General features: G+C 38.9%; 3 protein-coding genes and 1 long non-coding RNA gene across 6 annotated transcripts in view; 3 read left to right on the plus strand and 1 right to left on the minus strand.

Moving 5' to 3' along the window:
- Positions 1 to 11,988: 11,988 nt before the first annotated feature.
- On the plus strand, positions 11,989 to 80,418 carry LOC135217079 (organic cation transporter protein-like). Of its 3 annotated transcripts, none has more exons than XM_064252766.1 (12): positions 11,989 to 12,112; positions 33,654 to 33,870; positions 34,090 to 34,225; positions 34,495 to 34,678; positions 35,568 to 35,671; positions 36,599 to 36,753; positions 37,753 to 37,921; positions 38,233 to 38,410; positions 38,635 to 38,807; positions 38,978 to 39,150; positions 39,841 to 40,025; positions 79,995 to 80,418. In XM_064252766.1, the coding sequence occupies exons 2-12, from the start codon at positions 33,666 to 33,668 to the stop codon at positions 80,187 to 80,189; spliced, it is 1,857 nt and encodes a 618-aa protein (XP_064108836.1). In that variant the 5' UTR covers positions 11,989 to 12,112; positions 33,654 to 33,665; the 3' UTR covers positions 80,190 to 80,418. The 3 variants fall into 3 exon arrangements, with proteins under 3 accessions (XP_064108836.1, XP_064108834.1, XP_064108835.1); XM_064252764.1 differs by lacking the exon at positions 79,995 to 80,418 and adding an exon at positions 40,717 to 41,052; XM_064252765.1 differs by lacking the exons at positions 11,989 to 12,112; positions 79,995 to 80,418 and adding exons at positions 31,827 to 32,118; positions 40,717 to 41,052.
- On the plus strand, positions 45,189 to 76,914 carry LOC135217226 (organic cation transporter protein-like). Its single transcript, XM_064252955.1, has 12 exons — positions 45,189 to 45,340; positions 59,886 to 60,198; positions 61,041 to 61,176; positions 62,236 to 62,416; positions 64,012 to 64,115; positions 69,957 to 70,111; positions 71,586 to 71,754; positions 72,071 to 72,218; positions 72,512 to 72,625; positions 74,320 to 74,492; positions 75,111 to 75,283; positions 76,718 to 76,914. The coding sequence occupies exons 2-12, from the start codon at positions 59,988 to 59,990 to the stop codon at positions 76,912 to 76,914; spliced, it is 1,761 nt and encodes a 586-aa protein (XP_064109025.1). The 5' UTR covers positions 45,189 to 45,340; positions 59,886 to 59,987.
- Positions 80,419 to 92,929: 12,511 nt separating the features above from the next.
- LOC135217675 (uncharacterized) lies at positions 92,930 to 93,928 on the minus strand. Its single transcript, XM_064253644.1, has one exon. It carries the CDS (start codon positions 93,926 to 93,928, stop codon positions 92,930 to 92,932), a length of 999 nt encoding a protein of 332 aa, XP_064109714.1.
- Positions 93,929 to 106,065: 12,137 nt separating this feature from the next.
- Positions 106,066 to 144,179, plus strand: part of LOC135217134 (uncharacterized) — a 196,266-nt gene continuing 158,152 nt past the window's right edge. The window contains exon 1 of the long non-coding RNA XR_010315057.1: positions 106,066 to 106,456. This is a non-coding gene — a long non-coding RNA (uncharacterized LOC135217134). The remainder of the gene's footprint in view (positions 106,457 to 144,179) is intronic.

The following is a 144,179-nucleotide window of genomic DNA, read 5'->3' on the forward strand; positions in this document are numbered from 1 at the left end:
CTTTTTGTCGGCCTTTTGACCTAACAAAAAAAGTGCCATTTGTCACATCTACGAAGTCAATTCCATCAATGCCTAATTTTATAGATAACCGAGAACGAGAATATTCAAAGAATATTCAGGTCCTGACGAAGATGCAAAGTTTCTTACGTTGACTGAGGTTGTTGATAGACAGGAATGTTAAGCAGTCTTCAAGGCAAAAGGAATGAAGGCCAATACTGATGCTAATGACGATAAGTATATGTGGAATTTTTGGAACCTCACGTTTGATGTTGTCTCTTAATATGAAGATTGAATAAAGTGGAAGTTACTCCGCTCGCCACAACGAGTCACTGGAAGAGAATGGAATGGCAACATATTGTGTATGACTTTTAATTATATATGTGTGTGTGTGTGTGTGTGTGTGCGTGCGCTGTACAAGCCTTAGTCTAAAACATACTCTATGGAAAGTGCACACCGTATTTTACTATCACCGTTCTAGACGGCAACGCCTGACAACTCTTGTAGCTCAGAAGCAATTCTAAGGCATCGCGTAATCTCTCGCGTATTATTCCCCTAAGAAAGCTTAGTAGAACCCTTCATGCTATTTTTCTCAGTGGGAGACTGTTCACTTCAGACTCTAAGAAATCGCGATTCGCCAGTGGTCTGACAAAGCGAATCAATGGATTCGATAAAGGTGAGAGCTGAATCAAAAGCAGGGATGATGATAAATAAAAATGTTAATTTTTTCAAGGCTTGAAAAAGTTCTTTTCCTAGGTAAAAGTGGACCAGAAAATGCAAAGTCGAACAAATCTAGCGTCAATGAGCAGCTTTTCAAAACATTTTAACAAAATACTCATATCTTCGGTAGGCCGAAAGAAAAACCCAGTGATCAATCAACATGCCAAATCAAAATCGTTATTAGCACACCTGTCATTATTATACTAAAAAATCAATATACTACACACATGTCATTATTATACTACAAAATTGATATACTACACACCTGTCATTAATATACTACAAAATTAATATACTACACACCTGTCATTAATATACTACACACCTTCATTAATATACTACAAAATTATTCAATAATATAAAACGTATTTGAGAATGGGTCTATTAATATACTACACACGTCATTAAAATACTACAAAATTAATATACTACACACCTGTCATTAATATACTACAAAATTATTTAATATAAAATACATTTGAAAATGGGTCTATTAATATACTACACACCTGTCTATTAATATACTACAAAATTAATATACTACAAAACTATTCAATAATATATACCACATTGAGAAGATGGGTCTATTATTTTAATTTGACAGCTGAGCAGTGTAAGTACGTAGTACATCACTTCATAGCAACGAGAAGAGTATGGAGAATTGTGGGTAATTTCCCTCACAGCAAGCGTTGCTGTTTCCGGTTTGAATTCAGGTAATTGCTAAATAGGTTACCTGTTCGAGTCTAGGCGGCTTCTCGCTTTACTATAAGTGTGACGCAAGATAAAAGCCCATATTAACGCTTTCCTTGTAAAAGATCATTCTTCTTACCTCCGAGAACGAGTACAGATGCAAATGCACTCAAAACGAAGCGAGAGAGAGAGAGAGATCCGCAAAGGTGGAAAACGACGCTTCTGTTTTCTTCGAAGGGTTATGTCCTACTCCACAGGTGGTTGCTTGACGATTGGCGGCGCATGCTCTGAACGACGAGCTCCCTGATCCTTTTCTCATCCATCCATCCTCGTCCGAGGCGGAGCCGCGGAGGGAGGATGCCTTTGTTTTTCCCTTCTCTCGTTGAGCCTTCACGCACTATCCTCCCTCCCTCTGTCCTCCTCTCCCCCTAACAACACAGTCCTTATCCCTCCCCTGTCCCCGTCTCGTAAGGAGCTTAGGGCATCCATACGTGGGCGGAATATCACATCAGTTTTAGCCTTCGTTTTTCTATCTCTTTCTAAGCTCGTCATCCTTCTTACGGGCGCCAAATCCTGGAAGATCACCAGGAGTGAGGCAACCGTGATATTGCCCCTTACTGCGTACATATTGCTTTTGCTTTTCTTTCCTCTTGAACGAAGGTAACTCGATATTTCCAGCACACATCAACCTCGAATCAGGTGTTTATTTTGAGATGCAGTACGAATTTAACGTTGGCAAATGACCACCGCCAGCGTATAGGAATCTGTGACAAGATGACGAGTGATATCAATCAATATATACGTACGTGTACGTGTGTATATATATATATATATATATATATATATATATATATATATATATATATATATATATATATATATATATATATATATATATAGACACGTATACATATAACCTTACGATTTTTAGTAAGTCCTCTGGGATGAAACTGCAAATCGACTAAACATTACTTTCGTAATCCAATGGTTTCTCTCCCTCACAATTATTCATTGCTTCCTTTCATATATCTTTTCCTCCTCCTCCTCCTCCTCCTCCCGTTTCACATTCTCTCTCTCTCTCTCTCTCTCTGCCTACGGTTATATACCGATTTAAGTTAATGTTTCTGACAGATTTTCACCTCCAGGGTAAAACAAGCCTAAGAGTACTTCTTAAGTGCCTTTAAGATGACGGAGAAGTTGGATTGTGTACTGACGTCTATGTGAGCTATTTTTATCGCATTTGCGTTGAATATCCTTGTCATTCACAAATAAAGGAACTTATTCACTCTCTTCGGGGAGTTAGAAAAATATATATACTATAATTAGAAAAATAGGAAAGTTGTTTGATATATCAAGCCGACGCTGATACGGTTAGATTTAAGGCAATATTGTCGCTTGTTTTTTCTAATATAACCATTCTCGTTGAGTCGAGTTGAATATAGAATTTAGGCCAGATGCCAAGCACTCATTCAGCGTTGAAATGGAAACTGACAGTAACAGGTTTGAAAGGTGTAACAGGAGGAAAACCTCGCAGTTGCACTATGAATCAGTGTTAGGAGAGGGTGGAAAGTAAGATGAGGAGGTACAGTAAAAGGAATGAAAGCAGTTGCAGCTAGGGGCCGAAGGCACGCTGCAAAGAACCTGAAGTAATGCCTGTATTTCCCATTACCTTCTGTTATTTCTTTCGAATGAATATCATATTCTTTGGAAGCTTGGATTTCAAGTTAATAATGGCCCCTGTGGTTCACCTTCTGAATAATAATAATAATAATAATAATAATAATAATAATAATAATAATAATAATAATAATAATAATAATAACAACATGCAACATGGCTCCAGGAAGTCAAGGAAGAAGAAACAGGGAGAATAAAACAAAGATTCACAGAGATCACGACAGACACAGTCAGACACCAACTAAAGAAAATGCCAAACTGGAAAGCCCCAGGTCCCGATGAAGTCCATGGATACTGGCTCAAAAACTTCAAGGCCCTACACCCACGAATAGCAGAACAACTCCAGCATTGTATCTCAAATCACCATGCACCCAAATGGATGACCACAGGAAGAACATCCTTAGAACAAAAAGACAAGAGTAAGGGAAATATAGCCAGTAACTACAGGCCTATCACCTGCCTAACAATAATGTGGAAGTTACTAACAGGTATCATCAGTGAAAGGCTATACAACTACCTAGAGGAGACAAACACCATCCCCCACCAACAGAAAGGCTGCAGAAGGAAGTGTAGGGGCACAAAAGACCAGCTCCTGATAGACAAAATGGTAATGAAGAACAGTAGGAGAAGGAAAACCAACCTAAGCATGGCATGGGTAGACTATAAGAAAGCCTTCGACATGATACCACACACATGGCTAATAGAATGCCTGAAAATATATGGGGCAGAGGAAAACACCATCAGCTTCCTCAAAAATACAATGCGCAACTGGAATACAATACTTACAAGCTCTGGAATAAGACTAGCAGAGGTTAATATCAGGAGAGGGATCTTCCAGGGCGACTCACTGTCCCCACTACTCTTCGTAGTAGCCATGATTCCCATGACAAAAGTACTACAGAAGATGGATGCCGGGTAGCAACTCAAGAAAAGAGGCAACACAATCAACCATCTGATGTTCATGGACGACATCAAACTGTATGGTAAGAGCATCAAGGAAATAGATACCCTAATCCAGACTGTAAGGATTGTATCTGGGGACATCAGGATGGAGTTTGGAATAGAAAAATGCGCCTTAGTCAACATACAAAAAGGCAAAGTAACGAGAACTGAAGTGATAAAGCTACCAGATGGGAGCAACATCAAACACACAGATGAGACAGGATACAAATACCTGGGAATAATGGAAGGAGGGGATATAAAACACCAAGAGATGAAGGACACGATCAGGAAAGAATATATGCAGACACTCAAGGCGATACTCAAGTCAAAACTCAATGGAGGAAATATGATAAAAGCTATAAACACATGGGCAGTGCCAGTAATCAGATACAGCGCAGGAATAGTGGAATGGACGAAGGCAGAACTTCGCAGCATAGATCAGAAAACCAGGAAACATATGACAATACACAAAGCACTACACCCAAGAGCAAATACGGACAGACTATACATAACACGAAAGGAAGGAGGGAGAGGACTACTAAGTATAGAGGACTGCGTCAACATCGAGAAAAGAGCACTGGGGCAATATCTGAAAACCAGTGAAGACGAGTGGCTAAAGAGTGCATGGGAAGAAGGACTAATAAAAGTAGACGAAGACCCAGAAATATACAGAGACAGGAGAATGACAGACAGAACAGAGGACTAGCACAACAAACCAATGCACGGACAATACATGAGACAGACTAAAGAACTAGCCAGCGATGACACATGGCAATGGCTACAGAGGGGAGGGCTAAAGAAGGAAACTGAAGGAATGATAACAGCGGCACAAGATCAGGCCCTAAGAACCAGATATGTTCAAAGAACGATAGACGGAAATAACATCTCTCCCATATGTAGGAAGTGCAATACGAAAAATGAAACCATAAACCACATAGCAAGCGAATGCCCGGCACTTGCACAGAACCAGTACAAAAAGAGGCATGATTCAGTGGCAAAAGCCCTCCACTGGAGCCTGTGCAAGAAACATCAGCTACCTTGCAGTAATAAGTGGTACGAGCACCAACCTGAGGGAGTGATAGAAAACGATCAGGCAAAGATCCTCTGGGACTATGGTATCAGAACGGATAGGGTGATACGTGCAAACAGACCAGACGTGACGTTGATTGACAAAATCAAGAGGAAAGTATCACTCATTGATGTCGCAATACCATGGGACACCAGAGTTGAAGAGAAAGAGAGAGAAAAAATGGATAAGTATCAAGATCTGATAATAGAAATAAGAAGGATATGGGATATGCCAGTGGAAATCGTACCCATAATCATAGGAGCACTAGGCACGATCCCAAGATCCCTGAAAAGGAATCTAGAAAAAAAACTAGACGCTGAAGTAGCTCCAGGACTCATGCAGAAGAGTGTGATCCTAGAAACGGCACACAGTAAGAAAAGTGATGGATTCCTAAGGAGGCAGGATGCAACCCGGAACCCCACACTATAAATACCACCCAGTCGAATTGGAGGACTGTGATAGAGCAAAAAAGAAAGAAAGAAAAAAAAATAATAATAATATACAGAAACAATTCTCAGGACACGTTTTATACCACCAAGCTATAAATAAACATAGCGTCTCATGGAAGCAGGTAAAATCCAACTCGAAGCGCTAAGCCGTGGTCGGCAGGTAATCACTAACGGCACACACCTGAAACTCGCTGATTAGTTCCCATAAAAAGTGTTTCTTTTAAGCTCCGAACATCGCTCATTTTATGTGGTGTCATATTTGTCTGACTGTATCCATCCAACGTTGGACAATAGCGAATGCTGCTTTAGAAATATGTTATATATATTTTTTCCCCGTTGTGTTAATCTATCTTGTGCGATGTAGGACGTACAGTACATAATAATTTGTATATCTTGCAATAGCTAAGTCGCTTGCTCTAAAAGTGAGTGGCTCCAGGACTAAAAATAAACCAGCCACTGCAACATTCATGCTTTAACTTCATTTATTTTGAACATTTACCTCCAACAAACACTCTCAGATTCATACCAGTCTTTTCAGCTTCTCTCTAAGTCCTCTCTCATTTGGACATTTAATTGAAATATATATATATATATATATATATATATATATATATATATATATATATATATATATATATATATATATACATACAATGTAGGTATGAAGGAATGATGAGTAGTGGAAGAACGAAAGCGATTGATTTACGCGTGACCATGCAGTTGTATAATTCAAAATTGTACCGATGGAAAATGCCGAAATCATTAGTATAGCAGGTTCTCTATTGAATGTTGTCAGAATTGTTATTTTTTTTGTTGCTCAAGACGCTACTGCAGGTGTTGCCTTTTTTGTACTGCAAAGATTGTCCTGCAGCTACATAGTAGATGTTAACGGAAGGGGTTATAAGATAAAATCATTTTGTTTCGTATTCATACAAAATTCATGTTCCCCAGTAAAGATGCAATCACCATTTGAAGGGTGGATATAAAAAATGGACGACGCTATTCTTTAACAAGAAGCCGCGTTAGTTGAGGAAGGATTCAAGGCCATCAGGGGGTGAAAGTTATAAAAAATTAGTGCTGATGTAGTGTACTATACATATATATATATATATATAGTATATATATATATATTATATATATATATATAATATATATGACAGGGTGAAGTTCTGTATGTAGTATATTGCTATATGTGTATAGATAACTAATAATAATATTAAAAAAGTCAATATTATAAAATTATACTAGACATATAGATAGATTATCTATATATTATATATATCTATATATATCTATATGACAGGGTGCAAGTTCTGTATTTAGTATATGTATATATGTGTATATATAATATATATATATATTATTATATACATATACATATATATATATACATATATATATATATATATATCTATATATATATATATATACATACACACATATGTGTGTGTAAATAAATTCTGTTCAAACAGAATATATCTCAAATGTTAAAGGCCCATTAAAACACTCTGGTTTTAAGCCAAGGACTATATTTCGGTGGACTCACTTCCACCCTTATCAAGCAGTGATTCACTGCTTAATAAGGGTGGAAGTTAGTCCACCGAAATGTGGTCCTTAGCTTTAAACCAGATTAGCTTTAAACCAGAGTGTTTTAATGGGCCTTTTACACAAGCTGTCGATTTTCTCACGCACTTTCTGGATCCTCTTTCTTCTGTGAGCCTCGACGAGGAACCTAAAGGGAATTCAAAGAAACTCTTCCTTCCCTGTTAGGATTCGAACCTCAGTGAGACCTTACCTTACAGTTCGTTCGGGTTGCCCCAGGTCCCTCAGTGTGAGGCACCTCTAATGTCTACCAGAGAGTTGCTAGTACATCTTCCGGTATATTTTGCATCTTCCAATCTTGGATGGTCTGGGATGCAGTTTAGATATTTGTCGAGCTTATTCTTAAACACATCTACGCTCACTCCTGACATATTCCTCAGATGAGCTGGCAACGCATTGAATAGACGCTGCATTATCGATGCTGGTGCGTAGTGGATTAATGTCCTGTGTGCTTTCCTTATTTTTCCTGGTACAGTTTTGGGCACTATTAATCTACCTCTGCTTGCTCTTTCTGATATTTTTAGTTCCATGATGTTTTCTGTTATTCCTTCTATCTGTTTCCATGCCTGAATTATCATGTAGCGTTCTCTTCTCCTTTCTAGACTATATAATTTTAAGGATTGTAGTCTTTCCCAGTAGTCAAGGTCCTTAACTTCTTCTATTCTAGCTGTAAAGGACCTTTGTACACTCTCTATTTGTGCAATATCCTTTTGATAGTGTGGGTACCATATCATATTGCAATATTCAAGTGGACTACGAACATATGATTTATAAAGCATAATCATGTGTTCAGCTTTTCTTGTTTTGAAGTGCCGTAACAACATTCCCATTTTTGCTTTACATTTTGCCAAAAGAATTGCTATTTGATCATTGCATAACATGTTCCTATTCATCATCACACCAAGGTCTTTAACTGCTTCCTTATTTGTGATTGTCTCATTATTAGGTCCCCTATATGCATATAGCTTTCCTTCTCTGTCTCCATAATTTATTGATTCAAATTTATCAGAGGTAAATACCATCCTATTTACCTCTGCCCAATCATATACTTTGTTAAGGTCTCTTTGTAGAGCGTTCCTATCTTCATCACAAGTAATTTCTCTACTTATTCTTGTGTCATCAGCGAAACTACTCACTACCGAATCCTTAACATTACTGTCTATGTCTTCAATCATAATAACAAACAGTATTGCAGCTAACACCGTACCTTGTGGCACATCCGATTTCTCAGCGTTTGCAATAACTATCTGTTTTCTGTTGTGTAAAAATTCTTTTAACCATCTTCCTACTTTATCCACGATATTGTGTTTTCTAATTTTCTTCGCTAATATATTATGGTCTACTTTGTCAAAAGCTTTTGCAAAGTCTAGATAAACCACATCTGTTTCATTTCCGCTTTTCATATTTTTGAATATGTTCTCACGGTGGACTAACAGTTGGGTTTGTGTACTTTTTCCGGGTACGAAACCGTGTTGTCCTATATTAAACAAATTATTTTTTATTAAATGTTTCATAATATTTTTCTTCATTACCCTTTCATACACTTTCATAATATGTGATGTTAGACTCACAGGCCTATAATTACTTGCCTCTAGTCTTGATCCACTTTTGAAAGTAGGGGTGATATATGCTAATTTGTGCTCATCATAAATCTTGCCTGTATCTACACTTTGTCTTAATAATATTGCAAGTGGCTTTGTGATAGAATGAACTACTTTCTATAACAAAATAGCAGGAACTCCATCAGGCCCTGCAGCAGCTCCAATTTTAATTTCATTAATTGCCTGCACAATATCAGCTTCATTAATTTCTATGTCAGCTAAATATTCACTATTTTCGTCCCTTACTTCTATATCATTATCTTCATTATCTATTCTAGGGGTGAATTCTCTCTTATATCGTTCTGCCAGTATGTTGCAAATTTCCTTTTTTTCATTCGTTAATCTCCCTTCAATTCTTAGAGGGCCTATTTCTATTCTTCTTTTATTCATCTTTTTCGCGTATGTGTATAATAGTTTGGGGTTTTGCTTGATATTTATTAGGGTTTTTTCTTCCAAGTCCCGTTTTTCATTTTCTTTTGATTGTATAATCTTTTGTTCTGCATTTTCTATCTTACTTTTTAGTTCTATAATTTTCCATGCATTTTTTTCTTTTTCTTTTGCAAGACCTTTTTTCCACTTTCTGATTTTCTGGAACAAGATCCTTCTGTCTCTTGGTATGCATGACTGATGTTTACTTTTCTTCTTCGGTATATATTTATCCACTATTTTCTCTAATATTTTATATAATATCTCCGTATTTACCCTTATGTCATCACTTACGAAAATATTATCCCAATCTTTATTTAATTCTTCATTTATTTCTGACCATTTTATATTTTTACTGTAGAAGTTGTATTTTCCATATCCTTCCCACTTTTTCATTTCTTGCTTATCTCTGTTTTCACTTGCTTTGAATACTGTTAATTCTATGACATTATGGTCTGAAATACTCGCATTATAAACTATTATTTCTTTAACATAATTCATCTCGTTCACAAATACTAGGTCTAAAGTATTTTCCTTTCTTGTTGGCAGGTGATTTATTTGTTGAATGTTGTATTCTAGTAGCATATCTAATAGCTTTTCGATTTGCCTCTTATCTTCTGCACTACTATTACTCTCTTTTTTATATGTATAAGTACAACCACAATCTCCTATTCGTTCTTTCCATTCTACGAAAGGAAAGTTGAAGTCTCCAGATAGGAGAATAGTCCAGTCCTTGTGATTTCTACATATATCATCCAATTTTTCAATTATTAAGTCAAACTCTTTAGTATTAGGAGGTCTATATATTACTATGTTCATTAATTTTTCAGATTCAAATTCTACCGCTATTAGTTCACATTCTGAGTTACTATATTTCTCATATATTTTTCCTTGTTTTTTTGTCTTTCCCATATATTGCGGTTCCCCCTTGATTCCTATTTTTTCTATCTGATCTATAAGTTTGGAACCCTTTTATTTGATCATCATTCCCAGTCTCTTGGGAATACCAGGTTTCACTTATATTCATTATATCTATTTTCTTTTCAATTTGGGGAGCGTAAGGTTACCGTTAACCGGTACTAACCCTGTATGTCTCCACCTTTGTCAGAGTCCAAGGTAAACTCATGCCAAGTAAAGTAGAGGGTCGCAAGAAGATATCGTTTACTGATATAATTCGTGGACCAAACAATATAGAAATGGGTGTATATAAGACTTTGATCCCGGAGGGGCTAGTACTAAACACGCCATCCCAAAGGGCTCCCGCCAAACTCAGTACTATAGTAGATTCACATCAACCGTGCATCTGATGTCTAGGCCAATCCCTTACGACGCTCCTGATTGGCTGTTGATAAGGCAATCACAAGGCTGAAAACTTTCAGTCTCTCGAGAGATTTCACATAGACAGGATTTATGTTAAACCTGTCCTGAGGGATACTTTTGAAAGACGTATCCCTCAGGAGGGGTGGAACATACATCCTGCCTGTGTGAACTCTCTCGAGAGAGATTGAGTTTCCAGCCCTGCGATTGGCTTATCAACAGACAATCAGGAGCGTCGTAAGGGATTGGCCTAGACATCAGATGCACGGTTGATGTGAATCTACTATAGTACGAAACACGGCGTCCCAAGGGGCTCCCGCCGTGTTCAGTACTACCACCTACGACGAGTAGGTGACAAAGGTGGATACATACCGGGATAATACTATTTAACCCACGATGCAAACGGACCCATATCCCTTAAGCAACAGCTTCCTCCTAAATATACTGTCGACGATGGGTTCTTCACTGAGACTTCCAACGAGGTAGATATGTGTATCTAAACGGCACGACGCATAGGCCCGCCAACTCAGTAGTTGCAGAGTTAGAAAGAATAATACGAAATATAAGTCACTCCCTAAATGACCGAAAGCCTGAGCTATAAACCGAAAAATGTTTACTATAATAAACTCTAAACTCAACAAGACATTTAATAAATGCTTACGCTTACCAACAAAAGCCAATAAACCACAGCACAAACAAAACAAAGGAACAAAAAGCCAAAAATTGAAAATTGTCATTAGTTTCAGTAGTTTAAATAAAAACGATGGTCTTGTAAACCGTAAATGAATTATGCCAAGCCTACTGGAAAAAGGGGAGGATAGGGGCGGGGGGGGGGGGGGGGATGAAGGGGGAAGAGTTTGGAACACGTTCTGGAAGTATTTGTTGTTCTCCCTCTCTCTCTCTCTTTTTCATGTCCACGTCAATACAACCTAATGGAATCTTGTAGTTCTTTGCCTCTTAAAAGAGGAGTGTCTGAACCGGGAAAACGGTACGTTGAACATTTTCATTGGTTCTTTAAAACCGGTTAAAAATTATTCGTTTTTGAGTTGAATGTTCAGAAACGGAAAATATAATCCTTCTTGTTTTTTAAACCTTCGAGTTTTACATCGATATACTTCTTTTCTGCAATTCAATATTCTGAATTGAAGCGAAATATCCAAGATACAAAATATCTCCAAATAATTTAGCTCTTATAGACACTGTTCAGTTATGAAAATGACTGAAAATATATAAATATCAAATAAAGTGGGGAAGATACAAGTTTACTCCACGTGACCTCATAAAATGAAAGCAACGATAACTTACCAAGTGCGAAACAACAGTGGAAAAAAAAGACAATAATATTTATTAAAAAATCACAGAGAAGGTGCAGAGCTCTGGAAGATAAAAATAAAATAATAAAAAAATAAAAAGGACGCACACTTACAACTTGGAAGAGAGCCGCCGCCTCTGTTTGAAACCGGTTCGGCCCGAACCAACCGTAACAGAGAGGGAGTGAGGTCGTAGGCTTCCTCACTCGTCAGTGTTATGCATCTGTCGATCTCCTCGCTCCTCATTGTATATACTGAGGTGTCTTCAACAGCGTCACCAAGGTCCTGCCAAATCAGTCAACGGAATTCTGAGTTGAGTGTTTTTTGACGTTTTAGTTTCTTTCGTAATTGTCTATTCAGAACATTCGTGTCACACTGGTTTATAATTGTTTGTGTGCTACACATACACAAACAGATAGCTGGTTACATTTTCTTAGTTACTACGCATACACAAAGCAGACAGTTAGTTACATTTTTAGTTACTACACATACCTACACAAAGTGGACAGCTGGTTAATTCTTTATCTATTACATATACACAAAGCAGACAACTGGTTACATATTTTGTCTACTACACATTCACAAACAGACAGCTGGTTACACATTTTGTTCACTACACATACACAAACAGACAGCTAGTTACATATTTTTTGTCTACTCCACATACACGAATAGACAGCTGGTTGCATTTATTTCTTTCTGCTACACACACACAAACAGAAATACAGACGCTCACACACATAAAGTGTTGGTTGGTTTTATTAAGCTTAGGTGCAACACCAAGCCCTGGGACAGCAGAGGCCATTCAGCGCTTACACATATAAAGTGTGTGTATGTGTGCGCTTACAGTGTCCAGTGTGGTACTTGTAATGCCCTTTAGAATAGATTTTAAACTCGTCTAAGTTTTATGCTGCATATTATTTTACTAAGGGATGCAGGTCCAGTCTGCTATATTGGAAATGACCAGCATGGATTATGACTTAACGGGATCACGATTTATCCAACGTATTAGAACATTAACCACTTACTTTACAGGAAACTTTATAAAACATGTGCGTAGCTCCATATATAGCATTTACAAAGGTAAAACTAATGTAACGTTCAGTTCGTCGTAATTTATTCAGAAAGAAGAAGGAGAATAAAAATAACGTACTGAATGATTCTTACTCCCACAACGAAAATATTGACCGCTACGTCGCCAGAAAACCAGTGGGTGAGAAAAGGATCTTACTGAAAAACTTTCAGTCCCATCAATGCTCAGGTTACCTATCTGGGCAATGCTCGGATTCGGCCAAAGGTATGGTCGTTCAGAATATGATTTCATACCTTATGTGATCGGATACCATTGCTTCCAGACGTTCAAAAACAAATCTTTACAGACTTTCAGTTCACCAAAGTAGAATGCCTTAACCACAACCAAATATCCGTGGAGAAGAAAGGCTACGCTGACCAATATTTCAAATAAGTTCGAGTCACTCAATCGATTTAGAGTGGTTTGGATTTATAGAAATTAAGGTAGAAAACCAAGAAGCAAATGGTTTAGAGTTATAGATTTTAAGCTAAAAAAGCCAAGAAGCAACTGGTTTGGATTTATGGAATTTAAGGTAAAACAAACCAAGAAGCAAATGGTTTGGAGTTATAGAATTTAAGCTAAAAAAGCCAAGAAGCAAATGGTTTAGAGTTATAGATTTTAAGCTAAAAAAGCCAAGAAGCAACTGGTTTGGATTTATAGAATTTAAGCCGAAAAAACAAGAAGCAACTGGTGTGGATTTATAGAATTTAAGCTAAAAAACCAAGAGGCAACTGGTTTGGATTGATGATGGGATTTAATGTAAAAACCAAGAAGCAACTGGTTTGGAATTATAGTATTTAAGCTAAAAAAAAAAAAAAAAAAAAAAAACAAGCCCTTGAGCAACCTGTGCCATTCAACGTTAAAGACATTGACAGCAGGGAGCGGGAGTGGTTGGACAGCAAGACACAGACCTAGAAAATAAATCAAATGAACTACAAGGCTCTAAATGTGGAGCTGAGAGAACACCCTGGTTGCAACTGAATCATCGTTAGAGAAGGTGCATCTCGGGGCCGCAGGAACACTGCAACAAGCTTTTAGTGAATACCTACGCCTTAAGAGATAGACCCACCTTGAAAGAGTAGGATTTTGTTTGTATGGTGCTTTTACGTTGCATGGAACCAGTGGTTATTCAGCAACGGGACCAACGGCTTTACGTGACTTCCGAACCACGTCGAGAGTGAACTTCTATCACCAGAAATACACATCTCTCACTCCTCAATGGACCGGGAATCGAACCCGCGACCACCGAGGTGAGAGGCAAACACCAAACCAACCACGCCACTGAGGCGCTGTTTGAAAGAGTAGGAGGGTTATAACACTCGGAACAAAATAGGGTTATAACACTCATAAAAAAGTAAATAAATAGAGAGATTCCAGATTTGAGGTAGGGGTAAACTACACATCTTGGTGCATAACAGAAAAGGGTTAAAAATTGTGCCGAAATGCGAAGTCCTAAATATAAACGTTACCATTGAAAAACTCCTTACCTTCCTCTGTTTTAGGCCTAAGCTGGTTAGAGTATTCAGTTTACCGTTTCACAGGCCCGAGGTGTAAACACTAGATTCACAGGGATACTGCTTTTATGTATAAAAAAAAAAACTGAATTAGAACTCACCTGCAACATATATTTCATCGATAAAGAAAAAACATCCTTCCACCTCCTGTACATGTACTGTCTGTTTTCATGCCATTCTGTTAGAATTTTGTTCTATATTGCTCAGACATTAAAACTTGTGTATATACGCAAGGTCAAGCACTGTTCTTTGTTTTCAGTATCAGGCCTTCAGTAACTGATTTTTTCATTTATAAGGGTTTCTGGCATTATGCCCAGCACTTGGCCAACTAAGGCCATTCAGCGGTGAAACGGAAATTGACAATAAAAGGTTTGAAAGGTGTAACAAGAGGAAAACCTCAAAGCAGTTGCACTATGAAACAATTGTTAGCAGAGAATACGAACTGAGGTACAGTAAAAGGAACGAAAGGGATTGCAGCTTGGGGCCGAAGGGACGCTGCAAAGAACCTTGATTAATGCCTACATTGCACCGAATGAGGTGCACTGACGGCGATATCCCACTACGGGGGGCCTTTTGTAACTTGTTATCGGTTCTATCTGGCCATTTTCTGTTATCTTGTTCGGGGATTTTTAAGACTAACTTGAAAGCATCATGTCCATGACTACCTCGATGCTCAAATCCTGTATTGATCCGTGGCTCATGTACTTCCAATTTTTCTCTGTTTTGTCGACTCATTAACGAATATTCATTCCTTCAGCCATTCGTTCATATATAATTCGGATGCCAAGCGCCAAAGAATATTCTACGCCAGTTTATGCTGTCGGTAATCTGCCCATCATTAAGATACCCTCGCCACTTTTCAAATATTAGTTTTATAAAATGCATAATTACCAAAATATTTTTTTTGTAGACGATCGGCATCTTTTACTTTCTAAAATCAGACCTAGAATGAAGCGCTTATACAAATTTAACCGGTTAAAACAAGGCTGGTGTATTCCATAGTAATCAGCCGCACCATTTGTTGGCCTTCGTACCACGTGGCAAAACTATCATACTAACACAGTCGTCGTAATAAAGTACAGTAGTAAAGAGATGAGCAAAGCAACAGGTGAAAATGACAGCTCTTATACAAAGAAACTGCACTCATAAAGGCAACATCCCCAGTTCTGGGAATCAAGAGAAAGAACTTTGTTTACTCCCAAGTTGGTAAGCTCAAACCCTCTACCCATGTGTCGCTTTCCCTAACTAAATATTTACCTTTATAATTCCACAGACATGGAATATATATCGGAGTTTTAGGAATCAAAATCCGTATCTTTTCAGACAAATCCAATTTCACTTTTACCTTCGATCCTCTTCCCATATCCAATGCAATATTGCAAGCTTTCAGTTTGGCCACCGCACTGTGTCATTTCCCGCCTCAGTAAATCTCGAGGTTTACCTTTGGGAGCTGGGTACTAAAATGCGCTATAAATTTCCGTTTAGATGTATCATATTCTGGCCATTTTACAGCGTATGTATGTATGTGTGTATATGAATGTGTAATATATATAATATATATATAGTATCTATATATATGATATATATATATATATATATGTATATTATATAATATATAAAACAACAGTCTATAGAATTTCCTGCAGATAATTTGTTGTACGGTTCTGTAGAATTACATTAATATGTTAAAATGATTAACTTTACTAGTCTGATGTAATATGGAAAAGTAAATGCCGTATATGCTATGTATACCTACATGTATACACAAAATATGTAATACAAATTATACATAAGTACATTCATATATATATATATATATAATTTATGTATTACATATTTTGTGTATACATTTCACTATAAAGCATTTATTTTTCCATATTGCATCACACTAGTAAAGTTCATAATTCTAACATATAAATGTAATTCTACAGGACCGTATACAACAAATCAGCTACCGGAAATTCTAGGCTGTTGTTATCAGTCTTCTATTAGTTTTCGTTTCCTCTCTATAATCACGTTTAAGTTTTGCTCAGAAACCAGGCACAGGAAATACCTGCAAGGATAAAGTATGTAAACACCTGAAAGGATACTCAGAATATTATTATTGAATATAATAGTATTTAGGCCACAGGCCAAGTACTGGGATCTATGAGGTCCTTCAGCGTTGAAAAGGAAATTGAATGTAAAAGGTTTGAAAGGTGTAACAGGAGGAAAACCTCAAAGCAGTTGCACTATGAATTAATTGTTAGGAGAGGGTGGGAAGTAAGAATATGAAAGGAGGCACAGTAAAAGGAATGAAGTGGGTTGCAATAGGGGCCGAAGGCACGCGGCCAAGAACCTTAAGTAATGCCTACAGTGCACCGCATGAGGTGCACTGACGACACTAGATTATTTATTATTAGTAATATTTCAGCAGATAAAACCTATCCACAAGGAACAAGCACACAGAGCCCATTGCCTTGAAAATCAAGCTTCCAAAGAATGTTGGTTTCAACCTCCCACCGCAGACCCCACACTGCAACAGTAACTGATCATGAGACAGAGCCAGTGATTTTCCATCACCCTGAGGGAGACGCGAACCCGCAACACTAACCAACATACCAGCGGACCTGCTAAAGGGGAAAACAACACTAACAATGACTCGGATTACCTTAGATAGGCATTCATGTCAACCGCCCTTCTACGCATTTTCTTTTCTTCTCTTCTCCCTCACTCGTGTTGACTGGAGAGCCGAGGTAAACTGGTCCGACAACATTTCCCACGGTCTGCCGATTGCATCCCCATAGGAAGGGGAGGGAGAGACTGCATGATTGCCAGGGGAACGTGAGCAAATTGCGTTCGAAAAGCTCGCTTAACCTCATCTTCGCGGATCTCAAACTATTTTTCTTAGAGCTGAGGCAGCAGTAGGACGGCCACTTTTACGTTTCAAGCGCCAGTTGATCGTAACGATCAAAGCGTTTTATTAAAGAAGAACTGTAAGCATACAAAACCGCGTGTATGCATACGTAAATACATACAGTAAGCAATCAAGGAACTGCGATAGAAACTCAAATTAGTATCCCACTACGACTTAAAGTTATGAAGCGTCCGTTGGCTTACGTCGTATACACTGAACCTCCCGTTTTGTCTTCAGGCTTCTTTGATATCAATTAAAGGTCTTCCAAGTACTACTCCAAATACTTTGCATGAACAAATCACTATTTACTTGGACATGCTTTCTGAATAAATCTGATTCCATTACTAACCGAATATCTACGATAAAAGCATAAGGCCCATACTTCCAAAACTGCATCTGAATTTGCCAGTTTTTAGGCATTCATACATGTCAGAGAGGCATCTGACGTCAGCAGAAGTTCACCCTCTTTGGCAGAGGTGAGAATAGTACACTTTCGAGTTTTATTTCAGCCCTCCTGACGAAATTGGATCATCCTGATGTAATGTGATCTTGAGGATCAACGCGTTTTTGCTGTGTAAGGCTCGACTGTATACATCGTAGAAAAAAAAAAAGGAAGAGCGAAAACGAGGGAAATCTACACCACTGATAGAATCCACTAACCAGCAAAGCTTCCTGAATTTCTGAAGAGCGTATTTGTTTATTTGTTTGTATGGTGTTTTTACGTTGCATGGAACCAGTGGTTATTCAGCAACGGGACCAACGGCTTTACGTGACTTCCGAGCCACGTCGAGAAGGGGTGAACTCAATTTCCCTTTCACCAGAATTACACATCTCTAACACCTCAGTGGAATGCCCAAGAATCGAACTCGCGGCCACCGAGGTGGCAGGTGAAGACCATACCGATCACGCCACCGAGGCGCTTCTGAAGAGCGTAGATGCAGTCGCCGTTGACAGGAAATACTGAACTTGCAGATTCTAAGTTCAGAACGAGCGCGTTTTTTTTTAAATGTCGATTTACGGTATAGACGAATAAGGTAGATAATGGCATAGAAAAAAAAACAATAATCGCAGGAAGACCGATTTATGAAATATTTCAGCCTATCAAGCAAGCACTGGGACACTTCCGGACATTCAGCCCTTAGACAGTGAAAGGAGGGAGCTGAAGAAATCCAGAAAATAAAGAAGTATAATAACTAAAGGAGGAACTGAGAGAAAAGAACAGTATTCCTAAGAGGCAGTAGTTGGAGGTGTTGGACAGCTTGACCGAAGAAAGGAAGCAGAAATGGAGGTAAAGTAAAAGGCTTCTGAAAAAGTCGGTGCAACTTGAAGCGGAAGGGGCAATGCAAACGCCTACAGTGCACCGGGTGAAATGCACTGACGGCGCTCACCCCATACGGATGATTGTAGGAAGAAGGTAGAGAGAGAGAGAGAGAGCGAGAGAGAGAGAGAATGGAGAAGGAAGAACGGAGTACTAGGGAGATAACGGAAGGAGTGAAGAGAAAGAATGGAATATTATTGGAAATTATCTTTTGTAATTATTATCATCATCATGTTCCATAAGGTAGCCTACACATATTCGGAAGGAACAAGCCAAAAAGAGCCATTAATAAAGATATATATATATATATATATATATATATTATATATAGATATATATATTATATATATATATATATATAATGATATATTGCATTATTCTATGGACTAGGCAGTTCTTAATATCAACGTATAAGGACAAAATAATACAAAATCTGCTTCTCCAATTTGTGTCTGCCGCCCACATTAAGGAAAGATTTCAACGGACGTACTAAACCCCCACATCTCCAAAGAAGCATCACATGGCTCTTTTATCATTAAATCTGGCATAAGCCTCTGTACAGATGGCACAAAAAATTATTCCGCGTTAATAGTACGAGAGTCTCACTGGAACCCTATAATCAATCGAGGGGTTGAGTTTAATCATTTGTCTGATTGTGTAGGTCGAGCAAGTCATCCTCTTGTCATCCGTTCTTTACGTATTTTGAAAATGAAGAGGAGGGAAAAATATGTTCTAGAAATTAGTGGCTGTTGTAAGGTATTTGTGTTTTTGTTCGTGGGAGTACATATAAGTGTGTGTGTGCTATATACATTCACACACATATATATAATTATATATATTGTTTTACCCTATCTGGGGTGGGTAGAGAAAAACAACGCCATAGTCACTACCATATTCATACTTAAAACTGCTGAATCGTAGACGAATCAAGCCTAAAATAAAACTTCACAGCATTGGCCTCTGCATATACTAACAAAGATGGCTCAATATACACATATATACATATATATACACAAACCAACCAGCTACATCCACCACGCAAAACCGGATAGGACAGAGCGAAGACACTTCAAAAACGTATACTCAAATACACCATAAACCGGTCTTTACAGCCGCTCAACCGATCAGAGCGCATAGTCACATTCACGGGATACAACACATGACTACCATGTAGTCGGTGAAAATAAAACATAACAACGCCTCCATGGGGATTGATTATAAATTTATAGATCTTAAGCATAATGCCAAGTACTGGGGCAACTAAGGCCATTCAGCGCTGAAACGGAAATTGACAGGAAAAGGTTTGAAAGGTGTAACAGGAGGAAAACCTCGCAGTTGCGCTATGAAACAATTGTTAGGAGAGGATGGACAGTAAGATGGAAGAAAAAGAATATGAACGGAGGTACAGTATAAGGGGCCGAAGGGACCCTGCAAAGAACCTTAAGTAATGCCTACTTGCACCGAATGGGGTGCAATGACGGCAGTCAAAATGAAAATGAGACTAAGAAAGGAAGTAATGACAGCATAGGGGAGAAGGTGAACAAGCATTTCATGCAGCATGAAACGTTCTACAGGGCAGCATACAGGGGAGAAGATTAATAAAAATATTATATCAGAGGATAATGATGCAAACTGAGAAATGTCTGAAGTGAATGCAGTCCTGGGTCGATGGATGAGTCTACTGAAGAGTTGTTGAATGCGAAGGATGGAAGAAAGGCATAGATGAATGATCCAGCGGCATAACGGTTAATACAAGGTCGAGATGGATGTGGACGTGACAGATGAGGCTGTATTAAGGGCAATTAAGGAGGTTGAAGAATGGACAGACACAAGGAGTGAATGGGACTACAAGTTAGATGCTGGGGTACCGAGATGGCAGTTGGGTTGAGTCTAGCCAAACGAGTAAATGAAAGGAATAACTGGTCCGCGTAATAAAAGTAGAGGTGACAGAGTTGAATATGAGAATTATAGGCGCATAATAGAAGTTAGTGCACAAGGATAGGCGTATTGTAGGATTTTGAAAGAAAGACTGAGAGGGTAAGAAGATTGTTGGTTTAGACAAGGCGTGTAAATCAAGCTTTTGCTCTGAAACGGTTATGTGACAAACTTGAAAGGAAAGGGAAAAAGCTATATGTGGCAGGATTGACCTAAAAAAAATAACTTATAAAGAAGTGACAGAGATGCAATGTGGAGGGTAATGAGGATGTATAATTTAAAAATAAATTATTGTTACTGAACAATTTTACATTGAAGTGTGTTTTAGAATCCGTGGACGGGAGAGTGGCTGGCTTGGTGTTAAAAGTGGGTTGAGACTAAGGGAGTGTCATGTTCCCGTAGTTGCTCAGTATCTTTATGGATGCAGCAATGGGAGAGTTAGAGAAAGGACAACAGGAGTAAGTGCACAGTTGTGGGATGAGAAAATAAGTCGTGCATGGAATACGGAATAGTTGATGTTTACAGATAATACAGTATCAATTGGCGATAGTGAAAAGACACCTCAGAAACTGTTCAAGAGAATTCGAAAGTGTTTGAAAGAGTAGAAAGGTGGGACAAAATGTGACAAAACATAAGTTTATGAAGGTAATTGGAGGAAGATGATTCACTGAAGTATTTGGGATTTTTGTAGTAGCGTGGGAGACGAGAACAGTTACAGAATAAGTGATGCACGAAAGGTAGCAAGATGTGTGAAAAACATTAGGAAGAGACTTGCTTTGTCTGTAGAAGCCTAGTTGGAATAAAGGAAAGATCTGATAAGCGAACTCCCCTTTATGGAAGTGAAGTGTGGATGCTGAATGCAAACAACAGAAAAGGGACTGAAGTTGGGATGTACTGTTTTGCGTAGTGTATTAGGTATCAGATGAATCAATAGAGTGAGAAATGTGGGTATATGTAAATGGTTAATGGCATTAAGGTGAACGTAGATGAATTGATGGGATATCAAATTGTGAGATAGTTCGGTCATGTGGATAAAATGAACAACGATAAACTGGCTTAAAGCGTAAATTCAGAACTGTTTGAAGACAGACAAGAGAGGCAAGACACAGAAAGGGTTGGATAGATAGGGTGGATAAGGTATTAGAAAGGAAGGGCTTGATATCCGCGATGCTTGAGGACGCCAGGAGGATAGCCATATGTGGCACAGTTCTATACAGGGGTTCGACATGTTGCTGGTGAGCCCTCTATTTAGGTGTGTGAAGTGACCGATGTTATAGAAGTTTTGCTTGCAGAGAGATTTCATCCATGGTTCAGAAATCAAAGTATAAATATGATAGTGACCACTGTGTGGGGAAACGGTTCATGTTGTATGCATATGTGACAAACAACCACAAACAAATGTGTATACATACAGCTTTAACCCGTTTCCCTTGTAAGGGTGTTTCCATGGACAATACCACACAGCGGTTACCGTCACATTTATACACATGCAAAGTGCAATTCCTTGTAACGACAGTCCTTTAAATTAGGAGTATAAACATTAATAGAACTCGAAAATAAGATCGTTCCACAGCTTAACACGAAAGCAAACCAAAAACCTCCTCAACTAAAAGAACGCAGGAATCCTTAGCACTTCACTATAACAAGGAAGTCGATGATTTACGAAATGATTGTCATCAACATGAGAGTCACGTTCACAATATTTTGCCCTAAGCTAAAGCATAACTACGAGCAACAAGCGCAAGCAAAGGAAAAAACATCTATTTCAAAAGATGAACGTAGTACAAGAACAATTTATTACTTAAAAGATACAACGCCAAGAAAGCATAAGAATGACTATGCTGAATGTAACAATTTTTTTCTAACAAATTCGGAGGTCCTCTTTCCGCAGATTACGTTGCTAAGCTCAACACTTTCATGCGCTTTTGAATTAGCATTCTTGCATCAACGCAAATCAGAATATGGCGTTACTGAAAATCCCTGTTTAATGTATTTTAAACCGGTCCTAGACCTCATTCCGATGCAAATAAGTTGCTGTGAAGCTCAAGATGTAGGAGAAAAAGAGTGAAGTTCAAGATGTAGGAGAGAAAGAGCGCAACAGTCTGGCTAAACAAATGCATGCCGTAAGAAATCATTCTAAAAGAAACAGTGACTGAAGAAAGCTTGTATACAGTTCCTTCACAGGAGCAGTTGATAAATAAGTGAATTGTCTTTATACATCTCTTATTAGCTTCGAGTCTTGATAATAAACTGTTAAATAAAAAGGATGTGGTTTCTCTCACATACTGCAGGTACAAAGTTACGTATATCTTAGTTTTACCAGACCACTGAGCTGATTAACAGCTCTCCTAGGGCTGGCCCGAAGGATTAGATATCTTTACGTGGCTAGAAACCAATCGGTTACCTAGCAACGGGACCTACAGCTTATTGTGGGATCCGAACCACGTTATATCGAGGAATGAATTTCTATTACCAGAAATAAATTCCTCTGATTCCGCGTTGGCCGAGCCGAGAATCGAACTTCGGACCACCGGATTGGTAGCCGAGCGCGAAATCCACTCGTCCAACGAGGAACTTGCTACAGGTGCAATAACTGTCAGATAACAAAAGTTGGTTAAGCCCAACTAGGAATTAAATTCATGGAAAGTAAAACTTAAATACACATTGAAACCGCTATCTGCAGAGATATGACGTTCGTCGTCATCAGTTGTTAAGACAGTTCCAAAAGTGTATCATGATCGGAGTAAGGAAAGCAGTTGACCTGAATTCAGTCTCTTGTTTATCTCGAGATACATCCCAGGTCTAACGTGATGCTTGACTTCAGGCAACATCCGAGGATATGCCTTTGTGATCCATTTAATCGATTATGCTCAAGTGCTTATTCAGGGCAAATTCGTACAGGTGACCTTAAATAGAGCAGAGCAGTAAAAATACACGAAAAACCTCTCCCAGCCATTCTAACAATCCCAAGACCTCAAAGAATTTAGGGCAAGAATTATTATTATTATTGTTATTATTCAGAAGATGAGCCCTATTCATATCGAACAAGCCCATAGGGGACATTGGCTTGAAATTCAAGCTTCCAAAGAATATGGTGTACATACGAAACAAGTAATAAGAATGTAATGTAAAATCTATGCTAAGAAGACAGATAGGTAGACAGACATATACGAGAACATGGATGTGAGGGATTCATCGGATAGGTTAATACACTATGCAGACTGTAACGCTCATGTTACGTACCCCAAACAATCACCATCTAAGTTGACAACTCACTAGCTTACTACCGAGTTTTGTCAAACGCTCGTTCAGTAGCCCGGTCACTGCACTCGGCCATAGCTGAACACGCTTACTTTGAACCCAGAGGTGGAACCGATCTTTTAGCACAAATTTCAAGTCATTAGGTTTCTAAAGTATCACTTTTCCAAGCTCGGACAAATAGGGAAGGTTGGAGTCAGGGAGGGAGGGCATTCAATCCGTAAAACATGACCCAAAAACAAACTATGAAGTGGCCTGTCCTTTGAGTGTTATAGCCTATAAACATTTGGAAAAGTCTGATTAAAAATAGCGACTAACGATTAAGCTAAGAATAAGGAGGAAGGGATCTTTTCTAGGTACTGATCCCGGAGGGTTTTAACTCGGTTATGTATCCACCTTTGCGGAGTGTTCAGTACAAGACCGCTGGAGATTACCATCAAAACTTACACAAAAGACTGTCAATATGATCAAGATAATGACTCCCAAGAAATATTTGTCGTAGATAACGACCCCCCAAAACCCTTGGGTGTCACTACCTAGGAAGGATCCGAAGGTAGTTTCGGCAGCACTGAAACTGGAAGTCATCCTCACAAGCGAATCTGATATAGGTCTACGAACCTGGACACAAACAGCCACGGAACGCTCAGCTCTAGAGCTAAGCTTATACTCTATACCTATAGCACTTCACATATGTAGCTACAAGAACGTTGTGAAAAGCAAGTTTGAATAATTATCAAAAGAGGGCCACCACTCTCCTGAAACGAGGCCCATGATTATGAAAATAGCCGGTTTATGTGAAAAAGAATTTAAGAGGGAAAATATGAGCGCTTAGGACTTACCTTTGATAACTGTAAAGGGGATTTTTTTATTGGACTTACCTTCGATAACTGTAAAGGGGACTTTTTTATTGGACTCACCTTCGATAACTGTAAGGGGGATTTTTTAAGATTTACTCTAGAAGGTCGCCATTGAAAACCAGCTAATTAATCTACTTTAAGTTTATTTACAGAAAAAAACATGGACTGGCCTGGGATAAAGACAAGGCAACTTGGCAACATATGGTTAGAGGGCCGTATAATGTCTGGACTGCTCCTATCTTTCACAAAAGGGGAAAGCTGGCCAAAATCAAATCTAATTCAATGCTGGTTTCCAAAATTGATAATAGGTATCTTGCGGTAAGGAAGCGCTTGCGAGGAGATGTAGCACACGTGACTCAGCGAATCTGGAAAAAGAATTCCCAGATTACCCACAACATAAAATAAAGGCTTCTTGCAAAATTTTACAGTTAATCACTTTTGTCTAACACACTGGGGGAGGAACTCTAGTGTTTAAATGAAATATTCAATGAAGACTTAATCTTGGACAGGTCACAAGGGGCAACATGTGCCCCGATGATGGACAAAGGGATTTCAGTAGAGAAGTGATAAAAGGGAGATTTGAAATGGAAATAGCAAGATTCGTCTTGGAGAAATAGGGCTGGTTGGATTTTGCACTTCCGAGACGTATCTTTAATCCTTAGAGGCTTGAACATGTGTAGGGCTCCAACCAGCGTCGACGGAACAAAGGCTGACTTCACGTCAGAGAGAGGGCATGTCTGCCCCAATGGAGTTACTAGCGTGGACTGAGGAAAGAGCAGGGCATTTCAAAACGGCCTGGGATTCACACACAGCCTCAGGCATTGTCCGGAAAGACACAAAAACACAGCCAGCAGATTTGTGGGAAAAGAGGTCTTAGGCTAGGAATTCCTAAAGCCCACATCAAAGCCTATATAACCCCTGCGACCTGCCTTTATTACTCTACACTCTAGGCCTATCGTTAGCAGCTTATTCCCCCCCCCCCCCCCCCCTATTCCAACTAGTGCCAGGCATGCCTATCTGGCCTGAGTTTTCCCTCCTAAGGTCAGCCGATAGGAGAAAAAATGGCTGCTCTTCTACCAACTGAATAATTGAATGACTGCTGGGAAGACGAGGGGGTCAATAAACGTAATAATATATATATATACATACATATATATATATATGTATATATATATATATATATATATATATATATATATATATATATATATATATGACATAACTACAGCTCTCATATTAAACAGGCAGAGGAATTTTCTTTGGCGTATCCTCACCAAAGGAACATTAGCAATCATTAAGACAGGGGTTCTTAACCTTTTGATAATTCCAGACCCCAATGAATGGCCCGATATGGTTCCATACCTCCTTTCCTTAAAGTCCTTAAAATTTTATATAATAGTTATCTATTTACAAAATGCACCCATGTATACATTGAGTCATTGTCACTTTAAAATCATATATGAAATGTATACAAATATCCAGAGATGAAGTCCCATACCCACAACATGTGGTCCTCATACCCCCAAGGGGTATGGATACCCGCTGTTAGGAACACTTGCATTTAGGTTTAGATGATTGGGATCAACATTATGTTTCTCTACATTTGTTTCCAAGAGCTTCTCGTCGGCATTACTTTTTGAGCGACATAGTTTGTAACGGTATACATATACATACAAAAATTGAAAATCGATTTATAACATAAAGTTGAATAAATAACTCTAAGTAGTGCTAGTAGCACTGTCTAATCCAACTTATAATGATCGATAACATTAAATTTAAATTACTGTATAGAAAACTACTTTAAATAAATAACAAAATTACGTTCAAACATTTAGGTAAAACATAATATATCAACATATATCTACAATGATATACCGCTTACAAATTACTCATTTCTTTTTTTTACTGCTTAATAAATTCCGATTATTAGCATATTTGTATGTAATGGAAGCTGACATTATACCCATTTGTTTTATTTTTCCAAGACTGGGACAACAAGGGAAGGCTCACTGTCGATATGCAAATGAATTCATCGAGCGAGCAAGGACGTTACTGATATCCTTCGACACGATACAGAGAATATGAATGGAGGTACACTAAAGGGATTGAAAGAGGTTACAACTTGGCGCCGAATATAATGTACTGGAATAGTTCAGGCCAAAGACCAAGCGCTGGGAACCTAAGAAGTCATTCATTACGGGGAAGAAATTGAGAGTAGGTAGGTCCGAGAGGTGTAACAGGAGGACGCTGCAAAAACCTTTTAGTAATGCCTATAGCGCACCCCGTCAAGTGCACTGGCGGCAACCTCAAGTGATGCCTACAGTGCACCAAGTGAGGTGCACTGACGGCTCTAACCCCATACGGGAGCTCCTCAGTCAACTAGGTTCCCGGCAAGAAACCAAGTCAGTAGTAGAATGGGCTCCAAGAACACACTGTTCCCTCCAGAATCTCCGGAAGAGTAACTTAGAAAATATTTTGACGTTTAATATGAGTTCAAAGACACAAAGCCTAGCTCATATTTCCCAAGATACCCTGAAGACATTAGAACCATTCCGCCAGCCTGCCTTTCACCTTACAAATACTGAGACTGATGATGGAGCGAATTCACAGTCCCTAAAGGCAAGAGATACAATTTAGCCTCAGGTTGGAATGTTCAATGGATTCTGAGCCTTTGAGGAACAGTAGAAAGTAAGAGCTGAATTATGTGCTTTCTTGTGTGTGGGGGGATGTAAATCAATCTTAATATCAGAGGGGAGTCATGGATCTCTGACCAGCAAAGAAACCCTTTAATGCTTAACAGGGGAGCCTGGAGGCCCTTGCCTACAGAATGGGTCTTCCTGATGAAGATCTGGAACCCATGGTTACAAGGTTTGACTGACAGACGCTCCTCCAGAGCATGACGCAGAAATCAAGGGAGATCATAAGCGTTGGAAAAGAAATAATGTACTTTTATATAATTAAAATTCCCTTGAAAAATACCTGCAACATTTCAGAGACGTTTAAAGAGAAATAATTAAATAAATAAATAAATAATATATATATATATATATATATATATATATATATATATATATATATATATATATATATATATATATAACAGAAAGTGGTTCACAGGAAAGTTACCATGATCATTGCTTCACTCATGCTTTTGGGTGCTATGTTGTGGATGAACTCTGAAAAATATTTTCACGACGTTGGCCGCTTCATACACTTATACAGAAGGAACTTCGGCAGAACATCACTCATCCTATACACACTGTACTGTACACTCATCCTATACACACTGTACTGTGCAAGTTAAGAGAGATAATTATCTCTCTTCACTTGCACAACTCTCTCGCGTGCATGTTGAGGTTCTTCCTTTCTAAATTATTTGGGCCACCCTTGCTCGAAACTGGTTATTTTAATTCAAATAAAACATACAGGCTTATCATGGTTTGAAAATACAACACAGAACTGCTGTTATCACAATTTTTGAAAATAAATTGTATTTTTTCTAACTATACAAACCTTCGGTCCTTTACAATAGGAAGCCGTGTCCAAGGACATGGCTTCCTATTGTAGAGGACTGAGGGTTTGTATATCGTGTAAGAACAATCTAGATTTATGACATGCAAATAAAGTGAATTACGAAAACAAACCGATTGGTATTCAAGATTCCGTGCTAAGAGATAAACTAGTTTATGGACTATAATAATCGCGGTCTTTATCACATCTTGCCCCGGGGAGTAGTAGTAGCAGTGGTCATCCTGTAGTAGTCCAGTCATAGGGTAAGGCCACACCGGGCGCGGGGAGCGTCGAGGTTGCAGGCACGTCTCGGGCGGGAGAGCAGCGTCAAAACTACACATGGCCACACCAGAAACGCCACCCTCCCTCCTTCCCTCCCGCGCGTCACTCTCAGCAGTCAAAGATATACTTCTTTGCAAAGTAACGTTTGGATAGGAAATTGCCTTTAATAGAAATCGTAAGTGTCAAACTTGACGATAGAGTACGTATAACCCAAAGGTCTTTTGGTTCTTTGCTTGGCAGTGAATTTTGTGATAATAAAAGGTTAAAATCCATAAATATATTATTTTACTTCCCATATAGTTATTACTTTAGGGGAAGTGAAAAGAAAATGTGGATTTTAACTTTTCATTATTGCAAAACTAACAGCATATCGGGTTACTTCCTTAAAGATAATTAGAAAAACAAAAGAGCGAGAATTAATTGCAAATTATATAAGACGTATAATTGATTATTGTCTGAAATATGTTGAAATAAAACGATTTACCGGTATTTAAAACAAAATAGTTTAATGGAAACTACATAAAAGAAAGTAACACAAGAAAAAATCAGTTTTGCTTCATTGTTAACATTAATAAAGAAAGTACAAAGTACCACGAATATTTCATAAATAAGTGATACTACTGCACTGAGGATTCGTATAGTTATCAAGTCTATGCAGCTGGACAAGGATATTTGAGTGCTGAGTGCATAATAGTTGGCACCTTTAAGTTTTTGGGGGTCGAATGCATGACACCGATGGCTACATCTGAGGGCCCCTTGTTCTACTCCTCTTCCATTTCTTGAAAAAAAGTAATTTTATGGAATGGATCACAGGAATCCCACAAAGCTCTCTTCCGAAACACCTCCCCAATTAAATGATTCTTATGTAGCTACTACCGGTGAACAGGTGACACTTCGGCAACTGATTGCCAGTTCATCTGCACGTTAGTGACCATGTCAAGTCGGAGGGTCTATTTACGTAGTGTGGTCCTTTTTTTATATTCACTTTAAATTCAGTGATGAACTCATCCCCTGGGAAAGTATTTAGACTATATAAGAACTCATTTGAACGCATTCTGAAAGTACACAAATGAGAGGTGCTGAAATAACTGCTAATTTAAGCATGCATTACAGATATGGAATAATTAACTCGATATTTTACTGAATAGATAATAAATGTAGTGGCTTAAAACTTAATCGTTTCTATGCTAATATCAGTTACTTAACAATGATAATATGCTTTAAACAATTTCTAGGTTACAAATGAAAGTTCCTTAATACGGGTACTAACTTCACAACATAGTTATCAATAATAATTCAATAAAGGGAAAGTAACCATTTCAAGTAACTTAGTCCCTCCCTAATCATATAGAAAAATGGGGTTGTTTCGGTTGAAGACGCCTGAACCGCCGCGTTAGGTAATTTTAAAACATGTTACATCGCCTGGCGGCAACTGCAGAGGGTCGAGCCGTCCCGCTAGTCTTGTGTGGCCACCCGCATAAGATACCTATGATTCAAACTGCCGCGGGAACCTCTTCCCTCCAACCTCCACGCTCGCCGCGTTTGGTGTGGCCTCACCCTTATTGCTGCAGCTCATTTGTCGCTTCGTACATTCAGCTTTACGCTTTTGTACTTTCCGAAGCTTCTTTTTAATTCATTAAATCGCCTGTTCGTTTGCTTATCGGTTGTTTTGTTATTCGTTAGTAATTTATTCAACTGTATTTAAAATAAACGTTCTCATAAAAATTTTCAGAAGTACGTCTTACGTTTGTAAACTGCAGAGATACAAAAGTACAGGCCACATAAAAAAAAAATCCCAACACGCAAAATTGTACTGTAAATATTCATATACAATATACATGAGGTTGATCGTGTTTTACGCAATAATGACGAAATTAAACAAGCATAGGATGAAGGAAAATACTATCGAAGCAAATACATTTCAGAATCATAGAATAATTATTGTCACTTTAGCTAGAAAACCATTATCGTGAAATCAATATGAAAATACTACGCAATCACGCGATGTTCTTCTCAATTTAATTAGTTCAAGGACATCAAAAACATTTCCACGGCAGAAAATGTGACTGAAGCGCTTCTTTCTGGGAAATAAAACTTTTTTTAATGTGGTTACGTGAATATCCCATCTGTAGGAAATAAAACACCACTGCTTGGAGACTTAATAACTGAAAATTCAATCGATATTTTTGCCACTGCCGAGACATGGCTGAAAGACTATGAAACTGACAAGATTGCCGAAATCAAAATCTAGATCAACAGATCTTGGCTGAAATAACTCCATTTACGTATAGTTTCGTTCACGTTCCGAGGGAAGTGGAGTTCGGCCTACTACTTGACGTGACTGATATATCTGCAGCAGGTGTTCTTATCTGTGGCGATTTTAAGCTATGGATAGATGTTCCATGTGAAGGTGTGTCGAAGCAAGCGTTCAATGATCTGCCTGTGTCGCATCGTCTTGTAAACAATATAAATTGCTCTACTGCAATAAACTGTCATGAATAAACTGTTATTTTGAAAATGGGGGTCCTGCGAGCGCTGTGAAAGTGATATGTAACCTGGATAAGCCGTCAACAAGTAACACGAAAATTTATCAGCTTCCTTTCATAATTCTTACCTTTGGTATGTCTTCTTATTAAACTTTTATGCTTTGCCTTTTCATATTACACAGTTCCCGTTCTTTTCGTTTTTCTCTTGCTTTTCGTTTAATCGTACGCAGAATACATATTACACAGTTCCCGTTCTTTTTGTTTTTCTCTTGCTTTTCGTTTAACCGTACGCAGAATTCGCAGCCTTCAGACAAGACTACTTACTCTACAAGGAATATTTTATTTAGCACCTCTAGGTAATTTTTCCTGGGTACGAGTTTTAAAATATTCTGCGCAACTGGATGACAGTATAGTCATTCTACGTCGGGCATTCAGGTCACTTCAGAATTGTGCTGGGGATATTATTGATTTCAGCAGACCAAATTCCCCTCATAAAAACTGGTTTTGTTTTCACAATGTCAATGCTTTTTCATTTATCCTAGACAGCCGTTATTGGGACTTTAAATCAATCCGTATAAAACAATTTCTGGCCCGTTAATTTTATATTGGGATGTTTTTTAAAATTTTGGTTTTGAAACGTTCACGAATGTGTTAATTTCTATAGTATTCACAACGTAATTTCTTGATTTATCAGTAACAGAATAGGTATTCAAGAACATATAACTTTGTGACACACACACACACACACACACACACAAACACACACACACACACACACACACATATATATATATATATATATATATATATATATATATATAATATTTCCAAATTATTAAGCGACAAATACGTAAACTTATGCATTAAGATCACTATATTCTGGCTACTCTTGCGTGGAGTTTAAAACTGGATTAGCTCCACTTACGGGCAGTGCTAAACTTACTGGAAAATGTAGCGAGAAAATGGAAGCTAATTGATGACTAGATTGACTAAAACGACTCTTAAAAGTAACGTACAGTTTACATTATAGTCTTAAATCATCCTTCAATGATGAAAATTAGAAACATGCCATGTATTCTGTCACCAAGGAGCCACAAACACTTAGTTTTCATCATGAACTAGACCTACAATGAACTCGACTAGCCTATGTGACATTGTTGGCAGTTGGCTGTTACATCTAAAACCTCAAGGTAAAATACATCGAATATGATGCAGTATACTACATTCTTGTATATTCGTCCTGATTTACAATTCTGATTATCTGGTTGAACAAGCCAGGTTGGGTGAGATGTCAGTTTGGATAAGGACCAAGCACCTTAGGTTAGGTTACTGAACGTCGGGGAAAGCTGGTCTAAGACGTATCCTTGTTGAATTATGGTTTTTCTGGTAGAATTTTAAGTTTTTTAAAAATCATTCCTTTTACTTATTGTTTCATAAATATCTCAAGGTCTAGCTTAATTGTTTAATGTTTGGGGGGTTTAGGGCAACAGGCAAAACAGTGAAACACGTGAAGATGACCAGTATCACTTTGAATAACTACCTACCACCAATCTATTGCGAACAATTTCTCTAATAAAACCACCGTAGTTTAGCTTAACATGGTTTGCAACACAAAAATCTCATTTGAAGAACGTATAGCCTAGCCTTATAACTTATTTTTAAAGACAATTGGCCTAACCTAGCCTACATAACAATGCCTAACTAAAGTTAAACTAGAAACTGAAAGGAGTAAGAGCCTAATCTGTGATGTGTTTCTACCATGTGTTCTGGTGCCTCAACCATACTCATAGACCACATGGTAACTTGTTTCAAGTTTATATACTACTAAGAAATAGACGACCGTCGACCATACTATAGCTATAATAGGCCAGGTAACTTGTTTCAGATGCGCTTACCTTTCTTCTGGATTGTACCTTCTAGTCTAAAAAGGAATCGCACAGGACAATTGATCACCGGCAGAATAATTTTTTGTTAAGCGAAGTAGGCTATATGCTGCTGAAAGTGCACACTCGTTACCTACACTGCATCTGTCATTAGGAAAAACGGATATGGTATAACCTATTTCACGGTAGACGTTAAATTTAAGGAAGCTTGTTGTTTACTTGCACGAGCACGGCACGGACTCAAAACAGCGTGATATTTAAAGCAATTTTATTTGAAGTTTACATTAAATAAAGAAAAATATTCTAAGGAATACAATGTTAAATAAAATCACAGAGATACGGATAGAAACCAATGATGCATGATATTTTTTTATCATTCTTTATAAAAACATATTTGGAAGCTTCTTTGAGTTGTGTTGTATGGTACTCTGTGGGTGTCATATACCAATAATACCAACAGATTGAGAGAACTTAATTAATTAAGCTAAAACCCAAAAGTTAGTTAGGACTAACATTAGAAATATCCTGGGTTGCTTAGCAGTTTCTCGTACCACAGTAATTTTCAATGCAGAAATTACTATTTGTCACGAACGCTAAAAATACCCACAACTTGATATAACAACATTCCCCGGAAAAAAAAAGAAAAAATAAATAAAAAACTTTAATATCAAGAGAATCAATACGGTTCCATTTGATCTGAATTCAGCTTTTATGAGACAAGTTGTCCAAAAGCATATCATTTTTACTATCAATTGGTTGCCTAATTAATCGGAGGATTACTTTTCTACAATTGAGAATTAATAGCATTCAAGTAAATAAGGGCTAATTTTTTCTTATATTAGGATTCCCTTGTGATGGATAAAGAGGAGGATTCGCCGGAGAAGAAGAACCAAAATGGTTCATCCACTAAAACAACTGGGGAAGTAGCGATTCCCCTTAAAGAATTTCACCTCACTGAAACAGGAGCAGTTGCCGGTGTGAACACCTTCGAAGACGTCTTGGAGATAATCGGAACTTCTGGTGCATGGAACATCCTGGTGTTCATTCTCTGTTGTTATTGTGAGTTAAATCATTATTTCAAAGATGTTGCTGTATTGTACATATGATTCGATGAGTATTGTTCTTCATGTAAACAATCAGTTGAAACCCGCATTGTGTTTCAATTGTCTGTTCTTATTTCGTCCTTACACTGGGTTAACTTGGCTAGTAGTCTTTCCCTTAGCTGCGAGACTGGCTCTGTCATTCCACTTATCAACCTAACGTATGATGTATTTGTAGCTGCTTTTACGATGCCAATGAACGTCGTCAGTTATCAGCTCATCGGGGCAACCCCAGATCACTGGTGTCGAGTGGAAACCCTCATGCACGCCAATTGGACTCAACAGCAAGTTATAGCTCTGGCAATACCTAAAAAGTATATCTCTTTTTTTTACTTCATATAAAGATAGGAATATTTACATACTGGCGTGACCTTTATATTCATTGATACGTTTTGTTTATCGTTATATTTATAAATCAAATTTGCATGTGAAAGTAAGTTTAGTGCCTGTTTTGGTTACTTCTTTTCTTTTTGAACACGAAAGAAAAAATTATCAGTCTGTCTGTCTACCAAAGTCTCTCACATATTCCAAGATTTCAAAGAAATTATACCAAGAAGTAAATCTCGCTGTTCCTCATGACCAGACCAAATTCCGACGACCACGAGAACTGTTTGATGTACGACTATGACTACGCCATGGCTGTGAATCTAGGCTACGAAGCCTCTTTGGCCAACAGACACCTCTTGTCTCGGGGCGGGGGAGAACCTTATCACTGCTTCATCAGAGATTTTAATTTCACACAATACGTCTCTACGCTTGTTACAGAGGTAGGTTATACTTGATTATTCTTTTTAATGACCCATGGCTGTCAACGAAGTATATTTTACAATCGTTTCACTGGGCCTTTTTAAGACCAACATCCTTTTGTCTATGTATTGTCTGAGGGTTAAAAAAGAACACATTACTGAGGTATATTATCAACTTTTATTTTCTACATATATTCCTTATGCAAGATATATATGCTAAATTCTTAAAAGGTCGGTATTAGAGAAATCCTGGCAAAATGGAATCGCTGGAGATTTTTCTTTTTATTGGGGTGGTGGGGGGGAAGGGTTTTTTTTTCCCAAAACTGGACCTTTTCTTCTATAAATGTCATTGCATATATAGGTATATACTAGATGAAATACTTGAAAATATGGACTTCCAGTTTCATATATGGTTGAAATCACTTACAACTTTGACATGTTTTTTTATGAGGTAATGGTTGACACCTTAATCTGATTACATTTCAGATCTTCCCAAGTAATTTATAATACAAATTTCATCGTCTTTAAGAATATTTACCAGCTTATATTTTAGAGTTGCCTAAACTTCAAAATCGTGAAGATGCAGTTTGGGTCACGGATGAAATAGAATCGGTTTCCGCCTAAGAGTGCAAGAAGTGGAACAAGCCTCTTGCTTAATCTGTTATTGTCATCTTTACTAATTATCTCTTGTGTATCATTGGCAGCGTAATGATAACAATAAATATGGTTTTAGTACTAGAATTATTTAATAATTTATATTTGACAGGCATTATTATTATATTTGTGTTACTGATAAATGATATGATCACCATCCTTTTTTTGTAGCGATTATAGAAGCTGTCATAATTGTTCACGATAGATAGTTTTACCATCAACATTATTTTTTATTATTACTATTATCACCGCTCAGTGGGATCTCGTTTGCGAGCGCCTGCCCCTCTATGCGACGACCCAGTCCGTCAGCCATATTGGATTACTCATCGGGTCTGGAATCTCCGGCTACTTGCTTGATCTGTTAAGTATACTTGTTAGATTTTCTCGATTTCTTTTTATACATTTGTCTGTTTATATTGGTACATGGGCATATAAGTATATAACGCTGTAGGGGGTTAATGCTGTCAGTGCACCTTATGCGCAGACCTGTAGGCATTAGGCTACTTGACGTTCTTTGCAACTCACTTCATTCGTTTTACTGTTCCTCCGTTCATATTCTCTTTCTTCCATCATTCCGAAATTGGCTAGATAATACGTTTTTTTTTCCTTATTATGGAAATTAAGTGAATAAGTAAGCACAACTAAAAACTGAGTCTATTAAAAATATAGCTTCTGACTACGAATAAAACCAACGGAGCATCACAAACAGTGATGAGATTTGTGTGATAAGCTAGCGGTGTCAATAAACATTTCTTCTGTAAATTTTTGTAAAGGAAACATCTGTACGAAGATATCGTTTATTGATATAATTTTTTGACTACGCAGCATAGCAATGGGAGTATACAACACAGTAGGGGTAAGATAATTTGAGAAATTCACCGAGGTAATGAGAGATTTACCATTTTTGGTTTGTGTCTACTTGCATCTCCAAGGGACGCCGTGTTTAGTACCAACCCCTCGAGGACGAAAGCAAACATATAAACAAAAGATGGTTGCATTTTCGTTATCTCGGTAACTGTCTCAAGATATGTCATTTGTACTGCATTATATACACCCGTTTCTATATTCTTCAGTCAAAGAATTTTACTACAAATAGTCGATATCTTTGCGCGGCCGTCTGCATATATATACTCATTTCCTCCTCCAAAATTCACATTGAAAGCGAGGGAATCTTTCTTTCACTGACGATGTTAACCATACTTCTCCTTCCCCTCTTTCAGACTGTAAATAAACGCTACTTTTCTTCTCTTCTTCATCGTAAACAAACCCTTCTTCTTGCTCATTCAGGTTTGGCCGCCGGAGAGTAGTCCTGATCTGCTCCGTCTTCTTCATCGTTTGCAGCTGGGGTCTGGTTCTTGCGCCTGATTTCCAGCTGTACGTTCTTCTGAAAACTTTGTTGAGTATCTTCAGCATGAGCTTGTACGTCGGGAACTTCGTTAATGGTAAGATGAAACTCAAACTGATGTCCTGTTTCAAAGCACATATACTCCAGGATTCGTAGATTTTGTAGTTGAACATTGAATGCTTATTTTTTCGAGTTGTAGTTTTTTTTTTCAATCAGCAATTATTCAGGTGATCATTTCAGCACATTAAGATGCTTTCGTTATAAAAATTTTAAATTATTATTATTGTTATTATTGCATAGAAATAAATTCAGACAAAATTCTGTTATGAAACGAGATCAGAATAAACTGGATAATTACGATTAAAATTAATTCAAAATATAAAATTCAGACTAGAAATTTTACTGGGTTCATTACGCTATTTTGCATTATAAAGGTGTTTACATATTGTTTAAACCTGAAGTTGGTCACCCCAAAAGTAAAATTGGCCATTTTTGGTCCGGGGGCTTTAGGTCAAACGGTCTTTCTTTCGAACCTGGAAGTTCCTTGGTGCACTATGAAAATTTTCCATAGAAAGGTTCGTATCCTGAGGAAATCGGTAGGCTACAGAGAACTAGACATGCGTGAAAGACTATGCTGTAAAAGTATTAGTAATATATTAATGGGAAACGTCTTTTTAATTTTTGTCATTAACAAATGAGAAATGATCGAGTAAGAATTACCTCCACTTACTCTGTATTATTGACAGGTCAGTTAAGCCGTTTCCTGTTTAAATCATGCCTCTAAATTCAGGTTGTTTGCTATTTAATTCATGCCTCTAAAGTCAAGTTATTTCCTATATAATTCGTGCCTCTAATGCAAAGAATTTCCCTATCAAATCCCTGCCTCTGATGTCAAGTTATTCCCTGTTGAGTTCACGTCTCTAAACTACCATTTATTATTTTTTTATATTCACATTGGTAACATGAGCTGGGAGGTATTGAATGACCAACCTGGAAGAAAATAACTGAAAAATGGATGGATAAATAGATGCAATCACCTGCATGTTCAAACGTGAATCAATGACTTTCCATTCTATTCCTTCCGCAACCTCTGCAGTGATGGAATTGTGTTCCCCGCGCCAGCGTTGCTCTGTAGGGAGTTTGTTCGTCGTTCCCTTCGCCATCGGGTTCATGGTGGTGCCGGGAATCGCCTATTTTGTCAGACCTTGGAGGTGGTTGCAGGCTGCCTATGCCCTCCCGCTCCTCCCGCTCGTCTTGTACTTCTGGCAAGTCTTCGTCCCTGAGTTTCAGTCGGTGATTTAATTGGTATCTGGGTCTATAAACGTCGTTGATTTCATGCCCTTACTATATGCTTATCTAATTCACTGTAGCTCCAGCACTACTTGGTACCTTAAACAAGGAAGTAAATAGGATATTTAGAATAACTCTAAACTAGCTACGTCACTTGTTCATACTCCTAGACTCAATGGCACTCCTTGCTCCATCACCCTGTTCTGCTCATCATCTTGAAAACACAATCGTATATCTGGACAGGACAACTGTTTGAAAGTTTTCTAACATATTCTTTCTTTTCCAGGTTCCTTCCGGAGTCTCCCCGGTGGCTGTTATCGCAGGGGCGTTACGAAGAAGCCCTGAAGGTGCTCTCTTGGGCTGCCAAAGTCAATCGTCGTCCTCTGCCTCCGTCGGACGCTCTCTTGGTGTCTTTGAAAGCTATAGCGAAGGATTCTGGCTTGGCGCCAAGGGCAAAGGCGCAGGTAAAGGCTGTCTGCGGAAAGAAAGGATTAGAAGGGAGTTGCTATATTCACAACCAACAATGCTCACGATTAACTTTCGTACGTTTGTATTGCTATCATGATTTGCACAAAGGGCCTAACCATCAACCTAATTGATTTTTTTTTAGAGTACGTTTGGAACATAATTTTTAGAATTATTATAAAAAGATACTCATTTCAATGTAACTTTAAAACATTCTTTTTAGAGAGGCGGAAAACCCCCCCAGAGTTTCGGACGTCAACTATGGGGTAAAGTCCGACACATCTTCGTACTGGTGCTCACGCCTACCCTGAGGAACAGGATTCTGCTCTGTTTCTTCTGTTGGTTCGCTGTGTCTATGGTTTACTACGGTGTGTCTCTCAACTCTACAAACCTCAGGTATAAAGGAATAACAGTTGCTTTGTCCATATTTAGTTCAATTTTGATTTTTCTTCCTGGTTTTATCAATTACAAATTTAGGCCTATTTTGTGCTAAGACGTTTCAGTGTATTTCAGCCTCCAATTCTCTGGCACGTTGGTAACTCATCTGTTTGTCGTTTCATTTCTAGCACTGATCCTTACCTCTACATATTCCTGGGAGGATTGGTTGAAGTTCCGTCTTATCTGCTCTTGTGGCCAGCGATCGTCTACCTGGGGAGGAGGGTCTCCTTGATTGCTCTGTACATTGTATGTGCCACTACTGTCTCCATTATTGCTATCCTCCTCGTTGCTATGGAAACCGGTAAGGATTAAACTAATATACGATGGAATGAATTAGGGAATAAGGGGTATCATCGAACATCACTGTCCTTGGTGTGCGAGCAACTTGAGTACCTCATCTAACGGCCATGGCATTGGGTTTTTTTGGAACACATTATATTTCCAGATCCCATTAAAATGAAATGCCTCCTATATTGACAAAATAATTCTGGACAACTTAAAATTAAGTCTGTTGTAACTTATGATGCACAATACAATGCGTAACTATGCACAATCGCTAGAACCAATGGTCTCCATCCAAGTCCGAAGTGATATATATAGGCTTAGGATTTGCCGTTTCAGTCCCTTCTTATAATGTCACAATTTTGACGGAAAGGGTATTATTATCATAATTATTATTATTTTCCAGAAGATGAAACCTATTAATATGGAACAAGCCCACATTAGCCATTGACTTGAAATTTAAGCTTCCAAAGCATGTGATGTTCATTAGGAAGATATATATATATATATATTATATATATATATATATATATATATATATATATATATTATATATATTTAACTCAGCTAGTTTAGTTGCTGATTACAGTACTTCCAGAGCTAAGAAGTGTGATAGTTTTTCAGGCATATTCATTGTAGAAATATGTACGAAAATAGGCCGTTGAAAGATAAAAAATTCTGTCTTTTCACAACGACATTTCTGTTGCAGTTCCAGTCGGAGTGTTGATGTTTCTGTCGCTGACTGGAAAGTCTGCCATCACGGCTGCGTTTCATCTGAGCTACGTGTTCACAGCCGAACTCTTCCCCATTAAATATAGATCGCTGGCAGTTGGGGAATCCAGTATGATTGCTCGAGTGGGCAGCATGATCTCGCCGTATATCAACGACATCCTGGTAAAGCTTTGGTCTTCTTTTTCTTCTCCTTCTCCCGTCAGTTGTGATGCTACTACAGTTACTACTACTACTACTACTACTATCATGATATATATCTCTTATTTCTGGACTATACCTTCCCTTTCTTCTACTTTGGGAAACTTTTGATGTTACTGTTGTTATTATTTTTCTCTTTTTGTTGTCACTACTAGATTCATTTGTCGTGGCCTAAAGAAATGAACTGCTCTTGCGCAGTTTGTTTCTCGTAGGCCTAAAATGTAGGTGGCTCTAGAAAACATTACAAGATTTGCAGATAACGGTGCTACAAAGCCAGGTTTTGCTATCAGATATCTTTTTATTTTTGTCATACAGAGAGTCAGAGATTAAATTTGGTTGAAATACAATGATACTACTCCCAGTTACTAGATGTTTGCAGAGATAATGTCTTGCTTTACCATGTAATTACTGAAATACATATAAATAGGTATAAATCAGTAGATAGACACCCCCTACACCCGGAAACGCATAGACGCAAGAAAAATCTAACAGGAAGTAAGTTTCGTCCACATTACCTAGGTAACTTGAACTCGCATTTCCCTACTTGTGTGTGTGTGCGTGTGCGTGTTTATTTAAACAAAGAGAGAGAGAGAGAGAGAGAGAGAGAGAGAGAGAGAGAGAGAGAGAGACTCAAGACCTTTAATGCTTCCTCAAGGGCAACGTCTTGAACTGGGCCCCATCCGCCGTGTTCGCTCTGATGTCACTCTCGGCTGCGGGTCTCGCTTTTCTCCTGCCGGAGACAGGAGGGACGATGCTGACGGAGGAGGAGCAACTTCCTGTCGAAAACAGCGACAGCAATCTGAAGGAGACGGGAAATTACTTCGAGCCAGACAAGGAGCAGAAAGACAACAACCCGAGGGAGAACGGAAGTGTATTGGAAGAAGACGCCGAGGCAAATTGCAAATGATTGATCGGAGTATTGTTTGTCAATAATCGTTTTGCCCTTCAGAATTTCCTCTTCTGTTCTATACTTCGACAAATAAATGCTTGATTTCTTTGTTGCTTCGTTATTGCTTATCATACCCTTTGGTGTCGCTGATTTCAGCAAATAATGAGCCGAGGGAAGGAATGTATGTTTATTTACTAATATATTACAAAATATAAGTACACCAGAAGTGAAAAGTAAGTGACAGTAGTAAGAAACAACTAAAAATAAAAGCTCAGAATAATAGTGCCGTGTAATAGGGAATGATAAGTCGTAGGGATCAAATATGAGGCGATATGGTTTGTTCTTATCTTCCAGAAGCACAATGTGCTGACGAAGGTATCTGTTGCGTAAGGAATGAACAACAGGGAACCAGAGACTAGGTACAGAAACCAATAAAACTCTTACCTTTTCTTCTGATTGTTTAAGGTTCCCGTTTCTTACGAAGGAAAGAGCTTTGGTAGAGATAAGAAACAAATGGTGAGTCAGTAAGGAACCAAGAAGTACACCAGTTACAGGAACAGAAACCATAAATCAGGAAGCAGGGATGAAGACCAATTTTCTTTCCAACTGACTCCTCCATGTTCTTGTTCCTGGGAAGGGAAAAAGATTTAGTATCAGTGAAGAAGCAAGTAAAATATACGCCGAGGTGTCTTGGCGTAATCGAGTTTTCTGTACAGTATAATGCTGTATGAAACTGTGAGTGCTGCAGTATAAACTCTTAGCCAAGACCGGGCAGCTATCACTTGCTCCCCAAATGCGGTCAAGTAAAGATGCGTCGGTGGCTTGCACGATCCATAGCTAACCTTAAACTTAATTAAAATAAAAACTACTGGGGCTAGTGGTTTGAAATTTGGTATGTTTGATGATTGGAGGGTGGATGATCAAGATACCGATTTGCAACCCTCTAGCCTCGGTAGTTATAACATCTGAGGGCGAACAGAAAAAGTGCGAACGGACAGACAAAGCAATCCCGATAGTTCTCTTTTATAGAAAACTAAAAAGTGGCGTCAAGGAAGAACTCTGAACTATGCTAGCCAAAGGAACAGGAAACCATGCAGGAACCAAATACGAGGAAACCTATTTCATGGAAAAACGATCCCTTGGGGCCTACCTCGTTCCCAGGATAAAGGAGCGAAACAAAGAAGGTACCAAAAACGACCCTTGAGGACGCCAATCAGCTCTGTCGTCAGTAAAACAATCGATGGCACACTCGAAATACCGTTGAAGCATTAGATAAGATTTCGATAATTCAAAAGTTATTCCAATTTTACTATGTCGCTCTGTATTGCGTAACTGACGGCGATGGACGAAGCAAGGACTTGCGTGGGTTTATAAACAACATGCCGTCATGTAGAGCTACTACGATGTCTTTGTGGTATTAATCAGTTACAGGCGGTACAAGTAGGCTTAGGCCTAAAGGATGAGCTAAAGTAGGTGTTTGTTGTTTTGTTGCTGCCGACGTCTCGAAAGCATTTGAAAAATTCCTTTGTACTTCGACAGTAAAATTTCAGTGTGAAAAAAGTGAGAATAACATGATCAACTAAAATCTTGTGGATAAACTAAGCTAGAAATGGTGAAATAAATGGACACTATTACAGTGTGAAAACATTCCGAGTATATTTATTTATTTTCTTATTTATTTAAGGAGAAAAATGATCCGGTTACCGTCAAGCACCGTCGGCAGGAACACTGAGAACAAAGGGAACTTATTCTTCTGCTTGACAAATTCTCTTCTAAATGTGTCTCAATGTGTTTTTGTCGTTTATTTTTCCTGTCATTGTGGGATTTTTCATGCATCCTCAGCTGTCATATATCAAGATACTATTAATTGACACTGAAGATTCTAGTCCATTATGACAAGTCAGTCATTCGTGTTCCAGCATCAGTGAGGATCGTTTTAAGTCAGTTTTGATTTTGATCATGATAAACTATCATCTACTATTACTGCTAATAATAATAATTAGTATAGCTAACATGTCTTCCATTTGAGAGAGTTTAATTCAGACATTACTTTTTTATCAGGATGCATTAGAATCAATCTCGCACAATATCACTCCATATTTTTTCGGCCTTTTGGTAGTATAGGCAAATTATTAGGCCTACCCGTATTGTCAGCACTTGCATAGAAATGCAGCCATGCCTTCCAAAGTAGATTAATGAAATGTATTCAGTCACACGCAGAGAAGTGAAAATACTTAACCTAAGAAAAGAGATTACGCCATAACAATCGTTACTGCTCATGGTATGAGCGTAACTCACCTTCCTCGGTAGGATGGAAAGGGTGTTATTGTCCATCTTCCAAACGAATGTCACATTAAGGTCTGTGGCTGGCTTCCGCATTTCAGCCTAAGAAGATCTGGGAGATCCGTAGTTGCACGGATAGCTAAGGGAGCAGGACCACTTTAGCATTTGAAGAAAGTAAATGAAAAGCTTAGTATACCGATCATCACATGTGTTCAAACAGCTGTAACCACATACCCGTCGCAAACAAGTGCAACAGCGTTGATTTCTATGTTTGGCATTAATCAAATTGCATGTGCTCTCCCTTTCCGGTGTATTCAACTCACAAATGTCAGTGACCCCAGAAAATACTCACTAGAGATCAATGACGAGAGGAAAGGATCTTCATATTTATCACCTAAACAGATTCGTGAAACATTTTAAGATTCCCTCAGTGATTGCAAAAATATAAATGTCTTAGGTGGTCACTGAAACAGCAGAAGAGTCTGCCCCGTTCTTGGGTCTATCCTATCATGCATTTTCCTTTTACACCCCACCTATATCCTTCTCTCGCTCAGTGGCTCTCAACCTTTGGCACTTTGAGTAACTTCTGAGACACAATTTTTCTCATCCCAAGGAACCCCTATATATATATATATTATATATATATATATATATATATATATATATATATATATATATAATATATATAAGCATTTGTAATAATTACCTTTTGTAAAACCGAGGAAAAAAAATCTCGCTGTTACGATAAAATAAATTATAGGACTACGATTTCTGACGCCATGTTTAACGAAGAAAGATAGAAAAATATATACTTGTAAATAACAAATAAAAAAAATTAAATAAAACATGAATTCTCACGGAACCCCCGCCGATCGTTCACGGAACCCTATAAGGTTCCGCTGGACCCCGGTTGAGGATGGCTGCTCTAGCTTCTCTCGGCGACTGGCTCTTTGCTGTCTCTCTCTTAATTGAAAGCAGTCAAAGGTCGTGAACCAGATGGAACTTTGGCTGTTTTCCACATAAATTATGAACCAATAGTCATTTCCTTCGGCACCTATGGGGTGAATTCTCAGCAGATATAGCTTTGGTGTACCATCGTGGGAAAAGCTCCTTTTATCCTTCTCTACCCCGTCCCACCCCCTAACGCCGCCTTCATACCATAGAGGGCTAGAGTAACATGACAATGTCATCTGACTGTACTAAATAGACATCCGCTTAGTGGAAGTACCTTTTGTGTATGTTTATGAGAGCGTGTGATTGTTATTCTTGAAGGGGTTGGTCATGGTTTGTTGAGTCTAGTTGATTTTTATGTCATAAATTCATCCGCGGGTCAGAGAAGTACAGCAACCCGTCATCTGTAATAATCCAACCTGGAGGCCTTGGCTGATTATACCATCCAAAAATGGGCTGTATAGCCGCCACATGCCTTCGTGATAGGATGAATTAAACCTTCTAAGAAGCAGATTTAATCATTTTACTTAACTAGTGACATAAAATACGTGGAATAGGCCCCCTGGCCTTCTAGGATCATGAAGTAAATACTTCTCGATGCATGAGCATCTTGTTAATATATAAATAGGTGAGTATTTGTTAGTATATGAATTTGCAGGAATTTCATTCCAAATTTTATGACAGAATTGTCAATACATTAATTCATCATTTTACATACATGAATAAATTATGCGTATAATTTATTCAGTAATCCATTGCAATACCTCAGGGAAAGCATATTGACGGGAAAACCCGTTTTAATATTCTTTCGATGACTCATCAGAAGCAAGGATGATTGTGCATAATCCGAACACCAAATGAATTCCATTCACTAAAAGAAATTAAAGGAAAAAATATTAAATTAAACAAATGAACAAACCAGTCTCCAGGAGCCTGAAAGCTGGGATTCACGATAACCACAGTTGAACCGTGACGTCACTCTTTAACCGCCAATCAGATTGTTTCCTCGGATAAACGTCACACAGGATGTACCATTTGGACCTTGGATTAAGTTGGATACTCATTGAGGGCGTCATTTAACTCACAGGTACCTTCGCGAACGGTCCCTCAGTCGCTGAATTGCCTGGAACCTGACATAAACAAGAAGAGAGACGTGGTGAGTTTTCATGTGCGTTGTTGTGGGTCACCTGAGTGAATCCCGTGTCGTGGAGAAGTCCAGTGTTAACGGTTCCGTCGTTCCACATCGCCATTGCGTCGGACTGAGTAGGAATGATTACTCGTCTCTCTCGCTGGGGTGTCAAAAATTCTTCTGCCACTGCAATGCGTTGAAAGTGAATGAATAACTGAATCTTACGTCTGAGTATATCCTATATATGCGTCTAAAGACCTTTAGTAACAAATGAATAAAGTTCTCGTGCTTACTCGACCACTCAACTTAGAGCAGCAGGTGGTTCGCAGTGGATGAAAATTTCTTGCGTGTATGTTGAGCTCTCAAGAGCTGCTCTCATGGGGATTTTACCGGCCCGCCTCTTCCACAGTCGTGCCCCAGGGGGTGTGGTTCATAAGGCCGTTCTTGGAGGAAGGTAGGCTAGCATACGGGGGACATTAGCAGATTACAAACACATACACGCTCTCGTTTTAGTTTACATTGTTCTCTCTCTCTCTCTCTCTCTCTCTCTCTCTCTCTCTCTCTCTCTCTCTTTCAATATCATTATATTACTGGAAATGGCAGTGCTGTCTTTCCAAGAAAAGTATTTTTTTTTTCTGTGGAAAGTACTTCATCTAATTTGTGAAGAATAAGATTTGATCAACTTTCTATTCCTTTGTAACAAGTTTCTTTGTTTTGCTCTACCTACTACTGATGTTTTCACTTTTCTACTCGCGTCGAATGCGAGGAGATATAATGACTTACTCATCATAATGCTTTTTCTTGTATGTTGCGTGCTCTCGTTTGAGAGCGGCACTAGTGTTCCATCAGTAAAATAGCATATTTCGGCTCATGGTTCAACGGACGATTTTGGCTTTGTTTTTAAATATGTGTGCGGCTGATTCGTGCTTGCGATGTCTCGTCGACATTATGTTGTTTGGCCTTGTAGTATTTTAGATTTAGTGATGTTTGAAATTGAAATTCGTTGCTTGTAGCTGTATTCCCTAAACCTTGGTCTGTACCACATACAGGAAAAAAAAATCACTGATACGCATTGTTTTTATATGATTGGGTTATTATTATCATTTTCATATTGTTAAGATATATATCGCATTCTTCTTATGAAAAGTGTGTTAGGAACACCGCTACTGCGCTATCGGTGATAAATCTTATAGAGCAAAGTGACAGTCGCAACAAGGTATCCCCAATGAACTTGATTTAGACGCGCTGCAATAAATCTAGCGTTTAATCTCGTCGTATTGGGAGAGATATGTTCTGTCTAGCTTTTTTTTTTTTCTTTTTTGTAGAGGGTTAGTGGCATCACGTGATGCTCTGTAAGCATTACTTGAGGTTCTTTGCAGCGCCCTCTCCTCTCCTATAGTAGATTCACTACAACCGTGCATTTGACGTCTAGGCCAGTACTTACGACGCTCCTGATTGACTGTTGAGAAGCCAATCACAGGGCTGGAAACTCTGTCTCTCTCGAGAGAGTTCACATAGGCAGGATATATGTTCCACCTCCCTTGAGGGATACGTCTTTCAGGAGAAGTGGAACATACTTCCTGCCTATGGGAACTCTCGAGAGAGAGACTGGGTTCCCAGCCCCGTGATTGGCTTATCAACAGCCAATCAGGAGCGTAGTAAGGGACTGGCCTACCTAGACATTGGATGCACAGTTCATGTGAATCTACTATAGTTGCAACCCCTTTCATTCTTTTTTTTTTTTCTCTGTACTTCTGTTCATGTTTTTTCTTCCATCTTACTTGTTTCATAGTGACACTGCGAGATTTTCCTCCTGCTACCCCTTTCAAACATTTCTAGCTCAGACTTTCAGAATCTTTTACCACTTCTTCACGAGTTACATTTGTGATTTGTGTCAACATATTACGCCAAACAGATAGGCATTTAAAAATAGACATTTCTGATTCTGTAATTTACTGAGCAAATTCAAAGAATTGCATTTAAACTATTATTTCCAGTATTCACAGTGATGGAAATTCCAAGTGAAGTGACCTAACACGTCTCCCATATTGACCTTGGGCACGTCATTTATTTACGTCAGTAGGTATGCAAATGAGAATGGGGACTCAACAACGTAGCCATGCTGTTGGATAAGTAAAGCGGCAATAAAATTGAGTGAAGTTCTACAAGAACACAAATAGACAAAAACAAATAAATAAATGAAATATTTGGATTGGCAAGTATATCAGTGCTATCTTAGATATTAGCAAGTGAATGGCATCACCAGACACGTTGTCTACACGATTAGCAGACGATAAGCAACACGTCGTGGTTAGTCCTAAATATTTATTCTTGACCTACTACATTATGATAAGACCGCAATAACTGAGGTGTGAATGCTGTAAAACGGTAGAAATTAGATTTTCATTGCTTTCTGCAGTATACTTCTAAGCGGAAGAAAACTTTTTTAGAGATTTCTTTAGCTCAAGTAATACACACACACACACACACACACACACACACACACATATATATATATATATATATATATGCTTAAAAAATCACAGTAGATGCACGTGACTTCATAAATAAGCGAATACCACGGGAAATGATAGTCAGGAATCCAAGCGCTTTCGTCTTTATTCAGACATCGTCAAGGAGCTACTAAAGTACAATCGGAGAGGAAGGCCTCAGGTACAAACAAGATCAGGAATACCAGATGGTTAATTATCAAAAGGGTAAAAATTAAAAGGGATAATCCAGGATTATCGGATATCACACGGTCACAAACTTAAACAGATTCTGACCCTAACCGAAATTACAAAGTATCTTTGGACTGTAAAGATACTTTGTAATTTCGGTTAGGGTCAGAATCTGTTTAAGTTTGTGACCGTGTGATATCCGATAATCCTAGATTATCCCTTTTAATTTTTACCCTTTTGATAATTAACCATCTGGTATTCCTGATCTTGTTTGTACCTGAGGCCTTCCTCTCCGATTGTACTTAGTAGCTCCTTGACGATGTCTGAATAAAGACGAAAGCGCTTGGATTCCTGACTATCATTTCCCGTGGTATCGTTATATATATATATAATATATATATATATATATGATATATATATATATATATATTATATGTATATATATATATATACATATATAGAATTTATGTACGCTTGTCACCATAAAGCCTTAGATCCACATGCAAGAATACGCTTCATTTTCTTGGATTTGAATCTCAGGCTTTGTAGCGACAAACATCCCAAAATTGTTAAGAATTCGAGAAGCTAAGCGGGGGGTTATCCAGTTGGGGGTATCATATATAGATAATTATATTATATCTATATAATATATATATATATATATATAATTATATATATAGGCTATATATATATATATAGACATATATTTGTGTGTGTGTGTATCAATTTTAAATTCAAATCTTCGACAGGCATATGTGCTAATGTGCGTCTTAACTTATACCTCTTGACAGCCGAGTTCGAATCCCTCTGGTGACGGATCACCTGTTACTTATCAATTCCCCCTCAGTGTATGTTATCCCGAGGTTGATTGGATTTGACATTAAATGTCGTTTGTGGATAAAGAAATTTTATGGTGTGTGTGACAAAACTTCATTCTAGAAAAGTTTGAGATTGAGTATTCTGTGCTTCGGGAAGTCGGAGGAGTCCGTTATCATGCTGGCATTTGAGTCAGGTTGTAAAGTCATTATTTACTTTAAAAGTACTGACATATTCAGGCGCAACAAATAAAATTTTATTGATCGACTCTGCCTTGGATTATGAGCATGTGATAAATTGAGGCAGATTAAGGATATAACTAATCCTTGCGGAACCCCAGCTGGGACATTCAGTAAACTTCATTTGTCGTCATTTCATGATACTGTTTCGTATTTGACATTATGATATAATCATTGCGTTCAGAAAGTATTGAAACCGTTCGCAGAGAAGCTGGCCATTGAGTATGTAATGAAAAGAGTCAAGGACAATTATGGAAACTGCGAGAAAGTTAAATAAATCGACAGGTTTAAGTAATGGCCCTAGGAGAGCTGATTAACAGCTCTCTCAGGGCTGGCCCGAATGATTAGATATTTTTTACGTGGCTAGGAACCAATTGGTAGCCCAGCAACGGGACCTACAGCTTATTGTGGCATCCGAACCACACTATATCGAGAAATGAATTTCTATCACCAAAAATAAATTCCCCTGATTCCGCTTTGGCCGAGCAGGGAGTCGAACTTCGTACCACCGGATTGGCAGCCGAGCGCGAAAACCACTAGCCCCGCGAGGAACTACGGAGACTGGAGAAAGAGCATGAACTTGATTATCTATGGCGGCAAGGGAGGTTGGTGCCATCAGTGCTCCCAACACAGTGCACTGTAAGCATTACTTAAAGTTCCTTGCAGTATTCCTTCGGACCCTAGTTGCACCCACCTTCATTCCTTTTACTATACCTCCATTTATATTCGCTTTCTTCCCCGTTTACTTTTCACACTCCTAACAATTGTTTCATAGTGCAACTGCGAGATTGTCCTCCTGTTACACCTTTAAGACCTTCTTCACTCTCAATTTCCCTTTCAGTGCTGAATGACCTCATAGGTGTTAGCACTTAGCCTTTGTCCTAAACGTTATATTCCAACTCCAATTCCTTAATATCCTCGGATCACATGCGCTTTAATTCAGTGTGGTAAAATTTCATTCCATTGGTTTTCTAACTGATTTTTGTATTTTTTGACAGTCTTTCATAACATAATCTAACCTTACTTATCCTAACCTACACTGACATACGAAGTATGGAGCCTTCTTCCTGTGGCTGTTTCTATGGTTGTAACTGGCGCATCTTAGCTGAAGAGATCCTGCCCTCATCAGCTAATAGGAAACGGTCATTAAAATCTGACTTTGCGGTTAACCGAGTTGATGTCTGCGTGTGTACGTGTGTGTGTGTGTGTGTGAGTCATAGCCAGCTATTCCTCCCTTCTTATCCCTTAGCCCTTACACCATCTGTCTGTATGTCTGTCTAACAGTCTGTCTATCGAAATCAGCTCGTACCTTAGAAAGATGAGAAAACGATCACACATTGGAGCAATGGCAATCAGCGTTCGATTAACCATTAGTCAAATACGGAGAGATTCAGTAAGTAACGATTAGTTACAGCTGATGATCTTTCCCACCGTTATCTTTACATTAAGGGGTCGGTTGCCTGATGCGCCTTCTCCGCTGCCTTCTGTCAAATGCATCATCAGGCATGGTTTATTGTTTGGCAAAGGGGGTTTTTACGACCGCATGACCTTGCCGTCATCAACCACAGTTATTGGCAGTGGGCTTAGCCTTTTACTAAAAAGTAATACTGCAAGGCAGCAGCTGTCCTTTTAGTCGCTTTTTACGACACACAGGACCTACGGTGGTAGTATTCTTACACCTTTAACACAATTCTCTTATTTACAGCTGATGATGATAGACTGTAAATCACTTTCTATCACCCAAAGACTAATCGAAGGTTTGGGAGCAGCATATAGCAATTGGGATATATATATATATATATATATATATATATATATATATATATATATATACACACACACACACACACTGAGAGAGAGAGAGAGAGAGAGAGTTGGGTAGAGATGAGTCTATTCAGGGAGAGAACAGGAGAGAGAGATTGAAATGTGTGGAATATTTACACAGGAAACTTTCACTCCAACGATTGTTTCCGAGTTGAAAGTACCGTTACTAATCGGAATTGTTGAACTTTCTCTACTTTCTTGGTTATTTTATTTTATTTTTCTTTCCTTGACGTAAACTAAATGTGGATATCCATATCTAACATCACAGTAAAAACCAACCTTATGTTTGCTCTCTGGTATGACTCACACTTGTAAATCACTCCTCGCGTTGGGCCTTCCACGCTAGTTTTCGCGGTCCATACATCCCGTTCATTTTCATAGTTACCCGGGCTCTTTTGCGTCAAAAGCCTTCCTGTGATGGTCGTTGGTTCAGAAGAGGGACAGTAATAACCATCCAATGCTGCGTACGTGACCAGTTTGCGCATGCGCCATGAGCGGTGATGCGAAGTTCATGATTTTGAATAGTTTCTTAGAAGCTTCCTTTGCCCCTATGTAAAAATAAAAATTATAATATTTATTATTATTGTTGTTAATTATATCAATAATGATAATAAAAGTATGACAAGTAAATAACAGAAACAATAAAACACTAACCAACAACAGTTGGTAATGTCATTCTTAGTCGCATGTTATTGCCTAGTTGAAGTCAACGCAAGAAAGACGATAAACTCAATGATAGAAATAATTAAAACAACAACAAAAGTTTACAAGTCTTTCATTCTCAGTCGCATGTCATTGCACGGTTGAAACAAACACACAGCCAACTTACTAAATAGTAAGGCGTTCAGATCCACATACCCACATACCGTCATCGAAGCCGTTGACCTTTGGTGTTTCGTAACTGAAATATGTAAATGATCCGTAATCAGAAGCAGCGATAATTTGTCGCTCGTGTGATACGTCGTCTCTTTATTGCTAAGGAAAAGGACTTGCTGTTGGTCATATTCTTATAGTTTGGACTCGGTCACCTGGATTTTCTCGCTGTTGTTGTTGTTGTTGTTATTATTATTATTTTTTTTTTCGGTCTATCACAGTCATCCTTCTTCTTCTTCTTCTTCTTCTTATTCTTATTATTATTATTATTATTATTATTATTATTATTATTATTATTATTATTATTATTATTAAGAAATTCAGTTTCGTGAAAACAAATTGTTAAAAAATATCCACAATTATATATTGAAAATATATTTCTATGTAAAAATAGAGAACAAAGACTTTCGAACACCTGAACGGTGTTGTTCCTCATTAGTGTAACGTTAAAATGTAATGAGGATAGTTTCCTCCCGAAGAGCATCTAAAAAGGTTGGCGGGGCGAGAAAATAACAGCCCATCATCGAAGTGCTGGTGCGTTGTGCCAACCTCCTCGATCTCCGAACCTGTGAAGTTGCTCCTGCTTGCACTGCATAGGTGCCATAGTCGGAAACATCCACAGGGACGTCGGCTATCTGGAGAGAGAGGGGAAGAGGAAGCAGAGCATCAGGGTTCACATGATCAACGTCAGTTTTAAGATTAAAATCTTTTAAGTATTCCTTGGCAATGAAGCTGTTTATAAAAGGGTCGTCATTAGCAAACGACTTATTATCTTCAAAAGATATTCCCATGTTTATAGCGGCGCCTTCAACTAAACTTCTCACGTGAGAATCGTCACTTTTAAAAATAATTTGTGCACCTTCCAATTGATTCTGTGGTCTAAATTAAAACTATGAGCCACCAAATATATTTTTAAATTATAATTGTGGATATGTTTTAACATTATTATTATTATTATTTTTTTTTTTTTTGCTCTATCACAGTCCTCCAATTCGACTGGGTGGTATTTATAGTGTGGGGTTCCGGTTGCATCCTGCCTCCTTGGAGTCCATCACTTTTCTTACTATGTGTCCCGTTTCTAGGATCACACTCTGCATGAGTCCTAGAGCTACTTAGCGTCTAGTTTTTCTAGATTCCTTTTCAGGGATCGTGCCTAGTGCTCCTATGATTATGGGTACGATTTCCACTGGCATATCCCATGTCCTTCTTATTTCTATTTTCAGATCTTGATACTTATCCATTTTTTCCCTCTCTTTCTCTTCAACTCTGGTGTCCCATGGTATTGCGACATCAATGAGTGATACTTTCTTCTTGACTTTGTCAATCAACGTCACGTCTGGTCTATTTGCACGTATCACCCTATCCGTTCTGATACCATAGTCCCAGAGGATCTTTGCCTGATCGTTTTCTATCACTCCCTCAGGTTGGTGCTCGTACCACTTATTACTGCAAGGTAGCTGATGTTTCTTGCACAGGCTCCAGTGGAGGGCTTTTGCCACTGAATCATGCCTCTTTTTGTACTGGTTCTGTGCAAGTGCCGGACATTCGCTTGCTATATGGTTTATGGTTTCATTTTTCGTATTGCACTTCCTACATATGGGAGAGATGCTATTTCCGTCTATCGTACTTTGAACATATCTGGTTCTTAGGGCCTGATCTTGTGCCGCTGTTATCATTCCTTCAGTTTCCTTCTTTATTATTATTATTATTATTATTATTATTATTATTATTATTATTATTATTACTTAGGCCCTTTTTGTCGCAGGTGTTTGTGGAGAAGATGATGTTGATGAAGAAATTATTAATATTGTTGACGTTCCGTTAATAAAATCCTTATTACTATTTGTATTGCTACTGTTTTTGATACCAGGTCTTCTGTAACATATTGCTCTTTTGTATTATATATATGTATGTGTTCTTGGTATACTTTTCCTTTTTTGTATTTCATGTTTCTGATGTTGCCTTTTTATCAGTCTGACACTTCAAAGTTAACCGCCTTTGAAAGTTCTATTTTCTAAAAGGCTGTTCAATACAACCATTTCCTCATTTTAGATAAAAACAAATTAAGGAAATTACGATCTGACCTTATTATTTTCATTACGTGGCTTCGTCAAGTATCCTGAAACTATTGTTTTCGTCGTACCTTTTCATTTTTACTTCTTTAAGCCTAAATTCTTGATACCAGTTTTGTTGATTTTGATTTTGATTTCAATTTTTTTTATTGACTCAAAATACGAGTCTTTTTTCCTATTTTAGAGAAACATTAAAAAACTGAAAACTTCACAAGGACATTTCACAGGAGAAGGAACAGTTGAGGCTCACGTAACTTTGCGATGAAGCTGCGCATGCGTGAGCAAGACTCGTAAACATTTATATGAACCGGAAAGACTGACATTATCCTAGACGAGTTCACATTACCCTAAGGAGAAAATGACTTAATAATTTTATAGTCTCGTAATTGCACTTTTATTCATCTTTCCCGTCTTCCTTTTTTGGTTTTATAATCTCAGAATGGCGAGGGCGTCTTTAAGGCTCACAAATTTCCACGGTTTCATTTCAGAATAATCATGTAGGCCTAAATTCTTTTAAATCATCGTCAGTGGTTATAGGATACACAGTTATCACGATGGAGATGATATTGAGGAAACGGAACTCACTAAAATACACAGATACACAGAATGTTATTGTCCTAATAATACAAAGAAACAGGACTCACACAAATAAACATAATATTTTTGCCATAATGCAAAGAAACGAAAATCACTCAGATACACTAATACACAGAATATTGTTGTCCTAATACAAAGAAACAGAACTTACTCGAACACTCAAATACACAGAATATTTTTGTCCTAATACAAAGAAACGAAAATCACTCAAATACACAGAATATTCTTGTCCTAATACAAAGTAATAGAACTTACTGGAATACACAAATACACAGAATATTCTTGTCCTAATACAAAGAGACAGGACTTACTCAAATGCACATAATATATTTATCCTATTCAAATACACAGGACATCTTTGCCCTTTCAGAGGAGGGGAAAAAATAAATAAAAACAAACCTGGCGCATAGCCGAGTTACAGGCCAGTAGTGCAGACAACAGGAAAAGCATTATTGTCTCCTTGCCGGATATACAGTCAAGTTCACAAGCTCTTTGGAGTTAAGGCTGGTTTTCGGAGGGATTTTTTGAAGTCCCCCTCGGAACATCCTCTGGTGATATAGGTCAATTATGGCAGAGGAGGCGAATGAATGCACTGAGCGTGACGGTTGTGTAGTTGTGTCCCCTGATAAATGTGGGAAGGAATTTACGTGAATTCTTCGACGTTGTTTTGTCTGGCATTCTACAGCATTGAGGTTTATCCCTCTCTCTCTCTCTCTCTCTCTCTCTCTCTCTCTCTCTCATCTCTCTCTCTCTCTCTCTCTCTCTCTCTCTCTCTCTCTCTCTCTCTCTCTCTCTCTCTCTCTCTCTCTTTCATTTTATCTAGAAAGAATGCCAGCATCAAAGGATTTGTTTTTGAACCCAAATGGAAAATGCAGTTGATGCGTCACTGAAAACATTTAAATAATGTTGTAATATTTAGAAAAACAATTTCAAAAACGTTATATGGTCACAATTTTTTATTTTTTTTATTTTTTTAAGAATACCACCATTTTTTTTCTTAAGAATACCAGCGGTAAAGAACTGGATTCTGAATCCAAGTGGAAAATGCAGTTCATACACTATAGTATACAATAGAATTGCGATTCCGAACACACCCTGAGCCCCTAAAATTTTCAACAGTGATTGGAGTCTCCTTCGGAAAGCAGTTGAATTCGCATCTACGCATTTTTTTTCATTTTCTTTTACAGCAAACTAAAGACGCTGGCCTTAATTGAAAATCTGTACTGCTTTCATTTGTTCTTAAAAGTTGTTCAGTTTATCTCGTCAATTGTTATTACATTAGCACATGTGGCGGTAATGCGAAAGAAAAGTTCTGATCAAATCCCCGTCATATAATCCAAACACGATTGTAGGCTCATTTGTAAATCGAGATGTTGATCAAAGGACACATGAATTCTTCTCTCCGAGGAAGTAGGGTCATGGAGTTTTAGGTAAACTGAGCTGGTGAAGTTTCTTGTTGATTTGCAAATTTCATGTACAACAAACAAGTGAAAACAAGAAATTAAAAATGTCTAGAAACAAGGAGGAGGTTAAGGAATTCAGGAGCCACTTTTAAGAGGGAAAGTGGACACGATTGACTCTGGCTGTTACAGACCTCACTTAGAGCTAAAATAGATCCTGTTCTTATAATAAAACAAAATGTGCTACATTCTACAATCAGTTTCACGTGTAGACACAATCGCATGTCAGGCGAAATTGTTCACTGATAATACTGTTGATTACTGCCACATCTGTGTTTGTCTCTGTAAAGAGGAAATTCACAGTCAGTTAAAGAGTCATGAAGTAAAAAGATGATATTGTTCACATTTCTATTTATTTCCTTTCATTTCACCTCAAAACTAAGGCGATTATTATCTATCACAATCCAAATGAACTCTCATCCAGAGCATCTAAGTGAAAATGCAAAATTCATTATAATATTCTGGAACCGATAAAATCAAACGACAGATCCCCGTAGTGGGGGTAGTGCCACGCGTGCAATCCATGCGGCGCACTGTAGGCATTACTTAAGGTTCTCTATAGCGTCCCTTCGGCCCCTAGCTGTAATCCCTTTCGTTCCTTTTACTTTACCTCCTTTCATATTCTCTTGCTTTCATCTTCTAACAATTGATGCATCGTGCAACTGCGAGATTTCCTTCCTGCTTCCTGCTACACCTTTCAGCCCTTTTCCCTGTCAATTTCCGTTTCAGCGTTGAATGACCCCATAGGTCCCAGCGCTAGGTCTTTCGCCTCGACCTTATATACTATTCTATTCAACGACAGATAGAAAACCGTCATTCTAACTGTGATTAATATCGAAGATGTAGAATCCCTCGCGTGGGTCAGACAGGAAAGTTCATAAAATACCGGCTAGGAGACAGAGACAGCAGAAGAGCAGAGTCATTTTCTCAAATAGAAAGTTTGTCGCGAGGTCACTTCTCAGTGTGAGGAATGAGAGAGAGAGAGAGAGAGAGAGTGACTGCAACAGAGGTTCTGCAAACAAAGGTTACTTGTTCACGTCACAGCAATGGCAAACGTGAGAAAGAGAGTGTGTGTGGATGTGTGTCAGCTTTTATGCACCAGTTTTTTTTATCGAATTCGTCACAAAAGTGTTAGAAGCAGAAAGTTTACCTGTAAATATATTTAACTGTGAATCTGTTTCATTTCATCCTCTGGGGTGGCGCAGTACCACGTCGAGGCGTTCCTCTTTGTTTATTCGGACATTAATTGTAAAAGTGACTGAGCAAAGAGAGAGAGAGAGAGAGTGAGGGTTGATGCAGTGTAACCACTTTCACCGAACTCATCCCTGACCACTCGCCTTGGCCGCCAAGAACTCTAATAACCTTATACGCAAGGTCAGTGTTATCCAATTACCTTATCTACAGGACATGACGATGTTCAGGGACCGGAAAAGCAAGTTAGGAAAACGGAAAATAATAAAACTGAATTGTTAAACTACAAGAAGAAAATGGTACTAAACACTGGCGTGAGAACTGGAACAGTTACCGTGGCAACTGAGTAAGGTTATTTATTGCTGTGCGTGTCTGTGAATAAAAACGCGTTTTCCTTTCTCTCTCTCTCTCTCTCTCTCTCTCTCTCTCTCTTCGACGTCGGTGACCCTGGTATTTGTGACGCCAGGTAACTCACAATCAATCAATCTCTCTCTCTCTCTCTCATTAAAACCATACATTCTCACGCTGTTTACTTTATACATTACCTAAGGCTGATCGCAGCATCCCTCCGGTCCCTTGGCTGCAACCCCTTTGCTGTACCTCCGTTCATATTACCTTTTTTTCCTTCTTACTTTCCACTTTCTCCTAATCAAACCTTTACTCTCGATTACCCCTTGAGCGCTGGCCTCATTGTTCCCAGCGTTTGGACTTTGGCCGAAATGTTCTATTCCAGATGATGATGATATCTAAGATGAAAATATTTTAAGTCTGTGATAAAATGAAGAATATTATTCTCAGCTTCCCGTCCTCACCCTTCGAGAGTGGAGAGTTACAAGGATTAGGATGTCTCAAAGACTTATTAGTCCAACCGAGAGTGGAGAGTTACAAGGATTAGGATGTCTCAAAGACTTATTAGTCCAACAACCGAGAGTGGAGAGTTACAAGGATTAGGATATCTCAAAGACTTATTAGTCCAACCGAGAATGGAGAGTTACAAGGATTAGGATATCTCAAAAACTTATTAGTCCAACCGAGAATGGAGAGTTACAAGGATTAGGATGTCTCAAAGACTTATTAGTCCAACCGAGAGTGGAGAGTTACAAGGATTAGGATGTCTCAAAGACTTATTAGTCCAACCGAGAGTGGAGAGTTACAAGGATTAGGATGTCTCAAAGACTTATTAGTCCAACCGAGAGTGGAGAGTTACAAGGATTAGGATGTCTCAAAGACTTATTAGTCCATCCGAGGAGACATCGTGTGCTCACTTATCTCTGGGAACAGGTTTTGCGGTTTATTCACAGCGCCCTAATGATATTGTCTAGCTCTCTTTTAAACTCTTCTACAATGTTACTGTTTACAACTTCTAGTGGCAGGTTATTCCCTGTGTCACCAATCCGGTGGTCCAAGCGCCTCAGTGGCGTGGTTGGTATGGTGTTGGCGTCCCACCTCGGTGGTCGCATGTTCGATTCTCGGCCATTCCATTGAGGAGCGAGAGATGTGTACTTCTGGTGATAGAAGTTCACTCTCGACGTGGTTCGGAAGTCACGTAAAGCCGTTGGTCCCGTTGCTGAATAACCACTGGTTCCATGCAACGTAAAAGCACCATACAAGCAAACAAACAATCCGGTGGTCCGAAGTTCGATTCTCGGCCCGGCAAACGCGGAATCAGAGGAATTTATTTCTCGATATAATGTGGTTCGGATCCCACAATAAGCCGTAGGTCCCGTTGCTAGGTGACCAATTGGTTCCTAGCCACGTAGAAATATGTAATCCTTCGGGCCAGCCCTAGGAAAGCTGTTAATCGGCTCAGTGATCTGGTTAAACTAAGGTATACTTAACTTATTTCCTGTGTCACATATCTTGTGCGTGAAGAAGGTTCAGCGATAAGATGCGTTGTATCTCTACAGCTCTAGTTTTCGTCCATTATTTCTTATCTGAGGAGGAGGGAGAAATGGTCTGAGGAAATGGAAATGAGCTTTCCTGGCAAATCGCTTCCTCCGAGCTAATGACTCCTCTCTCCCTCCCAAGTTGATGACCTGGGCTGTCACTCCCGTATTTGCCATTCCCTAGTTCGGATTATTCGGATAAATGTTTCGTGGTTCATGATTATGATGTGAATTGGTCACTGACGGTGCAAATGTGGTCAAAAGAATTTTTTATTCTCTAAAGATTATAGAAGAATGATTGACCGTAAAGGTTGTGGCATTCCATATTTCGTATTATGATGTACATTAGTCACTGACTTGGTGTAAATATGGTCAAAATAATCGTTCATTCTTTAAAAATTTGAATGGGTTGATTGACAGGCCAGCTTGTAGCATTCAATATTTCGCATTATTCAGGTAAACGTAAATTAGTCATTGACTTCATGCAAATATGGTCAAAAGAATTTTCTATTCGATAAAAATTAATACAAGGTGATTGACATTCCGAAGTCGATGACCAGGGCTGTCATTCCAACTTGTGACATTCCATTTCAAGGATTATTCTGAAGATTAGTCATTGGTTTCATACAAGTGAGGTCAAAAGAATTTTTAATTCTATTAAAATTATGATGACAGTTCTATCGCAGTGCTTCATATTTTTTTTTATTTGTACAAATGTTGTTTCTATTATCGTATCTGGTTAATATTATCATCTACTAATTAAAATCCATTATATTTCCCTTCGTTATAGTTTTGCAGAAATTATACATAATGGACAGATATAACTTTTTATGTAGTTTTCAAAATGGGGATAATATGGTATTTAAATGATCATAATTGAATTATAATTCAAAAATGTAATTTAAGCCTTAAGACTGAAATTACTTTTTACAGGAACCGAAGAACCGCCTCAGCTATTCGGTAAAACACTTCTTGAAGTTCCTTAAGATGAACTCTGATATATAGCTGATATATAACTTCAGAGGTAAAAAAAACATGGATGAAGAGGGAACACAGAGGATGGAAGAAAGCCACGAGAAAAGCGTCAAGGCCGCGCCTGAAGGCCAGGCCAAGGACGGTGGCAAAGATATATTTAAACTCGACGAGTCCGGGGGTGTCGCCGGTGTCAAAAGCTTCGAAGACATATTGGATATCGTTGGAACAAACGGGAGATGGAATATGGTCATCTTCCTTCTCTGCAGCTTGTGTAAGTACTGCTGTCATAGAGGCACTAGCTCCTGTGGGCTCTTCTGATTATGGTGTGCGTGCAATTTCTGCCGCGTGACGCGCCCCTGTCTCAGCGCTTCGCCAACCTGTCTTTGTCAAGATCGTGGTTTCTTATTATTATACCATAGGGCGGTAGTGCCCTCATTGCAACTCGCGCGGTTCGCTGTAGGCATTGCTTTAGGTTCTATGCAGCGTCCCTTCGGCACCCAGCTGCAACCACTTTCATATCTTTTACTGTACCTCCGCACATATTTTTTTTTTCAATATGACTTTCCATTCTCTCCTAATAATTGCTTCATAATGCAACTGCGAAGTTTTCCTCCTGTTACATCTTTCAAACCTATTTACTCTCAATTTCCCTTTCAGCGATGAGTGACTTCATTGGTTCCAGAGCTTGGCCTTTGGCATAAGTTTTAAATTCCAATTCCAGTTCCGAACAACAAAATAAAACAAACAGGAGGTCACTGAATTTAATCAGATTTGAATGTCATCAAGTTACACTCACATTTCTGTTATTTTTTTTTATTTTTTAAGTTTGACGTTTATTGTAAATATTTGTTTTTCCAAGTTTCATGTTTGATGAACCTAATGTGATTCTATTACTTCTTGATTGATCTACTATCCCCAAGGTGTACACATGAATCCCTTAAAATCAACCTAATATTTCTTGTGTATTTTTGCAAAACCATTTTCCTGTATCATGAGTCGTTTAAAACCAACCTAATATTTCTTCTTCTGCATAACCATTGTACAGTGAGATTTCAATGTGTTTCACAATAACAGAAAACTGTTCCTCACGGGGTATCTCACATAACTTTGCAGCCACGTTCATGTCAACCCTCCAGTCGATAACTTACGAGTTCCTGGGCGCCACTCCCGAGTATTGGTGTCATGTCGGTCCTCTTGTCGAGGCCAATTGGACGCTGGAAGAGATTCTCGATCTTTCCCTTCCTTCGAGGTGAGTGCAAAGAGTCGTCTAAAGACTTTCTGAAAAGCTATTGTGAATGTGCATTTAGAAAACACAATATTTGGTTATTTCCCATAAGGAAAGTCAGTGTATAAATCTATGTGGATGGATATAACTATTCTTTTTCGTCAAAGCTAAAGTTCTTTTTCAAACAGGAGATTATAGATGAATTGTTAACGAGTTCATTTAAATAAATTAAGGTGGTTGATCTTAGAATTGTTAATTCTTCAGACATATGTAACTGGATAAGACCTCAGATTTTTTTTTCTAATAATTTACAGTGGTGTCCTTAGTACCTTGAGTTCATTAAGCATAAGCACAAGAGGAACAATGGTAGTCTTGTATTTTAGAGGTATATTCTAAGGCCACTTAACACTTAGAACACCAATGAAATTACTTTACATAATTTTAATAATAATATAAAATGTTAGCAAATTTAAACAGATGAAAATAATAAATTATAACCTAACATTTTGTGAATCCTAACTTTTTTTTTACTCATGTTGTAACTTAATTAAGTGACGAAAAATCTTGCAGTTCTTTCCGAACTTTAACAAGGTTTATAAATTTGTAATTAAGTAACTTTGGAACTTCTTTCCTGATTCTGTTTTCCCTGGATATCATAATTGTGCGTCATACATGCCTGTCAGTTCGTCAGAGGTGTAAGCCCACGGGTTTTCTGTATACCTAATTTCCTTCTTTCCTTCTAACAAGCTTTATAGATTTGTAATTCAGTAACTTTGGAACTTCCTTCCTTGTTCTGTTTTCCCTGGATATGATACTAGTCCGTCATACCTAAGAGGTGCCTGTCAGTTCCCTAGAGGTTTAAGCCAAAGGTTTTTCTTTTTCCATATTTTTCTCTTCTAACAAGCTTTTTAGATTTGTAATTAAATAACTCTGGAACTTCCTTCCTTGTTCTGTTTTCCCTGGATAGTAGTCCATCATACATAAAGGAATCTTATCAGTTCGCGAGAGGTTTAAAGCCCTGGATTTACTGTATCCATATTGTTATAGTCTAATCACTCTAATGTTTGTCGCACCATTTCACAGGAATGTAACAGAGCTTAAGTTCTGCGAGTACAATGACCTCAACTACACTCATGCGGCACTATTAGGCTACAAGGAGTCCATAGAGCAGATAGACATGCTGCCCACTGGAAACGGCGACACTAGACCCTGCCCCTCTAGAACCTTCAATACGAGTCAGTATACGTCCACCGTTGTCACAGAGGTGAGGCTTCGCGTTGTGAAGGCCCGTTCACACGGTCAAGCTTTGCTCGACGAACGTCAGAAGCGGAGAAACAGCGGAGTCTATATACCTTGGTTCTGACTTTTCCCGCTTCTGACGTCACATCGAGCCAAGTTCGTCGGACAAAGCTCGACCGTGTGGACGGGGCTTTACGGGCTGCTGAACAGCAAGAGCCCAATCCAGCACAAGGCTGACTGAATCTAGACAGTTAGAGGTTTTAAATTCTGGACTAGAGATCATGAACATGGAGACGTCGATCTGTATAAGCTTTCTTTTGTCATATAAGTTATTATTATTATTATTATTATTATTATTAATTATTATTATTATTTTAATGTACGTTGGCTCTAGTCATGATTTGATGGATGGCCGCTAAAGAAGAATAGATGAGGTTTGTATATACACCTCTAGGCCGAGTGGATACCGGCGAATATAAATGTGTATGCATATATATATATATGTGTGTGTGTGTGTGTGTGTGTGTGTTTCTCACATCGAGATCGAACCCAGGCCTTCCACTTGACAGGCAAGGGCACTGCCAAATGAACTTGCACAAGACATAAATAAAAGAAGCCGTACCCTTTTAAATAGGCTGGATTACTGTCGGAAAGTTGGGTGAAACCATTGGTGAAAATCGCTGGTATGTGTAAGCCTGCCCAGATAAAAGACTTAGGCACTGATACTTAGGTTCAAACTTCTTTTATGACAAGTGTGGTTCAGTTGTCAGTACACTACTTCCCTTTCAAATGAAAGACCTTGGTTAGATCCCGATGTGTCAGTAATATATAAATAATATATATGTATATATACTATGTGTGTGTGTGTTTGAATGTGTGTGCATTATTTGATGATGACATAACATGCTTGTTCAAGTACATGAAATGTATTATAAAAGCAAAGTCCCATATCTGGACTATAACAGAAGTCCTCACAGAGACGCCAGGAAGCATAGATCCTTTGTTAGTATTGTTTTAGAATAATTGTCAATCAAGATTCTTCGCCAAGGTTGATTGAATATGAAATATTGAATGACACTTTTAAAAAGATCAAATGAAATCTTGCTGTATGCTATGGCCCACATCTACTTACGAGGCTGTATACTTACAAAGGTTAAAAGTGATAATAATGTATCATTTATTAATACTACGAACTGTGCTGTATATTGTTTGTAGTTAAACAGTAAAAATATGTAATACACTCATCATTCACTGATTTAATTCCAAGAAAGAATCTGCCAACATTTTTCTGCATTGCATTATGCAACATACAAGATTAATCACTAACAGTGAAATATTGGAAGATTGTTATGTAATCAAATGACCAATTTGGAATAATCTGTTTTTACTCAAAATACCTGTGCATTTCCGGTTACGCCATCCAACTGAAAATTGCAGGTCATTTCTTATCTGAACTAAAAGGAAGAGAAAGATTATCGCCTTGATTTAAGTTGTTTGTATTGTTACTTTTACCAGAGAGAGAGAGAGAGAGAGTTTGCATTATAATACTGCTATTATCATAATCATTAGCATTCTTATCTATGTTCCTACTGCCATTTTCATCGTTATTTTCTTTGTCAGTGGGACTTAGTATGCGAAAGTCGAGCTCTGTATTCGACGACGCAGGCAGCCTCGCAGGCAGGCATCCTCATCGGGGCATCGACATTTGGATTTCTCTTGGACAAGTAAGTGACAGATATTCGACAATATCTTCTCGCCTTCTGTTGCTAAAGAATTTGACTTGGGGTCATATAAACACGAGATCTGTCTGTGTCTTTCTCTTCTGGACCGTCGTGTGACACATGTCTGCCACCTCCTCTTCCCACAATTGCTCTGGTGGATATCGGCACTTCTCGGATTCCACGGTTCAGTGACAAGCTTTGAAATTCTATCCAAGCCTCTGTATTTCCTCAATAATAAGCCTCCTTACTCTCAGCGGCAGGTCTGTTGCTTCTTTACACATTAGGTAGTCTAGCGCATTGGTCTTTGCTTGAAAAAAATCATTCAGACCCCAAAATAAAAGTAATATTCCATAAGACAAGTGTAACTATACTCTGTTTTTTTCCATCTGCCATCCGCCTGTGGTGTTTGCGTATGGTAACACTGCGTCCCGGGCTTTGCATAGTTACATTGCTTACATTCAACAATAATAATGATATCCTATTTCGAATATTAACGGTGTAATTCGCATACTGTAATTTATTAAAACACTTTTCAGTTGCAAATGTACTCCCAGATATCCTTTTATTTACCTAAAACTTACTCATAGCGTAACTATTTAAAGACCGGGACGCAGTGTTACCATACGCAATCACCACAGGCGGATGGACAGATGGAAAAAAACAGAGTATAGAAATGTTCTTTTTAGGGGCCAAGTTGTCATGACTGATATGTGAAGGGGAACTTAATATGCATGGTGGTCCTGAATAAGTGCTAAACAGAGTTTAGATAATGTAGATAATATGAAAAATGCCGGTAACATCATATAAGGGACAATAAACAACAAATAGTAGAATGTAAAATTAGAAAATTAAAAGCAAAATTTGCAGGTGGAAATAATGAATATGAAAACACAAGAATACAAAATAGAAAAAAAAAGTTACTTAAATATGAATCAATATAATTAAACAGGAAGGCATGATCGACTTTCCAATATATACAGAGAACCAAAGTTTCCTTGAAAGGTGTTACTCAGGGATGTCTTCCAAGAGGGAGTCAGGACATCACTCGAGGCTGGGAAGCATCGCCTGAGGAGGCCTTCACCACGGTGGGTGGGGCCAAGGCTTTCCACGTAAGGGATCCCTTGCGGATAGTCGTCTAACCCCTCCCCAAGGGGTATCTTCCCAGAGGGAGGACGGGCACTCCTACGGAGCTGCCTCCCCTGGGACACGGTGTACGTCCCCGCCGTAGGGGAGCCTCACCAAGGGGGTGAAGACCAAGGATTCCCTAGGAGACCCCGCTCTAGGGTTGCATCAGCAGGACGAAGGCAAAGCTTCTTCTAGACCAAGAAGCATCCCTTGGAGGAGGGGCGGCCACAACGGGGTGTAGCCCAGGGCTTCAAAGGAAGGCAAAAAGGTTAGACTCTAACCTCCTTGATAGGAAAGCATCCCTTCAGGAGGGTCTTCAGCCCCTCCTCCCGGGGATGCTTTCCTAGAGGGAGTAGGGTTGCAGGGAGGCAGGATCCCTGCCAGACCTAATAGCATACCCACAGGGATAGAGCGCAAGGCTTCCCTCTGGGTGGGACGCCAGGCCATGTTGGTGAACCAGGCGTCGCCTGGGAAGGGCATCCAAAGAAGAGGTTTTCCCCATCACTGGGATTCCCACTGAAGACAGCCACGGCGTAGACGCTTCCGATTGGCAAGGGTACCCAGGTTCCTTTGGGGAAAGCAGACCCGATGTATGGCCAGGTGGTCACACTGGGAACCATTGGGTTTTAATGGGAAGGCTGCTTAGCTTAGCAGGGGTCCTCAGGGTTGCACGTGAAGGTTGCACAAGAAGACTGCTGTCTTAGCGCTAGACCGAGTCACCTCCAAGAGGTTACACGATGTTGTGTCAGTGCTTGGCATTTTGCTTGTTAAAGGCATTGTGATTCTGATCATAATACGTTAGCAATATTATTATTATTATTATTATTATTATTATTATTATTATTATTATTAGTTTTCATGTTTATTTGCACTTTTGTTCGGTATATTTTGAAACAACATAGAATCCCCTGATTTTTCTCTAATTTAGGGTGTCTTCCGAAAAATAATAGTGAACAGAAAACATAATATGCATTAGTTATAGCCGCCTTGAAATAGACGTTCCTTCATTTTATGAACTGTTATATTAAAACGTATGCCTACAATCATGTCAGCCTTGACGGAATGTCCGTAAATTATACAAATTTTTCTTCGTTGAAATTGCTCAAGGAATTATACAAGAAACCATACGGAGTGTTAATAAGTTAGTTCAGAATTTACTGATTATCATTCGTTCCGATCATGGTGGATTAATGCATTTGCATCTGACCATACGAACTAGCACTACGGCAAAAAAAAAAAAAATGTTGTGTATATGTCAGGTTGTAAATCACATTCACGTGTGGTGGTCGTGAAGGATGCACTACATAGTATTTTGGACGCTTAATTGTGTTAATATCTAATTCAATGTGTTACGATTATGGATCCTAAGAAATTCTTTTGGATTTTATGGGTGTTTCTAAGGCGTGATACAGGTGCCGGCCGTGGTACATGTCGCTTTATTTTAACGCAACTCAGATTGATGAAGAAGTATTCTTTAATGCAAATTATCATCGATCGAACATTTTTTTATCCTCTCCCGTCACATAATTGATAGTGTTGCGTGTAGTACTGCATTAATTATAAACTCTGAGGAGCTTTTACGACCAGATATAAATCCAGAAAAGATTCAGGGAATTCGTTATGGGATTTTCCTAGCAAATTTTTTCTTCGTTTATGTTCATTTTTCTGTATTTCGTTATACGTAAGTAAACACACGTATGCTTGCCGAAAGATATAAAGAGAGAATCAGAATTTTACACACAGGTTAACGCACAGGAGATCGCTTTAATGTGAAATAAGAAGCAAGCAGTTTATCCATCGCCTGATAGCCAAATCATTACTGAATCTATATTTTAGATTTGATAAACTGCTCACCCGAATGAAGTAGTCTTCAGAACATCTGTAAATTATGGTACACACTAAATAAACCTCAAATCCGAGTAGAACAGGTTCTCATAGAGCGGGAATGACCTGCTTTAAATCAAAGTCTAATAAAAGCGAAGTCTTGGAGTCCGCTGGTGATGACGTCACTTAGCCTGAGTATCCTACATTATACAAAACGGAGTGATTAATTTTATCTGTTATTTTGTCCTCTTCTCAGTCACTATTTAACTTTATTAACTTCAAGTATATCATTCGTATTTAAAGAAAAAATAATATAAATAGTATGATTAGAATACATACATTATGTTTCTCTCTATTCTTGTTAAACCTTACTTAAAGTTAATAATATTTGTGAGGAGTGGCCAGTTTACACTGTACTCTACCAGCAAACTACTGTGTAATATAATAAATGACTGTGTATTATTATTATTATGTTTAGAATGAAGTAATTACTTTGTAATTTATGAGAAGTTACTGCAGTAAATGAGTAGAAATGAGAGAGAGAAATTAACAAAGCATCTTACACATTATATGTAATTTGGCATTCAATTACATAATTAACCTTTGAAATGTAAATATATCCTCATGTCTTTTTTGATTCAGAAAGGGATGAAATAACAGCGAGTATAATGTGTAAGTGGGCATTATGTTAGATTTTTATATTGAAAATGGTGGTTTTTTTTACATTCAAAATGGTTTTGCCACTTTTCCATTCATAAAATAAAGAGTTTACTAATCAAAATACAGTAGCAATATTACTGTTTTCATCTCTCAACACAGTTTAGGTGTATGTCAAATTAATTAATTCTTAATGTACTGTACCGCCAATTCTGCGATATTCGAGTAAAATTACCAGATTTGAGGTATGAGGAATCATGAAAAAGTCTAGTGTTCGCCTCAGCCTACAATTAGTGATGAGCCTACCAAATAAAACATCAAACTTCTTTTCATAAAGGATCATGCAAACAGATCCGTATAGTAAAACTAAATCAGTATTTTAATCATATTAACTTAAACTATGGGCCTAGGCATGAATATTATATTATTATGAAAACTAAATACGTCTATTTGTAGCCATTTATTCCCCTTCTTTACGTGTTGGCTGAAATATATGCTTTACGAACAAATAAAAAAAAACTTCTAAAAAATATTGTCTATTGAATAATAAGCCTGGGAAACTGTGAAAAACAGTTCCACCTTTGTTTTCGTAATTGGATGTGAAGCCACAACAGCACAATTTGCTAGGCATGTTTGATTGCCGCAGCCAGAGTTCTGAACACAACACCGGCTCGTTGTTGACTGACTCAGTCGGTTCCATTATGTAACGGACCCCGCATTTGAGGGCTAGATGACGTCATTGCGCGGCTCGTGCTTCTTTTTCACAGGCTTATCTTTTATTAGATTTTCCTTTAAATATGCAGGGTCCTTGACATTCTATGTGCTAGAGAAATCAGCTTTTTTATAATTCAGGAAAAATTGGTACTGCACAGTTATGGATTGTCAATTGTTTGGAGTTGTAGGGGTTGGGGGGGGGGGGTGTCAATGGCCCTACCCCGGCAACGCCCTTGGGTTTACAGAAAAGAAGGTAATGTCACTCTCGGATAGTGAATCAGGAAGGTCAAAGCTGTCATCACTTTCCGCTTACATTTTCTTATTATGCTTTTTATATGATTTGTTTTCTTGTCAACTCCAGTATTATAATGCTTGCTGGTTTATCTTACTAGTCCCGTATTGACAAAAATCTGGGAAACTATCATAGTGTTTCGTGATGTTTGTCTGTTTGTCAAAGTTTCTTTCATGCTTCCCTATTCATCGCAGCCGTTCCTACACCGTTAAAGGGATTTCATTCAAACTTACTTAGCACAAAGAAGAAGGTCCTCATGCATAGTTTTGCATGAGGAAGATCACCCTTCTAGTTTGTGATACAACTTTAGCCTTGCCAATCACTTTCGAGTATAAGATAGAGACTTCATAAATAATGGCCGGCATACTCCACTAATGAAATCCTTTCAGATAACACCGAGGTTGATGAACTTTGCTAGAGGCACATGATAGATAACATCCATCGGGTGTATAGGTCTATTGTGGTTTCATAAACACATAATTTTGATTGGGGGGAGGGGGAAAGGAAACTCCTAGCTATTGGCATTTGCAATAATCGAAATAGTGTCTCCGTCGAGAGTTCGACAGGCGGAGTGATCTCGGCGGGAAGTCAGACTGAGAGGTCAGCATGGTGACATGCAGATTTTCAGAGCTTGATACTTGTGTCTTTATTCTCGTATTATCTAACGACTTAGTTACCTATTTAAAACTTATTTTGTTAAGTTTGTTAGTTTATGTGTTCCGATAAATCTTCATTTACTGGTCTCTTTGCTTATTTATGTGTTAGAGTTCTTAAGATTAATTGTTCTGCCGTTTAGTTGCAGTAGTAATGTATTATTTTTAGAGCGCATTTGTATCAATATTTTACCACATGACTCATTACAAAGTTATCTCCTATGCTTCTCTAGGCCTCCATCACTTACTTATCTGTTTGTTTACTTACTCATTTCGTTCCTCGTTAGACGAGTGGTTAACGTGCTCGCCTACCGATTCGGTAGTCGCGAGTTTGACTCCCTGCTCTGCCAACTTGGCATCAGAGGAATTTATTTCGGGTGATTAGAAATTCATTTCTCGATATAATGTGGTTCGGATCCCCACAATAAGCTGTAGGTCCCGTTGCTAGGTAATCAATTGGTTCCTAGCCACGTAAAAAAAATATCTAATCCTTCGGGCCAGCCCTAAGAGAGCTGTTAATCAGCTCAGTAGTAGTCTGGTTTAAACTAAGGTATACTAATTATTTTTTTTTTTTTTCAGATTCGGCCGTAGACGCATCATCCTGATTTGTGTGTTCCTCAGTCTCGTGTCGGGGTTGGCTGCTGCTGCCTCGCCGTCCTTCATTTTCTACGTCATCATGAAGACGTTGGTGTCCTGTTTCAATTTCGGGTGTTACACCGGCTGCTTCATCCAAGGTGAGAGGGAAAGTGACGACTTGATCTCTGTTCCGAAAGGAGGAGGAGGAGGAGGGTCGTCTCCGGAGACTCTTGAGAAATAGGAATACAGGGAGAGCAAGACTTAGGAAGCAAGGTACTATAGTAGATTCACATCAGCTGTGCATTTTATGTCTAGGTCCGTCCCTTACGACGCTCCTGATTGGATGTTGATAAGCCAATCACAGGGCTGGAAACTCTCAGTCTCTCGAGAGAGTTCACTGTGAACTCTCTCGAGAGACTGAGAGTTTCCAGCTCTGTGATGGGCTTATCAACAGCCAATCAGGAGCGTCGAAAGGGACGGGCCTAGGCATCAAATGCACGGTTGGTGTGAATCTACCATAGCTATAGTTAGAGGCAATAAACGAGCATCTAAAAATTAAAAATAAATAAAATTTCGATAAAAAAGATAAAATTGAGCAATATTAATAGTAACTAGAAAAATGAGGTACAAATTGAGATTCCTATTACGCGTGTAAAACGCTGTAAGCCATGCGAGCAAGATAGAAAGTTTTAATGACAATAAAGAATCGATAGCCTCATATGTAAACAGAACGACGTGTCTTCCTCCTGCGATGATTTTGCAGAAAGGGAGATGATGTCATTCTTACGTCACTGTTTTTCCTGGCTGTGATTGGCCGATCTGCCCCATGTTGGCTATATACTTCGTTAATGTGCGTCCAGGGACTGTCATCGTACTATTCAGGAAAAGCGCAAGTTCCTTGCTGAATTTCTGTAATTATTTCATATGTAATTTATAACTTTATTTCCATCTAGCTTTGTCTGTAGATTAATTGGACTGTATTTCTGCCATCAATAAATTTTTCGCGTTTACGTATTGTAGGTGGTTGTGGGAACGAAGTCCTCGTCTATGTAATGAGAGCAGGTTAAGGATAAGTAGCATCAGTACGTAATGCTTTCCCCAGAAATGAGTCGAACTATCTTTATAATTCCGAAGCTTGCTTTCGAATCAAAAGCCGTTTCTCACTGGTGACCTCTTTTTTTTTTTTCTTTTTTTTAAGTTTTCTGAAAGGAAAACTATTGTGCTGGCTTTGTCTGCCAGTCCGCACTTCTTTTTTTTTATCTCTTTTTCTGTCCGCACTCAGTACTTAAAATTACCGAGGCTAGAGGGCTGCAAATTGGTGTTGATCATCCACCATCCGATCATCGAATATACCAAATTGCAGCCCTCTAGCCATAGTCAATTTTTTTTTTTAATTTAAGGTTAAAGTTAGCCATAATCATGCGTCAGGCATCAATATAAGCCAGGCCACCACCGGGCCGAGGCTAAAATGTCATGGGCGGTGGCTCATACAGCATTATACCGAGACCACCGAAAGATAGGTCTATTTTCGGCGGCCTTGATTATAGTACAATGTACAGAAAATTATTGCGCCGAAGAAAGTTCGGCTCATTTTTGACTGGTTTTATTTCCTTTTCTTTTTCTCGAAACCAGTCATGGAACTATTTTCGCCCAGTCAGAGATCGTCCTTGGGAAGCCTTTACGTGCTGCCCTGGGCATTTGGCTACATGTTGGTGCCGGGAATAGCATACATCATCAGGTCTTGGAGGTGGCTGCAGACGGCCTACAGCATGCCTGTTCTTTTGCTCTTTTCTTACTATTGGTGAGTAAAAAGACGCTGTCGGTATTTGTTTTCGTGTGTATGTGCAAGAGTGAAGGTTAATGCGCATCGAAGCGTGCGCAGTCAAATTTACTTGTGTAATGATATAATGGCAGTTAGCAAAATAAGATGGGGTGATGATACGTGTTTGATTGTGAGTAGAAGGAGGCAGCTTTCAGAATGTTTTCCTTTTTATTGCGGACACTTTAGATTTACGTTAAATATACCTAATCTGATTCATATTCTCCCAAGGTTTCCCGTTTAAATTGTTGGAAGATCCTATATTTGGAAGATGTAATCGATTAACCCTTGTTTTTAGGCTCCTCCCAGAATCTCCACGGTGGCTGACAACTCATGGTCGCCATGAGGAGGCTGTGAAGATCCTCTCAGATATTGCCAAGTCCAACAAACGTCATCTGCCTCCGGAAGATGCTCTGATTGTGTCCCTCAAAGGCATGACGCCGCCGGTAAGCTATACGAGCAGTGGCACTGATCATTGTAATCTCTTAAGTTGGCCTTCTTGTAGGCAAGAGGTTGCATCATACGTAATGACGGCCATGTTTAAGTCTTGCTTTATGATATATTTGTAAGAATTGAGCGTCAATTGACCACTGCTGTGTGAAATTGAATTAGTGACACTAATTTTACCAAGGGAAGAGTTTACTTTCGTTGTGATGGCCAAATTAAAAACATTGATTGTGATATCTTTATGAATAAGATGATCGTATATGAATTTAAGTCTGACATTCGACATTTCCAGGTGACTGCAAAGTTTTTAATTACATCACATTTCCTGGAAAAGGACTCACTGACTATGTTTGTTGGCTTGTGGGGCCTCACTGGGACCTGTTGCCAAGCATACCAGACTCCCGAGGTCTGTTGCAAGTTTGTTAAAGATTTACCGAGGGCCTCCCGTCCAAGATTATCATAACCAGAAACAATATTTAACTTCACTGATCAGGACACCTGATATTCGAAGCGATGTAGGAATTGGAGAAAGTCCTCGACGTAAATGCAAGAGTATTTTTAAAGGATGGAGGTCTTTTGATCTAACTTGTGCTTGTGTAAAAAGTGCATATTGTACATGTGTTACCTATCGTTTACACATCATGCTTTCATTATCATTATTGTTATTTTAGCTCGCAATTATTCGTATTCTTGGTTGTTTTGCAACTACCTGGGTGCTGTAGTATTATTAGAGAAGAACGTTTGCTCTTGTTACTTCGTCATTAACTATACTCGGTTTTTTTCCATCTGTCCACCAGCCTGTGGTGTTTGCGTTTGGTAACATCAACAATAATAACAATATCCTATCTCGAATATAATGGTGTAATTCACATACAGTAAATTATTATAACTCTTTTCAGTTGCAAATGTACATCAAGATATCCTTTATTTACTAAAACTTACACACAGCGTAACTATCTAAAGCCCCGGGACGCAGTGTTCCATATGCAAACACCACAGGCGGATGGACAGATGGAAAAAAAAACAGAGTTAATACCATCCGAATGTTTAATAGCAATTTAAGATATACATGCAAGGTAAGCGCAGTTATATATATATATATATATATATATATATATATATATATATATATATATATATATGTGTGTGTGTGTGTGTGTGTGTGTGTGTATACGTAGATATAAATGGAGGATGTATGCATCTGTGAGTGTGTATGTGCCAGCATAACTCTGAAACGCATTGAGCAATTTCAACCAAACTTCGTATACATATGACTTACTCTCTAGAATTCGGAACTATTGGGGGGGGGGGGGGGGTAAGACATCACAAGCACCAAAGGACAGCAAAGGGGGTGGGGGTGTTAAGGGGCTCCCTGAAATCGGACTGGTTCTGCCTAATTTCGGTAAACAAGTGACTTACTATCTGGAGAAGGATACTGTTGGGGTTTAAAACCTCAATGGCACCAAAGGGTTTGGGGGTTGGGAAAAGGCTGACAAAGAGAGAGAGAGGTGGAGAGGAAGTGAGTGAGTAGAGGTGGTGTTAGGGAGAAGTAAGATGGAAAGAGTCATGGAGGGTTGGAGAGAGGGAAAGAAGAGTGAGACAAATAAAGAGTGAGAAGGAGAGGTAGTGAGTGAGTAGAGGGTGTCAGGGAGAAGAAAGAGGAAAAGAGTTAGGGCGGGTTGGAGAGAGAGAGAAAGAGGTAGAGAGCGATGGAGAGGAAGTGAGAGAGCGAGAGAGAGAGAGAAAGATAGAGGGGGCGTTAAGGAAAAAGTGGAGGAGAGTTGGAGAGAAAGTTTCTCGGTTGTCATTCAGAGATATCCCGGGCAGTGCCGGCTTGGTCACTAATAGCTAATATATATATATATATATATATATATATATATATATATATATATATATATATATATATATTAGCTGACCAAGCCGGCACTGCCCGGGATATCTCTGAATGACAACTGAGAAAATATCATACTACTCACGAGTAGTATGATATTTTCTTGTTTTAACACCAGTTTACATTCAGAGATAGATTTATGTGTTAAGAAACCAGCTTTTATATTTTACTATTTTTATTTTATTTTCATATTCACTTAATAACAGAAAGAGGAGAGCGAAGAGACGGACGCCGTCAGCAGAATCATCGAAAACCTGAAGCGGTTTCTGATCCTGGTCCTGAAATCCGAATTCCGCTGGAAGATCCTCGTGTGCTACTTCTGCTGGTACTCCGTCTCGATGGTGTACTATGGCATTTCCCTGAATTCCGGTAACCTCAGGTGAGATTTAATCTATTGTGTAATAATTTATTTGATTTAGGGAATCATTTATCTCTGTGGAAAGGTCGAGACCGGAAATTTAAGTTCGAAAAGAGGTCATTCACCCCAAGGATCACGGACTTCCAGGGATGATGGAGCATCCTGCTAATCAGGTTCAATAAATCCAGAAATGCAGAGGCCTGCAAAGAATTCCACGTCCTGGTAGTGGATGGCTTGAAACCAACATATATATTATTCTCTATCTATATATATTATATATAATATATATATATATCTATATATATATATATATATATTTAATATAAGTATATATATATAATATATATATATATATATATTATATATATATATATATATGTATATATATTATATATATATATATATAATATATATATATATATATATATATATATATATATATATATATATATATATGTGTGTGTGTGTGTGTGTGTGTGTGTGTGTGTGTGTGTGTGTGTATGCATAAGTTATCAGTGACGTATGCAGCTTGCAGCCTTAGATGATAAATAAACTGGAATTTCTAAGTGAACTAATCATGTGAGTGAAAAATCTTCAGAGTGTACGATTGTTTACTAACTTTCCATCTTCACCGAACAGCACTGACCCTTACATGTACGTCTTCCTTGGAGGCCTGATAGAGGTGCCCTCGTATGTCATGCTGTGGCCTATGCTGGCCTATCTGGGGAGGAAGAGATCATTGGTAAGCCTGTATTTCCTCTGCGCTCTGACGATCTCCATCATCGCCATACTCCTCGGGACTCAAGATGAAGGTAGGTTGGAGATTCCTTGATTTTATGATAGGTACCTTTTACCATTAGAGGGAGTGTTTGCGGATGGGGTCACACTGTCGATTTTCAACAATTACGTATTTCGGGATAAGGCCGCTGTTCGCTGTCCTTCCTAATACATGCGCCATGCTTATAAATGATTTATATTTGGAAGCAATGTTATCTTTAATATGTATATGTATGTCTATACATAATTATATGTTTATATGTTTAAAAACTCACAGTAGATACACATGACTTCATTAAATAAGCGAATACCACAAGAAAATGATAGGCAGAAATCCCTATAATTTTCCTGCAGTATTCGCTATGAGTGTGTTTGTGTGCATGCGTATATGCTTTTAATTATTTAATTTGTTGTGCGTGTTTGACTGATGTTTTGAAACAGCAACATCTAATAATTTAATATCCTATTTAACTTCACTGTTATCTTTAACGATTCGCATCACTTCTGTCTAAACAGTGTCTCAGTAATGTAACCTATTCTTTTCTTATCGAAATATTTAACCAGCTTATCTTTAGCCATTTATAGCTACTCTTTTGACACTGTCATATGCAAGTCTCTGATTGTCTGTCTTTGAAAACAGGGTGCAATGATAAACAAGAAATGTAATATTCTTTATTCAGCTTTTTACACTTTAATGCATGGCGCTGTTTATTTTTCTTCTGAATTCTGATGTCATTTAATTATTCATTTATTTATATTACGTCTACTTCAAGTGTGGGTGGGACTGTAAGTGTGAATTTTTGGAAGTGGCCTTATCGGTGATTGATAGTGTTATCTCATCGAAAGTGAGGAGGAGCGCATTTGGGCGTATTGCTTCTTGAATTTTTATCATCATAACTGGAAAAGCATTGCTGCCAACACAACAGTTTTTTTTAACATATCCTTATTTAATATTCTACGGTCTGATTCTGTTTTTGTAAGCAACGTTTTGTATGTCAAAATAATGTATATATTTTTCTATTTTTTAAAGAGAATTCTAGATAGGATAAGCTAGTTTCCATTACATATTCAAATTGTTATTTTGAATTTTTGACTGTATTGCTTCTCACCTATAATGTTGCTTTTTCATTAATTTACCGGTTATAGATAGAATAAAAACTAGTGCCAGTACATATTTAAATTGTTATTTTGAATTTTTGACTGTATTGCTTCTCACCTATAATGTTGTTTTTTCATTAATTTATCGGTTATAAATAGAATAAAAACATGAAGAAATTTACAGCCAAAATACATTATCATTATCATCATCATAGCGTTGGCAATCTCTACTTCGCGGGAAGGAGTAGTAGGCCTAAGAAGTCTTAGCCTTCCTGTCTTTTTAGATGAGGTTTCTAGCGTCATGCCTACAATACTAATAATAATCTAATTATTGTTACTGTTATTATTAGTATTAACCTATCTTTTTTCAGTTTCTACCGGCGTCATCATGTTTCTTTCCCTCTCTGGGAAACTCGCCATCACAGCAGCCTTCCACCTGATCTACGTGTTCACGGCCGAGCTCTTCCCGACCAAGTACCGCTCCCTGGCTGTCGGGGAATCGAGTATGATGGACCTAGTTGGGGAGCCATTCTCATCCCCCGCCTATATCAATGACGTTGCGTTGTGAGTGTTCACTCTTTTTTTTTTTTTTTTTTTTTTTTTTTTTTTTTTTTTTTTTTGTGTCATATAATGGTTAGCTTTTCGAGTGCCATAGATACTGATACAAAGTCAACATTGCTAATCGAATTAATTACATTTCATTGTCGAGGGAACTCCTGCTTCCGTATATACTACTATAGCTCAATGCATGTATGTGAATTTATATCTATATATATATCATATATATATATATATATGTGTATATATATATATGTGTGTGTGTGTGTGTGCGCGTGTGATATATATATATATATATATATATATATATATATATATATATGTATATATATATATGTGTGTGTGTGTGTGCGCGTGTGGTATATATATATATATAGTATATATATATATATATATATATATATATATATTATATATATATATATGATATATATATATATAGATATACTATATAAATATACATATACATATATATATATATATATATATATATATATGCTTAAAAAATCACGGTAGATGCACGTAACTTCATTAAATAAGCGAATACCACAGAAAATGATAGTCGATGGGATCACACTGTCGATTTTCAACAATTATTTCGGGATAAGGCCGCTGTTCCCTGTCCTTCCAAATACATGGGCCATGCTTATAAATGATTTATGTTTGGAAGCAGTGTTATCTTTAATATATATTGTGACGAAGTGCCATGTATCTTATTACTACACTTACCAATCATTAATTGTTACCTCACCACAGCCAGACACCTGAACCTTCATCACAGGTAAAGTACGACTGAATACTCTAAAGGCAACAGTGATCCCTTAAACAACTTACCAGTATTGTAGAAAATCAGACCAAGTTCATCAAAATAGGCGTGAGGTAATCTTATATGTAATTAATTAAATTAATTAAAGGGCATCACTCCATCAACAACTTTAAAAGTCTAAGTATTTCCCTGATTTCAGAAGTCTAAGTACTTCCCTGGTTCTAACTCACTTCAACTAAATTGAAGGAAAATAAGATCAATTACCACTCTATGTCATATACTTATATACTGGTGAAAAAAGAAAACATTTATAAAAATTTTAAATACAAAAATTTATTATCAAACTCAAAATTTATAAGTGAAATTCACAATATCAGGGAAATTTACTGTTACTTGAAACAAAGCAAAGTTTAATTAATTCTTGAATTAATTAAGTAAAATTAAATCAAAATTAATTTATTACAAAATTCAAGAAAATTGATTAATTAATGGAAATTAAAAAGTGTTAGAATAATTAAAATTTGGAAATGAATTCACAAGTGCTGAACAACACTGAAACTTGAATAGAATTCTAAGTAAATGCAAATTAATTCACAAGTGTTAAATTCAATTAAATGTGCAACGATTAAGGAATGAAAACAATTAAGTCAATAAAATTGTGATTGCAAATGAAAACACATCACAGAAAAATATAGAAAATACCAAAATTGTAATAAGCACTAATCACACAGAGTATAGAATAAAAACACACACTTCAATAAGAAAAATGGATAAATGCACAAATAATCACTTCAATAAGAAAAATGGATAAATGCACAAAAAAAATCACTTCAAATGAAACAAACACAAAACACAAAAATCTGCAATGTGTAAAAATTGAAATAGTTTCACCCAAACCACTGTAACTATTAGTTGCAACTAATAAATCTTATAGTAACACATTACCTTGGTACCAATTGTTTCTATTGCAGCTAGTTCCAAAATTTCACCACTCAATTCACAATATTTCAAAAAAAAAGGGGCCGTTACACACTTGTACAATGTTTGTTCAGACCCCACAATAAGCACTAAATAATACTAAATAACTAAGAAATATCATATCTGAAATTCAAAGAAACCTCATAATCACATGAGTTAATAAAATAAAATGGAAAAGAAAATCCTCAATAATATGTATGTTTGATCTTATTTAAAATATGAGCGACCAACAACTGAGTATAAAATCTTTACGTTACCTTAATGTAAAATCATATATGGCGCGGGAGAGAGAGAGAGAGATATGACCTCTATACGCCAGTAATTCAGTCTGTAATGAGCGCTCTCTCTCTCTTTTCCTTGTATGGGCAAACTCCAAAAGACTGACGGGCTCAAATCGTTTTGGACACGTAGTTCAGCTAATATCATAAAAATTCTCTTTCAAAACAATATCTAAAGAGAAATTGAAATTACAATCGTAAATAACATTTATTATTACACGATTTAAGATGATATATTTTAATATGAAAGGAATAATGATTTACAAAGAAAGCAAAACTAAGTGACGTCATTTCCCAAAGATGACATAGGCTTAAACAGAAAGTTCTAGAACGATCTTATGAAAAGATGATGCAATGCCATAGGAACAGGATGAAATCTTCACGTGGCTTCTCGACAAAGAAGTAAGCATCTGAAACAGACTCGAGTGGGTAAGATTAACATGAAAACAAAACGGAGACCTCGAGTTCCCCTTATCTCGAGGCGATGACAAGTCATGGAAACAATTTCTAGCTTGGAACGGACAATGTTAATCTCTCTCTCTCTCTCTCTTTTCACATCTATGTTATATTCTTTTACATTATGTTATGCAAAATCTGAACATACATTTTTATAACATCCTATAACTCTAAGCTAAATAACTTTTCATACAGTCAAAGAGAGGATATATGCGTTACGAAAGTAGCAGCATATAATAATCATAATCATAATATATATATATATATATATAGTATATATATATATATATATATATATATATACACACTCGAAAGCAGGATTTCCCCTCTACAGTGAAATATAGTTAAACCAGTTATCAGTGTTGTCTTTGCATATGTATTTATGCGTGTGCGTGTTGCTTTTTCACTGCATGGCCTAATCTACATGTACTAACTGCAGATTCAATCTTTGGTTGATATCATTAACAAAATCATGTGTTACAATACTTCTCTACGTAAGGACTCGGTACAAAATCTTTTATAGCTTTAATGCTAATGTGGAATACTAAATTTTTTTATGAAATTGTCCAGTACACAAAAGTATATGTATGAAAAATCTCATTATTTTTTCAGGGAGACTACGTTAGTTGGGGACCATCGGCTCTGTTCGCCTCTGTCTCTGTCTTAGCGGCGTTCCTGTCTATGTTTTTACCAGAGACTAAAGACTCTGATTTGACTGAAGAGAAAGGTGGAAACGTGGAAGAAGACCAAGAGAAAGGCATCAGGATGAAAGGACCCAAGGACAACGAAGCTTTTGAGAATGAGTAAAATGGCGGCCAAGATGGCGTCACTCAGTTGCTTGACTGAGTGACTGCTCCAAGTCTGTGACATATCTGGCTGCAGGTTAGCCGGTCTCACCCTTTGGATGGCTGATGGATTTGTAGTTAGAAATGTCAACAAATGTATATAAATATTGTCCTGTAACCCGAAAATTACCCCCATTCATTATTTTGTATGAATAGATATACGTTTTTACGAAATAAAGTATTTAGATAGATTTGGACTTCACGATCCTTGTGCAGATAGAGAAAGAAGATAGAACGGAGATCGTGTCTAGTTGACACTTGTCCCTCAGGCGGTCGCGTAGTATACAAAAGCGCTGTTGTTGTTGTTTAAGTGTTGATTAAATTAAAATTAGTTATCTTATAATCATAGATGGAGAAATCCCCACTTCCTCTTCATGTCCGCTGAGTAGATAAGGTGAGTGAAAAGTGTGGGTTTCTTTCAGTGCTTCTGTTTAATTTTATTTGGATATGCTTCCCAGAGTCAGAACTCAGTGTTGCTGGATTGTTTAACTTACAGAGTTCTGAACAACTCCGACGTTTGCTTCCATATTGTATCGTTGGCGATTCAAATTAAAGCTCGCCACTAACGTTCAGTTATGCCTGAGCAGTTATAGCTGCACAGTCTGACTGTGCAGGGCATAACTGAACGTTAGTAGCGGGCTTAACAACGCTAGTCAGCCATATTGCTGAACGGTAACGATAAGTAGGGTAATAGATCGATTACAGAACGGAGGATAGATATATGTGCGCTAATATTCGTAGACTTGGTAATAACAATAAAATCGGCAACTGAGATAGATAATATAAGTATGATGCCAAGATAGGTATGTAAGGGCATTGGGACAAATAAAGACAGAAATCATTTAGATGAATATGAAAACGTGCCAGAGGAGATCGATGTCATAAAAAGTAGTACATCAGATAATTAAGGGCAGAAATTGATAGTGAAAAATGTGTTTTTAAAACAAATCAAAAGGGAAATATTGGGAAAATCAGGAAAACTGTAGTAATTGGAAAAGGGGAAACGCTACCAGTAGTGTTATATGGAACAGTGTACATATGCATAAGACGAACGTAGATGAAAAGGTCACAACAAGTAGCGAATAGAGTGAGAACAAAAATTTGTAAGTGCTCCGAAGCTTCCATCCCTTGGGGATGTAACCGTCCGTGCACCTCACCCGGTGCACTGTAGGCATTAATAAGGTTCTTTGCAGTGTCCCTACGGCCCTTAGCTGCAACTCTTTTCATTCATTTTATAACATCTCCATTCATATTGTCTTTCTCCCATCTTTCTCTCCACGCCTTTAAAACCTTTTTACTCTCTATTGCCTTTTCGGCACCGAATGACCTCATAGGTCTAGCGCTTTTCCTTTGGCCGAAATTCTGTATTCCATTCCTTTCTATTCCATTCTATTAGTGGATACAATTGGATGGTAATAGGAGTGTCGGGAATGAGAGTTGGAATAGCAGGGTACGGGGTGGGGAGGTCAACGAAATTGACAGACGAAGGTTACAGAAATAGATAAAAACATGGAATGGAAAAATAAAGGAGAAAAGTACGCTTAAAATACCAGACACATTTTTTTTTATAGAAGAGACCAGCCTCCATAGACGTTACTATCAAAATATCCACGGAAAAATGTAAGCAATAGGAATCAAGGTTGTAGGGTGCAAAAATAAATGATACAGCGCATTTCCTGCTAGACCAATAGAGTAAAGATAGAAGAAAAATGAATTAAGTGCAGCAATCAGTAGGAAGAAAATGCAAAGCGCTTTGTTTAAAAGAAGATGCATATTAAAGGAAATTACTGCCATACCATTTTGGAAAAAAAAAAGTATCTTAAAGAAGTGGAGATCAACTCACCTGTAAAGCAAAAGTTCACATTTACCAAATCATTAATTCGAAACCGTAGATAAATCATTAACTGCATAAGGCCTAAAAGACGGGGAACTTTAAAACGCTTGGGTTATGACAGCATGAAAAGAAAGTTCCAAGTACCGTGAGACGACTGTGAAAAGTAGTGAAATTCAGCTGTTCGAAATTGCATGAATATATTTTAGCCAGTTTTGTCTCAGGCAACATTACAAATTATTACATCACTGTAATGTGATACTCTTAAATACAATTAAATTAATCAAGTGTTTTTATATATAAGAGAGAGGGAGGTTGAGTATGTGAATAATCTGTTATTAAGATTTGTTGAAATTAGAGCGAGAGATATAGTACTGAGTCACCCACTCAAATATAGTTTTCTTTCGTCTGTAAATCAGCATTCAAAGAAAACGATACTGTTTATGTGGCTGACTGAAATATAAAGCAGCAACATATTTCTCACGGTCGGGGTTGTAAGAAATATATTTATTTATAGAGAAATAATGATTTGTTTACATGTTAATAATGTATTTATTAACTTGGAAGAAAATTATCAACATAGCGTTACGAAGGAATTATATACAGATACATACAACAAATGTAACCACTTTTCGTTCTCATCATATTTAGGGTAGAGGGGTTTCTTTAGCAATGGTTACTTTTACCCTTCGAAAACAAACTATTGTTTCTTAGTCTTGAACGGTGCCATAGCCTCTGTACCAGACACTTCCACTGTCCTGTGGAAGATTTCTCTTGTTTGAAGGGACACTCAAGCAGGATTTACTCGTGTGTTTAAACCATATGTTAGGCAGGGTTGGTAAAAGGGCCTAGGATGGACGGTGGTGTGAGAGTGGACAAAGAGGCAGGTAGAAGTGGTACTGATTTTTATTACAGTCAGGGGAAATATAAATATACAGCATGCGGACGGAATGTGGTCACCGACCCGCGAGAGAGTAAAAGTGGGTCGGCGAGACCCGATTTGTGTTTCTTGAGAGACATAAAATACAAAATATAAAAGTACACAATATGTGGTTATACAAGCTTTATACACTGACGGAAAGCCCGCTGAATGCTCTCTCAGGGGGAAGTAAGAACAACGCGAATGATGAATTATGTACAGAGAAAATTATGAATAAGCGTTGTCCTTACAAATACTCCCCCCCTAAGACAATAATTAGGTATGATTGTTGGCTGACTCCTTTGTACTTCGGGTAGTCACTCGCGGAAGCGAGCTGGACGGCGGAGGCGCCCTCGGGTGCGTGATATTAGTTGTTGTGGTAGATCCTCGGGTTTTCCGGGGACGGGATGCCTCCCCTGAGGTGATCCTCGGGGGTTCGACCGTCTTTCGGGGGCGGCCGCGGCTACGGCTAGGAGGTTTGGCGATCGAAGGAGTCGCTTTTTTCCGAGGAAGATTGAGGCGCCCTGTGGAATCCGCGTCTGCGAGGTCCTCGTCCATGATGAAGGCTGGTTTCAGGCGATCGATTGTGACCCAGTCCTCGCGACCGTTGATGGATAAGAGATATGCCTTGTCATTGCGTCGTAGGACGCGGAAGGGACCGCGTAGGGTCTCGTTAGAGGCGGGCGGCGGGCGTCGTCCCTGACGAAGACGTGCTTGCACGATGATAGGCCTTCGGGAGGAAACGTTTGGTTCTGTCGGAGAAGGTTTTGACGCAGGGCGTGAACTTCCCGGCGGATTCCCGAAGCCTGGCGATGGAGACGTCAGCGTCGTCGGCATTGGTCGGGAAGAAGAATCGCCAGGGACTGTTAATGGCTCCCCGTATACCTTCTCCGCGGGTGATGAATTGGCGGTAGTAATTGACCATTCCAATGAACTCCTGCAGGGACTTGACCGTGGTTGGTGTTGGGAACTTCTGCACCACGCCTACTTCGAGGCCATGGGGGCGCACGCCCGTCGCGGAGATCTCGTGTCCGAGGAAGTCCACCTTCTCGGCGCCGAAGGTGCATTTGTCGAAACGGACGACCAGCCCGTTTTCCTGCAGGCGCTTCAGGACCGCTTGGGGACGTGATGTAGGTGCTCCTCCAAGGACCTGGAAAAAATCAAGATATCGTCGACGTAGCAGACGCAGAAGGGCAGGTCCCCCAGGATGCTGTCCATCAGGCGCTGGAAGGTGGCCCCTGCATTCCTCAGGCCGAAGGTTGAGTAATGGAAAACGAAGGAGCCAAAAGGCGTGATGATGGCAGTCTTGGGGACATCCTCGGGGTGCACTGGAACCTGGAAATAGGATTTTAAGAGGTTCCATTTTTGTGAAGACCTTCGCCCCATGAAGGGCCCCTGTCAAATCCTGGCATGGTTTGGCAATAGGGTATTTGGTCTGGGGAAATTGTAGCGAGGCTTGAGTACCTTCTGGTAGTCTCCGCAACGGGCCTCCAGTGCCGCGTCAGGTTTCTGTACCATGTGCAGGGGCGACGCCCAAGGGCTCGATGCTTTCTTGCAGATGCCCATTCAGTTCCATACTCCGAGAACGCCTGCTTCGCCTCCTGGAGGCGGCCTGGAGGGAGTCGTCGGAACTTCGCGTCGTGTCGGGGGCTGTGGTGGCTATGTGGTGGAATATCCCGTGCTTGGGCGCGTCCCTGCCGCCTGACGAAGTTCCGGCTTGAAGACTTCGGGGAACTCCTGCAGGAGGTTGCCCGGTATTTGTGGGGGGCGATGGTACAAATTGTAGGGGCGCCCTGGGCCTGCTGCCTAGTGGTAAGGGAAAGGCATGTCCCCGTGTCGAGGAGGCGTTTGCGGCCCACGTCCACCAGGAGGCCGTTCTGCGCCAGGAAGTCTGCCCCCAGTAGCGGGATCCTGACGTCCGCGATTGTGAATTCCCAGACGTAGTTTTCGCCCCAAGATGGATATCTCGAGGGGCTTCGTGCCGTAGGAACGGATGGGGGTCCCGTTTGCGGCGACGAGGGAGGTTGTTTTCGGGCTCTCGCGGCTACGGTCTTTTCCTGACGGCGGGAATATCGAGTGCATTGCCCCCGTATCCACCAACATCCTCCGGCCGGAGATCGCGTCGCGGACGTAGAACCCACCTACGGTGTGTGGTTCCGACGCGGCCGTTGCCACGGGCGGCCTTGGTTTTGTTTGCCGTCGCCGTTTTTTGACTGTTGGAAGGTGCAAGGGCTTTGCAACCTCCCTGGCGAATCTCCCGAACCTCCGGTGGAAGCGGCACAGGAGTTTTCACCTCGCTGCGTGTGGGAGGACTTCCCTTGGGATACGGCGCCGATCTCTTGCGTTGGGTCGTCGTCGTCTTCTTCCTTCTCTGCGGCCAGGCACACGGAGGATCGGGGGGGCGGCGAGCTTCGCGGCATTGTTTGACAACGTCAGCTTCTTTGCCTTCTCTAGTAGTTCGTCGTCCTCTAGGGTGTACGCGTCGGTCAGCTGCTTTCGGACGTCCGGCTCGAGTTGCCGCAGGAATATTTCGCGGCTCAGGCTGATCTCTACCTTTTTTCCGTCGGGGTGCCTGTTTCGGGCAGACGGGACGAGGCCCATCACAGTGTCCCAGGCATCTTGGGTGTCGGCGCCGCCATGGGTTCGCGACTAGGTCGAGGGCGCGGGCGGCCCTTTCAGCGATAGGCACGGTAATAGGCTGTCAAGGAGCCTTTCTTTTATCTCGTCGAGCGTGACAAGTCCGATTCGTGCTCGACCGTCAGCCAGTTAGATATTCGGTCGAGCACCTCTGTCGGGAGAGCCGCTGCGACGAGGTCAGCCTGCAGCACTTTGTTTGTGAGCCCCACGATCCGGAATTGCCCTTCGGCTCGGAAGAACCAGGAAGACGGGTCAGCCGTTGTGAAGGGGGGCAATTTGACAGCTTGAGCGGGCCGCTGTGTCAGAGTCCGTCGCTGGGGCGGGGAGGCCCGGGTTTCCCAGCGAGGTTTCCCGCGAGGTACTGTTTTGCGCCCATTGTCCTCTCTCACAAAAAACGGTCGACAGAGTCGTGAATGGCGGGCCAAACCGTTTGAGGAAACGCCTGAACACACCTTGGGCAGGTATGCCGTATTTAGTCCGGTTAAAGATCTTGGAGGGTGACGGCGGTAGTGAGTCCCTTAATGGCTGAGCCAAAACCGCTTGGGTCACCGTCACTCCGGGGTCACCAGTTGTGAGAGGTGGACAAAGAGGCAGGTAGAAGTGTACTGATTTTTATTACAGACAAGGGAAATATAAATATACAGCATGCGGACGGAAATGTGGTCACCGACCCGCGAGAGAGTAAAAGTGGGTCGGCGAGACCCCGATTTGTGTTTCTTGAGAGACATAAAAATACAAAATATAAAAGTACACAATATGTGGTTATACAAGCTTTATATCACTGACGGAAAGCCCGCTGAATGCTCTCTCAGGGGGAAGTAAGAACAACGCGAATGATGATTATGTACAGAGAAAATTATGAATAAGCGTTGTCCTTACAGTGGTTTATCAAGAGGATGCATTATTCTTAGAATATTCTTCACCTTCATCGTTTATCTTTCTTCCTTCAGTATAAATGGCAGTCCTGGAGGGTACCATGCCTTTCATATTTTGCTCTGCGGTATCAACCAGTTTTTCCCATTGCTCTGTTGTCTTTTTAATTCACTTGGAATATTAAATGTACGACATTGGATCCACCCAACCTCTCTATTTTTCCATAGACAGAGTTTCTTTGAAAATATGTAGCTCATAGATAAATTTAGTGTATATATATATATTATATATATATATATATATATATATATATATATATATATATATATATATATATACATATATATATATATATATATATATATATATATATATATATATATATATATATATATATATATATATATATATATATATATATATATATATATATATATATATATATATATATATATATATATATGTATATGTATATGTATATATATATATATATATACTATATATATATATGGTATATATATATATATATATATATATATATATATATATATATATATATTAACATGTGCATCCAATTCTAGGTGTCATTCTGCAATGCAAATTCACTTTTGGAAAAAACATTCGGTCAGCCTATTTCAATTATACGAGCACGCGAAATCAGTATGATGAAAGAGTCTTCTGAGGTCACAGAGGGCAAAAGAGAGAGAGAGAAAAAAAACTGGAAATATCTGTATGCTATTATATAGTACTAGGTGTACGTAGTTTTTGGTGAACCACCACCAGTGCGGCGCTGTTTGCAGCCATCGTCAAACACCTTGGAACCACGATGTTTGACCTGCAGTTTTTTTCTTGTTCATTATCTTCATTATGATATATTGCATAGCTTATAATTGCAGGAATAGCCTCAGGAATTCTTCGAGAGAATACGGAATAACATTTTACTGGTAAGCAAAGCTTAAGGAATTTAATATACACATTTATGTGCTATAGTAGATTCACATCAACCGTGCATTTGGAGTCTAGGCTAGTCCCTTACGACGCTCCTTGGCTGTTAATAAGCCAGTCACAGGGCTGGAAACGCTTAGTCTCTCTCGAGAGTTCATATGTTTGGGATCGATATTTCACCTATCCTGAGGGATATGTCTTTCAAAAGTATCCCTCAGGAGAGGTGGAACATACATGCTGCCTATGTGAACTCTCGAGGGAGACTGAGAGTTTCAAGCCCTATGATTGGCTTATCAACAGCCAATCAGGAGCATTGTAGGGGACTGGCCTAGACATCAAATGCACGGTTGATGTGAATCTTTTAGGGCTGTTGCCTTGTATAATAAGGCACCCTACGAGGTAATGTTAGACTTGCGATAATCTTACGCTAAGTCGGTTGGTATTGCACTTCCATATTCACTGGAGTGTCTTGGGGTTTGTAGATCACTTTCGAAGTCGGTATTATCTTCTTGGTTATGACGACGATGTGTTAAACTCATGATGATTCGGTGATGATGTGAGATTCTTGTAGAAAACACGAAGTATAAAAATATATATATTCTTCTGAGTTTACATGGTGAAGATCAGGTATGATTGTACAAGTCTTCTAATGACGATAGCTTGATCGCTTCTGCCAATGATGATGGCTAATTCTATTCTCTCTACATGATAAAGCTTAGGTAAAGAGATACAGGTCTTCTAATGACGCTAGCTAACTCTATTCTGCCTGTTCTACATCTCGGTTACAAGTCATAAAGGAGCAGACAGTAGTTCGAACATATGAACATACATACAATGAGACACACTACAGATCACGTAGGCCATTTGAATTATAGGTCGCGGTAGTTGTCTCAAGCAGGGAGCATGGACTAATGTTTCAAAACAAATGAATGACTACAGGTGACGGCATGTTATCTTAGCCTACTTACTTTATGGTATACGTCATCTTAGCGTCTCTGGTCTGATCACATTCCTGCAAGCAATCTGGTTGACCTCTTTAGTTTTAGTCTTTTATATATATGGACTAACATTCCATATTTTTATTATGTAATCATTACAAATCTACTATAGTCTTCGTAGCTCTACATTCTTATCACCTAGCGGAGTTTCCATCTCTGTCACATAATTGTTGCCACGACCAGAAAAAGGTCAGGTTTCTGAATACGTGATGTCCAGAAAAGAAGAAAAACTTCTTGACCATGGTTTGTGATCCTGAAAAACATCATCATTAACAACTGTAGACCAATTTTTCTTTCTCTTTCTCTTGGTAATGTTGCAACATTACGTATATTACACAAGCACACACATACACACACGTGATCATGCGCGGTATACTTTCTTAAGGGCGGTCATTATTGATATGAGTGGTGGGTCTCAATTGTGCCTTTCAGGTGTGCGCATTTCTGCTTCAGTGCTTTTGATTCATTCCTGTCCTTTGGCATTCCTTGTTCGTAGCCAGCATGTCTAAAAGGTGACCAGTCTTTGGGACATTATTTCATATATATATATATATATATATATATATATATATAATATATATATATATAAACTAGATGGACAGAATAATACTAATAAAAACCTCAATTGAAGCATTATACACGAAGCATGGGTAGTACATACATTAGATTTCCTATTATATTCCAAAAGGAGTGATTTCACATGCACTGTCATATGTAAATGACATCAAACTTATCGAATGCAAAGCCTTAAATCTAAATGAAGGAACAAATGAAGAATTCCAGAACTTCGGGACAAGATGAGAGAGAGAGGAAGCATAGACAAAAAAAGATACGCACTGCAAAAAATCCCTAATGTCCTTACAAACTTGAGAAAAAAGATCCCGTCCAAAGAGAGAGAGAGAGAAATATCAGCAATTTTTTAACACCAAGTAACAAGACAATTAAAAATCTTCAAGAATCTTTCCTGCTATATTTTGATGAATCAAAATATCTCTCTTGGAATATAGAAAATCAACGAAAATTCGAAAGATATGGATTCCAGTTTGAAGAAAATGTGGCCTTACCTGGCCATGGAAGCAGCTATTATTGGGACGTTGTTGTCCAGATGTTGTTGGAAATACGGAGGAATAGTCATCTTGTTTGCTGTGGCTGGATATTCGCTTGTGAGGTTTCTCCTGACTGATGATGGAGCTGAACAGCCTAAGGAAAAGGAACTGAACGAGAGAATTGCGGTCTTACAAGACACCATCCAGTGCCAGAGAGAGCAGCGCATGATCTTGGACAGGACAATTCTTCAGCTGCAACAGAGGCTCGACTACCATGAAGAGATTCAGAAGGCGGGTGGAAGGGAAGAACGCAATCTTGTAATCCAGATCACTGAGGAGGTATTGCAACAGCAGACCTGGCAAGACAGGGCCCATTCGCTCGAAGCTGAAACGTTGTTTCTGAATAGGCAGAACGATCAAGAGAAGAGGGAGAAACGGCAGTTGGAAGACAAGATCCTCAAGATGGCAGAGGAAAATCAGCAGCTGAAGGACAACGCAAAGGAAATTGGGCAGAGAAACGATGCCCTATGTGAGAGGATAAGGGAAGTGACAGTGCAGTTAGCAGAGGTAGAATGCCTGCTTGAGACCGAAGAGCAGCGCGGATGGCGAGGCTCATCCAGGAACAAAACGACGCGACTGAAAAGCGGGAATCCGACAGGAAAGACCTTGAGCTGAGGTTCCACCGCCTGCATAAGGAAGTGGAAGATTTCTCGAAGGAAAAGTGTGGACTCCAGTCTCCAGTGGGAAGTTCAGGCGGCAAAACTCAAGAGGAACAAGCTGGCATGCCTTCTAGAGGAACGAAATCGACGCCTAGAGTCGCTGGAGAGGAAGGCCGGTGTCGAGGGCGAAGGGAACGACCAGCTGGAAGATGAGGTTCGACAGCTGCAAGGAGCGAAGGAGAAATTGGTGTGTGACCACAAGAACCTCGAGGAAAAATGCAGGCGCCTGGGGAAGGAGAACTGCAAATTGTAGGAGCAACTGTCGATCTTCAAGGAATGGCGCGATCAAGTCTGCACTGGCCCCAGAAGAATTGAGAGGATTCAGTAGAATTCGAGGAGTGCCAGGAGAAGAAGAAGAGGATTCAGAGAAGCCCCAGGAGAATTGAGAGGATTCAGTGGCATATTCTGGTTCTAAGGCTAAGAGAAGCCAAAGAAGAATTGAGAGGATTCAGTAGAATTCGAGGAGTGCCAGGAGAAGAAGAAGAGGATTCAGAGAAGCCCCAGGAGAATTGAGAGGATTCAGTAGAATTCGTGGAGGTGTCAGGAGAAGAGGCAGAGGATTCAAAGAAGCCCCAGGAGAATTGAAAGGATTCAGTGGCATATTCTGGTTCTAAGGCTAAGAGAAGCCAAAGAAGAATTGAGAGGATTCAGTAGAATTCAAGGAGTGCCAGGAGAAGAAGAAGAGGATTCAGAGAAGCCCGAGAAGAATTGAGAGGATTCAGTAGGATTCGTGGAGGTGTCAGGAGAAGAAGAAGAGGAATCAGAGAAGCCCCAGAAGAATTGAGAGGATTCAGTAGAATTCGAGGAGTGCCAGGAGAAGAAGAAGAGGATTCAGAGAAGCCCCAAAAGAATTGAGAGGATTCAGTAGAATTCGAGGAGTGCCAGGAGAAGAAGCCAGAGATTCAGAAGAGAATTCAGTAGAATTCGAGAAGTGCCAGGAGAAGAAGCAGAGGATTCAGAGAAGCCCCAGAAGAATTGAGAGGATTCAGTAGAATTCGAAGAGTGCCAGGAGAAGAAGAAGAGGATTCAGAGAAGCCCCAGAAGAATTGAGAGGATTCAGTAGAATTCGAGGAGTGCCAGGAGAAGAAGAAGAGGATTCAGAGAAGCCCCAGAAGAATTAAGAGGATTCAGTAGAATTCGAGAAGTGCCATGAGGAAGAAGCAGTATGATTCAGAGAAGCCCCAGAAGAATTGAGAGGATTCAGTAGAATTCGAGGAGTGCCAGGAGAAGAAGAAGAGGATTCAGAGAAGCCCCAGAAGAATTGAGAGGATTCAGTAGAATTCGAGGAGTGCCAGGAGAAGAAGAAGAGGATTCAGAGAAGCCCCAGAAGAATTGAGAGGATTCAGTAGAATTCGAGAAGTGCCAGGAGAAGAAGCAGAGGATTCAGAGAAGCCCCAGGAGAATTGAGAGGATTCAGTAGAATTCGAGGAGTGCCAGGAGAAGAAGAAGAGGATTCAGAGAAGCCCCAGAAGAATTGAGAGGATTCAGTAGAATTCGAGGAGTGCCAGGAGAAGAAGAAGAGGATTCAGAGAAGCCCCAGAAGAATTAAGAGGATTCAGTAGAATTCGAGGAGTGCCAGGAGAAGAAGCAGAGGATTAAGAGAAGCCCCTCCTTACCTCCTTACAGAGGATTCGAGAAGCCCCAGGAGAATTGAGAGGATTCAGTAGAATTCGAGGAGTGCCAGGAGAAGAAGAAGAGGATTCAGAGAAGCCCCAGGAGAATTGAGAGGATTCAGTAGGATTCGAGGAGTGCCAGGAGAAGAAGGAGAGGATTCAGGAACTGCCCCAGGAGAATTGAAAGGATTCAGTAGAATTCGAGGAGTGCCAGGAGAAGAAGCAGAGGATTAAGAGAAGCCCTTCCTTACCTCCTTACAGAGGATTCAGAGAAGCCCCAGGAGAATTGAAAGGATTCAGTAGGATTCGAGGAGGTACCAGGAGAAGAAGCAGAGGATTCAGAGAAGCCCCAGAAGAATTGAGAGGATTCAGAGAAGCCCCAGAAGAATTGAGAGGATTCAGTAGGATTCGTGGAGGTGCCAGGAGAAGAAGCAGAGGATTCAGGGAACCCAAGGGGGGAGGAGAAATTGAGAGGATTCAGTAGGATTCGTGGAGTGCCAGGAGAAGAAGCAGAGGATTCAGGGAAGCCCAAGGAGAATTGAGAGGATTCAGTAGGATTCGTGGAGGTGCCAGGAGAAAAAGCAGAGGATTCAGAGAAGCCCCAGAGAAGAAGCAGAGGATTCAGTAGGATTCATGGAGTTACCAGGAGAAGAAGCAGAGGATTCAGAGAAACCCCAGGAGAATTTAAAGGATTCAGTGGCATATTCTGGGTCTAAGGCTAAACATAGGTGCTGCTCTCTGCTGGGACTGGCGGGCAAGGCCCGCCATGGGTCCTTGGACGGGTGGGCGAGGTCCACCATGGGTCCCAGGATGGGCGGGCAAAGTCCGTCACGTGTCCCAGGTTGGGCGGGCAAGGCCAGCCAGGGGTCCCGGGACGGACGGGCGATGTCCACCACGGGTCCCGGGATGGGCGGGTGTGGCCTGCCACGGGTCTCGGGAAGGGCGTGTGAGGCCTGCCATGTGTCCCAGGACAGGTGGGGGAGCCCGCCACATGTTCCAGGATGGGAAGGCAAGGCCCGCCACGTGTCCCGGGACACATTGTGGGCTAGGTCTGCCACTGGTCCCGGGACTGGTGGGCGAGGCCAGCCACTGGTCCTGGGACATGTTGTGGGTGAGGGCCGTCATGGGTCCTGGGATAGACGGTCAAGGCCTGCCACCGGTCCTGGGACGGGCAGCAAGGCCCCACCACGGTCCAGGACAGGCGGGTGAGTTCCGCCACGTGTCCCAGGACAGGCGGGCGAGGCCTGCCAGGGACCTGCCACGGATCCTGGGACGGGTGTGCGAGGCCTGCCACGGGTTCCAGGACATGTTGCAGGCGACGGCCGCCATGGGTCCTGGGACGGGCGGGCGAGGGCTGCCACTGGTCCTGGGACTTGTTGGTGAGGCCTGCCACTGGTCCTGGGATGGGAGGGCAAGGTCTGCCACGGGTTCCGGGACATGTTGCAGGCGACGGCCGCCATGGGTCCTGGGACGGGCGGGCGAGGGCTGCCACTGGTCCTGGGACTTGTTGGTGAGGCCTGCCACTGGTCCTGGGATGGGAGGGCAAGGTCTGCCACGGGTTCCAGGGACATGTTGCGGCGACGGCCGCCATGGTTCCTGGGACGGGCGGGCGAGTTAGGGCATGCCACTGGTCCTGGGGACTTGTTGTGAGGCCTGCCACTGGTCCCTGGGATGGAGGTCAAGGTCTGCCACGGGGGTTCCGGGCCCATGTTGCAGGCGACGGCCGCCATGGGTCCTGGGACGGGCGGGCGAGGGCTGCCACTGGTCCTGGGACTTGTTGGTGAGGCCTGCCACTGGTCCTGGGATGGGAGGGCAAGGTCTGCCACGGGTTCCAGGACATGTTGCAGGCGACGGCCGCCATGGGTCCTGGGACGGGCGGGCGAGGGCTGCCACTGGTCCTGGGACTTGTTGGTGAGGCCTGCCACTGGTCCTGGGATGGGAGGGCAAGGTCTGCCACGGGTTCCGGGACATGTTGCAGGCGAGGGCCGCCACGGGTCCTGGGACGGGCGGGTGAGGCCTGCTACAGGTCCCGGGACAGGCGGGCGAGTTCTGCCACATGTCCCAGGATGGGCAGGCAAGGGCTGCCAGGGGTCCTGGGACGGGCAGGTGAGGCACGCCATACTAGACGCTTTCCAGTATTTAGTATATACAGATTGGAATGCATTATTTTTTTACTTCACCTATTGTAGACTTCAGTTATGTTTTATTTCGAAACATATTGTACAACAATGAATAAATTACCAGTAATAAAACAGCCCATTAATTGGACGAGAGAAAAAAACAAAAACTGTGCTATCTTAGGGGCACCATACACGCTCACTCCAAACTGTCAGTTGGAGTGAACTGAAAGACTGAAGAACTGCAGGTATAGTCTCAGTTCTGCTTGCGATTGTGTGGACACTGAGCATAGCTGGTGTGTTGGTAATGATGTTAACTAAAAAGAACGCAAACGAGAAAAATGGACAAAAGACTGATTGTTGAAAAGACAAAAGCTATCTTACATAAACATTTTGTCAGAATTATTATTTGAGAAAGGCGACTGGTTTAATTATCTTAGAATGGACCATGAGACTTTTTTGGAATTGCTCTCCTATAATAAAACCCTTCATAAAAAAACAAGATACCTACGTGAGAAAATCCATATCAGCCCATGAAAAGTTGATAGTCACGCTGGGATTCGTCGCAACTGGACGAAGTTACAGGATTAAAGTTCACTACCATCATTTCTGCCCAATCCCTATGGAAAATTATAGTACCTGAAACGTCCAAAGCAATACTGACTTCGCTGCGGAAGGAATATTTGAAGGTAAGTAAACAAGGTTCAAACCAAAAACAAATATTTATTTTCAATTGGAGAACTACATATAAAGACATAATAATAACAGCTGACCAAAAGTGTGTATCATATAAGCTTCACATAATTATATGTCCACATTCATTCATATATATATTTATATAGTTTTTATATATATATATATATATATATATATATATATATATATATATATATTTTAAATATCACTAGCTAGTTCACAGACACTACCGCACTCTCGAAATGTTAGGCCAAACTGACAATATACTTCACGCCTCCCCACACACAATGTAAAAGGTTGTTAGTACCACAGTACTGAAGGCTTTTCGATAATCACGTCAGTCCATCATTTCACACCACAGGCCATTCTTTCAGTACAAACTACCCACATGCACGCTCAAACTGGCTTGCAAACATCTAGTTTAACAATCTAAAGGGGCCCATACCTGAACGATTGTCGGTATATACCCACACATACACTATTCAGACAGTATGAACGATCTTCCACACCGTTTTCAGTCTGAACAAAGATTTTGTCTAAAGAAGACAAAATCTCTAGGAGAGACGCACGCGATAGCGATATATCGGCAGACAAAACCCATACTTGACGATGGCGTATTATGATATAAAAGACAGACTGAAGTCCTGGAAAGCCAGCAAACCTATAACTCTGTTTTTTTTTCCATCTGTCCATCCCGCCTGTGGTGTTTTTGCGCATGGTAAACACTGCGTCCTCTGGGGTTTTACGGTAATAAAAGCTATTTCGAATATTAATGGTATAAAATTCGCATACAGGTTAACTTTATTACAAAACACTTTTTCAGTTGCAAATTTACACCCAGATACCTTTTTATTTACCACCTAAATCTTACAACATAGCGTAACTATTTAAAGCCCCAGGACGCAGTTGTTTACCATGGACCGAAAAACACCACAGGAAGGCGGATGGACAGATGGAAAAAAACAGAGTATTTATAGTCGTGACAGATTCCCGCTGAGATCGAAGCTCCGCCCACTTTTGCATTTAGATAAGCCCATACACAGTGTTTTTGCGAACGATACATACAGTCGTTCAGACAATCGTTATTCTTCCAAGGTGTATGGTCGGCCTTAACTGTCGTTTGGAGTGACCGTGTATGGGCCCCCTTAGTGGTCCGTCACTTCTATATAGTACTTGTTTGGTGCAGTGGTGACCCGGGTCACGGGTGTGTCAGTATGACCTCCTTAGGTCACTCGCTCTGCAGGGAGATCGCCACTTTATGTTATTGACTCTATGTTCGAGATTTGGGGAGGCTTTTCTTTCCAAAGAAATATTTTTTATTCTTTATTCTGTAATGTTAAGAATATTTTATTGCTGTTTGATCATCACCAGCTGACAAACATTTGGAATTGTAAAAAAAGTAAAGAAAAAAATCATTCCTGATTTTGCTATTAATCTGTAGGTCAGTTGTTCAGATAGCAATTTGTACATATTATTATGTTGCTATGTATAATTTCTCATCAGTTTGATCATCCAGAATATACCATCCACCACGTAGTACTGGAGAGACAATTAATTAAAACAACCTTTCTTTTCATTACTTGTGGTTCAGTACCATGACAAGTTTAATTGCTTTATTGCTGAGTAGGCTGATATGAGCCCCACTTCATAATTTATTTGCATAAAATAATTTTTTTTATCTTTTTTGCTATTCTTCTACATTTCTCCTTTATAGTTTATTCTTTATTTCAATTTTTCTTTCCTTTACTGGACTGATCTCCGTATCGGGACACATTGGCTTGTAGTATTCTCGTTTTTCAACTATGGCTGCAGCTGTGCTTATATACGTGTATGTATGTATAGTATATATATATATATATATTATATATATATATATATATATATATATATATATATAATGAGGTTTTCGTGTCCAGCGAACCAAAAAGAGCGAGTGACGTTGTAAGGGGTACAAGTTGACCCAAATAATGCACAGATATTGATTAGCTTAGTTCTTCACGCAGCTCCTGTGTGGTTCCTCTATCATTTTCCCAACCAAACTCGCTCCCTCTCAGTCGGGGAGTATCTGGCTCCAGGTGGGCTGCGGAGCGGTGGCTCTGATCGGGCAGTCTTCGGTGTATGGAACCTCGTGGTTTGTGTGATTGAACATCACTGATTACTATAGTACATCTGTTCGTGCTGTGTTCAGTGAAAGTCCATTCGGCTTTGTGAATGGAGATTGTTGGGTGTGTTAGACCTATAGCTTAAATGGTCAAAGTCGCCAATATCCAAGGTAGGACTAGTGTTTTGGTTGCTTTGTTAGATAAAAAAAAAAAAATCTGAAGTGTTTTAGTCAATTAGCTCGTTAGTTATTGGTTAAATGATATCATATTTCTTTTGACAGTCTAGCATTACACGAAGAACATGATGCTTCATGCTTAATTTAGATTTTTCTCACGTAGCATGGAATAGGTGAATGAACGATAGTCAAGTGGCTAATCCTAGAACTAACGTACACATTCAGATTTAAAAGTATCGTTGAAAATAGAATATTTAGATGAATTATTAAGTACTGCAAGTAAATTCGACAGGATAGTGGCCACATTGAGCAAATGTTGTCCTTTCATGACTTACTAATCTCCCTATTGAGAAATCATTTATAAATGAACTGTGCGTCCCTAGACAATTCTCCTTCCATAGAAATAATCAAGGGGTAATAATGATTAAATTTTTGAGTTGATGTGTACCATGTGGTCAGTTTAAGAAAGGTGGTTTCATATATTGTATAATATATATATATAGTATATATATATATATATAATATATATATAACCACCTTTCCTTTCTTAACTTGATATCTCCTGTGCACATAAACAACTCAATTATACAATAATTATTGTTCTTATAACTTCTACGGAAGTTATTAGGATATATATATATATATATATATATATATATATATATATATATATATATATATATATATTAGTTAATCTTGTTATACGAACATGGGACCATTCAGTTTTGTGTGATTTTTGTCTCAGGTGTACAAAAAGACCATAATTCTTTTGTTCATTTCTGAGCATTTATGTTGATTTTTAATGCAATTTCTTGCTCTTGTGGGTTAAATAAAATGAACCATATTCGATGCATTTGATTTTGTAGACTATGTTTCTACTTTGATGATAATTGTTTTTATAAGCAAATTTGTTTTGCGGTGTAGTTGAATAGAAAAGGAAAACTAGATTTACATTAGATATTTTCAGAATAGATTTGAATAAAGCAAGCAGAGTGTTCTTAAGTCATTCTTTCTTCCTGATACTTTAATTACAGAAAGTTTTTATTTTTGTATTTTTAGATAACATGAGCCTGATAAATATACTGTAATTCCCTGTCCATTTTCTCAGTGTTCTCTTTTCGTCGTTATCCGAGAAATCAGGACTGACAACGTGAAATGCTCTCAGAATTATTGAAGATTTTTTTTATATACCATTCTGATGTCCAGAAACAATTATATATTTCCAATGTGTTTTAATAATGAAGCTGCTTATACAATCAACTAAAATGTAGTTTTTACAATGATTAGGTTCGCAGTTATACATACTGTACGTCCTTCAACTCTCTTCTTTGTTTTAGCCAGACCTAAGTACTTAATACTGAATCCATCGTCGAGGGCAACACCAGGAGAGGTCCTGTTCATGTCTAAATAGCCTAGACTCACGCACGTCCTTTGACTTCACTCTCTCCTCAATACGTAGCCTTTTGTTTACCTTTTTTTTCAGCGTTATGAAAAACCGGAACGAAAGAGAGCTCCAATAGCACTTGGGAATCAGAAACGTTTATATATAATGCGTACTTAAACAAGATCGAACTGATAAGGCAATTGTTTTTATTCCTATAAAACTCTTGGGGTTTCCACGTCGATGATCATAGTGCTTCGACGAATTCTTCTAGCAATACTTCATCACTTTGTCACCGTGGGTTTGAAAAACACTCACGATCTCAAATAATATCTCATGTAGTTTTAGGAAATGTCAAGCGACAACTTGTATCGATTGCTAAAGGCCAGTCAGTCAGCTGATAAATGTTATTTCACGTTACACCAAGATCAATAAACGTGTGTGTGTGTGTGTGTCGTTCACGCGTTAGGCTACATTTGGTTAGGTGTTCCCTCAGGGCGTCGAAAACGGCGTTTGCCATTTTCGTTCAGAAAGTCATTAATCCTATCTGACGATGTAAACACTCTGGTCTATATCTCTGTTTATTTGATGGAGATTCCGTATGTGTTACTATGGTTTTTTGTATGTTGGGTTTGCATCATTCGTCTTTAATGCCCTCTGCTAATAAGATTTTACTTACTCATGTCATAAAATGATCCTGGGCCATGCAACAGCTTTTCTGCGAACCATGAAAGACTAACTAGGGCCTGCCTAACGCAAAAGGTACCAATCAAGGCCCAGCTACAACTATTGTTTTAGAAAGAACAGACGACACTTGAAGGGCAGTCCCTAAATTCTAAGTAGTATGTGTGAGCCTAGGTAACAACCACTGTGGAGCTCTAAAGCCTTGGCCTGCAGGTGTAAAATAATTATCAGAACGCTGAAGCCATAAACAGGTAAGGAGTGTCTCGTCCACAACGCTTGACACTCTGAACGGATGATAGTATCAGAATAGAGAAATTGAGTGACGAAAGATATCAGTGGTCATTTGGAATGAGCTTACTTCAAGTCGAAAAGGAACGCGGCAAGGAATCGTGATCTGTGTGCATATCTGTGTTCTTTGCAGTGTGGCGGGAGAGACCTATAGTTGAGTTATTAGCGTTGTACGTACTTATGCCATAAGCAGTAATACTCGATGTGCCGTAGTAATTTATGTTGGGTGGTTTGGTTAAGATTTGAAACCGTTAAGCAAATAGTTTTTAAGCCGAAATTTATTGATATAACCCATTCGATTTCATTACGAAATGGGAAGAATAGGCTTTCCTTAGTTAATGAACTATGTGGAGAGCACGAGTTCCTTTGTAATCTCAGCATCGTCTGAAGTTTCATTTAGCTTCTCCATAAGGTTAGTGGCCTTCGTCCGTATATAATATAATATCCGCTGAACTTACTTTTCAGTTTCTACCTTATTAAGTCAACAAATTATTTTTTTTTTCTTCTTCTTTTTTTTGTCACTGTTTGGGGATGTGAGCTGAAGTTTCATTGATTTTTCTAACGATTCACAAAAAGATTTGTTTTTTTAGAAACTACGGTAGCCTATCGCCTAATTAAGTAATTTCTCCCTCAAAATGGTTTCATAGCAGCTATAACACTCAACACCAGCTGTCGCTTGAAACAACTTTGAGTATTGTTTCTTTAATTCTCTCAAAATTTTGTCATATCTGATATTACAGTATATATGCGTGCATATACTGCTTGATACAGGTTGTCTTGTACAACGCGAGAATATCTGTAGTTGCTTTGTTGGATGTGATGTCCTGTACCCTGACACGATTGGTCTATAGAATCACAACATGTATCCACCGTGCATTTTTGCTTATCCTCCATCTGCTCAAACAATTTCATTATCATATTGTGTTGCGTCGGCCAAGTATTCTGTGCCTTTATATATATCGTCGTTACTCTTTTCGTGTGCATCCCCTTATACCTAAGAGGAATTTGATGACGGAATAACTCTTTGCTTGAAGATACTCATCACTTTTACATTCTTAGATAAGAGAAGCAGTAGGTATATAGTATATCTGAATGGAAGAGCAGAGGAGAGTTGCATCTTTGGAAGTTGTTAAAAATTTGGTTGGAGGAGGCCCCCATGCTATTGTCTCTCTTTCTTTCCTTCTGTAACATACTAGATCAGAGTATCAGGTTTCGTCTTACAGTGGAAAATCTTTTATCATTACTTCCAGCAGTTCAGTAATAACTAGCGCATCTAAAGGGGGCGAGGAGTAGAAGGATGGGTAGGAAGTAGGAGAGATACAGTAACAGTGGAAGGTGCCTGATTCAGTCACAGATTTTAAAAGGTCATTAAACAATATTTACGCTAGGAGGTTTGTTCCACTTTTTCAGGCGTCGTATCATAATCGTTAAAGAAAGTTGCTTCTGATTACATGAATCAACTGCAGCCTAATAAGAATAAAAATATTTATAATAATAATAATAATAATAATAATAATATAATAATAATAATAATAAAATATAATAATAATAATAATAATATGATTATTATTATTAGGTAGATGAATCCTATTCATATGGAAGAAGCCCACAGGGCCAGTGACTTGAAAGTCAAGCTTCCAAAGAATATGGATTCTCTAGAAAGAAGTAACAGAAGGTTATACGAAATACAGAAAGAAGGGTCCAGTTAGAGAAACAAGAAATAATTGAACAAATTAAGAAATAAATAGATAAAATACAAGGAGAGTTGTTTTAGGGTTCGTAAACCTTTGAGGTTTCAGTTGCACGTAATAAAATAATAATAATAATAATAATAATAATAATAATAATAATAATAATAATAATAATAATAATAATAATAATAATAATAATAAGGAGCCTGTGCAAGAAACATCAGCTACCTTGCAGTAATAAGTGGTACGAGCACCAACCTGAGGGAGTGATAGAAAACGATCACGCAAAGATCCTCTGGGACTATGGTATCAGAACAGATAGGGTGATACGTGCCAATAGACCAGACGTGACGTTGATTGACAAAATCAAGAAGAAAGTATCACTCATTGATGTTGCAATACCATGGGAAACCAGAGTAGAAGAGAAAGAAAGGGAAAAAATGGATAAGTATTAAGACCTGAAAAAATAGAAATAAGAAGGATATGGGATATGCCAGTGGAAATTGTACCCAGAGTCATAGGAACACTAGGCACGATCCCAGGAGCCCTGAAAAGGAATCTAGAAAAACTAGAGGCTGAAGGAACTCCAGGACTCATGCAGAAAAGGGTGCGAGTAGATACAGCACACACAGTGAGAGAACTGATGGACTCCTAAAAACCCCATCCTATAAATACCACCTAGTCGAATAGGATGTCTGTGATAGGAAAAAAAAATAATAATCATCTTTTATTTTAAATAATGCTTTCATTCGAACGTTTATATTTTAATGACCAAGAAAACTGTTGCCATTGTTGCTCGAGACAAAGGAAAGGCCTGAAGGACGAGGTTGGAATGACCCTTTCCTTCTCGCCTCCCTCAACTGCAGGCAATAATCGGATGCAGCAGCTTGATAAATATTCCGAGCGCTGACCATTTATTGACGGGAATTCATGTTTCTATTCATATGCAAGGTTGACGACATCCTCTCTTTGGTTGCTGTCTTTATTCGCGAATTTATGCATGCATCTATATAAGTATGTATGTATGTATGTATGCATGTATGTATTTATGTATGCCAACCGAAATGGGAAGTACGGAGTAAACGTGGTTTGCCGTCGCTCGGAAAAATAATCATAATACATGTTGGTAAACATGTGGATACGTATACATGTAACCTCAGAACTTTCAGTTCATTGAAGAATATCCGTATTCACCTTTCAGTCTGCCTAAGTGAATTAAACTTCGTGCAGGTCATCAGCTAGCACGTCCATTATCAGGAACGAAAGACAACAAACGTAATCGTTGTATTTTTCATTTTTATTCGATGGTCCTCTTCTCTTATGGACCTGATTTTCTCAGTGACCTCGACTGATCCTATTAGCAGATGACCGTCCTCACGAAAGAGCTCCTCCTTCCTCAGTAATGCGCATCGTCTCAGTCCACGCATTTTTGTCGAGAAAGGGAAATGTCGCATGTTCCGTTTGCCCCGAGGAAGGTCCGAGGAGAAATAAAATTCGTTTATTAGACATTCCAGAGGAAAGATTAACGGGGCCTCGTACTGTTATTTTCCGAAATTCCATTCCATGTCGGAATTGGACTTCTGAGATGGACTCCCCGTCAGGAATCGAGGTTGACATGCAAAGCTTCTATAAACCTCGGCCGATGTCGCCTGCCTCCGGTGGGAGAAGGACTCGGGTATTCGAGTATATAGTGCGTCTGTCATCGAGTGAGTTTGCGTGTTTGTTAATGCCCCGGAAACTCACCCGAATCTCTGTCTCCGTCTCCTTCAGATCTTTTTATTTTTCTTTTTTCTTTACTGACTTTGTGTAGGAGGAGGGTAATGTGTATCGAGATACCTTTCTTCTCGTATGATTCTCTTTGTCTCTTGGTGACTATCGGCCATGGCTCTGAAAAGAATGCAAGTTAGAACAATTGAACCATATATATTTTATATGATTACAACTGTATAACAGATGACCATGACGGGAATATGTAGAGGGAAAAGTGGCAATGAATAAAAAATACAAAGAAATTGCGAAATCTGACAATGTAATAGAAAAAAAAGGGGCCGGGGGGGGCGGACAAAAAAAAAAAAAAAAAAAAAAAACAAAAAAAAAAAAAAAAAAAAAAAAAAAAAAAATAAAAAAAAAAAAAAAAAAAAAAAAAAAAAAAAAAAAAAAAAAAAAAAAAAAAAAAAAAAAAAAAAAAAAAAAAAACAAAAAAAAAAAAAAAAAAAAAAAAAAAAAAAAAAAAAAATAAAAAAAAAAAAAAAAAAAAAAACAAAAAAAATAAAACCTTGGTTATAGGTAATGACGTTTCCTTGGCCCATACCACGCATCACAAAATAAGAAGAAAAATACGTAACGCAAACAAACGAACAGGGACGGAGGACTGCATGACTTTCTTACGACTTCCTTGTTGGAATTTCAGCAATTTCGCTAAATTCCATACCAGTGGCAAGGCTGATTCAGTTCTCAGAATAAGCTCTACAGTCAGCTTATCTTGAATCGACATAGAATTTTCTTCGCTCGTATTCACGATAACAAAAGCATGAGCGGAAAAATATGAAGATTATCTTTGTCAGTCTTTTCTCGGCAATTGATCTCTTCTAAAGAAACCAAAGCATTTTCATTCTGTTCTCAGTTCACTTGCAAGACTCGGATCCTATTATTACACAAATCGCTGAGGTTTGTGATTACTCGAAAATACGTATAACGGTTATTTATTGTATTTTGCGAAATGGAACACAGATGGGCGGACCCCAAAATGAGCTTCACCGAAGAGGGAGAGAACATTTGTTTTGTGTAACTGGATAGATGAGATAAAGGCCACAGAACCTTGGAAACAAAAGAAGAGGGTATCGCAGCGTTAATGGTCTCTGTAGTCGCTAGGACTAGCATGTATTTAGAAGTAATTTACTTCAAGGGAAAGCGGTTCGAAGAAAGTTTTTTTTCTCGATGGATTTTTTGAATAGCCTAAGCAGATAAATAGTGGTGGTTGCATTGCTTCGAAAGTATTATGTGAAACAGAGAGAGCAAGGTGTCAGTATCAGAATTATAGAGATATTTTCACCAACATTTTTCATCATAAAAATTCTGTTGAAGAAAAACTAAAATTCAAATCGTTGCAATAAAGATCTTATATTGATTGCATTCGCTAACTTAAGCAAGAATACGTTGATTTTTCTCCTGACGACGAAGGTGTTTTACCACTTGCTCTAGGAGAAGCTCAAAGTGACCCTGGCATGTTTCTACGAGCCCACATTCTGAAGCAAGTAGGCTGAGGGTTCGTGCGTCACAGATTCACTGGAGCGTTTCCTTAAATAAGTCTTATGACATTGGGCATTTGAATCTCATGCGATGTTATTTGCAATTAACTTGTTCGCCATGGGAAATATCCCCAGCCCAAATTTTTTTTTTTTTTTTTTATCGGTACTGTTTATTTAACTGCTTGCAACTCATTTAACTTTTCTGGTGTCGTTTTGACTGCATATTAACTGCTCTTGAGAAACATGTTCGGGATATATGTAACAGCGTAAAAAAATCTGTATACTGAGAAAGCTTTGAAGACTTCTGATACCTGTCCATACTGAGGAAATGTTTTCATTAGTTTATTCAGTCATGCTCTTAATATTTGTCCTCCTGCTTGTTATCAGCACACACCTTAACTAGAATTAATTGAACAGACACTTGAGTTCTATTAACCTTATTCTTGATCTTGCTATTTGTTTCTTGCACCAAGTTCACTTACTTTATTGCGCGTGCCATGTAACATATTCCATAATTTTGAGCAGCCTTGGCATTCATGTCTTAAACTATTGTACCTTCTACCGCCTAGATGTTCAATTTATTTGACAGTCTTGCCTTTTTTTCTATAGTAGTATATTTTATAATAGTATATTTGGCCTGTTAAGGCCAAATCATGGAACGATCGTGGGAACGTCAGTGTAACCTTGGTGCAAGAACTTTTTGTTGAGTCGACTGACACTAGTCGAACTTTACATATTTATTAATTTTCCTATCTATTTTGCTTCACTCTTTATCTTATCTCTCATTCTTTATTATTTCTCTTGTAATTTTAATTTTACTAAACAGCGAGTTTTTCCGTACAGGGTTGCATCCCTACTGGAACCCTTAGCCTAGAACATTCTGCTTTTCCAAACAGGTTTTCAGCATGGGTTATAATAATAATAATAATAATAATAATAATAATAATAATAATAATAATAATAATAATAACTCTAAATGCACCACTGATCCTTACTCTTCCTAATCCAGCTCTCCTTATCGACGCTATTGTAATTTTTCTTATCGTCACATAAAAATACCTCAGTACAATACTTCAGTAATGACTAATTTTTTATTTATTTATCAGATGAGCAGCACACCAACACTCGCGTAAATCAGACAAACACACACCATCCATATATATATATATATATATATATATATATATATATATATATATATATATTCTTTTTTGTGTATTTACATATACACTTTTGAATAAATATACATGGCCTAGACACAATCTGAATATACTTAATATCCGCATTCTGATCTTTGCCGGTCTTGTAGACCTAACTCGAAAACATGGGTTTACTAGAAGTTGGAATGTTACTCTCAAACCACGCTTAGCTTCAAGGGCATCTGGTGTACAATGCAGTCGAATTTTTAGAAATTTGCCTTTCGACAAGGTCCACGACGTTAAACGAGTAGCATTCACGGAGATTATTCATGGCAATCCCATTATGGGATCGGGGAAGAAATAGCGAACCTTTGTAGATGGGACTTCTTTTTTTCCTTTTGACCTTTTGTGTTGCTCAGTAAAGTACAATTAACGTCATATCCTCATCATTCTTTAGAGACGCATTAGTGCTTTGTTACTATTTAATTCTGTTGTTTTACCCGCGTCTTTACTAGTACTATTGCTTACTTTTGAAGATGAACAAGCCGGGATTGTTCTGCCGTAATTAAGAGCTTGGAAGACGATCATATTAGAGACAAAAATAAGTTAAGGAGAAGAAGCTGTGCGGGAGATGAAAGTCTTCGCGTCTGGAGTCTGATGACTCCCCTAGGGGCCCCACCAAGCCCGGCCCGGGCCTTTGGTCAGAGAGGTCTGAATCTGTGAACCCGAGACTCCCTCGTTTAATGTTCGCCAGTTGCTGGGCGAGAAGTGGTGAGGTGGGATGGTCGCGGAAGGTCCCCGCCTCGGCTTCAAGTCTATTTCGTTTCTCTTTCCACCCGTTTTTCCCTCGTGTTTGTCTTTTGCAAGTGCTTGGAATACGTTTTGTCACTGAAAGTCTACAGCTTCACAGGATTCATTTCGCATGTTCGTTCCGAGGAGAAGTGTAAATGCATTAAAAGTGAATTATATACAGATTATTTCAGTGATCTACGTGGAAAAAAATATAGTAGTTTCCTAATAATAACATAGAAAGTGATTTAAATTTGAATTTCAGTGACAGTGATCACAAGCCAGGTTTAGTTAATGGAAGGAGACACTTGCACTGGGACCGGAGAATGAAATTTCAGTGAGTATTACTTGTGTACTGCTACCTTGCCCAAGTTATGAATTCAAGTTTGGTGCTTATAAGGCGTTGTGTAGCCTGCGGTCATGCTGGACTACCCGTGTCCTCGTCCTCTTGCTGAGTCCGTGGAATAGTTCGACGTTATTATCGTTACATTGCTGGTTTTATCGTCGTCCTGGACACAGGATGCATTTTATAGATGTATTATCTGTAAGGCAGGTTAGAATATGACAGGTGTCGGCAATCCTTGATGCGTCTTTCGTTGCCTTTTCTGCTTTGACCTGAACAAAAGCAAAGACAGCCGTCCTTTACAAGACTGTATAGCAGAGGTACCCCGCACTGCCCGGGAATAATACAAGGGTAAATTGTAGTGGCAGTGAATTTGCCGTAACCTTAAGCCTTAAAAGGTTCTGATCCTTCCCGATGGACTTTGGCTTTTGTCATTTTTGAATGAAAATAAATAAGCTTGTAGCTAGTCATTATTGGAACAGTCTCAAAAAATTAAAGTATGTAAATATTAAAATATACGGAACCCTCCCCCAACCCATTTTCACTTTACGACCCTTCGCAAACTAGTATAAGAAAATAAGCAAATATATTATGTAATAGCTAGCTATAATGAGGAAGGTTCGTTGCTGCAGAAGTATGATCTGTATTTATGATGGAAAATTTTTACATTTCAGCTAACTTTGATTATTGATTTCTGTTTAAAACGTAACCCGGGTGATGGCATATTTCATGAGAAATTTAAAGCCAGCTGATTAGAATAATTTTAATTTGAAATTTCGATAGGCCTACGTAACAAACCTTGAGAAAAATTTTTTTTTAATGCAACCAGTTAGTACTAACCTTTTGAATAAAACACAGAACCCTTTGGCAAACAACACCAGTATATTGTTGATCTGGAATAAGTTGGTTGATCATTTGCAATATGAATGACATGCCAGAGCGATTCGTGAAGTTTTTCTCTGGCAGACGAACGTGTCTATCCAGCTTAGTTTAGTTCATTTGTTGGGAGATTCGTTAGAGGCGATTTTTAAGGGGAAACATTGTAGGCCGTTTATCTGCTGAATGCATGTTCCAGCCAGATCAAAGCCGTACATACGTTGATCAGTCTGCATGGCCTCTTTATGTCCAGCGCATGATATGCTATATAAAGAGAACTCGTCACGAAGGGACTGTGTACATAACTTCAGCAATGTTGATGGTAATAATTTGTTCGATCAATTTGCCTGGTATGCAGGCTCAACCGTGGGTACCTTTCCCCTGAAGTTTTATGAATAAACAGGCAATATGGTACCAAAAGGCTGTGCAAGAAGTAGAGAAAGATTTTGATACCTCATTGCCCTTGATGAAATTATACGTACATTGCATTTCACGAGAACAAGTGTGGGTTTATATTCCTTTGACGTGTTCGCATAAGATACATGTAAAGAGCATTTTGAACGGCTCCACCCATGCAGTATTACCCATTGGAAGGCCCTAAGACAGCCTTCCTCAATTAAGCGTTGATTCTTGGGGATCATGCTGGGATCCTGATGTTAAGGTCTTTAGGGTTCTTTAGGCTTAAGTTAACAGTCATCAGTAACCAAGGCTCCCAAGACGTGATGATCTCCCATTGAAGACAATTATATGGTGTATGTATATCTTTGTTTTCGTAATCTGGAAGTCTTTCCATTTACATAAATCATGAGTGATACTGCGTAATGGCATGGAATGATTGTATACGTATGACGTGTCATTTCCTGAATTGTATATGCTGGTAAGGGTCTACAGTGGTTAGCCTATGATTACGAAGAGGGAGATTTTGCTTCTTCTGACCGTAATTTATTTTTTTCCCATTTCTCTCCCTTACGTGTTTTGTCAGCTGGCTGTATTCTATTCTTCTCAGTCTCAATTTTTGTGGTAGATGCTCTACACATGAGCTGGTTAACCTATTGTGAGAGCAGAGATTATTCATTCAAACACTTATTTTTTGACCGCTTGAATAATAATAATAATAATAATAATAATAATAATAATAATAATAATAATAATAATAATAATAAACGAGAATCGGGATGACGAATGACGATGGTGATTGGTGTCTTTACTGATCTATTTGTGAAGGTCTGATTTTTTTTTAAGTACTATTGATTTAACTTTTGTTTAACTTTTAGTTTTTCAAGTCGTTCATTTGTAATCAAAACTGGCTTAATTATTTTCGTTATTTATGAAGGGATTTTTCTCATATATATCTGTGTGAGTTGAAGCTTTTATATAAAAAACTGAAAGATTTATTTAGGAACGTAGACTATCGAATATAAGGCAGGTATTGCGGTTGGGTAAGGTTAAAAATCACCACAAGCATTTTGCTGTTTACTTTGTTTACCTCGGTAAATCTTGCAGCATTATAAAATTACGCTTGTAGTCAATATTGTTGAAAACTCGCGAAATTAGATAAATGTTTTTGCCTTTATCACAGAAAACAAATGAAGTGAAGGATAGTTTTAAAAGTAAGAACTATTGCGTGCATGTTTTTGTAGAGATCAAAATTTCTCCAAATTTCATCCTTCCGCGGGTCATAGACTCGATTTCATGGTCCTTGATTTTCACGTCTTCTAGGAGTTGCCATTGGCTTTTCACTTTATTTCCGGCATTGATAAGCATTGATGTTACAATGCCAGATATAAATGAATAGATTATGACATTATTTGAAAACAAATATTTCAGCGGGACGTCGGAATAATGACCTCTATCGATTTTTTAAATTTTAATTAATTAATTTATTTTTTGAAACTGGTGGTTTTTCTCTACAGAAATGGTAGATAAGTGGCCATTTTTACAGTTCAACAGTCCATTTTCGTAATTCCCCCGTTGGTTACCAAATCCTGATGTTAACGTATATACAGCTCGCGTATTAATAGGCTTTATATATATATATATATATATTAATATATATATATGTGTGTGTATTTGTTTGTGTGTTTGTGTGTGTGAAATGGCCAATTCGCTTAGGAACATTTGATCCTCAAGGGCTAGCTAGTACCAATCCCGGTGAGAGAGTGCTTCATCTAAACTGTTTAGTCGTGTGCAGTACTAGCCCGTGGGGATCAGTTGCGCTTACGGATATTTCACTTAAGGACATTTGATCCCCTCGCGTCTAGTACTATATAAACACAGTGAAATACATTAGACCCCTAGGGCTAGTACTAAACACATTGTTTTACTGTGTAGTACAAGCCCATGGGGATCAAGTGTTCCTGAGCAGTTGCTCATTCACAAATTCCCAAGTTTTTTGTGAAATCCCTGGATTTGACATAATCATTGTAACACACACACACACACGCACGCACGCGCGCACACACACACACACACACACACACACACACACACATATATATATATATATATATATATATATATATATATATATATCGCAAATATCAAGCCACAAATATATCGAATTCCCTATATCTTTGGGGTACTAAATCCAAGAAGAATTATGCCGGCACAGAAACTCTTTATCACCTATAATCCCTCTTATGTGAGAAGTAATCACAATATATATAGTGAATTCGATATTAAACGATATTTGTGGCCTAATATTTTTGAATAAAAAAAGAAAGTCACGTGACAAAATTGTAAGTGACAAAATGTGATGTATAATTTAGTCTAACACGACTCGGTTTTACCCTTTTTCTTACGTATTCTTCTGAGTATTGTGTGCGTTATTAATTTTTTTGTGATGTAGCTTACCTGTCATTTAACTATATGACCGGTAAGGTAAATGTTGTAAGCCTTTATGAAATCCACTTTACGGAGCACTTGTAACATATCCCAATCGTTAGTTAGATGCCAACAACGTTAAGGATTATACATACTCTTCCGTTGTTGTTGATTTAATGCTACTATTGCAGTGATCTCTCTCTCTCTCTCTCTCTCTCTCTCTAGTTTGTCGCTCCCGTTAAGGGGAAACTACTAATTATACACAGTTATGACTTTTTGTCAGGTGCTCCATGCTCATTGGGAGCAGTGATGTGGCAAGCATCTGTTTTTATCACAGTGTTCTATTGTATTTTTTATTCATCTATTTTTTTTTTTTTTTTTTTTTTTTTTGCAAGTGTCATCGATATCCAAAACTGGTCTGTGTTCATTGTGCGCCAGATGAGCTCAGCAAGTAAAAGACTGCAAGATAACGATACCAGTAAATGCTTTTTCACTGCATTAACCGTGAGGAAATGAAGAGAGCAAGACGTATATCATCAATCTCTGCCTATGACAGCAAGTGTAAGAAACCGTGATATGATTCAGCAGAACAAGGAAAAAAAAAAAAAAAAGTTCAGTTCGGGCGGTGGCTTACCATTATAGTAAATTAGTCAATGTTTCTCACATGAACGAAGCTTTCATCGTGTTGTTGAAATAGGCTATGTTTCCATTGTATTCGAATTGCGTAAAGGGAGTGTAAGTGTATCCACCAGTAGCGTTTGTATCACCAGTAAGTATTACTTGCGATGCTTTTCTGGAAGAGGCGTTCTCGGAGGCGATACTTGGATCCACCTCCTTGAGCTGGTAAGTGCCAGAAAATTAATTGTCTGTCAAGAGCGAGAAACCTCACCGTCAGCCGCGGGGGAGCGACTACTCGTCCGTCCTGTTGGGGGGTAGATGGGCAGTGGGCATGGGGCTGCCAACCTTATCGCTTGTTTATTTAAATATAATACTTAGAAACCGAAAAGTAGCGCCTTGTGGAGCCACGCTTTTATGGGTGAAACGCCGGGGGCTGAGGAAAGAATGATTTAACTAACTCACTTCCTTTGGAAGTGGGGAATTCGTGCTATGGTTGTGCAATAACGTACATTTAAAGGCTTAAAGAAATTATTTCATGAATCTAGCTTTTCGATTTTATAAGTTTTTATAGTTACTGCCACTGTAAGATCAAATACATAATAGGTATGCTAATCTAGTGAATACTGTCGGTAATCCATCTGAATAAACATTAGACTTCGGAGATCTTCGGGTAATATGGTAGCCTTCCTGGCTTAGAATAAAGGAGTTATTCAAAAGACTGAACGTTTAACAGTTAACAGAGCTTACTCTGTGATGTACCCTATATACATCTCGACTCCATGGATTGATCTTACATTTTCAATTTTGAGGATATTAGTGAGAAATCTTCCAATAAACTGTCTTTCTTGTATGTGCATAAAGCATGTCGGTTACACACACACACACACACACACACACACACACACACATATATATAGATATCTATACGTCTATATAATCTATATATATATGTGTGTGTGTGTGTGTGTGTTTATTATAGCCTTTACATCCAGCTGATATTTTATGAATACCATCAAACTGCTATGTAATTAGATACAGTTTCCACGACGTAACTAGTAGTCCAAGTCCGCTAACAACGTTAATTTTTACGGCATTTAATGGCCTGAATAATTAGCTGGAGTTCATAGGTGAAATGCAGCTTGCATAGGAATCCGTCCCACCTGAAGACGTGACGTCCTTAGGGTTACGCCTGAACCCGTCTAACCTCCGATTACCATAGGCTGATGAGCTCGCCTGACCGGATTTTAATAACTTATGCATTGTTATCCTTGGACGGCCTGGCAGAGGTTTGCGCATAGGGCTTCTGTCACTATTCGACTTGATTGTGGGACGACTAAAGTAGTAGTTATCGTCAGTTTTTGAGAACTCAAAATATACATCATTACACAATAGAGTGTTAGCTGCACTGGTATTGTCATCTGCAACACAACCTTGAAATGATGTCGTCTTCAAGTGTCGTGGCGTTTTGGTTTCGTCTTCATCTAGAACGTTCTCTAGTAGAACATAGCCCAATAGACGTTTTTAAAGCATTTTCTAGAGAGGGCAGAGCGTTCTCTAGAACATTCTCTAGTAAAAAATGCCCCAATAGACGTTTTTAAAGCATTCTCTAGAGAAGGCAGAGCGTTCTCTCTTTCTCTTTCTTTATATTTTTAATCTCTATTTAATATATTCTGAATGACTGGAAATATTGTCATTATAAGTGGCTGCCTTTCGTAACTCTTCGTTGAAGAGTTATTTGACCAGATTTAATTTAACGCACTGTATTTATAATAAAAAAAATAATAATTCCCATTCAGTTAACTCTCGGCTGTCTTCTCTCTCTAGTCCCAAGCCAGGGTAGCTCGAAAGAGGTATGTGGGCTGGGTTCACAGCCGCACTTTGTAGTTACTCCAACAGTTACACCAAATCTCAGACCATTATAGAGGACCACAATAAACATGCTGAGGAGTGGTCTTAAAACTGACATTTCTGAAGAGGATTAAATGGCGCCCCTTCATCCTAGTCCAGTGGGCCACTTGGAATATAGTACCGGTAGGTTGCGTCAAGTTAACCGCACCCTCCCTTCCTGTAATAAGGCTGCATCCACCCTTCCTCTGCCATGCATTGACACTTACTCTCGCCACTTTTTGGTGTTTTAATTAGTTATTAATGTTGTGGTGATTTGCTCTTATTTGTTACTTAAAGCAGAGTACCCTGCGATCTAAGTAACGTTAAGCAATTTACCCAACTAATTTGAAAAATTTGAAATGAAAGGCAAATTAAGTTTTAAAATGGTATATACGCGTACGTTTTCTGTATTAGTTGGTAATAGACTTTTAGGTACTACTTTGACTTATCTACGCGTCACCTACTCCGAGGTGCTATAGTAGATTCACATCAACCGTGCATCTGATGTCTAGGCCAGTCTCTTACGACGCTCCTGATTGGCTGTTGATAAGCCAGTCACAAGGCTGGAATCTGTGTCTCTCTCGAGAGAGTTCACTTAGGCAGGATGTATATTCAACCCCTCCTGAGGGATACTTTTGAAAGACGTGTCGCTCAGGAGAGGTGGAACATACATCCTGTCTAAGTGAACTCACGAGAGAGACTGAGGGTTTCCAGCTCTGTGATTGGCTTATCATCTGCCAATCAGGAGCGTCGTAAGGGACAGGCCTAGACATCAAAATAATGTACGGTTGATGTGAATCTACTATATAGTACTAAATATGGCGGAAGCTCCTAGGGACGCCGTGTTAGTACTAGCCCCTCGGGGATCAAAGTACTACATACACCCATTTCTATATTGTCTGGTCCACAACTTATATTAATAAACGATATCCTCGTGCGGTAGTCTATTTTACAATCACCGTATAGTGCTGAGTATTAGCACGTAGGAGTAGGTGACGCGTAGACAACAAGCCAGGTCTAAACCTCGTGGTATAGCTGCAAATTTTGCTTTAGAAGCCATCGAGGCTCTGCTATTTAGACCTCTAAGAATTTTGGAAGAAGGAAATTCAGATTTTAATGAAATGAATTGTAAAAGTGTTAGAGACCCTGCAATATTGTTGAAGCTGGCTGGATAGATCTCTCTCTCTTCCTCTCGCTTTTAACCGGAAGGTGGCGGCAAGTAACTCCGCCTCTTCCTTCCTTCCTAGTCCTTTTGAAAGAAAGGAGCGAAGAGGAGCGGGGGGTTGTAGGGGGTGGATGAAAGGGAAATATATCCGCCAGTCTGGGACAAACCCCTCTAATATTCCACTTCCACTTTACTCGTTACTCAGCGTTAATTGTTGACTGCATTTGTATTAAAGTACCTTCATAGGATACTGTATATACCATATACACCTGTACATATCAAGATCTCTTTGTTTGCCGGAACAAAAAAAAACATTCCTCCCCACCTGAATGTCAGGCACATTCTGTCAATGGGCTGTTTAGCCTAAACGAAAGTCAACAACTCCCACCCTCGTACACGAAACATTCGGCCAGGGTTTGTTGTCTTTCCGTATAATGCGAAGATCGTGAACACGAACGACACTTATTTTCACTATTAAGCCGCTTCTTGCCACAATTCAAGCTCCGAGAGTCTTGGTAACCTGTTGTGGTAGAATGCGCGGTTCTTTTAGGAGTCGCCTCTGCTATCACGAGAATTAGGGGTTACTTATTTGTCCAGGGAAGGCTACGAATGACAGTGTTTTATGAAATAGGGATTGACACATCCAAACCGAAATTTCTTTAGTTGCATTTGGATTTATAGAAATGCGCTGATAGACCTATTAAAGTACATAGGTCTGCAGTTAAATAAAGAGTTGTGTAGGAAGAGAAAGAGAAAAAAAAATCGGCTATTGAGTTAAGTCCATTACATATCAGGAACCGTTTACAGCTACTATGCAGTTTGTGATTTCTAAGATATATAATTTTATACATGCGTAACCCTAGCAAGCGAGCGTCTGTCATTGTTAAATGAATATTTCGTTTTAGATTAGTCTATAATAGTTTTTATTCATATATCCATAGTACGAAAACGAGAGTAAGACTTTTTTTTTTTTCTTTTTCTTATTTCGTGAAGCAGTTACTCTTAAGATAAAATGTAGTATTTTCTTTCATGTCAACGAACTGAAGGAATATGCGTATAATGGAAGGCGGAAATACGCATACTTGCTACGTGCCTTTTCTCTCAGTACGATATTTAATTACTGCACTGAGCTCATGATCTTACGCTTTCTTTTGTGCCTAGTCTAAACCTCGTGGATGCCTACTATCAGTGCATAAGACACGTAACAAAATGCAATGTAAATTCTCGGCTTCTTGCCTTTTGTCCTTTTTTCTTCTTCACGAAACACCATCGGTGTGTATGTGAGGGTGAATTGGTAAACACCCGCGGCCTTTGACTTCAGAGATGTGAATATAATCGACTGTGTTGAACTCGAGCCATCATCATCATCACGTTCTTCATCCAGAGACGGATTGCATTGTCGACCTTTCATCCGTCGCGAAGTCGATGGTTTGCATAGCTAATCACTTCCTGAAAGGGCCAAGAAACTAACGCGGAGTCAATGAAAGCGCCCCGTTAGTCTAGTCAGTTTGAACACCTCATAGCCAGCGTGTTCTGTTGTTTACCTCTCCCGGACTCTTTATTGATTCAGCCCCAATGGCTAATATGCTCTACGAGGATTGTTGAGGCGGGAGGGAGTGAGGACGAGGAAAAGGCAACTTTTGGATGGGCGTGTTTTGGGGTGACTGCCCTACACGTTTGGCTTTTGGTGCGGGGTTGGGGGGAAGGGATTCGTTATCGAAAGGGCTGGCTGGCGGACGCACGCCCATATTGCATTTACTGTTGTGCCTCCCACCGCCCACCATTACCATCCAAGGATAGAATAAGTTCGGGTCTTGATCACGGCGCCAGTCTTTATGCTTCTCTCACACCTGGTCTTGTGCATCCGGTGGGAAGGAGAGACAGGTGATGGCTGATTCAGGATGATCATTCAAGACCGCATTATTTGGGCTTCTCTCTCTCTCTCTCTCTCTCTCTCTCTCATGCTTGATATTTTGAAAACAATATATTTTTGGCCTTGGTTCCCTAAGGATTATTTTTCTTTTCTGTGCTCTGCAGAAGGATGATATATCTCACCCTGTAGAATGAATGAGCTGTAATGAAACCCTTCTTACTCGGACTTACGGCTTGCACAGAAAAACAATGTGTTTCTTTAGTAATTCTGAAGAGTATTTTTTCTCATGCGAACATTTAAATAATTGAAAAGTATTTGACTTTATGTTCCCAAATTCTAGAATTTTAAAAGCAAAAGAGAAATAGAACATACTGATGGATTAGAAATGAGCTATATATTTGACGAACAGGCGTTCTCGATGCATATCGGCAGCACGTCATCGTTCGAATGCGGTCAAGAAAATAAGATAAAATTAAAACCAGATAAAATATTTTACCTGAGTAAGCAAGAGCAAGACGGGAGATCAAGATCAGTAAAAGTAGTAATTGATGAATGGTAGTAATTGTGGTCAAGGTCTATAAGAAAGGTATGGCTTCTGAATGTAGTCAACGAAGACAAATGCATGTAAAGCATCGTTTGCTTTCACGAACTTAAGGGCTGCTGTAGGAGCAGCTAAATCATAACCAACCACCCATTTCACGGACAAGAAGGAAGTTTCACTTCCATCTCTGCGTCTCTGTATGTATTCTCTGAATATCTCCAAAAAGGAAGACTCGACTTTTATAATATTTTATAATTGCATTCATTAGGGGACCCTGTGGGGATGATTAAGTTTTTGGGAGAAAGCAGCTGTGGGATGAGTAGGTGTCCTACCACGAAAGGCTTCGCTCCCTTTTCGGGTTGAAAAGAAGTCTTGGGGTTGGGGGGGGGGGGGGGGGGGGGGGAGTTGGGGGGGTGTTGGGTGCGAATGAGGAAGAATATGGCCATGGGAAACGAGTGGGAAAGGGATCCGAGATGTGAGTGAGAGGCCATGAGGATAACAGACATAAAGTGAGGATGAGTCGACTGAAAAAGATTCTTTTCAACCGACTTTTCCCTTTTGCAGCCGAGGCCTCGATTCTATTCTCGATTCTTTGCCCTCATTGGTTCTGGAGGCCTTTGTAACCAGTCTTCCTCTCTTTCTATGACTCTCTCGATCTTTCTCGCCTGATGCCGATGACCCTTTGATGACGCCACGCCAGTTGGGCAAACTGTTTAATCAATCAGCCTCCCGCTCGTGAATGTCTCCTTTGTCGTACCGTAATTCCAACTGGAAGCTGTGTGTTCTTCCCCGTAATCTATCTCGAGTTCATATGGTGTTATCAAAGACTTTATGATGAAACAACAGGAAGGTTTTGCCAGACCCATAGATGAATGTTTTTTTTTTTTTTTTTTTTTTTTTTTTTTTTTTTTTTTTTTAAATTCGATATAGGTAGTTTTAGTAAATGTATAAAGTGCTACGTTATGACATTCTTTCATTTTTCCTCTGGCTTCTTTCCTTTGTTAGAGTTGTGTTAAAAATTCTTTCAAAGGAATTGGTTGGGAAGAGAGAGAGAGAGAGAGAGAGAGAGAGCCAATTCAAAGGGTTAGTCTAGCGTGGATCTCATCACACTTGAGTCGTAGAGAGAGGATAACTGTAGAATGTGTTCTGGGAAATAGATAGAATTGCTGTGGCCCCACCCTTGTTACTGAACACTGCTCACTGACAGCAGATTCTCTCCCCGGGAAGAGGGTTGAGGGGAAGGGTGGTGGGCGCCTTGTTTGTAGGTTGGTATCCAGCTGCTTAGCTGTCCAGCTTCTTAAATTTGACTTTGTTGCACTCATTTATTCCAATCCTGCTAGTGCGTCCTATGTAGTTTAGAAATGTGGCTTGTTGGTTTCATAAAACTACAATTTTTAAAAAAATATAAATGAGATTGGGTTTAACCCCACTGAACCTTTAAATTTAAAATGTATCTTGCCATATTAAGGTGCGTTCATCACTATCGAACAATGCCCGACGGACAAACATTGTTGCCATATCAAAGGCGAAGCAGGATGACGTCAAAAGCGTTGAAACGAGGGAAGTAAATCTGGCAACAAACTGTTGTACCAGTTGAAGTTGTATATCACTGTTCTTACTCTGCTCACAAGGCAAACTCTGGTAAGCAATTGTTAATTGGTAACAATGTTTGTCCGTCGGACGTTGTTCGACCCTGTGAACGCACCCTTACAGTCGTTATAAGAGTAAGGGGCTATGACATGTAATGATTAATATACCGTTGTTTTATTCTTTTCGGTTCTGCAATCCTTGTTGGGAAAGCAGAATGCTGTAAGCCCAAGTGGCCCTGTTGGAAGGCAACCCATTGCGAAGAATGAAATAGAGAAGTGAAGAATGAAATGTAAAAGGAAATAAGGAAGTGACAAGTAAACTATTGTCGAGACTTACGTCTGTCGGTTAAACAAAAAGGATTTGAACCAAGTTTGAAATTCTAAGGTTCCAAGATTCGATTTCAGGATTAAGATCACTCTACGGTTTGGACACGGCAATATTAAACTTCTGGAAGAAACGTGTTTTGTACTGAACCTCACAGAAGAAAATGTGTTTTGTATTGAACCTCACAGAAGAAAATGTGTTTTGTATTGAAAACCTCGACTAGAAGAAAAATGTGTTTTGTATTGAACCTCAGGAAGAAAGGTGGTTTTTGTAACTGAACCTACAGAAGAAAAGGTGTTTTGTATTGAACCTCACAGAAGAAAAGGTGTTTTGTATTGAACCTCACAGAAGAAAAGGTGTTTTGTATTGAACCTCACAGAAGAAAAGGTGTTTTGCATTGAACCTCACAGAAGAAAAGGTGTTTTGTATTGAACCTCACAGAAGAAAAGGCCACACTTAGAAGGAAGGGATATCTAATATCCTACAACGTGGTCTAGTCTAGGAAGATCCTTTGCATTCATACAGAGAATGTTCGGTATTATGAACGAATTTATGCAGCATCCACTGTGTGCTAATTGAGAGATGGTGCCAGGGAATAAAACTTGAGATCTACGATAAGAAATTTAACAGAACTCAAGGTTTAGTCCAACTGTTTAAGATGCGAGTCAGCTGCTGGAGATCATGAATCAGCCTATATGTGTTTGTGTCCTTGGAGATTCAAACGATAATAGTAAATAAAATGTATTATCTTTTATATAGTATGGCATTGGACATAAAATCACAGAGGACATTAGATTGTTGCGAAATATTTATTGTGTTGACTGAATTAAACAATTGTTTTTCTTATACGGCACTTTTTTTGGTTAAACTCTCGCTCTCACTTTTATTGTATATTTAAAGACCTTGTTTATCAGTCTCAAGGTTTTTACTTGATACAAATTATTTTATCACAGACGTTGAGATTCATTGCAGTGCAAGGGAGTCGTGAAAAAGTCATTTTGTGACTGCGACCAAGATTATTGTTATAATGACCAACTTCAAGATTAGGAAAGCTCAAAGTCAGTAAAGAAAATCGAAAAATATTGTTTTGGTCAAGTGCATGTGGTAAAGAAGAAGAAGAAGAAGAAGAAGAAGAAGAAGAAGAAAGGTGCAAGGGTTGTGATTCAAGTACACTTTTCGGACTCAAATTGCTGGATGACTCTGGTAGTCCCCACCAGGCTGCTTATACTCTGTAGTCTGTAGCAACACCTTACCAAACCAAGGGGCCGCCGCCCTAAGCTAAGGACCCGTGCTAGCATAGGGATCTTAATCTAAGACCATACAACCAGTCTTAGAGGATTTTCAACCACCTTGTCTGGCAGCACAATGATGAACGGTCAGAATGTTCTGTTCACCAAGATGCTTATCACTGTCAATATTCAAATGTGTTATTGTTCATTTTAAACCGAGTTTGCAGAGAACAATGATATGGCAAAACATGGTGTTCTCTTTACGCATCACAAAGCGTTGGGGTGTTTCCTCTCTCTACGCTGACGCTTGAGTATGTTATGCAATTAATGATGCAGCTTTTACTTATTTATTTATGTATGTATTCATGTATTAATATATTTATTTATTTGTTTGTTTGTTTTTCGGAAGACGCTAAGTTCCCCGAGAGCAAAGGCGGGTCACGAGAACTCGTTTTTGTCGCGTCCTAACATCTTGCCTCCCAACTGTGCACGCAATGGCCAAAGATTTCGTCTGTTTAACATTTTTAAATACTGGTATGACATAGTAAGTTAAGGTGATTTCACACGGGCACAAACTAATGCAACTGAAACATAAGTAAGTTTACAGGATCGTGTGACACCACCTCCAGATGTTTATAAATAGTTTTTTTCCCTTCTTTTTCATGACTCGCGTGATGCATGGTCATCGATTAAGGCTTAGCTATATTTTTTGTGTCTCTCCTGACCCTGAGGTTATGGTACACTGTGGGAAGTTGGTTTTCGGTGCAGGAGTGTGAGTTACATTGCCCTGATACTTTTTGATGCATGAGGTCGTCTCTGAAGATTCTTAAGATTCATAGAGAACCTTTTTTTTTTCTTATTGGTATCGAAACGCTAAGTTCTCCCGTGGTTCTTCGTTTAAAAATGGATTACTGAGACTTCCCTCGTCGAAGTCCTCCAGTTTCATTCTCTCTCTCTCTCTCTCTCTCTCTCTCTCTCTCTCTCTCTCTCTCTCTCTCTCTCAGCTGCAACCACAGCCGTCCGATAGCATCTGGGTGCCTACTTCGTCGTTCGGCTCAACAGAAGCATATGCTACGTTCTTGTCCGATTCTTAGAATTTTAACGGTTGGGTCGTTAGTTGTTAGGCAGAGAGAGAGAGAGAGATGAGAGAGAGAGAGTGTCAGAGAGAGAGAGAGAGAGAGAGAGAGAGAGAGAGAGAGAGATACACTATACATGATGAATGGTTCCATCCCAGTAGACGATAGCATTACCTCGGCGAGGACCTCCTGATTTTCATTATTATGTGGTTTTTATAGTGGGAGAATTGAATATCAATATATATATATATATATATATATATATATTATATATATATATATATATATATAGAGGGAGAGAGAGAGAGACAGAGAGAGAGAGAGAGAGCATTCTCTAGGAACTAGCGATGGTTGTGCAATGATGCATTAAATCAAGGCTTGCACTGAGACTTGTTTTGAACCGAACGTGTCCAAGCTTAAATCTAACGATGGACCGAGGTCGACAGTTGCTCCGGGATGACAGAGAGCGGTTATTATGAATGAATCACACTATTTCTTATCGGTTGAGATTTATCGCTCCACATTTGATTTGGTGCACATAAGTAGATCATGACAGAAACCTATTTATACTCTGTGGTGTTTTCACTGACTGTGTATGTGTGTGTGTGTATGTGAATGTGAGAGTGTGTCTGCAATGCTTTCACTTGTAGAGAGTAGTGCTTTTATGAAGAGAGAGAGAGAGAGAGTGCATGGACTAATGATTTTCATTCATTGTTGGTTAGGCTGGTATAATTGTACTATATGTTTACATTCGTTCAACAAGAGTTTGATGTATGGAGAATTCGTTTTAAGAAAATGCACATAGTTTTTATTACAGAAAATATAATTTCCTCAAGTAGTAAAAAATAACATTATGAAGTGACATGAAATCACCTATAATCGCTAGACCATTACAATGGAAGGTCTAGTTCTACACTTAATAATACTTTTCTGCGGCAAGTTTAAGAACAACAATAGAACCACGGCAAACAAAGCTCCTTTCTTGAGACACTCGGGCGGGAGATAACTACCATTTTCTTCGGTTCCTAGAAGTAAAGAGCCCCTCTATACTAAGGTCTCCATCACCGGGGGATACATCCTGACAGTTCGGGCGACTAAGCAATCATTACAAAATGGCAGGGTTTGAACACCAATCACGAAAGCCATTTGTTATATGGGTGTGACCGATTCTGAGGCTTTCCAGAAGAATCTCGCATATCTGGATGTGACTACAATTCGTCGGGAAATGTAACACTGTAAATTGGTTGTATTTTTCTGGTTTTCACCAATTGATCTTGTGAGAATTCTGAAGCTTTACAGAGGAATCCCGTATATCTGAATGTGGCTACAATTCCTTGAGAAATGATACGCAATTACTGGTTTTATTTATCTGGTTACCGCCAGCTAAATTAGTGAGAATTCTGAGGCTTTGCAGAGGAATCTCGCATATCTGCATGTGACTTCAATTCACTGAGAAATGTAACCCAGTAAATCTGTTTTCGTTTTTCTGGTTGCTGCCAACTTAACTTGCGAGAAAGAAGTGAATAAAGCACATCTTGGGTTGCTTATAGCAATCAGCATTTTCAGAGCAACTGACGCAGACCAGAGGAGAGATGAGTCTTGGTTTTATAGAATTAGGACTCCAAAGGGACGGAGATAGTTCCCACATGTAAATTGCCTAGTTATCGTAAATAGAAAAATTACCGGTCATTAAACCGCATATTCTCGCTTATTAGGGGCATGCTATTGCTAAGTCCATTTCGTGATCTTGACAAGAGGTCGTGTATTTGTTTTCATTGAGAATCGGGCTAAATACGAATGACTGAAGTTTGTTCGTCTTAAGATTTATAGAAATGTTTAGTGGGCTTTGGGATGGAAATACGCATATATATGTATGTACCTGTATCTGTCTATCTTTGTCTATATATTTATGTATATATATGTATATATATATATATATGATATATATATATATATATAATTATTTATTTTGCATATATATGCATATAATATATATATATAATATATATTATATAATATATAAATATTAATATATTATTATATTATGCATTCGAACCGTTGGCTGGGTTTAGAATTCACGATACGCAGTGACTCTGATCACTGAGCCATCAAGTGATACACACACACATACACACACACACACACACACATATATATATATATATATATATATATATATATATATGATATATCAGAAACTGACTACTTGAAAGTAACGTGGGGAAGAAAGAATAAGTGGAGGGTCAGTGCGGAGTAGCATTTTCATATTAATGGTAGTAAGAGTTGGAATGACAGAACGTTTTTGGGATTTAGCTAAAGGGCAGCAATTTACCTATTAACTTCAGCAAAAATGAAAGTAAAAGAAAAATAAGGCTGAATATCCACAGCAACGATAATAAGCAGACGAAAACTTAATTTAGCTTGGAGGGATTACATGAAGTACTCGGTGGTCTGATTTTTTTTTTTTTACCGAATAATTTCATGTACTCAAAATGAACCAAAAAAGCATTTTTTACATCTCCAGTGGCAAGCAAGTGTTAGAACCAGTAATTAGCAGCAGATTACCTCTGCAGAATCAGTATTCACCATAAAAAAGAATTAAGTTTTTATATATTTTTCTGTTCAAGCATCATCCCGAATCGGAGAAGGTACAGCCATATTCATAGTAAAAGCAGTGTAGGCCTAACAGTTATCACGAGTCATCCTTTTTAGAACCAGCTGAACAAGAACACACCTTAAAGATTTCGGCTGAACCAAGAAGGCGTTTCGTTGAGGGAAGCCTTCCTGGCTCCACCCTTATGCTTCGGATCAGTAACTTCATATCGTATGGAACCGCTAGTTAGCCCCGAAATTCGTTAAATTTCGTAGTATTTCGTGTGGCATTATCATAAATGACGTTCTTAAAGAGAAGAGAATGATTCTCCTTCCTTCATCACCAAACTGCCATCCGAATTTCATCGCGGTCTCTTCCGTGCTTGTCGTGTTTTCGTGGCCACAAATAAACAAACGAAGATGAGGCGAAAACAATAACCTCCCAACTTGGCTGGCGGAGTTAACAATTGAGATGAATCATGATAATTTTATTAACCACCTCCTCCTAAAGTCAAGGATGAATGCCACCAGTCTCCGAGCCTTTGTAGCTACGACTCGGAGATGTATTAATAAGAGCTTCGGACATTCTGCAAATGGAGATGAAGAGTGGAGGACTGGCTGGTACTGAAGTTAATGTCTTTATTTACACTTAACTCAGTATAGTATCTTTGCATGGCTATAGTGAAGTAAGTTATACCTTTTATTTCATGGAATAATCGTGTGATGATAGCTTTACTCATGTTGATAGTTTAGCAACAGTGCCTTGGCACTTCGAGTATGGCGAAGAAAAATGGCAGATGTAGGTTCCAGCTATAGCTGAGCTAAATAGTCCGCATAATAAAACTATTGTTGAAAGTGAATCTTCACCGTTGCGTGACTTGCAGTGGCATTATAATTCACTGTTGTGACCGTACTGAAGAATCCACTGCGCAGCTATATAGCTGAAAGCAGTTTTATAGTTTCTCAGTTTCATTGATTTTTTTTAAACAAAATTCATTATAGATATACCTTTTGCGTTTTGACAATTATTGAGAAGGAATGATAATGCATTGTCCCATCTTCACCATTTTATTTTTAGGTATCCCACAATGTCGAAAAGCTTGATTTTCTAGTATGTGAGCCGTACACGATCCAATGAAATCTAGAGCAAAGGCAATTTGTGACAGTGACTTGGGCAAAGTACTGTGCAAGTGGCAGGTGGGCTAAAGGTAGACGGGACGTGAAATTTCAAGTAGGGGTTACAGCGACAATTTGCTGCCCAGGGACATCAAAGGATAGGGAATAGAGTTATCAGAACACCAGTAAAAAAAGAAGGTTGCTGGCTCGTTGAAGGTGTTTGACGGTGTTCTGGACTGATGTGGACAAATTGCTCAGTGCTGATGGCGTCCTGGCACCCTGGACTAAATTGGGAGTTTTCATCAAGAACCTTCTTTGCAGTAACCTGAAATTACTGCAGTACATAAGGTAGTGAGTAAGAGTAACATATAGACTGTGAGAATTTCAAGGACCATGCAGAATGATAAAGAAAAAAGTGGTTGAATGCAGAACATAACTTGAGATCCAATGCATCAAGTTATCGCATTCGTAGGTTCATTATTTTAGCAATGGGATTTTCATCTTAACTTTTAGAATTGATCACTTATTCATACCGTCCATTCTTGTCGTATGCATTATATATAAATATATGTATATATTATTATATATATATATATATATATATGTGTGTGTGTGTGTGTGTGTGGTGTGTGTATGTATGTGTGTGTGTGTGCGTCTATTATCTGTAATAGTTCCCTTTATTAAAAGAAAAGCGTAAAAATTTATATTACAAGATATATAACCGGACCGTTTTCGAGTTCAGGATAGAGTAAACTATAAACTATCGTTTCCTCAGCCCAGTGATTAGTTTGTCTATGAGGATGTGTAAGATTGAATATAACCAATTATTCGTTAACGAGAGAGAGAGAGAGAGCGCGCCGCGGAAGTGAGAGAGTAGGGCAGACCCACTTGTTATTTTTATGACCAGTTGAAGCCTCTACCTCCTTTTTTTGGTAACCATGTGAGACCTTTTTATGTTTGTGACCATTTGAGACTTGCTTTCCTTTCCCTTCTGTAATTATTTCTGGTGTTTCTAGTGAAAGGCTGTCGTGATTAATTGAGGATGTCATTGTATTTTTGGGACCTGTTGAAGACATCCTATCTTTGTGACCAGTTAAATATTTTATACAAGATTTATTTTTGTGACAAGTCGAAGCCTTGCTTTATTTTTGTGACCAGTGGATTCCTTTGTGTGTGTGTGTGTGTGTGTGTGTGACCAGTTGAGGCCTTTGTTTTCAGACAGCGGTTGGCAGGGAGGTCAACAGGGTCGAGCTGAATGGACTCGCTTATAATAAATAGAAATGTGCGATGCCATTTTTAAAGTACCAACACCCACAACGGATACACCACCGCTATTGTCACGGAAATATCCGCTTTTTGCCTTCATATTCTGGATGACTTCCATTTTCTTTCATTTCCTCCTTTGAATGATCTTGTCTAAGGTATTACAGTCTTACACTGTTAAGTGAAGACGAGGAAGAATAATCTTGATACGGGCATATGTAGGCCAGGTCTAACCTATACTAATTTTGGTTATAGAATCACGTGATACGAGTTGCGACATCAGTTGCTCAGTAAATAAGGGCACCTCTTGTGCAACACTTATTTTGCATGGTGAAGAGCTGAAGTTATTTGTGGTGATATTGAAAGGTCTTTTAGTTGTTTTCAGGATGTGCGTTCCTTTCTCCAGCCAGCATCAGATTCTCTCTCTCTCTCTCTCTCTCTCTCTCTCTCTCTCTCTCTCTCTCTCTCTCTCTTTCAAACATTCAAATGGCAGAGAGAGAGAGAGATAGTGGGGCGAGTGGGGGGCGGCGGGGGAGTAAGATTTGCCACTTAACCAGTGCTTTCATCAGTATTCATATCATTGGTTTTGGCACTTCAAAAGGTCCTCGAAGCTTGTCAGGCTTTTAGTGGCCGAATCGAGTGCATCCTCGAAGCCCGCATTTACTTGGCTGCATCTTCTCATATCCTGTTGACAGGAAGGCAGCAGCCGTATGTGATTGTCACCAACGGATTTTTGGTGAAAATAGTGCGAGTGATAATGTTAATTATGTTGGTTTGGTGAAGTTTTGCAAGGTACGGGAACAAGGACATGATTACGGATGGCTTTCATGATGTAGTGCGGTATTCGTTACTGTAACCACTACTGTTACGACAAGAAGTACCACTAATACTTCCCTTCGGCCCCTAACTGCAACCCCTTTCATTCCTGTTACTGTACCTCCGTTCATATTTAATTCTTCCTTCCGTCATGCTTCCCACCCTCTCCTACCAGTTGTTTCAACATCATTTTCAGAGCTAAATGACCTCGAAGGTACCAGCGTTTGCCTTTTTGCCTAAATTTTCTGTCATAGCTCAACCACTAACACTACTATCAATACTACTGTTTCTGCTGCTCATGTCATTAAAAGTTATTCAGAATTAGATAGAATCCTTAGTTATTCCAACCCAGTTATGCCTCAAGAGAACCGTGATTGGAATATAAACCCAACATTTCTCCTAAAGACCAGTAAAAAGACCTTCCTGACGAGGTGATGACGTCGGTCTCTACGGGGACACTCGTCCCCCGAGGGCATGACGGCTAGAGATGCCTTTATTGGCTGTAATTTCGGCCGAAAGAAGGTATAAAAGGACCATGGCGGGCGCCTGGGAGGGGTACGAGGACGGGGTAGGGGTTTGGGGGGTGACCCAGTAAAAAAGTGACCCTACCCGGTTGGCCTAAAGGGGTGTCATAGCCACTACCATTATATGAGCGCTGAATAGGAAACACTTCACATCTGCGACATCACGTCTTCTGTCTTCTTAAGCCGCACCTCTTGGCGCTGCTTTTTTCTCGTCTCCTTTCTGTTCTTTCTTCTTTATCTCACGGTTTCTTCATCCTTCGTCTCATTTCCTTTGCACTCTTCTTACTTCTTCCTCGAGTCACTCATCCTTTTCACTTCTTCCTTCTATTCTTCTATCCTGTCCCTTTCTACTCATTTCTTTCTTCCTTCTTTCCTCCTTATTCATTCTTCTTTTCTTGCTTTCTCTCGATATGTTTAATTCTTCTTCCTCGAGTCACTCATCCTTTTCACTTCTTCCTTCTACTCGTTTATCCTGTCCCTTTCTACTCATTTCTTTCTTCCTTCTTTCCTCCTTATTCATTCTTTTTTTCTTGCTTTCTCTCGATATGTTTAATTCTTCTTCCTCGAGTCACTCATCCTTTTCACTTCTTCCTTCTATTCTTCTATCCTGTCCCTTTCTACTCATTTCTTTCTTCCTTCTTTCCTCCTTATCATATTCTTTTTTTCTTGCTTTCTCTACGGATATGTTTAAATCTCTTCCTCTCGAGTCCATCATCCTTTTCACTTCTTTCTTCTTTCTTCTATCCTTTCCCTTTCTACTCATTTCTTTCCTTCGTTCTTATCCTCCTTATTCCATTCTTCTTTTCTTGATTTCTCCTCGATTAGTTTAAATTCTTCCTTTCTCGAGTCACCCTCATCCTTTTCACTTCTTCCTTCTATTCTTCTATCTGTCCCTTTCTACTCATTTCTTTCTTCCTTCTTTCCTCCTTATTCATTCTTTTTTTCTTGCTTTCTCTCGATATGTTTAATTCTTCTTCCTCGAGTCACTCATCCTTTTCACTTCTTCCTTCTACTCGTTTATCCTGTCCCTTTCTACTCATTTCTTTCTTCCTTCTTTCCTCCTTATTCATTCTTTTTTTCTTGCTTTCTCTCGATATGTTTAATTCTTCTTCCTCGAGTCACTCATCCTTTTCACTTCTTCCTTCTACTCGTTTATCCTGTCCCTTTCTACTCATTTCTTTCTTAGTTCTTTCCTCCTTATTCATTCTTTTTTTCTTGCTTTCTCTCGATATGTTTAATTCTTCTTCCTCGAGTCACTCATCCTTTTCACTTCTTCCTTCTAACTCCGTGTTTTTATACTTTCCCCTTGCTACTCATTTCTTTCTTCCTTCTTTCCTCCTTATTTCATTCTTTTTTTCTTGCTTTTTTTCTTCTCGATTATGTTTAATTTTCTTTCCTCGAGTCATCATCCCTTTTACCCTTCTTCCTTCTAATCGTTTATCCTCCCTCCCCTTTCTACCATTTCTTTCTTTCCTTCCTTTCCTTTCCTTATTCATTCTTTTTTTGTCTGCTTTCTTCTTCAGATATTTAATTCTTCTTCCTCCAGTCCCACCCATTTTCTTTTCACTTCTTCCTTCTACTCGTTTATCTGTCCCTTTTAACTCATTTCTCTTCCTTCTTTCCTTCCTTTTCATTCTTTATTTCTTGCTTCCTCTGCCTCCCTTTACTTCATTTCTTTTTTTCTTGTTTCTTTCTGCGATAATTGTTTTTCTCCTTTTTCTCGAGTTTCACTCATCTTTTCTTTTTTACTTCTTCCCGTTTCTACTCGGTATCTGTTCCCTTTCTTATCTTTCCATCTTTTCTTTTAGTTTCTTTAATTCTTCTTCCTCGAGTTTTCCCTTCCCATCCTTTTCAACTTTCTTGCTTTCCTACCTTCGTTTTCTTCCTGTTCCCTTTCTTACCTCAATTTCCTTTTCTTAGTTCCTTTCCTTTCCTTTTCATTCTTTTTTTCTTTTTTGCTTTCTCCCTCGAGTTTAATTCGTTTCTATTCCTTTCTTCCCTTCCGAGTTCCACCTCACTTTCCCTTTTCCCACTTCTTTTTTTCCTTCTTTAACTCCCGCTTCTGTCTCTCGATATGTTTAATTCTTTCTTCCTCGAGTCACTCAATCCTTTTCACCTCTTCCTTCTTACTCGTTTATCCATGTCCCTTTCTTTACTTATTCCTTTCTTCCTTCCCTTTCCTCCTTAATTCAATTCTTTTTTTCTAGCTTTCTCTCGATATGTTTAATTCTTCTTCCTCGCGTCCCACTCATCCTTTTCACCTTTCTTCCTTCTTTACTTCGTTTATCTTTTGTCTTTCTACTCATCTTTCTTTAGTTTCTTTCTCCTTATTCATCTTTTTTTCCTTGCTTTCCTCCCTTTCTTCGATTATTGTTTATCTTCTTCCATCAGTTTCACTCATCCTTTCACCTTTCTTTCCTTCCTTACCTCGTTTTTTATCTTTGTCTTTCTACTCAATCTTTTCCTTCCTTTCTTTTCCTTCCTTTCCTTTTGTATTCATTCTTTTTTCTTGCCTTTTCCCATTTCATTTCTTTTTTTCTTGCTTTCTTCTCGATATGTTTTAATTTCTTCTTCCTCGAGTCACTCATTCCTTTCACTTTTCTTTCCTTCCCTTTACTCGTTTATCCTTGTCCCTTTCTTACTTCATTTCTTTCCTTTCCCTTTCTTTCCTCCTTTCATTCTTTTTTTCTTTTTTTGCTTTGTGCTCTCGATAGTTTAATTCTTCTTCCTCGAGTCACTCTTCCTTTTCACTTCTTCCTTCTACTCGTTTATCCTGTCCCTTTCTACTCATTTCTTTCTTCCTTCTTTCCTCCTTATTCATTCTTTTTTTCTTGCTTTCTCTCGATATGTTTAATTCTTCTTCCTCGAGTCACTCATACCTTTTCCACTTCTCCTGCTACTCGTTTATCCTGTCCCCTTTCCTACTCATTCTTCTTTCTTCCTTCTTTCCTCCTTATTCCATTTCTGTTTTTCTTGCTTTCCGCTCGATATTGTTTAATTCTTCTTCTCGAGTCCTCATCCTTTTTTCACTTCTTCATTCTACTCGTTATGCCTGTCCCTTCTACTCATTTCTTTCTATCGTTCTGTCCCTCTTATTATTCATTCTTTTTTTCTTAGTCTTTCTCTGATATGTTTATTCTTCCTTCCTCGCTTCACTCACCTTTTCACTTTCTTCCTTCTACTTTCGTTTATTCCTGTCCCTTTTCTACTCATTTCTTTCTTCGTTCTTTCCTCCTTATTCATTCTTTTTTTCTTGCTTTCTCTCGATATGTTTAATTCTTCTTCCTCGAGTCACTCATCCTTTTCACTTCTTCCTTCTACTCGTTTATCCTGTCCCTTTCTACTCATTTCTTTCTTCCTTCTTTCCTCCTTATTCATTCTTTTTTTCTTGCTTTCTCTCGATATGTTTAATTCTTCTTCCTCGAGTCACTCATCCTTTTCACTTCTTCCTTCTACTCGTTTATCCTGTCCCTTTCTACTCATTTCTTTCTTCCTTCTTCCTTCTATTCTTCTATCAATTCTTTTTTTCTTGCTCTCTCGATGTTAATTTCTTTCTTCCTTGGAGTTTCATTTCATCTTTTCACTCTTTCCTTCCTTTAACTCCTTATTTCCTTTGTTTCGCCTTCTTACTCATTTTCTTTTTCTTCCTTCCTTTCCTCCTTATTTCCAATTTCTTTTTCTTTGCTTTCTCTCGATATGTTTAATTCTTCTTCCTCGAGTCATTCATCCTTTTCACTTCTTCCTTCTACTCGTTTATCCTGTCCCTTTCTACTCATTTCTTTCTTCCTTCTTTCCTCCTTATTCATTCTTTTTTTCTTGCTTTCTCTCGATATGTTTACTCCGTTTTTCTTCCATAACAACTTGCAATCTTTTACCTTCCTCATTGTCGCATTTTTTTCTTCCGCTATTTCTTACTTAATCGTCCCTTACTGCTTTTCTTTCACCTTTCGCTTTCGTTTCTTTTGAACCATATCCTTCTCACTTTCATACTTAGTATTATGCCAGGTAACTTCCAGTCAATTCCTTCTCATTTCCGCGCTCTTCTTTTTCATTTCTTCTTAGTTTTCGAATATGTCTTCTGTCTTCCCTTTCTTTTTCGCTTACTCGGCGAGTAAGCCTACAACCTACTTAGTTGTTGCTGCTGTTGTTGCTGTTGATGTTGTAGTTGGGGTAGGAAAGGTCTATGGAAAAGCCTAAGAAGGTCTGAAAAAGGTGTCTTGCGTTGAGTTAAAGATACAGGACTTTTAGGATAGGATATTTATGATTTATTTATTAGACTGAAAATGTAGAAAATAGTACATAATAAGCACTGTTAAACAGCACTGAAAAATTATATCTAATAGAATATATCGCATTTTTTTATACATTCGTTGGTGAACCAAGGCCCTATACTTGACTGTAGATTTTAGCACGTTTTAATTGACGTTAAAAGTTAGGAATACAATGTTTACAACTCATGCATGGGGGGAAAATCTTGCTCGCGTCCCGAGTAACCTGGAGGTAGGATCACGCCTCCTTCCTCCTCCTTATTCCCACCTCTCTCATCTCCATTCTTTTTCTTCCTTCTTCCTTCCTTCGTTCTTATCAAATCTTCCTTCTCAACACTTCCCCGTTGTCGTATTGTAGGTCCTCCGGGTATAGTTGCAGATTACGAGCGGGATTCGTTGGTAGAAGTGTGTTTATCAGAAGAAGTTTCACACCATTTTGCTATCAAAGGATGCAGTCCGTCTTTTTTTTTTTTTCTTTTTAATAGCATGAAGGTTACTGCTTCAGTTATGGTATCAAAGTTTTAACTCGGGTCCTACGTAATTATTCAGGTTCGTTTATACATACATACATATGTACATTCATACATATACATACATATACATTATGAATATATATATATATATATATATATATATATATATATATATATATATATATATCTGATAAAAGGAGCCCATAAAAACGCCAAAATATAGAGAGTAAACACTATTTCAGAGACTACTGTCTCTCTCTTCAGGTAGATAAAGAGAGAGACAGCAGTCTCTGAAATATATAGTATTTTCTCTCTATATTTTGGCGTTTTTATGGGCTCCTGTTATTTAATGGAATTCTGTTGTAACAGAAACCATTTTGACCGAGTCATTCATATAATATTTATATGTATATATATATATAAATATATATATATATTAATATATAATATTATATATATATATATATATAGATATCTATATATATATATATATATATATATATCTGTAGCAGATTTCCGAGTCACTTGGGGATCGAACCCTAGTTTCTCAAGTGAAAGGGCAATTGACCAAGTAGCACTCTGGCCTTTCATTTGAGAGACCAGGGTTCAATCCCGATGCCTGTCAAATTTATTTAAGTGAAACACTTGCTCATGTGTACATTAGTTTCATGTGTGTGTGGGTGTGTGTGTGTGTGTATGTATTATGTGATAAGTAATTCGTCAGCAGAGAGGCTCGAAATCCCGACTGGTTGGGAAGCACATGTCTGTCGAATTCAGGTTTATTATTCAAAATGGAAAAACAATCCACCTCCACCATGACAAGCAAGTGGTACGTTTGAAATAAAGCTATTTATTTGAATTTTTAAATATATATATATATATATATTATATTTATATCTATATATATTATAAGATATTAATAGATATATGTATATATATATATATATATATATATATATATATATATGGGCTAAAGCTTTCTGGAGGGCAGCGTGCCAGGGGCACGAATATTTTTGGTGAGAACAATATGATGCAACCGTTTCGTGAAACCCAGGATGCCATTGACTGCTCGTGTTGAAGTAGTAGACGGTCAAACCTATGTCGCTATTTTAGGAAGCGCTAAAGGGACACTCATTCGTCATATCACGAAACGCCTATTAAAGGATTGTGAAACCCCTCGAAGGAGATAATAGTACCCACCGACGGCGAAGGAACCTAGTTATTTGCGTCTGACGGCGGTCACGTCGTAGCCCCCGCAGGAATTAAAGCAACAGCCTCCTTGCCGCTCTGCTCAGTGTGAAAGTCGTCAAATGATAGGAGGAGGCACGTATTGCTATCGCTAGGGCATAGAGAAAGAAGAAGGGGGTTTTGAATGTAGTCTTCCTTCAAACGTGCCTTGTGTAGAAATGTGTGGGAATGGATGTTATGCTTAGGGCGGAAACAGCTCGGTATTTTGGCACTAGTTATGCTAAAGGTAAATTCAAATACAAATTCAAAAGCTTTATTTCGGACATAAATGGCCATAGACAAACACATACATAAACATATATAGAAAGCCTCCAAACTGTAAAGGGATAAAATTTAAAATTAGTATGAGAAATGATTATGAAAGAGAGGTGAATGATTATGATATGAATGAAATGCGGTTAATGAAACTAAGTGATTCCTCCTACTAAAAGGGCATATGGTACATATATAGCATACCAGAACAAAACAAAGAAATAGGTCGGGTCTTTCGGGATTAGAATGGATAGAGGCTGACTGTTTCTGTCGCGAAGGACAGAAGCAAGGAAAGGAAGTATTAAGTATATGTGGCATCAGAAGTTCTTAGTTTTTATCGATAAAACAGATAATAACGGGAAATGATAAACCACTGCAAGTGTCTGTGATCCCGTGATAGAAAATGGTGGAAATAAAAGCAAACGATTTTGTGACACTTTTACTTGAGAAAACTAGTTGATTTTAAGAGAGAGGGAGACGTTGTCTTTGGTGGATGCAACGACCAATAAATGCACAAAGCGAAGACTAGGGTGCATGGATGAAGGTCACAACGGGAGGTGTGAGGTGAATACAGACCATGAATTTTAAGATGACAAGAATGTTTGGCAGAGGAAGACTACTGCTTTGGCTGAAGTCTTAGATTCAGAGGCAGCTACCTAAATCAAACTAGCAATTTTGAGGTATTGTGTTTCATAGTCGGTAGAGGCATACCTCGCAGTCGAATATCATGTTCGTGAAAAATTGATTTACTTTTTACCAAAGAGATCTTATGATCTATTATATATATCTAATATTATATATATATATATACTATATAGATATATATATATATAGATATATATATAATATATATATATATATATAACTATATATATATACTATATATATATATTATATATAATATATATAGATATATAATATTAATTATCTATATATAATCTTTTTTGCAGTTTGGCTATGCACGAGATGTTGACACAGATTCCATGGGCGTCAGGTTCTCAGGGATACGAGGCTAAAGTGGATATTCAAATGCAGTTTATAGTACACCTGGCAGATAAGCAGGAATTGTGTTGAGAGAAATTTGTTTGGGATATGGATAAAAAAAAATCAAAGGCTAAATACGAAAGATGTGCATGAACGTCAGCTAGACATTTTCATTAGCAAAACGGCCCAATATCTTGTGTATTTCATTGATAATGTGACGCTCAACTTTTTGTTCATAAACCCCGTAGAGGTTTAGTGCTGTCAGTGCATCTCATGTGGTGCACTGTAGTAATTAAGCGTCTTTGCAGCATCCCTTCGGCCCCTAGCTGCAACCTCCCATTTCTTTTACTGTACCGCCGTTCATATTTTCTTTCTTCCATCTGACTTTCCACCCTCTCTTAAAATGGTTTCCGAGTGCAGCTGCGAGGTTTACCTCCTGCTTCACCTTTCAAATCTTTTTACTGGTCATTTCCGTATTAGAGCTGAATAACCTCATAGGCCCATGCGCTTGACCTTTGGCTAAGTTCTATGTTCTATTCTATTCTGTTATTCGTAAGATTTGTATTCAGGAGACAGGAACTATCAGACACGTCCTTGACTTCGGTTCGTAATCATACGGTAGCGTCGAGTAACTGGAAGATAATCACTTCCTAGAGGAACCCTGTCTATGATTAACTTGTTATTATATAACTGTACGTGCTCTTAGAAACAAAGAGAGAAGAAAAGGGGGGATTTGAGAATAATGAAATAATTTGCCAGAAACGTCTGAAACCCTTCCGACCAGTAAACGATCAAAAGTTGGATCGATCGGATACTACCCCTCGAGGTTTTTTGTTAGCAACCGCATACTTATTTTCACTGGTAAATGATAACTTTCGCTCATAACATGACTTTTAATATGAGAGGTGACTTTTTAATGTTCACAGCACAGCAGCGTCGTTCGCAGGAATAATATGCATTGCCAAAAGTTAATAGGGGAGGTAACTGAAAAAAAAAAAAAATTGCAACTAAGTTTGAGAAGTGTCGCGCCCTCGTTAAAAAGACCTTAAACGTACCCTGGCCAAGCTTGTACCCCAGGGTATGCGCTGATTTAGGATGTGTGCGCAGATGTAAGCAAGGAGTGAGGATGCCCATCCGTAGCGTTATTTTTTTTTCCTTTTATAGATCGTCTTCAAAATTCATTTTCAGTTGGAAATGTATCCCTTAGGGGGTTAGTGCCGTCAGTGCACCTCACGTGGTGTAACGTAGGCATTATTGAAGGTTCTTTGCAACGTTCCTTCGGCCCGTAGCTGCAACCTCTTTCATTCCTTTTTATTGTACCTTCATTCATATTCTGTTTCTTCCATCTTACTTTCCAGCCTCTCCTAACGATTGATTCGTGGTGCAACTGGAAAGTTTTTCTCCTGTTGCTCCTTTCAAATCTTCTGGTAGTCGATTTCCCCTTCAGCTACCTAATCCTTCGGGCCAGCCCTAGGAGAGCTGAAAATCAGCTTAGTGGTCTGGGTTAACTACTTTTATAATAACAATAATCTCCTTCAGCGCTGCATGATCTCACAAGTCCCAGCGCATATCCTTCGACTTAAATAGTATATTCCTTCTTTCCTTCCTTCATTTCATCTTCAAAATTCATTATGAAGGTTTTCATGTGGAAACGGATTATATAAACTGATTATATAGACAACTTGATTCCATGTTAATGACAAGCAAATAACAAAGACTTGTGTTGACTGTATAATCAGTTTATCATTATGCCGTTTGTTTGCGGGTTAAGAACGCCCTCATCCTCCTCCCGTGCTGATACCGTAATGCTGCTGACGTCAGTCTAGTTGTGACACTCCTGTCACAGATCTTCAACTTGGAAAAGGGATGGAGAAAGACGTATGTTTCCGTCTAGTGTGGACTCCTTGAGGTTGCTTGTTTTGGATAGTGGTTTCCTTGAGGTTGCTTGTTTTGGATAGTGGTTTCCTTGAGGTTGCTTGTTTTGGATAGTGGTTTCCTTGAGGTTGCTTGTTTTGGATGTGCTTTACAGGATTTTGTCAACAGTCAATTTAGTTTTGGAGGGAAATAAAAGACTGAATTCTGAAAACCAATTGAATTTTTGAGCCTCAATGTGAAGTATCGGCACCAACATACTCCCGTGTGTCAGTGATGGTCATAGGAGCTTGGGTATTCTTATTCGTGCTCATATTCTTCAGAAGAGAACCCTGTTCATGTGGAACATGCCCACAGGGGCCACTGACTGGAGATTGAAGCATTGAAGCTTCCAAAGAATATGGTGTTCATTAGAAAGTAAGAGAAGGTGAAGGGAAATACAGCAAGAAGAGACCTCACTTATTAAAAAGAAAAGATAAATAATGAATGAATAGATTAAATGTATTAATACGGAAAGAGAATAGCATTGGTGTTGGCCATTGTTTTGGGCATTGCTAACCATCCAAGAAGTGGCAGGACTTGTGATATACTGTGTGGGGTGTGATGTGTAGTTGTTTCCACGTAGAATATTTGATTGAGAAGCGACTGAAGTCTCGGGAGGCCGTGTGTTGTGGAGGAGGAGAGTCAGAAGAGGTACCAAAGGGAAAGATTCTTGTGAAATGGCATCAGTCGCGCGCATACCATGAGCGGCAGTAGCTCGATGTGTAAACAATAGCCGTATTAGCAAGAATGCACTTAACGCGTTGGTTAGCAGATAACCTTACAGTCATAAGAGATGTATCATACGAGGTGTAAAGGCGGCTGGAAGATTCGTGCGGAACATGTCCCAAGTACTACAGCCTTCGTTCCTTTCGCTAGCTGTGATCGATGACGCCCCCGACCCCGAAATTCGCACCAACGAGAATATTGATTAACCGTTGTTCGGAGAGATTGCCGAGTCGATACCGGCGCTGACAACTGTTTATTATTATCGAAGAAGGTGCTGCGTGGTGCGGTGATGCCTTTGTTGCGCGCAACATTTTTGGTCTGGGATTTGTGAAGACTGGCTGCTTTCAATTACCTAGGCTGATTATTCTCTCTCTCTCTCTCTCTCTCTCTCTCTCTCTCTCTCTCTCTCTCTCTCTCTCTCTGTGGAGCTTATCATGCCAATGAAATACAATCTTTCTGTATCTGCTGTGTTAACGTTATATTTCAAGATGGGATATGTCGTTCTCGAAAATGATTAACTGTAGGATTCTTATTTCTCAGGATTGGGTGAATTAGTTGGGCGTAGATGGCGCTACAGGGCTCTCATTACCTACAATTGGAGGCAAGAATAGTTGTGTTGAGAGCGAGATAAAGAGAGAGAGAGAGAATGCTGTTGCAACTGTACTTAATAAAATGATCCCGTAAAAAGAGAGAGAGAGAGAGAGTACGGCTGTAAATGTAATACACAAAATGAGAGAAGAGAGAGAGAGAGAGAGAGAGAAAGTATGGCTTAACTATAATGCACAAAATGAGAGAGAGAGAGAGAGAGAGAGTACGGCTGTCACTGTAAGGCCCCGTCCACACGGTCGAGCTTTGGTCGACGAACTTTGTCCGATGTGACGTCAGAAGCGTAGAAACAGCGAGAAAAGTCAGAACTTTGCCGCGTTTTCTCCGCTTCTGACGTCACATCGAACAAAGTTCGTCGAGCAAAGCTCTGCCTTGTGGACACAAAATGGACCTCTTCAGAAAGTGGCTACTTGCGGCGTCGGGTAACAAACATTTCAATCCCGTAACAACGAACCCCTGACTGACTCAGGACGATCCCAGTCTCAACCGAATTGCTTTCGTCGTCTGAAGTCACTGGTGCCTTATTTACCTCATTTTGAATCCTCCTTGCATATTTCACGATGACTCCTCTGCTGTGAAGTATTCCCCGAGAAGGGTCTGGCGATCTTATATGGTTTCTCAAGGACAGTGAGTTCAGTCAGTAGCAAAATAATGCAGCCATGAGGCGCATAGAAAGGAAATGGCATTAAAGTAGGAGGGGCAAGATTGCAGTGATAATAATGGTACTTTATTAACATTATTTTGTTAAGTGTTATTTGAAAATAAGGAAGATAATGATAAATACAACTTTACTTCGTCGATACTATATGCTTCTACAAAAAAAAAAAAAAAAAAAAAAAAAAAAAAAAAAAAAACTAAAAACTCGACCTTCCCTCAAACAGACCCATTTAAGTGAGCTATATTGCAATGGCATTTTCATATGAATTTGTGAATAAAAAATGAACAGTTGATATTGAGAAATACGTAAAATGCTGCCTTTTTAAAATTTTGGTTTAGACGACTTTTAATGAACTTCTTTGTTATCGAGGCTGGTAAGAATAATTTGATTAATTTCATTTACCGTGAAAAATAAGGTATTTAGTGTCCCCTTTTGATGCCAGACGAAACTGTTAAATAATAATCTTCGTTCTCTGTATAATCAGGCAGCTAGGCTGTTCACAGGTCTTGAATCATAATGAAATACAACACTGGCAGTTTTTTTCCTATTTTCCAAGTTTTTTTTCTTTTCTTTTTTACCAAGCCAGTTTTATTTAAAAACCGTTCGCTTTACGTATCTCGCAGCCCTTGGCACATCAGTTTACTCTATATTTTCTTGCTGCTTTTGTTATATATATTTTTTATTTTTTTATTTCGTATAAGTTATAATTTTGCTTAACCCTGTTCCTGCCGCCTCTCTCTCTCTCTCTCTCTCTCTCTCTCTCTCTCTCTCTCTCTCTCTCTCTCTCTCTCTCTCTCTCTCAACGTATGAGCGTTATCTTCCGCGGAAATATGTTATTAGTATTATTAAAGTTATACTTTATTTGTATACTTATATTTTAATAGTACCAGTCTTTCGGTCTATTCCATAAGCATGGGAGCATGTTGTACAAACAAAAGTGCGTTATGTATTTGTTTTTATTTTCCACGAAACATGAAATGTCAAGGATGTAACCCATATTTGCATAATGTCAAAAGTGTGTGGTGGAATGCTTTTGAGTAGCAGTTGTGGTTCTTTTATATCTGTATTTATTTAGGGTAACGGTTGACTAGCATTTTGAGAGTCTTAAGACCCTCATCTTCGATGTATGAAGTTGTGTTTATTTAGTGTGTGAGCGAAAGAGAGTGCGATCTAATTTTGAGTTACGTGACATCGCGCGGTACCTTTGAATTATGGGTAATACCGAAAGTGCATCTGAGATCGTCATACGTTTAAAAGCTATCGAATTTTAACCCCACAATAACGTAACCGAGGGAGAAAATGAATGAGAAAGGGAAAAAAATATCACGCAGCATGGAAAATGAGAAGGGAGTAACCAGAATGGACGATTAAGATGCGAAGCCAAACGGCACGCTATCGTCGGAATGAGACTACGGTTTCACTTTGGCTGTCTGACTAACTCTGGTATGAACTGTTGGGTGCAGTTGGACCTGTTGAACCAGCGTGACTTTTTACTCACATTCCTACATATTGGTATCTTCGGATCGGGCTTCTCTATTGGCAGTTATCTGCGTTTTTTCTTTTTATGTAGTGAAAATGTTAGGAATTGAATCTCTTCTCTACTTCTAGACTTGGAAAGAAAATTTTCCATGGAAAAGTTCCTCGTCCTATCAACGAATTTTTAATACCCGTATGGCTGCCTCCTCCAACGTTTACTGTGCAACTCGGCAGTTCGTAGATTGTCCTTTGAACCTATAGCCAAGCTTTGGAATTCTCCTCCTGCGTCTCGTTTCTCAACCTTTACACCAAATTCCTTCAGGAGGAAGAAAGTGGTTGAGCTCCTTAACCTTAACGCTTCTACCTTCTTTCCTCTGCCCCTTTTCGACTCTTTCTCGAGCCTGTCTTGAAAAGGTCCTTTGTGTGTTCGTTCCGTTGGCCTATACTCCCGGTCATTTTTCCCAAAGCTGGACCTTTTCTTCTATAAATGTCATTGCAGATATAGGTATATACGAGATGAAATACTTGAAAATGTTATTTTAGTTATATTAAGAAGAAAAGTTGGGTATGTGGTCTATGCCCTTCTACTCGATTAGATGTTATTCAAAGTGCTGACTTTGGGTAACAGAATTTTATTTGTAATGATGAAAGTTTGCACTGAATTTCAAGAATATTTCTTCAGTTTATTTCATTCATTTATTATGTTAACGATAACATGCATATCACTTTATTTGTTGTTATGTTATATACTTTGTCTTAACAAAAAAAAAAAATGATTTATTACTTTGCCAGTACAGTTCAATGAAAACGATAGTCGCATAAAATATGAACTAACAGAAATTGGACCGCCCCCCACCCCCACCCCCTTCAAGATACGGGCCTGTAGAAGTATTTCAGTTTTCCTCATGTTGACGGCTGGAAGGTTTTAAAATTTCATGTGCTTCTTCGTGTACCTGAGGGAGTTGAGCTAAACATCCCATCTTAATATAATGTACTGGCAAGAAATAGTGGCTTGCCTTTTATTTTTTTTAATAATATATCTGTGAACAACTCCCTCACCCTAAGCACTCATACCTTGTTCGTCTGAGACTAATCAATTCTTTGAACCCCGACGAGAAGTCAGTATGAGGCTGTCCAAACGGAAGATTTATCATACGAGTGTTGTTGGGAGTTCTCATATATCACGAGGTATGTTATCTGACTCAAAAGTCAAGAGGGTGGTAAACTGTGGTGTGTTTTATATGGGTTTGCCAAATCTCGATTGAATGTTAGGCAACATGAATTATGCAAACAGTTTTGGTGAGTTTCAATGAAAGCCGTAAATGTCATGAGTGTCCCTTATTGAGTGTTACCTTGTCTTCAGAAATAGCTCTCAAACTTTTGCTTGAGAAATAAAAACACAGTTATATAAGTTTATATTTATATTTTTGTATTATGAGAATTATTCAAATAATGTAAATTACTGAAATGGAATTGTATTCTTATAATAAAAAAAAACACACAGTAGGGTTGCTGTAGCCTTTTTAAGATGAAATCATTATACCAGCATCGTATAGGACATTTTTCCCTGTAATTTTGCATTGGAGCATGTCTTAATGTTGTCAGAAACTTCTTTCGTGTCACTTATGGTCTAGTGGAATGTCTTGAGCAGGGAGGTATTTTTTTTCAATTTTATTTCGGTGCTTTTAGAATTTTTTCGTTAGGAGAATATAAAAGTTTTGGTTTCTGATACACTGCAAGCAAGAATACTTATTTTTTTCGCTAGCTCACTTATACGAAGTTGAGTGAGGAAGTTCAAGTACGTAATCCTTATTTCTCTTTATCATTGGTGCAATGTTTAAATACAAGAACATTTCAACGTGAATTTTGACTCACAGCGTCCGGTTAGAGATTGATGTAAATAGACAGATTTTTTTTTTTTTTTTTTTTTATCTAAAGGTCAAAATCGGAGCTGTTTTCAAAAGTTGGCATTTCCCGTGTGCTGCTGTACTACATGCTGCAAAGCAGCCTTGGCGTTTCTAAAGAAGGGGAAACTACAAAATAATAACTCAAAACCCAAAGGTCTTGGACGTTTGGCAGTTCATCCCGAATGAGTATTTTGTAATATTTAAATGTGAACCAATTTGGTTTCATGCTAATCCATTCTCTAGTCGGCGATGCTTATTCGCTGAAATATTGCAAGAGATGGTAATGCTGAAATCACGCGCATGCGCGCGCGTGATATAGCAATACTTTAATCGCAGACATACACGCTGCACGCACGGGCGCACCCATGTAGAGAGAGAGAGAGAGAGAGAGAGAGAGAGAGAGAGAGAGAGAGAGAGAGAGAGGTCGACATTCGACCGGTTGATCAAGGTTCAACTTTCCCCATTTCACCTCATACATCATCATAGATGTATCACCGATTCTTTTAGGGCGGTCGGCGGATGTATTTCATGAAATGCACGATTTGATTCCATTCATCGATTCTTTACACACGGTCCGTTGCTAAACGATTACGTTTTGGGTAGGTCATTCCTGCATGAGGTGCATGGCCTTCTTCCTCTGTGATCTCTGTACCTCCTGAAATACTGGAGTTTTAGGTACAGTTACGGAACATTCAAGGCCACTCGAACCCTGCTCTCTCTCTCTCTCTCTCTCTCTCTCTCTCTCTCTCTCTCTCTCACGCAACCTCCTTCCCACCCTTTCTATAGCACATTCGTTTTTTTCGGCATGGTTTCTCTCGATGGAAAGAGACCTTTTCTCTTCAAAAGGCGCGTGTAGTTTTCTCTCTCTCTCTCTCTCTCTCTCTCTCTCTCTCTCTCTCTCTCGGCATGTGAACTAGAACACGTACTGTGTCATAGCAACTATGACATTTACAGGAACCTGATTCAAAAGTCTTGTTTGTTCTTTTTTAGGGCTAAAGTGAAGTGCCGTTGTAGAGGAAATAAAACGTGCTGATTTTATTCAAGTGTCAAACGAGCCCAGAGTTTTTGAGAAAATAATGATTGAAATAGAAAAAAATAAGTATTTCGATAAAAATTCTCTCCCGTCACGGGGATGAATAACCTCGTCGAGGTCTCCTCTGACGTTACTGTGTATTCGAACAGGTCGTCGTCATTAGTCATGGCGCCATCCTCGACTTTAGCACTGAATTGGACTAGTCAGATCGGTTTGTATTGTTTTTTTTTTTTTTTTTTTTTTTTTTTTTTTCGTAGGATGGATGAACATGACATTAATTTATACTTCAACAGAAATGAGATTTGGAAGTTTGCAGTACCGGCATTTAATGTTAAACGTGTGCATTTGCCGACGTTTAGATAAACATGTCATAATTGTGAGCTTTGAATGCAAGCCATTAAATCCTAGAAATCTCAAGACAGGTTTACGCTATAACGTGGTTTGGTTTGCTTGATTTCTGTATAGTGGCGTCACAGGGACAGTGGTTATTGAGACACCGATTAAGTCAAACCATGTTGGAAAGCATGTAACCCCATGTTTAGGGTTATGATGAAACCGAAAAGCACGCAGAGGATTTTTAAATGTAAAGGGCGTGGCTATAGACCTGAAACTCTGCTTTCCTCGATTTTGTTTAGGAATAATTGTCAGTTCCGCTGCCCGACTTTAGAATTCCTCGTGATGGTTGAACGATTGTGAGATGCCACAGCTATCCTCGTTCCATACATGGCGATGTAGGTTAGGTGTCAAATATTAGCAGTTTTGGTGTTGGCCGTTACCTCCAGCTATGGGGCGAGTGCCATTCAAACCGTGCCATGTTAGAAAATTTTTCTCTCTCACTCGTCAAGGAATTCCGGTAAAAGGTCTCTGAGGAGTTCGCGTTGTTTCTTTGTCTTCAGGAACACTGCGGTGTTAACCTTTACCGTGCTGAGTTCTTCATTCCTTTCTGAGCCATTTCTGTCGAAAACAAAGTATTCTGTCGTATCTGAAGGTCGTTGTCTCTCATGCCAGGGAATGCTATTGGGTCGTTTGTCCCATAAATTCGGTTTGGAACTGAATAATAATGTAGAGTCCCGTACCTATATGTTCGATCATCGGGCATTCCATTGCGGTGTTAGAGATGTGTATTTCTGGTGATAGAAGTTCACTCTCGACGTGGTTCGGAAGTCAGGTAAAGCCGTTGGTCCCGTTGCTGAATAACCACTGGTTCCATGTAACGTAAAAACACCATACAAACAAAACAAACAAACGTACCCATATGTACTTTGATCTTTTTACAGGGGATGTGAAGAGAGAACTATTTTCTTTGAAGGGACCATTGCTACATTTAACCTAATATATAAACGTGAAATGGAATTTGAGTCTATATGTCCGAGTTTTAATAATTCCGTTAATCTAGTGCGGACCCAACGTAAATTTTGATAGTTGAGATTTAATTATTTAGAATGCTTCTTTTGCCCCAATAAGTATGTGGTATTCCTTGGAGCTATTGAACTCGTAAGGTAGGTTTTAAAACTAGAATATAAGGTTATTATTCGTCAAATGTTGACGATATTCGTAATGTTGAAATTTTTCCGACTTTCTTCGGGTAGAATATAACAATTTTCGACATTGATAACCGAATTTGGTTTTGATCCATATAAGGATAGTAAAGATTCATGAGGAAGCTATTGGTGCTGGAATTTAGTTTATAATGTAGACCGGCGATTTTCAACCTTTTTCACACCGCGACCCCTTATGAGATAACTCAGTATGACCGATGATCCCCTCTCAGATTTTCATTTTGTAATAATATACATATGTAACGTCCTATAGTAGATTCACATCAACCGTGCATCTGAAGTCTAGGTCAGTCCCTTACG

Source organism: Macrobrachium nipponense, chromosome 7, assembly GCF_015104395.2.
Source record: "Macrobrachium nipponense isolate FS-2020 chromosome 7, ASM1510439v2, whole genome shotgun sequence".
Taxonomy (NCBI): Eukaryota; Metazoa; Arthropoda; class Malacostraca; order Decapoda; family Palaemonidae; genus Macrobrachium; species Macrobrachium nipponense.

Excerpts from the sequence above, each read along its gene's own strand:
- LOC135217079 (XM_064252764.1), top strand. The coding sequence starts at position 33,666 with ATGGATAAAGAGGAGGATTCGCCGGAGAAGAAGAACCAAAATGGTTCA. Across the intron at positions 34,226-34,494 it reads GCTCTGGCAATACCTAAAAA|ACCAAATTCCGACGACCACG; the intron begins GTATATCTCTTT and ends CCTCATGACCAG. Across the intron at positions 34,679-35,567 it reads TCTCTACGCTTGTTACAGAG|TGGGATCTCGTTTGCGAGCG; the intron begins GTAGGTTATACT and ends ATCACCGCTCAG.
- LOC135217226 (XM_064252955.1), top strand. The coding sequence starts at position 59,988 with ATGGATGAAGAGGGAACACAGAGGATGGAAGAAAGCCACGAGAAAAGC. Across the intron at positions 70,112-71,585 it reads CACCGGCTGCTTCATCCAAG|TCATGGAACTATTTTCGCCC; the intron begins GTGAGAGGGAAA and ends TCTCGAAACCAG. Across the intron at positions 74,493-75,110 it reads CTGAATTCCGGTAACCTCAG|CACTGACCCTTACATGTACG; the intron begins GTGAGATTTAAT and ends TTCACCGAACAG.
- LOC135217675 (XM_064253644.1), bottom strand. The coding sequence starts at position 93,928 with ATGGCGTGCCTCACCTGCCCGTCCCAGGACCCCTGGCAGCCCTTGCCT.